Consider the following 144179-nt stretch of genomic DNA (forward strand, 5'->3'; position numbering starts at 1 on the left):
AGAATACTATAAACACCTCTACACAAATAAACTAGAAAATCTAGAAGAAATAGATAAATTCCTGGACACATACACCCTCCTAAGACTAAACCAGGAAGAAGCTGAATCCCTGAATAGACCAACAACAGGCTCTGAAGTTGAGGCAATAATTAATAGCCTACCAACCAAAAAAAGTCCAGGACCAGGTGGATCCACAGCCGAATTCTACCAGAGGTACAAGGAAGAACTGGTACCATTCCTTCTGAGACTATTCCAATCAATAGAAAAAGAGGGAATCCTAGGCCAGCATCATCCTGATACCAAAGCCTGGCAGAGATACAACAAAAAAAGAGAATTTTAGACCAATAACCCTGATGAACATCAATGCAAAAATCCTCAATAAAATACTGTCAAACCGAATCCAGCAGCACATCAAAAAGCTAATCTATCATGATCAAGTAGGCTTCATCCCTGGGATGCAAGGCTGGTTCAATATATGCAAATCAATAAATGTAATCCAGCATATAAACAGAACCAAAGACAAAAACCACATGATTATTTCAATAGATGCAGAAAGGGCCTTTGACAAAATTCAACAGCCCTTCATATTAAAAACTCTCAATAAATTAGGTATTGATGGGACATATCTCAAAATAATAAGAGCTATTTATGACAAACCCACAGCCAATATCATACTGAATGGTCAAAAACTGGAAGCATTCCCTTTGAAAACTGGCACAAGACAGGGATGTCCTCTCTCACCACTCCTATTCAACATAGTGTTGGAAGTTCTGGCCAGGGCAAGCAGGCACGAGAAATAAAGGGTATTCAATTAGGAAAAGAGGAAGTCAAATTGTCTCTGTTTGCAGATGACATGATTGTATATTTAGAAAATCCCATCGTCTCAGCCCCAAATCTCCTTAAGCTGATAAGCAAGTTCAGCAAAGTCTCAGGATACCAAATCAATGTGCAAAAATCACAAGCATTCCTATACAACAATAACAGATAAACAGAGAGCCAAATCATGAGTGGACTCCCATTCACAATTGCTTCAAAGAGAATAAAATACCTAGGAATCCAACTTGCAAGGGACGTAAAGGACCTCTTCAAGGAGAACTACAAACCACTGCTCAATGAAATAAAAGAGGACACAAACAAATGGAAGAACATTCCATACTCATGGATAGGAAGAATCAATATCGTGAAAATGGCCATACTGCCCAAGGTCATTTATAGATTCAATGTCATCCCCATCAAGCTACTAATGACTTTCTTCACAGAATTGGAAAACACTACTTTAAAGTTCATATGGAACCAAAAAAGAGCCCACATAGCCAAGACAATCCTAAGCCAAAAGAACAAAGCTGGAGGCATCACGCTACCTGACTTCAAACTATACTACAAGGCTATAGTAACCAAAACAGCATGGCACTGCTCCCAAAACAGAGATGTAGACCAATGGAACAGAACAGAGCCCTCAGAAATAATACCACACATGTACAACCATCTGATCTTTGACAAACCTGACAAAAATAAGAAATGGGGAAAGGATTCTCTATTTAATAAATTGTGCTGGTAAAACTGGCTAGCCATAAGTAGAAAGTTGAAACTGGATCCCTTCCTTACATCTTATACAAAAATTAATTCAAGATGGATTAAATACTTAAATGTTAGACCTAAAACCGTAAAAACCTCTTTTCTTTACAAATTACCATTCTTGGGTATTTCTTCATAGCAGTGTAGAAACACACTAACACAGAGTCATTTTAATCTGGAAGCAGAACCAGGCTGGGTTTGACTGGCTGCTGAGCTTCGCCTCTGTCTCAGTTGGGGCTCTGCTGTGTCCCCCAGGCCCTGCATGTACTGGACTCCCAGAGCCTGCTGTAGGTGGAAGGAATGCAGGAATTAACTGCCCTGCTGCTCTTCCCTGGCATCCTGGAGCTCAGTCTGGAAAGGTTAGGGACAGAGAGGCAGAGGATAGTCTCGACATATTTGGGGGTTTAAAATGCAATATTTTATTTGTAGCCAAGACAAGACCTTGACAGCTATTGAGGTCCAAGAGGCTTGATTTGGGCTTCAGTCCTCATACTCTGCCTTGTCCAGCCTCTTCCCTCACACCTCTTTTTGCTCCCCGTGGGACTCTTCTGCCTTTACTTCCCCATCTCTTTGCTCCAGTCGAGGAGAGCATCTGCCTTGCCACCATTACATCTCCATGGAAGGTAAAGGCATGATGGGTCTCCTTGTAGCAGGATTGGGCCTGGGTTCTCACTGTGGAATGGAAAATTTTGCCCCCTGGTGGAAGGTTTCAACCAGGTGAACCACGATATTTCACATTGAGGATGGGGTGCTTCGTGAAACCTTCATGCATAGTCTGTGGGTGAAGACCCAGTGGTCTACTTGGAAGGGCCTCTGGAAGTTTCCTGAAGGTGCAGTGGCTCTTTGCACGTTTCTCTGTGTGTCTGTGAGCATGCAGAGAGGCTCTATGCAAACAAGTGCTTGCTTTGCTTTCCCCTGTGTATACATGCACACACTGAGCTCACACACTGCACCTGTGGCAACTTGGAGCACTCCATTTCCCATAGAGACTCCTGCCCTGGGTGTGGAAGTGTTGGTGGCCTTATTGGGTCTCTGAAGTTTCCTAAACTAACTAGAATATTCCGCTGCATTTTAAGCAGACTGAGTAAGACTAAGTAAAGACTAAGTAAAGGGGGGCAGACTAAGTAAAGACTAAGGTGGCTCCCTCCCTGCTCTAGTATTTGAGGCCACATCTGCATAGACCCAAGGCCACATCTTCTTTGATCTGAGGACGCATCTATATAGAGTGATTTTTTTCCCCTTGGAACACAGCCCTTAAGGAGGGAGTGACTCTTGATTTTAGTCAGAGTCTTAACTAGACTAACCAGGATAACAATGACCAGACTTCAGGCTTTTTGAAAGGCTCAGATGCATGTCTGTCTCTTCCCACTCTTGGTGTAAAATAACCTACTTCCCAAATCCTACCACAAGCCTTAGGGAGCTCGACAGAACATTGTATTTTTATAAATACATAAAATAACTCTCTTATTCTGATCATGCTGCTATAACACAATATCTTAGACCAGGTAATTTGTAAATAGGAAATTCATTTCTCACAATTCTGGAGGCTGGAAAGTTCAAGATCAAGGTGCTTGAAGCTTTGGTGTCCAGTGAGACTCCTCTTTGCTTCCAAGATGGCACCTTGTTGCAGTGTCTTCCCATGGCTTAAGGCACGATGGTGCAATGGAAGAATGGCTGCACATTATGCACTCACAGGGCAGAAGAGGCAAAAGGACTAGGAAGTTCTCTGAAGCATCTTTCATAGGGCATTAGTCTCATTCTTGTTGGTGGAGCCCTCAGGGCCTAATCACCTCCCTAAGGACACACCTCTTAATACCATCAAATTGGGGTTTAATTTGCAACATATAAATTTTGAAGATATACGTACACTCAAACTATAGCATTCTGCCCTGACCCTTCCTAATTCATGTCCTCACATACAAAATACATTCGTTCCATCTCAATAACCTTAAAAGTTTTCATTAATTTCAGTGGCAATGCAAAAGTCTAAAGTCTCATCTGAATCAGATATCAGTGACACTCAAAGGTGGGATTCATCTTGAGGCAAATTCATCATCTATGAGCTGGTGAAATGAAATGTTTTATGTGCTTTCAAAATACAGTTGTGGGGCACGTGTAGAAAAGACATTTGTATTCCATGGGGGAAAACAAGGAAGAAGAAAGGCCTTAAAGATCAAGAATCAACATCGGCTGAATGCTCTGCCCTCCAGGTCCAATGGGGCTGGGATCCCACCTTCCAGGCACCCTGGGGTGGAGGGCATAATCCACAGTTTTGTCACATAGGAGTTGGGTGCCCAAGGCTCCAGGCAGCCCCACTCCCATGGCTTTGAGCAGCCTGATGCCCATGGCCTCACTGGGCGTTGCCCTAGTGGGGGCTCCCTGCAGTTGCCCTGTCCTGGGTACCCCTCTGCCTGGGTCATGTTACTCCCTAGAACCCTCTAGAACAATCTAGGTGGAGGTAGTCATGCTCTCATAGCCTTTCTGCACAAAATGCATTCCCCTCCAGTGCACCAGAGCCACACCTGGGGCCACTAAGCAGTTTGGTGTCTAAGTGTAGGGAGTAGAACTAAGATGTATGACATGGCTAGGTGGCTGTGGCCTCTCCTTTGATACCATGCCACACTTCAGGCTCTGAAACTCCTTTGGGGTCATTCTTCCATGGTCATGGACACTAGGTTCTGGCTAATCTCCCCATTGTCTTCATGAATGGCACCTGTCTTCTGCTGAGATGGCAGATTCATGCTAATTTCCCTATCAAAGGTCTCTTGGCCACACCCTTGTTCTTTCCCAAACAGGCTGTTTTGTGTTTCCGATATGGATAGGCTGAGAATTTTCCTAATTTTTAAGCTTTGCTTCCTTTTGGATTACCATCTCTGTCTTCAAATTTCTTCACTCTTCTCCCATCTCACTATGAGGAGTCAAGAGGAACCAGCTGCTCCTGTAGCCCTCTGCTCAGCCAAATATCCACCTCCATTGTTTGTGAGCTTCACCTTCCGTAAAACACCTGACACAAACACAATCCAGCCAAGTTCACCATTTTATAACAAGGGTGGCCTTTCCTCTGTCATCCTCATTTGTATTTCATCCTCAAATGTTCCTCATTTCCATTTGAGAGCTCACCAGAAAGGCCTTTACCATCCATATGTCTACCCACATTCTATTCGTGACCACTCAGATGTTTCGCAAGGCAGGGGCTGTCTCTGCAGCTCTCCTCTGTCCTGAGCCTTCATGGGAATCCCCTTTAAAACCCACTTCATGGAGATTTGGTTCCCCAGCCAAGGGGAAGGGAGGTTTCTTGGACCTCTTTTTTTGACGTCACTAACCTTACTCATGAGGGCTCTGCTTTCATGACCTAATCAGCTTCCCAAGTCTTCCAAATACTGTCACCTAGGGGTTAGGATTTTAACATGGAAATTTAGGAGACAGGCACAAGCTTGTAGACTGGAGAAACCACTTTTGTAGGCAAGTTGGTCTTGGGTTGGCGTCCTTCTCCTCCACAACATACCCATGCCTCCAAGTACATTCCAGTCAAGGCATTTCTTAAAAATTCACTTTATTCATTTTCTCAGGAATGAATTTGATTTACAATTGTCAGTGCCCTGTAAGCACTTAATTTCTCGGTGCAGTCAGGCTGCTGGAGAGGTGTGGGCTGTCAGCTGTAGTAGTGTGGCCTTGGTATGTCATAATACCAATTTTCAAATGGTTTTGCTGAAGCAGACTTGTCATACCTGATGTTAAATACTGGCCTCCGTACATCAGAGTGGTATGTCCGGATCAAAGGGAATCCAGTTGGCATGATTTTATTTGGTTAGGTTGTATTCACTAAATTGCTATTTGCAAGAATTGTCTGACATCCAGAAAGCCACTGAAGGGCTTCAGGCTTTTACATTTCACAGCGTGTCATGCTAAGAGCAGACACAGTTGGGATTTCAGAATAGGCAATACTGGTTTTAAGCCTGAGACAGATAGCATTCCATATATTGTTACGTATATGATACAGACTTTTCCTGACTTCTGCGGGGGACTTCCCTCTTCCATATGCCTTCTCTGTGGGCATCTGGTGAGTCTGACTCAGATTTCAGGTAGGCGCGGCTGCACCTGCCGACTCAACACAGACTGTGTAGGCAGGCCCCGGATGACACTGTCTGTGGGAGACCCCCAGGTCTATTTCTAAGGGGTGTGCTCCATCCCAGCTTCCCACAGCCTGTGGCTCCATGGCAGCTCTGGTGCAGCCACTGTCTCGCGGGGAGACAGGAATCCAGGATGCCCGCTCTGCAGGCTGAGTGCTGTCCGCCTGGTTCACCGACTCCATACTCAGGACCTGCAGCCAGCCGTGGTCAGGCGATGCTCTCCACATTCCAATACCTGGAAGCAGCAATTCCTGCGAGCACTGTGCCTTTTATGGTAAGACTTTAGGGAAGTAACAACAGAATGAGCAGGAATGATGGCACCCCCTTCCACATGCTTTTTACTGAATGTGGACTGGAACGTGGGGGGTCTCGATGGCCTCCATTTTGCAGGCCTCTGGTTGGAGCCTCTGAGAAGAATTGGTCAACAACAACAGGAAAGTAGGTTTTGAAGTTGGATTCTCTTGTGCTGTGCAGCCTCCTCCTCTGGACTTAAAAACGGCCATGCTGGTATCAGCCATTGGTCTGCGAAGGGCTGAAGGTCAGGGGCACCTGCTGAGTGTGGCTGCACACCAAGTCCTCTCTCAGCGCACTCTTAGGACAAATACTGGCGCTTCTCAGGCTGGATCTGACTGGCTTCTGGCTCTCACAGAACCGGAATGAGCCGGAATGGCCTCTAGAGATGCTCTGAGGTCGGCAGGCCAGACCATTCCTCCTGGAGCCACTGCTTCATCGAACTCTGATGGATCCCAGCCCACCCTGCTTGGCCTGTGCCCCTCCTGGCACCATCTGCCTGAGCCTGGGCTGGCGCTCTGTCAGCCTTTGCAACACAGCTATGAGCCTTGGAAAGCTGGAGTTTGGTTTAGCAGAGAAATGCATTTGAAATCTTCCCTCTAGGCCCCCCTCTTTCTGTTTCCCCTCCTCACCTCCCTCCAGGACCAATTTATCTGCCAGTCCAGCCTCCAAGTGGAGCTGGGGCCAAGTTGGAGACCTGCCTATGCTTGTCAGCCTCTGTGGCCAGATCACAAGAGAGCAGCACACAGCTGGGAGAGGGCTGGGAAGTCCCCGTGTGCAGAGCGTGCTTAACAGGGGGTCGGGGAGGCAAGAAGCTTTCCCCAGGCTGCAAAGGAGGTGTGGAGGAGAGGTATGCCCTGTCCCTGAGGGAGACACTAAGCTCTGGAATGTGTTTGTGTGAGCATGCATGTGTGGGTGCGTGAATATGCATTTGTGCATGTGTGTGCACATGTGCCTGCGTGTACACATTCTGGTGTGGCAGAGAAAGAGCTCAAGGTGGCATCAGGTACTCTCTGGCTATCTGGAGTCTACACAGGTGTCTCTGTCTCAGCCTTGGCATGTATAGTTGGTTTGAGGCTCTGCTGCTCACCACGGCCCAGGGGAGCTGTGCCTGTCACATTGGAGTCTGTACAGCTAGAGCTGTAGCCCAGCCAGTGCCTGGAGGCAGAGGCGATCCTCGCTGCGGAGTCCTCAGCTGCTGGCAAAATGCAGTGCACAAATCCATCCATCCATCCATCAATCCTCATGATTCTCTAGCGTGACCTTCTGTGGGTCAGATCTCCAGACTGTGGGGATGCAGGAGAAGGTGAATAGGAGAGGTGTGTTGTTCGCACTCAGAGGATGAAGAGTGCCCAGGTAGGAAGGAGCGGCAAAAGTGACCCAGTCCCCACACCACTGGGTGTTGCATCCTAGGACAGCTTTCTCTAGTATTAGGTATCACTGTCCACACGCCCTGTGGGGCAATTGGTCCTTGTGGTCTCCCCATGATCACTTTCATCCAGTTCGGCCCTGTCTTCCCTGACCTCATTTCTCTCTCTCTTTCTCTCTCTCTCTCTCTCTGCTCCCTGGAGTTCCTCTTTGCACCTGCACACAGTCCCTGGTGGTGCTGCACCCTCACAAGGGCTCCACACCTATTTCTAGCCCCTGCCTTCTCTGCAGAGTTCCAGGCCTGTGTTTGGCTCTATCTACTTGGAAGACTTACAGGTTCTTCAGAACCAACCAACGTGAAGCCAGTTTGTCCTGACTTTCACTGCAAACCTGATGATTGCTTCATCCCCTGTCTTGAGAAGGCTTCACTACCCAACCATTGTCTAAACCAGGTACCTGGAAGTCCTTCTTGATGACTACCCATCACCTGCTCGGGGTCCCATCCAGCAGTGCATCCTAGTGCCCCTCCCACTGCACCCCAGCGGTAGTTCAGGATTTGCTCAGCTCTGGTCTTGCTGTTCTGAAGCCTCCACGGACCACTCAGCCCTGCCATGAGGCCCATCATGCAGCTCCCCTTCCCTCTAACCTGCTTCAAGTCCCTTCCCCAAACTGCCACAAGGCCCCTTCTCCTTGAGCCAATAGAACTCATTCTCTCCCCTGCTGAACATGCACCAGGGCTCTGCATGCCTTCTTACAACAAATTGCATGGTGGGCGCACCAGCCTTTACCATCTGACTCCATGTGCTGCCTGGTGGTTGTGCTGGAGGTTTTGAAGAGTCAGACTTTGGCCTCAGGTCTCCTGCCTGAGAGCTGTGTAAACCTAGAGCCTCGTCTCACAGAGCCCCTGTTCCCACAGCAGTTAAAGTGAAGATGACAGAGTCCCTCCTGGAGAGCCAGTCTAGCCATTCAGTGAGTCAGCAGCACAGCTCCTACAGCACACAGAGAACAGTGGTCTGGGGTTATCCTGAAGAAGGGTGTGAATCTGGGGTTAACTGAGGGAGGGGGTGAGCCTGGGGTTCACTGAGGAAGGGTGTGAACCTGGGGTCTTATTGAGGGTGTGATCTTGGGGGTTCACTGGGGGAGGACGTGAAACTGAGCTTATACTGAGGAAGGGTGTGAGTCTGGGCTTCACTGAGGGAGGGTGTGAGTCTTGGGTTATACTGAGGGAGGGTGTGAACCTGGGGTTTTACTGAGGGAGAGTGTGAGCCCGGGGATCACTGAGGGAGAGTGTGAGTCTGGGTTTTGAACCTGGACTCTGAGGGAGGAGATGAACCCTGCTTTCCTTTTCTTTCTGCCCTCAGAGTGGGCTTTTCAGTCCCTGAAGCTGCTGCTCTGCCCACTCAGGAAGGTGAGGAAGACGGCAGTGTACTTCCAGCCTCTGCTCTGTGGGTGTGTGTATGTGTGTCTTGTGTGTCTACGTGTTTGTGTGTGTGCGTTGGGACCGTGAAGGTTAGCACCGAGCAGCTGCTGGCATCTGGGGCTCACCTGGGGCAGCCCTGCTTCTTTGTTTGTGTGGCCCATTGGATCCATGGGGCAATCTTCCCAGCTGCCTTCCATTTTATCCTTGGTTTTATGAGGTCATCTTCCCAGCTGCCTCCCGTTCCATCCTTTGGTCTGTGGCACCATTTTTCCAGCTGCCTCCTGTTTTGTCCTTTGCTCTATGGGGCCATCTTCCCAGCTGCTTCCAGTTCCATCCTTTGCTCTATGGGGCCATCTTCCCAGCTGCTTCCAGTTCCATCCTTTGCTCTATGGGGCCATCTTCCCAGCTGCTTCCAGTTCCATCCTTTGCTCTATGGGGCCATCTTCCCAGCTGCTTCCAGTTCCATCCTTTGCTCTATGGGGCCATCTTCCCAGCTGCTTCCAGTTCCATCCTTTGCTCTATGGGGCCATCTTCCCAGCTGCTTCCAGTTCCATCCTTTGCTCTATGGGGCCATCTTCCCAGCTGCTTCCAGTTCCATCCTTTGCTCTATGGGGCCATCTTCCCAGCTGCTTCCAGTTCCATCCTTTGCTCTATGGGGCCATCTTCCCAGCTGCTTCCAGTTCCATCCTTTGCTCTATGGGGCCATCTTCCCAGCTGCTTCCAGTTCCATCCTTTGCTCTATGGGGCCATCTTCCCAGCTGTCCCCTGTTTTGTCCTTGATGCTATGGGACCATCTTCCCAGCTGCCTCCTGTTCCATCCTTGGCTCTATAGGGTCATCCTCCCAGACACCTCCAGTTTCACCCTTGGCTCTATGGGGCCACCTTTCCAGCTTCCCCCCTGTTCCACCCTTGCCATTGTGTCCTCATTGGGTCATTTGTCAACAGCATCTGCTTAGCACCAAGCAGTAGTCCTGGATCCTCTCAGCTGTGGCCCTGTGGTGATGGACATGGTCCGTGCATGTTGGGGTGGCCAGTGATCACATGGTCACAGGGAGGTGCTACCCACACTGTTCTAGGAAGGGTACATATGGGTTCTGTGGGCCATGGAGGTCATGCCAGGCTCTGAGCCAGGGTCATGGAACTGAGAGCCACAGGACAGATTTGAGCCAGTTGGTTTATCAGAGGCAGTAAGAGCGACCCACAGAGGGGCCGCCTCCAAGGGCCTTGTACAAACAGCACCCCATTTCCAGGACCCACAGTGGCCTGTGTGGCTGCAACGGTGGGGTGGGGTGGGCTGGGGTGGGACGGACCCTGCGTGTACACTACAGCCCTATCATGCAGGGGTGGGCAGGGCACACGCAGGTTTTTTTTTTTTGTATTTAAGAAGAGAAAGAGGAAGACAAAGGGAGAGAGAGAAAAACAGGCAGAAAGGAGGAAAGAGCAGTGGAGGCTGTGACCAGATTTTCCTGAGGGACGTTAACCACCTGACTGGCTTCTCTAATGTGGGCGCCTGCTGCTGGCTTGTGTGTTTGGACTTCTAAGTTCGGTGTCATCTTCTCTGGCTGGCTGGTATCTTCTGAATGCTGACTTCTGTGGACTGAGAGGTCTTGCACCCCACTTTCCGTTCCCAAGGCAGTGACAAGGGAGAACTGGGCTTTGCCTCTGTCTCTGAGAACTCCAAACACCCAGGTCACCCTTAGCCAACCCTGTTTGAGCCACTGCTGCCAGGAAGAGCCCCAAGCCGATTCTTGCTGCCATTTTATCTCTCTTCCCAGGAGTGCTGGCCACAATGTCTCTACCTGTCCAGGAGCCCAGTCTCCCTTATCAGTGTCCATCAATACTAGCTGGTTTGAGGGCTTCTTCTGGATGTGCTGCGGGGTGGGGGGGGGGGGGGCAGCAGGCAGAAGGGATGGCAGGTGGTCCAGAGCCCCTCTAGGCAGGCCAGCCTGCTGTGCTGTGGGCCCTGTGCTAGCACGGGTCCCCTCCATAGCCTGTGCGCTTCTGGGCAGCCTCATTGCTCAGTGGCCACCCAGCTCCCCAAAGCCAAGAAAGTGACTGCCCTTCCACGGCCGGCACCCCCATCCAGTCTTCTTTTCAGTAAGTCTAAAAAATTAAGTCATCTCATCATTGACATGCAATGTACATTGGTGGGGGCATCGATTAATACCAAAATAAGAGTAATATGATAAGGAAAGGCAGACATAGATCCAGCCCCTGCTCCCATTAGCAACGCCTGTGAATGCAGCACAGCTGCAGGAGCTGGCCCGGCTGCTGCATCCTTCCCTGCTGCAGCTGAGGGCATTCTGAGTGAGAAATTAATTCCTCATCGGGATTGTGTGTGAATTTAGCAGATAATAATTTTAGAGCTTTAAACTGACATTTTAAGAATGACCACTGTAATTCTGGCAAGCAACAATGGATTCCATAAATGATGGCGATTCTAAGAACAGGATTGATTTCCACAGCCCAGGCTCGTTGATGCCCTTTGGAATGGAGAGCTGTGAAGGGGAATGCCTGGGTCTCACAGAGGAGGCTCATGACCCGGAAAGATGTGGGACTGGGAGCCATGTCTGTAGCTCCCCTGCCACGGAGCAGAATCTGCCTCTCCATAAGCGTAAGCTCTGGGGACTGTGACATCTGCGCTGGGCCTGGCCCCTGCCTCCTGCCCAGCCCCTGCCAGCCGCACATGGTGGAGACCGGCTGCCCGTAGTTCTTGTTCTCAGATGTGGGCAGAACGGGAATCCGCCATGTGCCTGTGGATTTAAAAAAAAGAAACCCAGGCTGCTTTTATGTCTGTTAGAAGGAGCCTGCACTTCAAAGTAGTGGGGATGTATATTTAAAAAATTCCATGCTCATGGGCCAAAGATTTCCCCGGGGCTGCGTGCTGATTTGCAGCTCATTGTGTGTGGCTTTGGGACACTGGAGGTGTGGAGCAGTTTAAGTGACAAACAGGTTGGAAAAGCAAAGGATACCAGGTGAGGATGACGGAGTTCACATCCTGTTGCTTCCTGATAGTTCCTGCCAATATGGGATCCCACTACTATCTTTCTGCACTAAAAATATGTATATATGGAGATAGAAACTGTTGTAATGGCTCCATGCATTCAGTAGAGGAAATGAGAGAAGAAAGAAGGAACAGATTTAGTCCTGCCCAGAATCTGCACTTCCATGGAGGATGCCAGGATATCACGGGAGAGACTGTAGCTCTGATCCAATGGGGAGAGCTCTTGGCAGGAGCCAGCATGTTTCTGTGTTCCATTTGGGAGGACAGTTTACTTTTAGGAGGTGCTTTGAAATCAGGTGGACGTCTCTAACTCCTGGACCTTTCCCGGCCTTTCCAGCCACTGTTATCTCTGTGGAGTCAGGGGGCAGGGCCTTTGGGATCAGCTTCTGCCCTCGTGAAAACAGCTGAGCAGCCTGAGAGAACCACGAAGGACCTCACCTGAGTATCAAGTCACCTCATCAGGCTGAATTGTGTGGATCTAAGGACTTTAAAGAGGTGATTTAGGTAAAACAAGGTTATTAGAGTGGCCCCTGATCCAGTGTGACTGGCGTCCTTATAAGGCATTAGGACACAGTCGCACAGAGGGACGAGCCCCTGAGGATCCCCGGGAAGATGGCACCTGGAAGGCGAGGAGAGAGGCCTCACAAGGAATCAGCTCTGCTGTCGCTTGATGCCAACTTCCAGCCTCTGAGCCTGTGAGGAAGTAAGTTGCGATTCTTTAAGTCCTCTAGTCTGTGGTCACTGGGTGTGGCAAATGGAGATGATGAATACGGCCATTTCTGTAGTTTGAATGTGTCCCCAAAAGTCCATGTGTTGGAAATTTGGTCCCCAACGTGAGCAGTGCTGAGAGGTGGGATCTTTGGGAGGTGATTAGGTCATGAGGATTCTGCTCTCATGAATGGATTAACCCATCCATTGATTACCGGATTATTGGACTGATGGGTTAGGGAGGGGTGGGGTTAGTTATCACTAGAATGGGTTGGTAGTAAAAGCCAAGTTGCTTCTCTCTCATGAGCCCCCTGACCATATAAAGCCCTGTACCCCCTCGGGACTCTGCAGAAAGTCCCCACCAGCAAGAAGGGCCTCACCAGATGTGGCCCCTGGACCTTGGATTTCCAGCTTCCAGCACTGTAGGAAATAACTTTCTTTTCTTTACAAACCACCCAGTGTCAGATATTCCATTATACAACAGAAAACAGACAAGACAGGCATCAGGAACCTCTGAGTTCCTGACAATGGCAGTTTAAAACTGTTGGCCGTGGGTTCTTCCAGGGGTGGGGGTCTGTGGCCTCTTGACTTGCATCCAGGTGGGCCCATGGCCACTTCAACCAACAGAGATGGGTAGGCGATACCAGGTGACTTTCTGAGCTGGGTCGTAAGGGGCAGTGTTCTGTCCCCAGGCTCTGGGCATGGTCACATTCCACTTGCGGAACCTTCTCTCCTTGGACCCAGTTGCTGTGTTGGGAGAAGGCTGGGAACAGAGAAAGGCAACATAGACACACATGGTCAACAGGCTCATGGAACCTCACTCTTGAGTCATCTTGGCTCAGCCACTAGACATGAGTCAAGAAACACCAGAAAATTCCAGCTTCTGGCCATCTGAGTTCTCATGAGAGTTTTGGACACTGAGGAACAGAGGCTGACAACCACTGTTGTGCCCAGTCCAAATCCTTGACCTATGGGATCCACAAGCTTAATACATTGGTGGTTGTTTCTCTCTGGTTTCTTCAGGGTGGTTTGTTATTCAGCTATGGATAACTAGAGCCCTGACTCACCTTGATGGATCTCATCGTTATTCATCCAGAATGCTTTTACTGAGAAAAATAATATTTGCCATGTTGTGCAAGGAGTTGGGGTTGCAAAGCTGTGTGCTGTGACCTATAACACAAGGCAGCAGGGTTGTCTGATCTCCGAGAGCCATGTGCCTGGGATCTTCGGGCCACAGTATCTCACAGAATTACTAATGCACAGTGTCTGTGTGGGAGATGATGCTGGAGTACCCCCTCCCTCTAGGCTCCTCTACGTGCTCCGCTCACATCACTGAGGGGTTGGCGACAGCCTGCTGAGTCCCTTTCGACCCTCAGCCCACTCTGCAGCAATCAGACTGGCCGAAACCTGTGTGGCTGGCTCCACCCTCAGATCTCCCCACTCCTCTCATTAGCCGCCTGCCTTCTCAGCTGGCGCTCTTATTCTTGTGACTCTTGCCTGACCCTGCCTCAGCTCTGTGTCCTCCTAGACTGCTCACTGAGGCTTTGCCCAGCGGATTTTCTATTGCCAAATTAGAGCTTTTCTCTCCTCGCCTGACTGCTTCCTGTCACTGTCCTCTGTATCTTCCTGTTCCTGATTTTGGCTGGCTATCAAGAGAAGATCTACAATCATCCCATCTCTCGTGACACCTTACCATGTGCAACTACCTCATATCTAATACCTCACTTCACCTTTTCTGTTCTTCTATTTATGAGCTACGTGATGTCAGACAGGGCACTTAACTACTCTGGGCTTTGGCTCCCTTATTTAACAATAGTTATCATAATAATACCTGCCATGTCCAATTTACAGTTTGTCTGACAGCTCTTTATTGAACAAACATGCATTGGGTTCCTACTGAGTGCTGGGTGCTGTATCCAGCATTGCTAAGACAAACGGCCATGAGACCAGCAAGCATGCCTGGGTTTTGCATTCTAGTGGGATGTCTCAGTCTATTTTCTGCTAAAACAGAATACCACAGACTAGGCAGTTGATAAAGCACATAAATTTACCTCTTGCAGTTGAAGAGGCTGGGAAGTCCAAGAGCATGGCACTGGCATCTGGGTCATCCCATGGTGGAAGGGCAGAGACTAAGAAGAGCACCAGGTACCAGATTCACTTTGCAACAACCCACTTTCACAATAACTAACCTGACCTCATGACCCAATCACCTCCGAACAAAGTTGCATTGTGATTGAATTTACAACACAAGAACTTTTGGGGGGCAAATTCAAGCCAGGCATGGGGATTAGTGTAAATAAATGAAGAGTGCACACTAACTGATTGAGTTGTTAACAAAAATTAAAAGACAAGGGTGGGTTTGGGGAGTGGTGGGAGGGTGAACAGGCCTCTGGAAGTGGCACATACAGGGAAAACCCCTGTGTAGGCAGAGACCTGCGCTGATGAGAAGGGGCCAGACTTGGAGATATGGGAAAAAGCGTCTCAGTTGAGGGAGAAATGGAGCAAGCCTGGAGCCCTGAAGAGCTTGAGGACTTTGAGACCAGGGAGCAGGTACTGGGCTCAGGCAGGACCAGGCAGGGTCTCTCCCTGGTAAAGAATGTGGGTATTATTTTGAGTGAAAGGAGTGGCATACTCAGATCTGTTTTGGGGTGATCCTTCCTGCTGCCATGTGAGCAATGTAGCCAGAAATGGTGCTGGGGGTGTTATTAGGGTACTGCCATGACCCACTCAGAGATGACAGTGGCTGGACCACAGTGGGGAGAAGAGGGGGATCATCACAACCTGTTCCTGGAAGCCCTACTGGGTGTGAGGGGAGTGGAGGAATTAAGAATGGCCCCCACCACTTGATAAATGGAGACACCCAAGGCAGTCATGTGGTTTTTGAGGTGTGGGGAAAGTGAAGGGCTCCTGTTTGTATAATGCGTGAGCTTCCTGAGATGTCTTCATGGGAATGGAAAGATGGCCTTGGGATGTTTGCTTCTGGAGCTCAGAAGAACAATACTAACCTGGAGAAACATGGGTGCCATTTGCTTAGGGTGTTGTTAGAATGCGCAGAGGATGACCATCATTTGGGGAGAGGTGACAAGGACCCATGGATGCCCCACACTGCTTGTCAGAGCCCTCATCCTGGGCTCCGTGTCCTATGGATGCCATAAGAGATGTCCACAGACTTGATGGCTTAAAATAGTCAAAATTTGTTCTTTACAGTAGTGGAGGCTGAAAGTCCAAAATCAGTTTCAGGGGGCAAAATCCGGAGGACCTGCTGAGCTGTGCTCTCCCTGAAGGCTCTAGGAAAGAGAACTTCCTGCCTCTTCCAGCTTCTGGGGGCTCCTGGTGTCCTTGGCGCCACATGGCTCTAATCTCTCCTCTGTGGCCACATGGCCCTTCCTGTGTGTTGAATCTCTCTCTGCCCACTCTTCTAAGGATACTCATGATTGGATTTAGGGCCCACTCAGATAATCCACAATAATCTTTCCTTGTCTCTTCTGCAGAGACCTTTTTCACAGTTTCCAGGGATTAGGGTCTGCTAATTGGGGACCATTGTCCAGCCCACTTCATACTAAAGGTTTGAAGAGGCAGTACTTCAATATCGAAAGCTTGAACTTGGGGTAAGAGTGCAATCTTGGAATTGCATTTCTAAGCAAATGGAGTTGGGCTAGGCATATTCCTAGTTGTCTGACCACAGTCCTGTTTCTTGGTTTCCGGACCTCAATTTGTTTATCCCCAAAGTGGGGATAATGCCACACTCATTCTCAGGACTGTTGCTTGGGTCTGATGAGATCCTATGTGCAAAGTATTTGGGACAGTGCCTGACATATACAAAGCCCAGATAGAGATCAGTTCCCTTTCTTCTCCTTGGCTGGTACCTAAGGGATTGGAGAGGTCCCCTTGTGTCAGTCCCCAGAGCTGACCCAGCTTGTCTAGCGCTGTCTCACATCAACTGTAGGCTGGAATCTTTTGTGGGGAGGCTTACGTAGAAAAATGGAACATGCGATGATTGCAAGCCCACCCAGGGTATCCAGGAGACCTCCGAGTGAGGAGGGAGGGCCAGGCATGTGCTGAGAAGTTGTAGGAAGCCCTGCCTGCTGCTCCCTCTGCTAATGAGCCGCAGAGCCTGCAGCACTGACAGGTTCATCCCAGGGACTCTGGAGTTCTTCTCTGCAGGGACTGAGCCGTGAATCCGCCTGCGTGCTGAGCTTGTCTTTCCGCTCTCATCTTTCCATGGCAACCGGGGAAAGGGGGCCAGGATGTGGCAATCTCCACAGGAGAAGCGTGGGCGCGGCTGTCTATAGGCAGCAAGGATGGAAGGAGAGGAGGAGCAGCAGCCCTGATTCCAGGCCAGCACTTGATACAAGCCCATCGTGGTCACACGGGAGCTCTTGAAATACCCTGCGTCCTGTCCCCCTCTGGTCTGCCTGGTGTTGCAGAAGAGGAAACAGAAACAGAGGGGCAAAGTGACTTGGTGAATGGTGCACAGCTGGTTAATAGGAGATGGGAGGTGGCATCGAAACCTGGGGCTTCTGACTGGTGGGCGACTCGCCGTTAGGGAGCCCTTTTATGTGCTTTAAGGGGGTCCTCCTGCACCACTGGTTTGAATTCAGGTCAGATTTACTGAGGGGCCTTGTTGAAATGACAGGGAAGGCCCCATCATCGATCTCACCCTGAGAAGAGAGTAAGGGCTGAGAAGAGAGTAAGGGCTGAGAAGAGAGTAAGGGCTCCATACAACGTTAGGAAACCCAGGACTAAGGACTTCTGCTCACCCTGCTTCATTGAGGGGCCCATCAGTAAGTGTTCCACTGAGAACTTATTAAAATGTGCAGATGGTCTGTGCAAAGAGCATTACAGGTGCTCCTCATGGAGCAGCCTTTGTTACAGGAACGGGTTGGAATGAACCTGCCTGAGCCTCGCACACACTAGCCATCCACTCTGTGTTTTGGAGGCCAGAGCTCCTCCAGCCCAGTTTCTTCAGAGTCTGCTGAAGCCTGCCTCTAAGCATGCGGTATCGGCCAAGAGAATTGTGAGGGGAGAAGCAGTTTTCTGGTTGAACTGGAAGGACTTGAGGAGTCAGGGTTCCTGTTCTGTCCACACTATTTCTACTTCCTCATCCCATGTTCCTCTCTCAATCCACTTCCTTAGGGCTTCTGGCCCCTGATCTCCACCGAGGCTGATACTGTCTCAGCCCTATGTGCCTCCATGCTGTTAGCCTCAGTGCCCATCTCTTCGCTCTGACCTGAGAGTTCTACACCATCCCCTATTCATAAAATACACACAGTCACATACATGGGCCCATGCATATGCACACACTTGCACACACATATGGACACATACACACACATGCATACATGTGCACATACACGCACACAGATGCAGACATAGACATACATGCACACAAATGCAGACAGACACACATGCACTCACGTGCACACACATGCATGCACACAAGGCACACACACAGACACACAGGCACACACACACTTTTAGTTGAACACTGTTATGGGCTGAATTGTATTTCCCCCAACTTCATATATTGACGTCATAACCCCAATGTGACTGTATTTGAAGGAAGGTCTCTTAAGGAGGTGACTAAGGTTAAGTGAGGCCATAAGGGTGGGCCCTGATCCCGTAGGACTGTTGTCCTCACCAGAGGAGGAGGAGGTGCCAGGAGTGTGTGTGCAGGGAGGAAAGGCCATGTGAGGACACAGAAAAACCATGTGCAAGTCAGGAAAAGAGGCCCCGTCGCCAACCAGCTGACACCTTGATCTCAGACTTCCAGCCTGCAGAACTGTGAGAAAATTAATTTCTGCTGTGTAAGTTATCCAGTCTATGGTGTTTTGTTACAAGCAGCCTGGAAGACAAGTACAGATTTTGGTACTGCAAGTGGGGTGCTACTGTAGCAAACACCTAAAAATGTACAAGTGGCCTTGGAACTGCATATATGCTGGAAGAGTTTCACTTGCAGCTAGAAGAAACTGAGATTGCCTTAAGGGACTATTGGTAGAAGTATGGATGTTAAAGGTAATTCTAGGGAAGCCTTTGAAAGGAGTCGGTAGAGCTGTAGAGAAATGTTCTGTTGTCTTAGAGGATATATAAATAATTATAAACAGGATGTTGATAGAAACAAGAATGTGAAAGGAGCTTCTGGTAAGGTCTCAGAAGGAAATATGGAACAGGTTATTGGACAAAGGCTAGCCTTATTATAAAGTGCCAAAGAACTTGGCTGGATTGTGCTCTAGTGTCTTGTGGAAGGAAGAAATTGGGAGTTATAATTTTGGATATTTAGCAGAGGAGATTTCTAATCAAAACGTTGAAGGTGTGACCTGATTTTTCACTACTTGTTAAATGTGAGAGGAGAGAGATACATTGAAGGAATTGTTGAGCAAAAAAGAAACCGTAGACTGGATAAAGAAAATGTGGTCCATATACTATGCGGCCATGAAAAAGAATGAGGTCATGTCTTTTGCAGGGACCTGGATGGAGCTGGAGGCCATTATCCTTAGCAAAACTAACACAGTGACAGAAAACCAAATATCATATGCTCTCACTTAAACGTGGGAGCTAAATAACAAGAACACATGGACCCAAAGAGGGGGACAACAGACATTGGGGGGATACTTGAAGGTGGACGGTGGGAGGAGCTGGAGGACGAGAAAAACTATCTATTGGGTACTATGTTTCGTGCCTGCATGATGAAATAATCTGTACATTAAACCCCTGTGACTTGAGTTTACCTGTGTAACAAACCTGTACATGTACCCCTGAACCTAAAATAAAAGTTAAAAGAAAAAAACCCTAAAACTTAAAGATTTGGGAAATTCTCAGCCTATCCATATTACAAAAAATGAGAAAACATGTTCTGGAGAGAACAATGAGTACAGCTGGACAGTCACTCCATATCAAGATTACCCATGGGTTTAATCAGCCATCTCAGCAGAATCCAGGAACAGAGATGGGGCTGTGCTGGCAGAAACACTGTTCATTTGCACTAAAGAGAACAGAGAAGGTGGGATAGGATGAAAGAAGGCTGTCTGACTTCTGGGATGAGACAGTAGAACTTGCTAGCTTCAATCAAGCCTTATCCTTCAAGAAAAGAGAAGAATGACCACAAAGACAATTCAGAACTCACTGGGGTGCCCCTCCCATCATGGGTGTGGGGGCAAGACTGTTTCCTCCTCAGCTTCCATGACCAGGATATCATTTCCTTAGGGGGGAAGGCTCTTGCAGAACCATGGGGTGGGGCCCTCACAGATACAAGGGGGTGAGTCCACCATCTAGGGTGATGGGGTGGTGTCTCCAAGGGGCCCAGAGAGCAGAGCCAAAGAGGATTGTTCTGAGCCTTGAGAGCTGATGAAGTTTGCCTTGCAGGTTTTGGGCTTGCTTAAGACCCAGCATCAGTTTTTCCTTTCCTATTTTTCCCTCTTGGAATGGGCCTCTCTATCTTATCCCTTCCCATCATTGTATTTTGGAAGCACATCACACTTACCTAGTTTCCCAGGTTCACAGCTGCAGAGCATTTTTGCCTCAGAACGAATTATGCCTTGAGTCTCACTCATACATAATTTAGATGATCTTTGTATACTTTTTTAAAGTTTTCATTTTTTATGATAAGAACACTTAACATGAAATATACCCACTTGACAATGTTTTAAGTGTACAGTAGATTATTGTTCACTACAGGTACACTGTTTTACAGCAGACCTCAAGGGGAGACTCAGTTTGCTTGACTAAATCCTTGTGCCTGTTGATTTTTTATTCTCTATTTTCCCCTTCATTTTCTCCAGTCCCTGACAACCACCATTTCTCTCTTTGCATCTATGAACTTGACTGTTTTAGATAGCCCATTTTCAGCAGAACCATACAGTGTTTGTCTTCCTGTGACTGTCTTATTTCACTTAACATAATCTCCTCAAAGTTTAACCATGTTGTCACATACTGCAGAATTTCCTTCTTTTAAGACTGAATAGTATTCGGTTGCATATATTTACCATATTTCTTTATCCATTCATCTGTCAATTGACATTTCAGTTGCTTCTACATCTCGGCTTTTGTGAATAGTATTATAATGAATATAGAAGTGCTAATACCTTTTTGAGATCCTGATTTCAATTCTTTTGGATGAATACTGAGAAATAGGATTGCTGAGTCATATAATAGTCCTATTTTTAGTTTTTTGAGGAATGTCCATACTGGTTTCCATAGTGGCTGCACCATTTTGCATTCTTACCAATAGTGTGCAAGGGTTCTCTTTTCTCCATGTGCTTACTGACACTTGTTGCTTTTTAAAAATAATAACCATCCAGATAGGTATAGGGTGATATCTGGTTGTGGTTTTGATTTGCATTTCCCTGATCATTAGTGATGTTGAGAACTTTCTCATATACTTGTTGGTTATTTGCATATCTTATTGGAGATATGTCTATTCACACCCTTAGCCAATTTTTATATCAGGTTATTAGATTACAAAACTATTGAATTGTAGGAGTTCCATAAATATTTTGGAGAATAACTTATTTCCAAATGTATGGTTTGCAAAGATGTTCTCCCTTTTCATAAGTTAACTTTTCACTCTATTGGTGATTTACATTGTTGCGCAAAAACTTTTTAATTTGAAGCTCTCCCATTCATCTTTTTTTGTGTGTGTTATATCCATTTGACAATGTCTAAGACCATTGTTATGAAGCCTTTCCTCTATGTTTTCTCCTTGAAAACATATGTAAGACTTAAATGCAGTGTTACAGTTTTAGGTCTCACATTTAAACCATTTTGAGTTTACTTCTGTGTATGGTGTAAGATAAAGGTCTAATTTTATTTCTTTGCACATAGATATTCATTTTTTTCCAAGACCATTTGTTGAAGAGACTGTCCTTTCCCCATTGTATGCTCTTGGTACTCTTGTAAAAGGCCTGTTGACCATATATGTGCACATTTATTTCTAAGCTCTCTATTTTGTTCGATTTCTGCATGTCTGTTTTTATGTCAACACCATACTGTTTTGATTAGTGTAGCTTTGTAGTAGATTCTAAAACCAGGAAGTATGATGTCTTCAACTTTGTTCTTCTTTATCAAGATCGATTTTACTGTTTGTGTTTTTTTTTTCTATTTTTGAAAAAAATGCATTGGTATTTTGATAGGGATTGCATTAACTCTGTAAATCACTTTCAGTAGTATGGAAATTTTGACAATATTAAGTTTTCTAATTCATGAACACAGAAATTTTCCATTTATTTGTGTCCTGTTGAGTTTCCTTCATCAATGTTTTATAGTTTTCAGTAGACAACTGAAAGTTATGTTTTTATATAGGTATTTCATTTTTATGTTTTACCTCCTGAAGTTATGTTTTTATATAGGTATTTCATTTTTATGATGATTTTGTAAATAAAATATTTTCCTAATTTTCTATTCAGATATTTTGTTGTTAGTGTATACTGAATTTTGTGCATTGATTTTGTATCCTGCAACTTTATTGACTTGGTTTCTTAGTTCTAACAGAGTGTTTAGGTGTTTGTGTCTGTGGGATCACGTTTTCTGCAACCAGAAACAATTTTACTTCATTCTGATTTGGATACCTTTTATTTATTTATTTATTGCTTAATTATCTGGGCAAAACTTTCATATTTTGTTGAATTGAAGCAATGAGAGTGAATACTGTTGCCTTGTTTCTGATCTTTGAAGAAAAACTTTCATTTTTCATTACTGAGGATGATGTTAGCTGTGGGATTTTTATATATAGCATTTATTATGTTGAGATAATTTTCTTCCATTTCTAGTTTGTTGAGAGTTTTTATCATGAAAGAGTATTGAATTTTTAAAACACTTTTCTGCATCTGCTGAGATCATTATGTAATTTTTATCCTTTAATTAATGTGATGTATCTCAATAATTGATTTTCATATGGTTAATCTTTGCATCTCAAAGATCAATCCCATCTGCTCACCGTCTATAGTCCTTTTAGTGTGCACTTGGATTCAGTTTGCTAGCATTTTCTGAGAATTTTTTTCATCTATCTTCATTAGGGATATTGGCTTGTAGTTGTTTCTTCTTCTCCCTCCTCCTCTTCTTCTCCTCCCCCCCCCTCCCCCTCCTTCCCTCCCTCCCTCCCTCCCTCCCTCCCTCTCTTCCTTCCTTCCTTCCTTCCTTCCTTCCTTCCTTCCTCTTTCTTTTTTTAAAATTGAGACAGAATCTCACTCCATCATCCAGTCTGGAATGCAGTGGGGTGAGCATAGCTCATTGCAACCTCAAACTCTTGGGCTCAAGGAATCCACCTCTGGGTGCTATGTTGCCCAGACTGGTCTTGAACTTCTGACCTCAAATGATCCTCCTGCCTTGGCCTCCCAAAGTGTTGGGATTATAGGTGTTAGCCAGTGTACTGGGCCTGCAGTTTTCTTATCTGTGGTATCTTTGGCCTCATAAAATGGGTTTGGAAGTATTTCCTTTCTTGACTTTTTTTTGTAGGAGTTTGGGAAAGATTGGAATTAATTTTGTAAATGTTTGGTGGAATTCACCAGAGAATCCATCTGGTCCTGGGTTTTTCTTGTTGGAAGGTTTTTGATTATTAATTCAATCTCCATTTTAGTTATAGATCTGACTTTCTATTTCTTCATTATTTAGTCTTCATAGGTTGCATGTTTCTAGGAATTTATCAATTTCTTCCAGATTATCCAGTTTGTTGTTGTATAATTATTCATAGTAGTCTTGTATGATACTTTTTAATTCTGTGGTATCAGTTGTAATGTCTCTTTCTGCTTTTAGTTATCTGAGTCCTCCCTCTTTTTTCTGGAATCTAGCTAAACGTTTGTCAATTTTATTTTTTTTTTAAACCTTTCTTAGTTTTATCTATTTTTCTCTATTGTTGTTTTATTTTACTATTTCAATTATTTCTGTACTAATCTTTGTTACTTTTTCCTTCTGTGAACTTTGGGGTCAGTTTGTTCTTTTTCTGATGTTTTGAGGTGTAAAGTTTATTTGAGATCTTTGTTCTTTCTCAATGCAGTTATTTATTACTATTCACTTCTCTCAGTACTGCTTTTGCTGCATTCCATATATTTTGATATGTTGTGTTCTCATTTTTATTTTTTCAATACATTTTGATTTCCCTTTGATTTTTTTTAACTCAATGGTCATTCAAAAATGTGTTGTTTAATTTCTATATATTTGTAAGTTTTCAAAGTTTTCTTCTGCTACTGATTTCTAGTCCTACTCCATTGCAGAAAAAAAAGAATATTTGGCATGATTACAACCTTCTTAAATTTGTTAAGACTTGTTTTGTGACCTAACATGTAATCTATCCTGGAGAAATGTCCATGTACAGTTGAGAAGAATGTGCACTCTGCTGCTGTTGGGTGGAAGTTTCTGTCAAAGTTTTATAGTTCCTTTTGGTCTATAGTGTTATTCAAGTCCTCTATTGCTTTATTGATCTTCTGTCTGAATGTTCAGTCCATCGTTGGAAGTAGGGCATAAAAGTCTCAGTATTATTGTATTTTTGTCTTTCTTTGTATTTTGTATTTCTCCCTTCAGTTTTGTTAAGTTTTGCTTTATATATTGAGGTGTTCTGATGTTGGGTGCATACATATTTGTGATTGTTCTATGTTTCTGGTAGATTTACCCATTTATTATTATTCAGTGTCATTCTTTGTCTCTTCTGACAATTTTTGATGTAAAGTTGATTTTGTCTGATATACATATAGCCATCTGTGCTCTCTTTTGGTTAGCATTTGAATGAAACATATTTTTCCATTCCTTCACTTTCAGTTTCTTTGTGTCCTTAAATCTAAAGTGAGTTTCTTGTATAGCATATAATTGGTTCTTCTTTTTAAAAAATTGTTCAGCCACTCTGTTTTTTATTTATTGTCTTTTAAAAATCCATTCAGCAATTGTATGTTTAATCCATTGTAATTTAAAGTAATTATTGATAGGAAAGGATTTACAATTGCCCCTCTGATATTTGTTTTCTGTTAGTCTTATAGTTATTTTGTCTGTCTTTTCTTCTTGTGGAGTCTTCCTATATGTTTTGTTGATTTTTGTATTGTGTGCTTTGATTTCTTTCTCTTTCTCTTTCGGGTATTTTTTTTGGTATGGTCAACTTGGAGCTTACATAAACTATCCTATAATTATAGAAGTTCATTTAAGCTGATAATAACTTAAGTTCAGTTGCACACAAAATCTCTCCATTTTAAGTTCTTCCCACCTCCACATTTTCTGTTATTATCATAATTTACATCTATTGTTTCTTTTAACATACTTTAAAGTTATAATTATTTTTAATATACTTGTCTTTTAACTTTTATATTAGAATTAACAGTGATTTACTCACCACCATTACAGTAGTATACTGCTCTGTGTGTGTGTGTGTGTGTGTGTGTGTGCATGCATGTATACCTTTATTAATGAGTTTCATACTTTTTTATGTTATCATGTTACTGTGTAGCATCCTTTTGTTCCAGCTTGAATAATTCCCTTTAAGTCAGGTCTAATGGTGATGAACTCCCTCAGCTTTTGTTTATCTGAGAAAGTCATTATCTGTCCTGCATTTTAAAAGAAGAGTTTTGCTGTAATTAGTATTCTAGGTTGCCAATTTTTTTCTTTCAGCATTTTCACTATGTCATCCCACCCCTTCTGGCCTACAAAATTTCTACTGAAAAATCCTCTGATGCTCTTGTGGAAGTTCCTTTGTATGTGACAAGGTGCTTTTCTTTTGCTGCTTTCAAAATTATCTCTTTGTCTTTTGACATTTTGATAATAGTATGTCTCAATGTGTATTTCATTGGATTTATCTAATTTTTTTTTTGGAGGGGGCTGGTGGGATCTTCTTGGATCTGGATATCCATTTCTTTCCCCAGATTTGAAAAGTCATCAGTTGTTATCTCTTTGAATAAGCTTTTTGGCTCCCTCCTCCTTGTGGAGCTTCCATAATGCACATACGGATCCCCTTCATGATATTCCGTACGTTCCTTAAGTTTTCTTCACTCTATTTTTTCCTTTTTTACACTTCTGACTGACATGGCCTCCTCATAGGACCCTGACTCACACCCCAGAGACTGAGAATGACAGTGACTCATGGCATCCCCCCATGAAGGTAGAACAAGGGTCCCCTCAGTCAGAGGCATTGCTCAGAGCAGGACCAAGGGCGAGGGAGAGGGACCCTTCCTGCTGTGGGTGGTGGGAGCAGCAAAGTGGAGTTTTAGAGGCACAGCCAGTCTGGTGTTCAGCTGCATGTGGCAGGAATTCTACTCAATCAGACCTGGGCTTGATTGGCAGTATCATTCTGGGTTTTGTTGCTTCTGAGTCTTTATTTTTCTTTTTCAACATTTATTTTAGGTTCAGAGGGCATATATGCTTGAGGCCTGCAGGTAATAATTAGCTACCATTATCCTTTCAGTGAATACTTTCTCAGATTGCAGTAGCTGGAGTTGTCTGAGGTTGTTTGCCACGGGAACCCTGAGTGATCCTGGGGCTTCTGTTTGCACTCTTATCCCTAACACTCCATTCGTAGCTGACAGTCAAAGGGGTCTGTCCACAACATACTGAGAATTCATCATCACCATTTTCCTCTCCCATTTAGAGTAAACTTTAGCCTACTTACTTTGGCTTACAGCCCTGCATGGCCTGGTCTCACCCACAGCACTGAAGCCACACTTGCCTCCTTGAACATTCTTGAAAGTTATTTCTTCACTTTAACAAAAATATGTTGAGATCCTAGTGGGTGCTGGGCCCTGCATCAGGCCCCTTGAATGTACTGAGCGCATCCTAACTTTTGGATCTTTGCTTTATGTACCAGCTCCCTGCATTGTTATTCTGCCTGAGTTCCACACAACTGGCTTCTTTCTTTCAGAAGACACTGGCCTAAACATCACCTCTTCCAAGAAAGCTTTCATTACCACTGACCTAACCTAAGCACTTCAAGCACCAAGGTGCTCTCATTAAGACCTGAGGCCCAGTCCTGCTCTGCCTCTAAACCTCTGGTTTCCACTCAAAGCCCTCTCTTTAAATTCTTTACTCACCACTTTAGCACAATCTATGGTTTTCGTAGTCTTATTTCTGTATTTATTTCCTTGTTTATTGTCTAATTTTCCACCTTGGGTTTAAGCTTGGTGATCACAGGGAAGTTTCTGTGTTTGCCGTGGCATTGTTAGTTGAGAGAACATCTCCTGGAGGACAGCAGATGTGGCTTCTGCAGCAATCCCTCTACTTTCCGCCCGTGCCTCATGCCTGCTGTGCTTGCACCTTGTGCCTCCAAGAGCTCAACCCCCGTGGCCTTCCTGGAGGCAGATAGGCTTGTGACTCACTTTGCATGTCTACCTGTCTAGAGGTGCTCAGTGTTCTATCTCCTAATCCTCCTCCACTTGTCTGTGTCTTCCAGAAATTCCTTGAAATCTCTCATCCACTGATGTGTCTCTCTTCCTCCCTCACCTTTGTGTTATAGTTTTCTACTTTTTAAACATTTTCTTTATGGGTTCAGTGGGGGTTTGAGAAAGACAGGAGACAAAAGGGCATGGCCCTGTTTCTTGTCGAACCAGAATCCTAACCATTTTGTTTAATGCAGCAGAAAACAGAGGTTTAGAGGCATAAAGTGAAGACCCCAAAGTCACATGGCCAGAGGAGGACAGGTCTCGGGTCCCTAGTCCTGGACTTATCCCTGAGCACTGTCCTATGCTCCGACCATAGGGACAGATCCTGTTCTAGAGACTCCTGTGTCACACACACTGCTGGAGGCTGTGGACGTCATGGGATTCATTGCCCAGTACAGCCAATAATGCCTGCCTCCAAGGAAAGCTGTTACCCTCGGTGGCCGTGTAGTGATGTGGTGGACCCTAGGAGGGTGGGAGCAGCCCATGAGGCATCCAGCAGCAGCCCTTCCCATGCCCCTTCTCACACTCTCAAGTCCTGGCTGTCCCACTCACTTGTTTTGTGAAAATGAGCACTGTGGTCAGATGTGCTTAGACGATATTGAAGCATGATTGTTACAATTCAACTATGAACTGTGCTTGCAGGCTTTAGGGAAATATTGGAAGAGTGAGTTTTCACTCCCAAAGACTCTGTTTTGGAAATCTAGTATCAGTCTATGTATTACCCCGATTGTTCAGAAACGTAGTGGGGTGCACCGGCACTGGGGACATGGGCCAGCCGGCCAACTGATTGCTAGGTGACTCTTCCAATGCTCCCCAGCTACCTTGCTTTAAAATCTGGAGTGTTGGGAGGCACTGCCTGGGACCCCTGAGGATAGAATCCGGAGTGTTGGGAGGCTTTGCCTGGGACTCCTGAGGAGGAGATCTCTCCCATTCTCTACTCGCTGATGCAGCTGGCTCTCAATTCTGTCTTAGAGAGAGCCCACACCTTTGTTCTTCATGTTCTTTCCAAGCAGGCTGCTCACAGAAGGGAGGCAGCACAGCCTGCACGTTGCTTCCCAAGGCCCCCAGGAAGATCGCACGTGCAGCAGGAGCGAGGCCAGCCTGGTGAGAGTGCGGCATCCCTACTGCCCTCTACAGAGCTCTGTGCATGCTCATTCCCCACCTTGACATAGGGTTGTGGTTGGACTAGGAATCTACATCAAATGGAACTTTGCTGACAGCTAACATGAAAAGGATCGGGAAGCCACTTTGCCACCATGCTGAGCTCTGTGTGGCGAGTGATCTTGCTCCTACAGCATGGGGAGGTGTCAATCCATTTAGGTCTCCTGAGTACCCTTCACTTGGCTTAGAACTTAGATCTGAAGTTGGCGCAATTCTTACTTGGATGGAAAAGAGAAGGGCATTTGTTTTCAAAGTTAATCGTATGATCTTAGATGAAACATCAAGTCTCCTTAGGTATAAAATTCAATACACAATTGAAATTGAATGTAACAAAAGGACATCTGAAGACCTGGGACGGGTAAATTTCACTATTCTGTGAAAGCAGCAGTATCCAAATCTTCCGTTAGACCAAGATGGTTCAGTTAGTTGAGCTGAAGAATGACTAAAACCGACTCAGTTCTTCACTGGGGTGTGCAGCTGCATGTCTGATGTTTACATTAGTCAAAGCATTGGAAAGAAAGATGTTTCATGTGAAGATTAGGCACACCCTGAGGTCCTGGACGTAGTCTTTCTTGAAGGCCACCTGAAGAAGCGAGCATGGCTTATTGGCATCTTCCAGGGGACGGCTGAGGCCAAGGCAGGGGGGTGTATGGGGGGCACTGGTGGCCCAGTAGGAGGGGCGCTTTAGCTGCCAGCGTTGCCGACAAGAATGGACAGTCCCAGGGGTATGTGGCTGGGAGTTGAAGGCTGCCCTTCAAGCCACCGCAGCAGCAGCAAATTTCAGCAGGGACGTTTGGCCAGAAATTTTCCAGCATCCCTTGTAACCTTGAAATGTGCACAAACAGAACCCCTTGAAATTCTGCTGTAAATCAAATGCATGGTATTCCTAGTTCACTTTGTCGTCTCTGAGGGCAGGATCAAGAGAATGCAGGTCTCTCCATTCACATGTTTTCAAAGGTTAAGTAGTTAATAACACTGTTTAGGTCTCTCATCCTCAAATTTATCAAAACCTTTGAAAACAGAAGCTTATCTTGTTTTTTTTTTTTTTTTTTTTTTTAATTTTTGGGCCATATAATCTCTTGTGAGTATTGTGTGCTGAAATGGGAATATAAGTTGAGCTGGGATTTATTGATCATTTCTGGGTCTTAGAGGCCACGGAACATCTTTGTCATTCTGCTCATTTTGAGATCTTGGAGGACAGAGATAGTGTATGTCTGTTTTTATATCCCCAACTCCTAAGAGAGGATCTGTCATTAGGGATTATGAATAAATATTTCTTCAATATTGACTGAAGTAATTATTGCTATAACAGGTTCTGGATTTTACAGATGCCTTTAAAAACTCAGAGAATTTGAACCAACCCCTTTCACAGGACTGCAGTGCCTGTGTATGAAAGGACTTGGATCTGAACTCAGAAATGTGTAATCGTAGGTTATGATATTTTCAACACATTGTGCTGTTCTAGGTATAATTGGAACCTGGTTTTGTTTGTCCTGAAATGATCTCATTTGGGTTTCCAAGAACCTGATGTTCCTGTGTCTCTATGGTCCTGGTAGTTCAGTCAACTTGAACACATTCCCTCTCACTCTATCTGCAGAGGAATCTTGAGACCCTCGCATGAGGAATGGATTCCGTCGATGTAATTCTGTTCACTTTAGCAGTTGAGCACTGTATGGACAGGGACCCAGCCCAGCCCAGCTGTGTTCTCTGGATCAGGGTCCCATGGGCTGCAGTCGGGGTACAGCCATCTCAGGGACTCTCTAGAGGGAGGGTCCTCCCTCAGGCTCAACGTGGACGCTTGGCTGGCCCCAGGTCCCAGCTGGCTGCTAGTGGGAGTCCTGAGCCCCTCAACCATGTGACCCTCTTTGCAAGGCTGCTCACAGGACCACAGTGGCTTCCCCAGAGTGCAGGCCCTGAGAGACATCAATGCACAGGAAAGGCCAAAGTCCTTGCCTTTTTGTGGCATAATCTCAGAAGCACCATGCAGTCACTTTTGTTGGGTTCCATGTATTAGAAAATGGTCCCAAGGCCCAGCCTGCAGTGCAGTCGAGGGGATTCTGCAGGATTTGAATGCTAGGAATGTGCAGCAGACCCAAGCCCCTGCTCTGTGCCAGGCCCTGTGCTGGCAGCCATGCCTGCAAAGATGAGCAGGGCTTGTGTCCAGCCTCAAGGAATTTAATGACATTTATTATGAGGAGCAGAGAGAGCAACACATAACTTTGGGTACAGTATTGTCAATACTAATGTCAATACTAAAGATATTTTAAAATTTCATATTAGCTACAAGAAAGAATGACTCAACTCTGTTGTCAAAGAGTGGGGAAGAGAAGCCGGGGAAGCTTCCTGGAGGAGACGGAATATGAACTGACATTTGAAAAATAAGTAACCTAGCCCCAGTCCTGGAAGGAGGCTACTGGCATCGAACTATGCACAGAGTCAACTCAACTGATAGCTCCAGAGTTTATGGGTCTCCTTTCTTTCCAGGAAATGTCTGCATTTCTCATCAAAATGCCCCAGAGAAATGGCTAGGGATCGGCTGGGGATGGGTTACCTGGGGATAGCATGCTGAGTGCTGCAGCTCTGCTCCAGTAGTGATATTCATGTGAAAAATAAACAAGAGCATCATGTCAGCACCACACCCCAGTCAGCCTGCGTTATCCTCCTGCCAAAATAGCCTGGAAATATCAAATTTTGAAAAAGTGAAGGAAATTATGTTAATCATATTCCTAAGAGCACTCAAGCAAAAGGGCTGTTTATTGAAAATATTGACATGATGAAAAAAAAGCTGCTAGCATGATCATTCCTCCGGGATTTTCTGGGGTGTCACTGAGGGAGTTTGAAGAGTCTCCCATTTGACATTGGGGTATGTTGATAGATTGAGGACTCCAGCAGCATCTGGCTGGGACAGGAGGTGAAGGGCATGTAGTGAGGCCTCGATTTGCAGCATTTGGGAGGAAAACATCTTCACGAGGCCTGTTGGCATCCCCATGGGCTGGTGAGTGTTTCCTTGGACCCAGGGTGTGGGTGAGCAGTGACACAAATTGTGAAGGAAGGGGCGGCTCAGTTACCTGTTGGTGGGCTTCCAGGAGGGTGGGCTTCAAGGGTTCACAGGATAAGTTGGAGGGCACTTCAACCTCCACCCTTTGTCCCCTGGACTTCCCACCTGCAGCCCCCACTCCCAGCGCCTTACATTGCAAATGTGTACGGGCACGGCCGCCTCCCAGGCTTGCTCTCCGGGCAGAGTTTCCCTGATTTTATCTCTAATTATCTGAGTCTAGAAAGGTGCCTGGCACAGAGTTGTTGTCACTGAAAGCTTTCAGTTGGGCAGAGAATCTGCAACCTATCCAACTCTAGAAAAGGGAGAAGAATGGGAATAATTCAGAATGAAGGCGTCTTCCCATGCTCTCCCTCTGCGGGATCACTGCCCTATCAGCAGTGGGGTGCACAGCTTTGAGGGCTGGCTCTGGGATAACATGGTTGGAGTTTGAATCTCAAACCAGCCACTTTCCAGATTTTTGATCCTGGGCAAGTGCCTTCATTGAGCATGGACTTGGGTTTCTCATGTGTGGAGAAATGGAGAAAACAGAACACGTATAACATTGCTGTCGGGATTCCTGGTGCTGCACGCAGAGCTTGGATGAATGGTGAGCACATAGAAGTTCTCAGTGATAGTCAGCTGCATCACAGAGCTGGACATACTGCCCAGTGCATGGATTAACCTTCTCTTGGCTGGGAAGAGTCTTAAGAAAAGCCAACTCTAGTTGATGTCAGTGTGAACGAGATTCCCCAGGGGCAGCAAATACTGAGCTGGACCTGGGATGGCTCCAGGAGGCCTGGGCCTGGCCTCCCAGCTGCACTACCCTCAGGTCCTGCCTCTTTTGGTACCTGCATGGTGCCTCCTGGGAGCCTGGCTCTCTCTTGTGCTCTGTGTGCATGGCAAGAGGCTGCCCCTGGCCCTGAAGGCTCTAGGCCCCTATAAAAGTCATGTTAGAGATAGAGAGCCTGATGTGGTCCTTCTTGGGTCAGCTGCATCCTGTTCAGGTCCAGAGAGCAGGGCTGGGGCCATGAGTCCCTAGAACAGAAATCCACGGAGAGGCATCCCTCTACAAGGGGAAGAGCAGCTCTTGCGAACAGGTCACCTTGTGAGCCAGGCCCACACCCCACACAAAGTGTGCTAACGACATTCACCGTGACTCCACCCGCAATGCTCATCACCTACACTATTCCCATGTTGAGTGAGGGAAACTGGAACTCAGAAAAGCATATTACTATTTTGAGATGTTGATGTCATAGGTAATTCGTGTTTTCTTCTTTATACTTTTTTCTTTATTTCCCGACTTTTCTGCCATGAGAGACATGGCTTTTATAAAAATAGGACTTTATCAAGGCACTTCTTTGGATCTAGCTTCCTTCTGTGACACCTCCTTGAGAAGTTTCAGGAGCTGATGCTTCAGAGACACCAGCACCAGACCTGTAACCTTCACGGGTCCTGTGGGAGGTACTGGGGGCGGCCCGGCAGTGTGCGGAAGGGTGGGGGCCTGTTGCCACCATCAGGCTCCATCTTGGCTGCAGCATGCAGCCAAGGCATCTGTATGGGGAAAACATTAGGACTTGTTTAAAAATACTCTATTCCAACCCATGAAATGACCGGTATTCACATTTGGTTAAAAATAGCTTCTTTATTAAAAAAGAACTTCAAAAGATCTCTGAAAGTTTTAAGAAATATGTGAAAGGAAGACACTTGCAAAAGCGGTTAATTATATCCTTCCGCAAAGCTGCCGGGACATGTTTATTATTTTCTTTTTGGAATTAGATGTTAAATTATTGATTGAGAACAATGGCGCCTAACAAAACCACCAGGAAAGAAGTCAGCACAAATGGAGAGAGAAGAACTTTTTTAAAAAGAGAGGATTGTGCAGAAGGGAGAGGTGACAACAATACCCCTGGGGTGCTGGGACTGGGTCTGGGCCAGTGTTGCTGGCGGGTTCCTGGGAGAGGATGTAGCTTGATTGTGGGATATCGCTGTTGTCTGTGGCCTCAGTGTCTCTGGCTCCAGCCTCATCTCTTGGATAGGAACTCTGTTCCATACAAAATTTCTCCTTGCATTATATTTTATTTTTATTTTTGGAGTTCCCGGGAGTGTCTCAGCTGAGATAACAGGTCTTCCAGGAAACACATGTTGGCAGCTGTCTCCTTCCCGACGTCCTCTGACCCTGTGGTGTCAGCCCTGCACTCAGGAGCACCCTCCAGTTATCCTGGTTACTCCCAGACATCTGCACGTTTCCCAGCCACACCTGCTCCTTCTCCTTGATTCCACTGGACCTGCCAGGCACCTGCCCGCTGAGTGCTGCTGCAGGGCTGACTGGTGCCTGCTGATGCTAGGGGCTCTGTGCTACGAGAACAGGGGTGCTTGGGGATGACCTTGGGGCAGGGGCATTCATCTAGATCTTACAGAGATGTTAGCAGCATCACTTTTTGTAACTGTTGCTGATATTTTCTCTTGCCACCATAGGACTCATATTTTGATATTTTGGTTGATGAGCCTCTGTCCCTGGAGATCAATTTAAGCAACAGCATCATATAAGGTGTGTGTCTCAGCTCCCTCTTCCCTTAGCATGAATTCTCATTCTCCCCTGGAAGGCCACTCAGCCCTTCATGCAGACAGAGTTAGGCAGGCCCACCCCCCTGGTCACTAAACATGCCCAGGTGTGTCTAAATCCCAGGGGCCAAAGTGACTTCCACACACCCTGGCCCTGCATCGTGTGAGTGTGGTCTCTGACCCTGGGGTCGACGTGAGTCCGAGTGTGGCCTGCCCTCCTGTGAGTCACGTGTCACATTCAAACCCACGGTCGACTAGAGCTTCATGGAGCATCGGCTCTGTGGTTTCCTTGTGTTTATATCTTCGATCTCACCCTTATTCTCACAAGAATGTCTATAGTTTTATCTTGGGGGAAACAGGATTCTGAGGGATTAAGAAGTCATCTCATTTATAGACTGAGGAGCAAATCCCGTGATATGGACAGATCATAAGTCTCAGAGGCCGACCCGCCAGGTGCACCATAAACACAGCATCTGTCTCAGCCAGCGACCCTGCCGGCTTCCCAGCTTCCGCAACTGGAGACGCGCATCCCCTGGGTTCCACGCCTACCCCATCAAGGCCACAGTCGTGTCCACTGTGGCTCTACCTCCAGTTTCCTTGAGTCCACCCAACTCCTTTCTGCTTTCAGTCTCAGCCTGATCAACTACAGATGAGTCCTTGCCCCAGCTGCTGCTGTAGTCTTAGAAGTCTTTCTGCTTCTATGTGTCAGAGTGATCCTTTAATACCATAAAGGAGATCGTGTCCCTCCTCTCCCTAAAATTAAAAAATGGTGAGATTGAAGGAAGGATGCAGGGCTAGCAGAGTCTGGATCCTACCCACCAGTGCCCTGCGGAGGCTCTCCAGGACGCACCCACCAATGCCCTGCAGAGTCTCTCCAGGACGCACCCACCGGTGCCCTGCGGAGGCTCTCCAGGACGCACCCACCGGTGCCCTGCGGAGGCTCTCCAGGACGCACCCACCGGTGCCCTGCGGAGGCTCTCCAGGACGCACCCACCGGTGCCCTGCGGAGGCTCTCCAGGACGCACCCACCGGTGCCCTGCGGAGGCTCTCCAGGACGCACCCACCGGTGCCCTGCGGAGGCTCTCCAGGACGCACCCACCGGTGCCCTGCGGAGGCTCTCCAGGACGCACCCACCGGTGCCCTGCGGAGGCTCTCCAGGACACACAGTCATCTGTATCTTTCCCTTTGTGTGTGCGTGGGACTCTCCGCTGCCCTGGACCACGGATGAGCTCTTACACCTGCGTCGTCTGGCTCCCCTGACTCAAGTCTGTTTCACCCCCACCAGCCTGTTTGCTTCGCCTCCTCAGGATGCCAAGCTGTTCCCCAGATGTCCCCAGCTCTCTCCCGGCTTTCACCTTTGCCTCTGTTGCTCCTTCTAGGGATTTTCTTTTACCAGTTAGTTGCAGGACTGTTTCATTCTTTATTATTTTTATGCCCCAGAGCCCAAGTAAGTCCCCAGAGATGTCACCTCCCCAAGGCCACGTCATCCCTGGGGCCTTCTCTGCCCCCAGCTGCCTGCCCTTCCCCTCTCCCCCTTCCCCTCTTTCTTGCAGATTACAAGCTCACAGTTTGACATAGCTTGAGGAAAACGGGGATTCACTGGCTGCAGTGATTGGGGAGTCAGAGTGGACTGTATCAAAGATGGCTGAGTACTGAAACTCGGGTGTGGCCCTAGGAAGCTCCCTTCCCATGTCCCAGCAGTCCCCTGGCACTGGCATATCCTTGCCTCTCCTTGGGCTTCCCTATTCCCTGAGACCCAGCAGTACTGCCCTCAGGCCAATTCTAACCCTACAATGACCTCTAGGTGTTCACGTGGAAGGAAGAGTTTCACACTTTTCACTCTGAATCAGAAACTAGAAATGATCGAGCTAAGTGAGGAAGGCATGTCCAAAGCTGAGATAGGCTGAAAGCCAGGCCTCTTATACCAAAGAGTTAATCAGCTTGTGAATGCAAAGGAAAAGTTCTTGAAGGAATTAAAAGTGCTACTCCAGTGAATGTGTCCATACTCACTGTATGGACAGCGAGTCCATACACAAATGGTAAAAAAGTGAAACAGCCTTATTGCTGTTATTGAGAAAGTTTGAGTGGTCTGGATAGGAGGTCAAAACAGCCACGACATTCCTTTAAGCTAAAACCTAATCCAGAGCAAGGCCTCTAATTCTTTTCAATTCTCTGAAGGCTGAGAGAGGTGAGGAAGCTGCACAAGAAAAGTATGAAACTAGCAGAGGTTTGTTCATGAGGTGTGAGGAAAGAAACTCTCCCTGTAACGGAGAAGTTCAAGGTGAAGCAGCAGGCGGTGATGAGAAGCTGCAGCAACTTATCCAGAAGATCCGGGTAAGATCATTGATGAAGGTGGCTACACTAAACAACAGATTTTCCATGCAGATGAAACAGCCTTCTATTGGAAGAAGATGCCATCTAGGACTTTCAGAGCTAGAGAGGAAAGTCAATGCCCGGCTTCACAGCATCAAAGGATCGGCTGACCCTCTTGTTAAAGGCTAAGGCAGCTGGTGACTTTGAGTCCAAGTCAGTGCTCATCGACCATTATGAAAATCCTAGGGCCTCAAGAACGAGGCTAGCTCTACTCTCCCTGTGCACTGTAAAGAGAACAGCAATTCCCGGATGTCAGCATGTCTGTTTACAGCACGGTTTCCTGAATATTTTAAGCCCACTGTTGAGACCTACTGCTCAGAAAACAAAAGATTCTCTTCAAAATATTAGTGCTCATTGACAATACATCTAGTCACCCAAGAACTCTGATGGGGATATACAAGGAGATGAATATTGCTTTCATTTCTGCTAACACAACATCCACTCTACTGCCCATGGATCAAGGAGTGTTGTCGACTTTGAAGTCTTATTTAAGAAATATATTTCAGAAGACATTAGTTGCCACAGATAGTGATGCCTCTCATGGATCTGGGCAAAGTCAATTGCAAACCTTCTGGAGAAACATGTATCATTTTAGGCAGTATTAAGCACATTTGTGATTCATGGAAGGAAGGAGGTCAAAATATCAACATGAGCAGGAATTTGGAAGAAGCTGATTTCAACCCTCCTGGCAGACTGAAGAATTGAAAACTTCAGTGGAGGAAATCACTGCAGATGTGGTAGGAGTAGAAAGGGAGCTAGATTAGAAGCGAAACCCGAAGATGGGACTGAGTTGCTGCAGTTTTGTGCTAAAACCTGAATGGATAAGAAGTTGCTTTTTATGAATGAGCAAAGCAAGTGGCTTCTTGAGATGGAATCTACTGCTGTTAAAGATGCTGTGAACATTGTTAAATTGAAACAAAGGATTTAGAATATTCCATAAACTTAGTTGATAAAACTGTGGCAGGGTTTGAGAGTGTTGACTCCAATTTTGAAAGAAATTCTGCTGTGGATAAAATGCTGTCAAACAGCATCACTGTTACAGATAAATCTTTAAGACTCAATCAATACGACAAACTTCATTGTCTTATTTTCGGACATTGCCACAGCCACCCCAGCCTTCAGCAACCACCACCCTGCTCCATAGCAGTCAGAAGCACCACGGCAAAACCCTCTACCAGCAAAAAGGTGACTTGTTGAAGGCTCGGGTGATTGTTAGTATTTTTTTTTTTTAGCAATGACATATTTTCTACCTGAGTTATGTAGATTTTTTAGACATAATGCTATTACACACTCAATAGACTCCAATGTAGTGTAAACATAACTTTTATATGCACTGGGAAATCAGAATCTGTGTGTGACTCACTTTATGTTGATATTCGGGATTCACTGAATCTGCAGTGCCTCTGAGGTCTGCCTGTGCCGGCATTCATGTGCACATGGGCTTGCTGTTCGGCTGCCAGCCAATATCACCCAAGCTCTTCTCCACTTCCAGTTGGTTCTCTCTGTCCTTACTATGTAGAATGGTGCCAAACACAGAAGATGCTAGTCCTTATTTAAATGAGTAACGAAATGAATTTAATCTGGAGCTTTTCATCTCATTGCTTTCTGTAGCAGTGCCACCATGTGTTGCAGAGCTCCCACATTTATTTTTTGGGAGTCTCCATTGTACCACTGGCAAAATACTAGTATCGATTTGTCTTTCTCATAAGGCTGTTTGAATGTTCATTAATTTTTTCTCCACATCATGAAAATATTTCCTTGGCCACTCGTATTAGTCTGTTCTCACACTGTGAATAAAGACATACCTGAGACGGGGCAATTTAAAAAGAAAAAGAGGTTTGATGGACTTACAGTTCCACATGGCTGGGGAGGCCTCACAATCATGGTGGAAGGCAAAGGAGGAGAAAGGCACATCTTACATGGTGGCATGCTAGAAGGGTTTGTGCAGGGAAACTCCCCATTATAAAACCATCAGATCCCATGATACTTATTCACCATCACGAGAACAGCATGGAAAAGACCCACCCTCGTGATTCAGTCACGTCTCACTGGGTCCCTCTCATGACACGTGGGAACTATGAGAGCTGTAATGTGAGATTTGGGTGGGGACACAGCCAAACCCTATCACCACCTGTGATCAAAGGAGGACTTCTGTCTCTCCTGTTGGGCTGAGCAACACGCAGCGATTTCTGGCCATTCACTCCAATTCACGATTTCTTCTGGGAAACACAACAGTGCCCCAGCCTCCTATGCAATGAGGTGGGACTGCGTGGCTTCATGCTGGCTCGTGGAAAATGCACACGCACACCATGGGCCACATCTGGGAATGTCCCATCCTGTCCCCCATCCCCCGCTGGCCTGTGACAGGCCCCTGGCCCACATCCGAAGCCCATCCTGTTGAAAGTGGCAGATTCTCCTCGGCCTGAGTTCCGGAGGGCCTGCGTCCTACTGACCTGTTGAGCCTCCAGGTTCTGTTACATGGGTAAGGAAAATCCTTCCACTGGGCTTGAGCCATTATCCTTCTGGAGATTTGTTTGTTAAAACAGCAAGCATGCCTTCCCTACATCGTACAATAAATATGCCGAGTATTTGTTCTTATTCCTATATTACGCTGTAATCATTTTTACTTGATTTTTATATAATGTCTGCAAGAACCTGACTGGCTGCATTTACTGTTTCCTTATATCTTTCCTTTGTACGTGTAGCTCTTCCTCTTGGTGCGGAATAGATAAAACCGGCTTTTCCCTGACCACAGTGCCCTTTCTCGCCACATCACAGTGAGGGGAGCCACATGAGGACTCAGCTGGACCTCAGTAGAGTCACTTTCTGTCAGCATAGAAAACCATGTCGTTCATCACTCTCTTCCTTCTCCCTTCCCTCCCTCCCTCCCTCTCTCCCTCTTTTCCTTCCTTCCTTCCTTCCTTCCCTCCTTCCTTCCTCTCTCACTCCCTCCCTCCCTTGCTCCCCCTTTCCCTTCCCTTCCTCCTTTCCTTCCTCCTTTCTTCCCCCTTCCCTCCTTCTGCCCTTCTTACCTTTCTCTCTTTCCTTTCTTCTCTCCCTCATTCTCTCCTCCTTCCTTCCCTCCCTTCCTCCTTTCCTTCCAACTTCACTGAGTACCTGATGGATGTGAGATAGGGCATCAGACCCCGAGGAAGCAGAGGTAAAGCACTGGATTGGAGCACAGGAAAATACCACATTCATAGGTTTAAAGAATGGTCACATATTGACAGTTTAATATCATTGATCTTCAAATGAGTTTGTGTGTTGATGTTACCTCTGGCTTTTAATTTTCTTACCTTTTTTTTCTTCACTTAAATTTATTTAGAGAATTCTCAGCTGTGTGGAGACTTGCAAGTCACCTTAAATAATTGTGGGATGGGGAAGACATATATAATTAATACAGTGCATAGCTGTTGTCCTTAAGTAACTCATAGTGTTCTGGGGGGAGAAACAGCAAGTGAGACTAACAACCTCCACAGCAGGTGGTAAGGCAGGTGCAGAGGGCACCGTGAACACAGAGGAAGGACTCCTAGCCCAGGATTTGAGGTTTGCAGGTGGGTTTTTGAGATTTGGATCTGGGGTTTCTCCACCATCAGGAAACCTACTTGGGCTTTGCTCATCTCCTGTTGGACAGTCACTCACTAGGCCCGCTTTGTCCCTGTCGCGGAGGCAAAGACCAGTAGCCACCTGCCCTGTCACATGTGTGACTGGGGTAATAACTGAGGTGCCTGTCTGGGGCTCAGCCTCAGCCTCAGTTTAACTGCACTTCTCCCCTGTACAGAACCCTCTGTCCTGCAGCCTGGCCTGGCCAGTGCTGGGCGCTGGAGATGGGCACGAACAATCCTCCTGTCCACCACCACTGTGTTCACGGTGATGGCCATGACTGCCAGCCATTTGCAATAAAAGAGGACTTGGTGCAAACACAAATGTCACAACCATGATGTGAAAGTGGCCACCTTGTCCAGTTAAGTAGTTCCTCTCTTCATGCCGTGATGCCAAGAGGTTGCTGAAGGAGACCCCAGGGAAACCCCAACCTTATGATTTCTGGTAAAAATAAATGACAAAAGGTCACACAACTGAATGAGCAGAAATGCGGAAATGTGCATCAGTGGCTATTTCTAGATGCTAACTGGGAATGCGACGATACCATGTAGGAGGTCTCTCCATTTGCTTGGGCATATAGATCTATACTGCTGGCATGCATAGATGTAAAACGTTACGCAATATTCCAGCCCATTTCCAGATGCTGAAGTTTCTGTGATGATTCCATTATCAAACAGCATCACACTTCAAAAACCAGCACCTTATTCTTTGAAGCTCAGGCTCTGTGTTTTCCAACACAGTTAATTGGAATAACAGCATCAAGATGATGACATTTTTTAAGTGGTAAGTGTTAATGTGATAATTAAACTCAGTCATTAAGAATGTTCAGGGACTGGAGTTTCAGTTCCTAGTCCCTGGGAAAGATGGAAAAGGGGATGTGAGGGGCCTGGTGTCCTTGTTATTCAGCCACATGGGGATGGTCAGCAGCCTGCCCCCCTGGCACATGGTGCAAAGATCTGTGTGGGTTCCTGCCCTGAGGTTGGGATGGCCAGATGTCTCCTTAGGCTGCCTGTGTACTAGCAGACCTAAAAGAGACAAGCTCATGGCCACATCCAGACATCCCGAATTATTCCTGTGAATGGAAATGAATAGCGTGGTAAACTTAGAACAGGGTCAGTTTTTCCAGTAAGGGGCTAGACTGTAAATATTCTAGGCTTGTGCAGTGCGTGGTCCATTTTAGTTGCTCAAGCCTTCATGAAAACTGCAACTGACAACAAGTAAATGAATGAGAAAACTGTCTTCCAATAAAACTTTATTTATGTGAGTAGACGGGGTTGTAGTTTACTGACTCCTGATCTAAAGGAATGGCTGATATTAATTGAGAACTTAGACTGTGTTCTAAATACTTCCCATGCATACATTTACTTAACACTTTCACAATCCTTTGAGAAAATTCAGGCACAGGCATAGTTAAGTAAACTGCCCAAGGTTTTCAGCTAGTTAGTGGTAGAACCAGTGCTGGAACCTGGGCATGATGCTTCTGTCTGCTGCACTCATCGAGATGTGCCGATGCCTCTGAGCTGCTCGTTCTTATGCAGGTGGTTCGGGGGAAGCTCTGTCCAGTGTAGGACCTGGGAGGCCCCTTCAGTTTTGCTGGTGTCCTGGTTGTGGACTGCTGGAAGGCTCAGGTTGCTGTCAGTATGCAGAGGACCTTTCTCTTCTTTGGGGCTCTAAAGCAATGGATATAGTCACTTTATTTCTGTAAGGATTGCTCTGCATGTGGCGTGGGGAAGAGTATTGATAATTACTGTGTGAGCCAGAATGTGCCAGTCACAGCTGCCCTAACTTTACTGAATCCTTAGTGTTCAACCACCTCTCCAGATGTCCCTAACCCCATTTTTTCAGAAAGGAAGCAGGCTCAGAGTGGTCAAGTGATACTTCTGAAGTTGTGTTCTTCGTGAAAGATGCAGGTAGACGGCCAGCCTGAAGCTCGGCTTCTCCGGGATGAGAATTTTCTCTGGGCTGCCTCTCTGCAGATTACGCCCACTTGTTAAAACTGATCAGAGCCGAGTGGAGTTTTAATTGTACATCATTGAAGACTATTTGGTGTTTATGTTGACAATAACTATTCATGTCTTAATGACCTTGCTCATCTTTATGATTTTTATTTTCCCCAATATCATTCAGAATTTGGTTATTTCTAGTGGAGTTATCCACTGTGACATCAGAAAGCATTGCCACGAATGCCACAGCTTGAAGATGAGTCACACCCCCATATTGGATCTCATTCATTGACAGAGGAAAAATTTTTAAAAAATGGATAGGATGCTCTTAAGATTTTTTTTCAAAACCCACTTAGCCTTAGAGAGAATGCATTGAGCAAATGCGAAAAGGAAAAAAAAAATCTCTGACATTTGATCTCCTCAAAAGTGTCAAAGAACAGGATGCTAAAAAATAACTCAAGATAATTGTTCTTTGGATCACATGTGATTTGAGCCAATTCTGTGAATGACACATGCTGGTCACCATGTGAGAATGTGATTGCATCTGCCACAGTGGATGTAGATCGTGGCAGAAAAGAAAGCCCTGTGCATGGTTCAGGTGGGGTGGACCACAGAGCACTGCAAGGCTCCTGGGGACATGCTCTGCCGGCAGGCAGTAGGTTCCACGTTTCCTGGCACCATTAATGAGTGGAGATCTGCCCAGAGCTTTGTGGTGCAAAGTAGGAGTTCATTTTGCCTCACAGCCAACCCCACATCCGTGTATCTGACAGAGAGGGAAACTGAGGTACAGAGAAAAAAATTGAGTCACATGCATTCAAGTAGTCCTGAAGTTCTCAGCCCAGTATTTGAGCCTAAGTGTTGGAACAGCAAATTTCTCACTTTTAACTCTGTCAGACCTGGCTACCGTCCATGTAACATTGTCATCAATGTCAACAGAAGGTTGAAGCCAGCGGACTGCAGTGAGCAGGAAGTGGTGAATCATGAGCTATGCATGGGATTCCAGCTGTGATTGTATTGTTTGTTTGTGTTCTCTGTGCAAGGGGTTCTCTGCCAGGGGTGGGTGAGGCTGGTGCCCTGCCAGGCTCCCTTCAGCCACTGGCAGCAGGTGCCATGGGAGCCCTGCCGGCACCCCCTCCCTCCGCCAGGGTCCTGGCTCATCTGATGGCCGTCCCCCCTCTGAGGTGCGCACCGGTGCAGACGCTGTGCAGGAAGCCGGGCTGATGCGGACGGCTCTCAAGTCGAGAAACCACTCAGGTCCCTTCTGGGGCCCTTGAAATTGGAAAGGCCTCCAGGAACTTAGCAGTCTCCTCTCCAGCGAGTCCCCGAAGCCCCATCCGTCCCTGCACCTCCCCACTGCGGGGACGCTCACCACCACTCCAGACAACACCACTCCAGACACACAGCTGCATGGGGACAGCTGCAACTGTGGAAGAGCTTTGCCGTTTTTAATGAGCTATTGAACACAAATATGCTTCCTTGACGTTCTCACTTAACTGCTATCTCACTTTCCTTGAAGCTTTCACAACTCGCTGATTCTAGATATTTTCTCCAGAGTGATACAAAATGCCACCAGCTCTCTCTGTGCTGGGGCTCCATGGCAAGATGGATAAGCAGAGGAGGGAGAGTGCAGGCGCCGCCTGAGGCCAGGACGCTCCCAGACCCTCCTGGTGGGAGGCTGCCCATGTGCACTCCCTGCTAACCCCTCGCCAGGCTCCTCCTTAATGCACTGAGTCTTTGCCTACTTTCGCATGCAGACTGGTCAGTTTCAAATGTCTGCTGGTGCAGAGCCCACAGAAGCAGAGCTTCCCTGAGCCCCTCTCCTTCAGACCCTACCAACTGGAAGAGCCAAGTGCTCCCGGGAGGCCACCGCACCGCCTGTCTCCCCCTGCTCCCCCCAGCAGGCCTCTGCTTTCGCCGTAGCCATTAAGTCCTCGAGGGGAAGAGACCGAGTGCAGGAGCTGCCCACACCATCCCGGGGTGTTGGATGTTTCTGTAGAAGGATCACTGGGTGTCCTCCACACACACCTGCACCACGGGCTGTGCCTCCGTTGACCATGGAAGAGGCTGTGATTCCAAAGCTGGAGCCCTTGCCTGCCCAAGTGGGAGCTCTCATCAATGGCTCTGGTGTCAAATGCCATCTGGCATCTCCTGTGTGCCAGGAATGCAGCTGGCCCTGTGCCAAAGGTGGGGGGCAGCTCCACAAACACTGCATGTCATTTCTGCACCAGGTGTGAGAAGAGGGGTGAGACCAGGTACTAGGGGTCATGAGGGAGAGGTCTAGGGAGGCAGAGATATGCCTTCATGAGGTGGAAGGTGCAGATGGTCTCAGAAAAACCTCAGGACATGAGTCGTAGTGGCAGGTGGGGAAGGCAGCCCTTCTGGTTGCTGAGGGATCATAAGGCAGCCACTCCTGTCACTCAAGGGAGCACAAGGCAGCCCTTCCGGTCAGTCTAGGGAATCCAAGGCAGCCCTTCTGGTCACTCGAGGAGGTTCTGTTCTGTAAAGTCGCCACAAACACCAAATCAGTGACTCCTGAACCTTTGCTCTCAGGGGAAATACAGGAAGTTTATCAGCCAGGGTTCTCCAGAGAAGCAGAAACAAAAGTGTGTGTGTGTGTGTATAGACAGTGAGAGATTTTAAGAAACTGGCTCATGTGATTATGGGGGCTGGCAAGTCCAAAGTGCCCAGGGTGGGCCGGTGGAAGAGCTAGTCCTTCTGTTCGGGGTGGAGAGCATCTGCAGGAGAACCCCCAGCTCTGAGGCCTCCGTCCTTGTTCTTTTCGGCCTTCAGCAGCCTGGATAAGGCCCACGCACGGCAGGGAGGGGTCTGCTTTATTCAGAGTGTGCTGGCTTAAATCTTAATTGCATCCAAGAACACCCTCACAGAAACACTCAGAGGAATGTTTGACCAAATACCTGGGCACTGTGGCTCAGCCAACTTGACACAGAAAATTAACCATCACAGTTAGATTCCTGCAAGATTCTGGTCACAACCCTTTTGTCAATGACCAGCACATGACATAGTGTGATGTGTGTTCCTGTTTAAAGATGCCTGTGTAATACGTGTTCTTCACTCATCAGCGGGGCAGCCCTGGCCGCTGGCACTGTGCCTCATGCCTGCACATGGTAACTCTAACCATATTTTCTGCATGAGGCACGTCATGGCCTCTTGCCCTCAGGATCCCTAGACAGCACTAGAGACCGCATCTGCGGGCCATTTTAAACTGTGAAATCACCCACAGAAATGCAAAAAACACGTCACTAACTATACCTCGGAAAGAACCCTTGTTACAGTCTGAGAGCTGAAGTAAGAAGGATGAGACAGGAAGCTGTGCCTCAGGCAACTCAAGTACTAATCCTGCTCTGTTCATGTCCACAAACGGTTGCAAGTGCACCTCAAACGGAGGCTACGAGTGGATTTTACAAGTCGGTAGATTTGTAGGAACCAAATCTGGCAATGGCGGGGATGGCCGTGTGTGAGGTGTGCTTTGGTGAGCGGCCAGGAGCTGGTCCTGGTGACAAGAACTGAGGCCTTCAAGCCAGGGAGAGGTGCAAAGCCAGGTGGCTTCCATGATAAGCCTGGCTGGGAGTCTGCCTTTTTCTTGAAAGGAAATGGGAAGCTACTGAAGAGTTTTTAAAGTGAGCAGTGATCAGATGGGCACTCTGGATGAGTGGCGGTGACACCACCGGACTGAGGGAGGAGACGCTGGAGCTGGGAGCTGTCCAAGGGCTGTCATGGGGTTGCAGGCAGGAGGTGGTGTTGTTCTAAGCACGGCAGCCATGGGAGGATGGATAGAGGTCGCCGGCGCTATGAATGCCAGGAGGGCAGCAGGAACACGGCTGAGCGAGGACAGGGAGGAGGAAAGGTTTTGGTTTGCCTTCCAGGTTTTCGATTGCATTCCCTGAAACAAGCTCTGTCTTCCACCTTCCAACCATTGTTCCCCATGCCCGAGGCACCAGCCATGTTTCCCTCCTCTTCCCAGACTTCTCCAGGCACCCCCTGATCCCTGACACTCTCCCCCGTGGACGGTGGCCTGTATCCTCCCGCCTGAGTGGCTGCTGATCCCTAAGGCTCTCTCCCATGGAGGGTGGCCTGCATCCTCCTGCTAAGTGGCTGCAGGTTTCCCTCCTCTGCCCCTGTCAGTTCCGCTGTCCATGTCCATCCAGGCCCTTGCAGCCACTGTGCTCTTCCTCTCAGGCCAACCACTCCTGCATTAGTAAATTAGATTCCTCTGCACGGGAGATGAGGATGCTCAGCCCTGTTTCTGCCCCAGCTCCTCAGACGGGGGCAGAGAGGACGGAGGTCCCCGGAGAAGCCCCCCTTCCAGGGACTCAGCACGAGGAGAGGTCTTCAGGGGCATCCTGGCAACTGCGTCCTGACCCGCTGCTCCCCTCTGGGTCCTGGACCCTGTGGTGTCTCAGAATGAGTCATACCCATTGGGGGACTGGCACGGGAGGCTGTGCACACCCCTGCTCCCTTTTTGTCATTGTCAGGCAGCACCCAAGGTGATACCACCTTCACCACGTTAGGTTTGGTTTGGAGTCTGCAGACTTTTAGGTTCCTGAGCCCAGTGGAGCCCCAGCTGTGCTAGGTACTGTAAGTAATGAATTATCAATGATTAATTACAATTGACCAGGTCTCTTTCTTCCCCAGGCACTCGATGTAAATATTTACAAGGAATTCTGATCAGATGCTCACTGTCCAAATTAATATTATTTCATCTAGAAATACAAGAGGGTTTCCATTCCAAATCAGCTGTTGTTTGGAGTCCAATCAGCACATCATGTGACAAAGTGTAACAGAGAAAGATGCTGTGTGGTGACGTCTAACATGACTGGCCAGTGGCAGCGAGGCTGGAGTCACACCCTGGCCTCACGGGGTGTATCTGAGAGTCTGAGGCTGCTGGTCTCTGGCGCCACCTCCCATGCCACCTGTCCACTCCTGGGGATGGCCTCAGAAGCGCCCCCGAGTGTGAGCCTGATGCTGAGCGGCGTGCCCGCCCCTGCTGTGTTCCCCACCTGGAGCCGGAGTGCTCTGCAAAGTACAGCACGATGACTAGGTCCTGCTGCTCACAGCCCTTGCAGGAGAAGGGAAGGGAAGAGAGGGGCAGACAGACTCGACCACCTACACGGGGCCTGAAGATGGCCTCTCTGACTGGTCCGTCTTCTGGAAGCCTGAAGGGGCCAGTTGGTCTAATGGTCAGACAGAGACAGGGCTCTCAGATGAATAGATCCTGGTCTTTGAGATGAGTGACTTATCTTGGATCTTGTTTGGTAAAATGCGTGAACTTAATCGTCAGCATTTACTCTGGCCGTTGCAAAGATGGTGGCTTGCACCTAGGTCTGCAGTGTCCACACGGCTGCGCTTCTGGGAGGTTCCGCGGGGGGGCATTACTGCGAGTCAGTGAGTCACAGCGCGCCTGCCCCCCGATGTGACGCCTTATGTCTGCTCTGCGGGCCTCCTCCGGGTTCACCGCCGGATACCACACCTTAGCTCTCCCTGTGCTCTGCTCCCTCCTGGCGATGCTCACACTCGGGAGCTGCCCAACACGGATCTAGCACCATTTGGGGTTTCTGCAGGTTCTGGCGCCCCTGCTCTGGACTCTGGACCCATCCCTGTGTGTGTTTTCCATGGGGGAGCACTGGACAACGGGCTCAGCCACACCACTGCTGGGATGCAGCCTGGAGCGTATTCGCTTCGGTCCCATCTGCGCAAGCACAGCCACAGCCGAGCCCCGCGTCCCGGTGCGGGGAAGTGCTCCGTGCGGGGAAGTGCTCCGTGCGGGGAAGTGCTCCGCTCTCATGGGCAGCGCAAGGCGCTGGGGAACTGGCCACGTGGGAACAGGGTCCACCCCTCCATCTCCTCTTAATTTGATCTTTTCGGTAGAAAATGTCCGAGACTTTAAGTGGTGTCCATGGTCATATAGAAAAACTCCGGGACTCTGAGTTTGGGGAAAATCTTCATGACTGTTGAAAGATGAGTGTTCTGCTGGTCACCGTGACTCCAGCAAACCACACGCTTCCAACTCGATCTCATTCGGGTTCATGAAACACCAGGTTTGTGGGATGGGCTCGGCTCACGGTTGTGTGTTTCTTACAGAAGCCCTGTGGGAGGCATGGCTCTCCCCTCACAGGCCTGAGCCGCAGGTACTTCCCACTCGTGGATCCTGCCATGAACCTCAGAGGGTGCATTTCCATCCCTTTCACACTCCACGAACACACAGGGCTTCTAACTCAGGTGTGTGGACCGGGATTTGCTGCTGCTTCTCGAATGCAAAGGTTCTTCCATCCGCATGGGCTCATTGACATTTACTGAGAATCTACTGTGTATCAGGCACACAGGACAGCCCCCAGAGAGCAAGACAAGCTCCCTGTGCTCCAGGAGATGGATAAATGTGGGTCACGTTATGTTGTGACTCATGGTGTGAGGTGTAACACAGGAGAACTGAGCTGCAGAATCCAGGAAGGAGGAAGGATGGGGTGCTGTGTTGCAGGGTAAGGGCTGGGAGTCTTATCAGGAGATGATGTTCCAGCTACTCTGGAAGCCTGAATCAGACAGGAAGCATAGGACATCTCTCAATGTCATAAGGCAGAGGTGGCTGCACCTGGCAGGTACAGCCAGAAAGGCAGGGCTTGAGGGCTCCAGGTTCTGGGCAGAGCAAATCCTGAGGGCTGTTTTTGCCAGCAAAGTCTTCAGGAGCAGGCGAGTCTGGCTAGAAATTCATGGTCAGGTCATGTTTGGTCACAGTGAGAAGAGAGAGGAAAGACAGAACTCGTCGAGGGAGCCCCGGGGTGGTGGCCGGGCACCCGCAGTGTGAAGAGGAGCCTGCCCCGAGCATGTGGGGGAGAGGAGTTGGGGCTGAGAAGATGGTTCCTCTAAGCAAGGAGGAGCGTCTTTGCACCCAGACCCGGGAAAGGGAAAGGCTCCTGCCAGCTGTGCTCTGGGTAGAAATGATCCATGTCCTTCCAGGGCACACAAATGCCACAAAACAAACGCTTCCTCCTCTGGAAGCATGAGGAGCCAGTGAGCCTCCTGAAAACCTGTCCTCATAGTCAACTCTTCCACACTGTACTTCTCTGGGTCATTTTAATTCCTCCCAAGTCGCTTTTAGGAGACCTGTCCCAGTGCAGAACCCTTTCCTGCCTGTGAGCACCAGCTGGAACTTGGCGTCGTCTCAGTAACCCAATTGCAAGATCATTACATTCAGACCAGAAGATCACTGTTTATTCTTTGGTTCCATGGGGGTGTGCTAGTCCAACAGCGTGACAATGTGGTGGCAGCCCAAAAACAAGTTGTTCGGTGAAAAGAGCCTTTTGTTTCCTATGGGGACCATTAACAAGAGGCCCTGTGAGTTTTCATGAGATTTGGGTTTCAGATGCAAGTTGTTTCCCAAGCACATTTTCTTTAGACGTCTGCAAACGTAAGGGCGTGTTCTTCATTAACTGGCCGGAGATCGTCGTGCTCTTCTGGACGCGAGACTTCCAGGGAAATTCAGTTGAGTTCACGTAATTCCAGAGGACAGTTGTCACAGGGCCGTGAGTGTCTGCTGCAGGCCTGTCCTGATTCTTTGGTCAGGAATGAGATTTCTCATCCTCTTCGCAAGTCAGGGTTGCGCTGGGCCTCTCTCCAGACCCTGGGAGCGCCCTGTACCGTGTACCGTGTTGGTTCTGCCCTGAGTTTCCTGCTCCTGTAGGTCATGGGCTCCTGCACACTCGGACAGCACTCAGAAGCCGCTGTGCCTCCAATGGAGTAGACGCTCAGTCACCACTTACAGGAATATCTTAGAAGATCTTCCACTTTTCCATTTATTTCTGATCTAAAAAAAAATGGGTAGAAAACTGGTTCATGGTGTAGTTGACAGAAAATATGCTATCTGTCATGTTCAGATAGGCCATCCTCCAGTTATTTAAGTTATAAGATTCTATCACCTAAATAAGGTCACTCCTGTTGGGAGATGATGTGGGCAGTTGAGGTCAGCAGCGGGAGGCAGCTCCGAAACCCTGAAACTGTCACAGGAGGATGGGAGGCTGATAAGTCACCGCTGTAAGAGAGAGAGTCACTCACTGGAACTCCCACAAATGGAATTTGGAAAACAGGTGAAGGCCCAGGTCATCATGTGGGGCCTCAGTGGGGACCTGCGAGCCACCTCCCTCTGGCTTCCTGCTTCACACGGAGACTTTCTGAAATCTGCCTGAGGGTCACAGCGTGGATGCTGATGCCGGCCTGCAAGTCCGAGTATTCTGGAGGCTCAGAGACTGGGGCAATTGCCTTTCTTCTCAGGCTACACGCTTTCCTTCTAATTTAAAGGGTTAGGGTGGTGGCAGGAGGGCCTGGGCAGGCCTGTTCCCGCTGCCGCCTGCAGTGTGTCCCCAGGGCTCCCAGCTGGGGAATTAAGTGCTCGTGGAGTTTTTCTTTTCGCCCCTTGACAACTGCTCGTAAGAGTCGTGAGAGGAGAGATCTCACATTCACCTGAGTGGATTCTGATTCATTTTGTTTGCAGCTTGGTCCTAGACTCAGGCACATACCTTGGAGGTCTGTGTTCCTGTGTTCTGCACCTGAGGAAGCTGAGGAAGGTATATGCTTTCAAGGGCCCTTTGCATGCACTGTTCAATTTTGTAAAGACTCTTAGGTTTTCAGAAACATCCTCTTCGAAAGGAAGTCTTCCCTGAACCTTGCTACTCTGTTTCAATTCTTAGTGCTGAGCCTTCCCTGACTGTCACTTGTCACTTATCAAACGTCCGGATGGCGCTGGCCGAGCTGCCTGTCTCTTGCTGGAGTCCGGGCTCTGTGAGGGAGCTGCCATGTAGTCTGGCACTGTGCCTGCTAGCGTGTGAGTTCCACAGACAGATGAAAGCTGAATGTGTCAAACTGAAGAGAACTCCTTGCAGAGCCTGGCCGACCTCACCGACTCAAGCCTCAGCTCTGCCACATCCTGAATTCCAACTCTGCATAAGTCACCTAATTTAATCTTGGCTTCCTCATCTGCAAAACAGAGATCACGGGCTGTGATGGGGATCAGCTTTGTGTCCTCTGTATATCCCGGTGCATGGGCCACTCATGGGCCATCGTCAGAGCTGGCTCTCTTATCACTCCTGTGACCAAGCTGTGCATCCTGGGACATCCTCCGTGTTCATGCCAAGCCAGGATTGGAACCCAGAACTCATGTCTGCTGTGTACACCCACCATGCAGGCCCCCAAAGCACCCTCATCATGAGGGGGCCTGCTTCTGGGGGATCCTGAAGTGAAATTGGGGTGCGCAGAAGTTTGGTTGACTGCAATTCAATGAACATTCTGAGAAGCAGAATGTTTTGAAGGTCTAAGCATTGCCAGTAAAAGAAAAAAATGCATTTTTTGCTATTATTGAAAATTTTTATAAAATACACGTGAATACAGTAAACTAGCTCACATAATGTGGTACTTGTCATCTGCTAGGCTGGATGCTATGCATGCACTGTCAAACTTAGTCTTCGTGGAATTTCTTCTTTTTATTTTTGTGGCAAAACCAAGACCTGAAGACGTTAAGTAACTTGTCTAACATCATGTATGTTCGGTCCTAGAATTGACCTTAAATTTGTCTGACCCCTGAACTCCACCCTCTTACCTCACTCTTTACCTTACAGGCTGTTTAGGAAACACATGGAAACTACCTGAATTTTTATTTATGTATTTATTTATTTTGAGATGGAGTTTGGCTCTGTTGCCCAGGCTGGATGGAGTGCAGTGGCGTGATCTCGGCTCGCTGCAGCCTCCTCCTCAGGTGTTCAAGCAAGTCTCCTGCCTCAGCCTCCCACGTAGCTGGAACTACAGGTGCATGCCACCACACCTGGCTAATTTTTATATTTTTAGTAGAGATGGGTTTTTGCCATGTTAGCCGGGCTGGTCTCGAACTGCTGACCTCAAGTGATCTGCCCTCCTCAGCCTCCCAAAGTGCTGGGATTATAGGTGTGAGGCACTGCACCTGGCCATATTTTGTTTCTATATTTTTCTATTTAATTTATTGGAATTTAATTTTTGGTATGAACTACAACTGTAATTTGGCTTTTTCCCATTTAGATGATTCTCTCCATGCCATTTGCTGAATCAGTCCATCTCCTCGTGGTTACATCGCTCTTTCCTCCCTGTCTCCTTAGCTGTTGAGTTCCACTGCAATCCGTGCATTTTTCCCCTTCCTGATGCCTTATTGCTTCTCACAGGAAGTTTCTCCTTAGTGGTGCCACATCGCCCTTCTCATCCCAATCAAAGGTCTCCAGTGCGAGTCTTTGTGTAAAACGTGATGAATGCAACCCACTTATGAAGCTTGAGCTCTGCCTCAATGTTTCCACTCTATCCTGCACTCGACTATTGAACTGTGATGTTTCAGGTACTGATGGTGATCTCATGGAAGAGGAGTGTCATCTCTGCGTGGGGTGCACCACCCCAGACAGGGCCACTGAGCATCTGTGTGGGATGCACCACCCAGACAGGGCCACTGAGCACACACATTGGGCAGTTGCTCAGGGTCTTCCACCGAGGGGCAGAGTGGAGCCTGGAGCTGCTGTTTGCTCCCAGTCACACACACCGGGCCATGCTGCCTCTTATGCTGTCCTGAAAATGGATGGGTGGCTGTCAGGCTTCAGTGGATCTTTCCTCCCGCTCCCCGACATAAACAAAATTTCCTCTCCTCCGCATGCTTCCTCAGCTCTAACAGGTCTCTGCGTCCTCTCAGCTGTGTGAACTGAAAACTTGTCACCCTCAGGTTAAAATGCATCCACCATTCCTGTCACACCTGCCCCCAGTATTCTAGGTCATCCTCTCATCTTCTATCTCCACAGCCACTTTTGCCTAAACCACCATTGCCACTGTCTGACCGAGCCCCCGGGACCGCCCTCCACCGTCTGACCAATGCCCCTCTGCCCCGGGACTGTCCTCCACCGTCTGACTGAGCCCTCCCCCAGAGACTTTCCCCTTTCTTCCTTCACGCTGTGTCTCCCCACAGCCCTTGTCCCATAGTGCCTGGAAGCCGCTCAAAAGCACAAACCGACCATGTTGCTTTTCTGCTTAAAGCACTTGAAGGTTTTAATTTTACCTTAAATTAGACCTAAAGTTCTCTTCCTAACTTACAAAGCCCCAAGTCATTTTCTTGTTTCTTAAACAAAGCAGATACTCCCCCCATGCCCTCCCACCACTGTCACCTCTGTAGCGGCTTTTCTCCCGGACCTGGCCCTGGATCTCTGTGATTCAGGTCTCAGCTCAAGCGGGAGGCTTCCCTGCACGCCTGCCAGCTGTTCATCCCATTCTCAAAGCATCCACCAACAGAGATTTTGAGTCTGCAGATTTGTTTGTTGCCTTTACTCCTGGCCTGGCCCGCTTGCTCCTGTCCTTACTGTCCCATTCATCTCTGTGCTCCTGGGACCTGGTGCCTGATGTCGGCCTCACACGTTGCGTGGAAACGTGAATGCACATTGAGTTTTGTGCCTGATCTTGCCCCACTGTGAGTTCTTTTAATGCCACTGATGGGGTGTCTCCAGAAAGGTCCAGGCAGCCTCAGCACACATGCGGGGCTTCTTGTTTTCGTCCCCTTCGTTGGCTTGTGTTCTTGCATGTCTTCCCCTAAAGCCAGGCTGCACCCACGGGTGGGGAGGGAGGAGGCACCCAGAGTCCCACAGGTCGGAGCCGCTGAGCAGGTTCAGCTTCATCCCCTCCCTGTCACTCAGGTCTGCAGAGAACTCGCTGGGGCAGTGCTTGCAGAGAACTCACTAGGGCTGTGATTGTGGCTGGAAAACTTCCCCCGGCTTCTTTTGGGAAGTGCTCTTGTGGGCAGGGATTTGGTTTCTTGGTTGTCTCCTGTCTGGAACAGAATCATGGATGGCTGTGTCTGTAAAACAAAAATAACAATGTGGATTCAAGAATGCCACCTCACCCTCATAGCCTGCATTGTCCTGACATAGTCTGGTCATGTTCTGCAGGTTTCTGAGAAAGGCTAATGAAATTAAATGAGTTCATATTGGCTCCCAAGCAACTCTGAAGTCCCCAGCTGAGCAACTGAATCTGTTCTGATGACCGTAGAGCTGTGAGAATGTGGTTTTGTTGGAGCTTGAGTCTCACAGACTGGCAAAGTGTCACTAAGACAGGTCCCTTGCTTGTGTCTGCTCCTGTGGTTCCACGAGAATGGAGGAAGCTCTTCATTAGATGCGTGTGATCGTCCCCACCCCCATACAACCATCCCTGCAAATACACACCACGGCTAGTTATTGGATGCAGTGTGATCTTCCGCAACCCCATACAACCCTCCCTGAAATATGCCATGTACAGCCACAGACCCCTTCTGCCTGCTGCTGCCCCATTCCTGAGTCTAGAATGTGTGAGGCACCTTAATGGAAGGCATGGAGTACTTAAAGAGAAGATGAGCACAACAGTTGCACCCAAATGTGATTTGTGACATGAGAGATGGTCAGATCATGCTGACCTGGAAGGGAAACAGATGAGTTGTAGTTGGGAAGGGCCAAGTTTGGGAATGAGGCTGTATAGGGAGAGGGGACAGAAATAATTCAAAATTGAGGATAGAAAGAGTATGGCACGAGGTCAGGGCTGTTAGCACACCCAGGATTTGTCCAGGAAGCCATGAGCTGTCCAGTGGGGAAGTCTGTTATGTATGGGAAGGGGATGGGGGCAGAGGAGCCGAAGGTGACAGCAGAAAGCCTCGGAGGCTGCCTGTGAGAGCTGCTCTGTGTTTGTTTGGATGGGAGGAGGTGATGGTTGTGCTGGTGTCTGCTGAGTGTCTGCTCTTCTGAGTACTTTCCAGGGGTGACTCATCGAATGCCTCCTTCATAGGTGAAAGAACAGATGCAGACACTAAGGCCATTGCTCGAGGTCACGTGGGGAATGAGAACATGCCATCGGCTAGTAGTCTGCCTTCACGGACTGCTCCCAATGCAAAGCCCCTCTGTTGCCTCTTCCAGTAGGGAGCTGTGGGAGGCATTTGCCACAGGTGCAACACGATGGACATGCCTATCCATTCCATCATCATTCCTTCCTTCCTTCATTCATTCCCTCAAAATCCTGGTCATTTGCTTACTCTATGCCAGATGCTGTGCTAAGGCCAACTTGAAGACTGACTGGGGTGAGAAGATGAACCCAGTTTCTGAGCAGAGCAGCTGAGAGAGGCAGGGCAGAGTGAAGGCATCCACCATGGTCCATGTCCCCCAGCTGCTACTGGGGCTGCAGGTCATTCTCAGAGGCCTTCTGGGGCTCCTGGGCCTGCTGCTTCTCCAGTGCAGAGTTGAGAACCCTTGGAAGCCTGCACCCCATGTCCTGAGAACACTGTGCTTCCCACCCTAAGAGCACTGGTCCTCCAAGTGCTTGTAGTTTAAACTTTCCTTTGGGCTTCTGACTTTCAGACCTTCCTACAGAGGTACAGGAACCCATCCCAGGCCTCAGAGGAATGGCATATGCCTGGCCTGCTAGGGCCTGGCTGGTTTAGTTGGAGCCACCCTCCGTGGGGCTCTGCCTAGGTCACCTTGCATTTGGCCTTCTCCACCTCCGACTGTGTCCTCTGCTGTCTCACAGACTTCCTCAGGAAGCACTTCCTTGATGAACGCTTGCATGCAGACCTCTGCTTCAGAGAGCCTCCAGAGAACCTGCCCTAAAACATCTCCCATGGGCATTTAGAAGTGGCTCAGGAAGTGCCAGGTGGACGAATGAATGAATGAGATACTCCTTTTGTTAAAAGAACCATCCACGATGGAGGAAGATGCACCGTTGTTGCTCATATGTTGTGTCTCCCTCTGAACGTGAGTGGAGGGAGTTCAGTGTCGGGTCTTGAGAGATGCCCAGAGCCGATCCCACCAGCTATCCTAAGGCAAAGGGAGAGAGGCTTCTGGAGACAGGCAGGTTTGCTCAGCACTGCATCCTGTACTCCCCTCTCAGAGAGTCCCAAATATTGAGACTTTGCATGGTAAATATTTGATAAGCATTACCCTAAATATATATATTTCCTTTTAAAATTGAATATCTCTCCAACCTACTTGGGCATGGAGTCCTTCCTGACCCCAGCTCGTTTAATGTTCATCGTAAGTGACTTTCCACATAAAATGCTCCACCAGCGCTTGTTCAGGGATAGACTCCCTTGGTGGAGGAAGAAAGTGGGTACGGTGAGTGATGCGGGGCTGGACCCTACAGAGCTGGGAGCCGTGGGAGCCTCGGGACCACTGCAGGGACTGCAGGAACATGATGCATTCTCTGGAGGTGAAGCCATTTTTCGCAAGAGAATTATGACAAATCTACTTTCCATTAAACAACTGAACTGTGTAATTGTTACATATTATAATTTTTTTCTAACAGGACAGGGCATAGCTGGAAATTAAGCAGATTCTATGAACAACCAAACCTAATGAATCCTGCAAAGATTGAGCCATAAGTAGCAACGTCTGGAGTTGCAGCAGATTGTGTGTCAGTGAGTGAACTGTGTCGGATATTAATTATGTAATCACGGGTGGAATGCGGCGCAGAGAAGTTTCCAGGCCTCCATGTCAAACGTGGCTGTCACTCCTGAGCTGTGAGCATGGCACCTGCCGGGCTGTGATGGAGTCGGGGTGGGTTGAAGGTGGCGGCAGTTAGAACCCCGAGGTCACCGCTCAGGAAATGCCGGTGCCTGATCCAAGTCACCCGTGAGGGAAGTGGCATAAATGTCAATCCTGCTAATAGACCCAGGGCAGCTCCCATACCAAGTGTCACTGATGACGGAAGTGATTCCTCCTCTTGTCTGCACGAAGATGCAAAGAGAAAGGGCAACTTTGGGGTGCACCAGTCATCGTGGCTCTGAGTCTGTGAGCATGCACGTGCAGGTGCTCTAGGCCAGGTATAGGGCAGGGGCCTGGAGGTGCAGAGATCCATAAGGCAGGTGTTGATCTCAGAAAGTTTCTGGTCTGGGGAGGCAGGTATGTGATAACAGCCCCCAGAGCAGGTAGTGGTTTGTAGCAGCTATGTGGTGGAGTATAGAAGGCTCTGAATCAATGTCACAAAGTTAGTGACTGCCCTGTGGTGGGCTGCACTTATCGAGATTGGCAACAGCTCTAGTTCTTGACCTTCTTTGAGTTCTTGTTTACTCCAGGCTGAGTTCAGCAAACTTTGTGGGACGTTTGTCATTTGTTCTTCAGTGTGCCAGGCACTGAAGATAAACAGATGGGTGTGGGTTTTGATGCAGCCTCTCCTAAGAGAGCACAGTCGTCAAAGAGAGCCCTGTGTTTCCTAAGGTGACAGGTGAGTTAGGCAGGTTCTACCTTGGAGCTGGGCACAGATGTATGAGAGCTTGGCAGGATGTCAGGCCCCCTGGCCCATTCAGGAAAAGCTTTCTGGGGCCAGGGAGGGTGCAGGGTACGAAGCCTGGCAGGGTACAGGGCGTGAAGTCTGGGAAGGTGCAGGGTGTGAAGCCTGAAAGGGTACAGGTGTGACACCTGGGATGGTGCTGGGTATGAAGTCTGGGAGGGTGTAGGGGGTAAAGTCTGGGAGGGTGCAGGGTAGGAAGCCTGGGGAGGTGCTGGGTGTGAAGCCTGGGACGGTGCATGTGTGACATGTGGGAGGGTGTCAGGTGTGAAGCCTGGGGTAGTGCAGGGTGTGAAGGTGGGGGAGGGTACAGGGTGTGAAGCCTGAGAGGGTGTAGGGCATGAATCCTAGGATGGTGTAGAGTGTGAAGCGTGGGAGGGTGCAGGGTGTGAACACTGGGAGGATGTGAGGTATGAATCCTGGGGAGGTGTTGAGTGTGAACTCTGGGAAGGTGCAGGGTGTGAAGCTGGGGAGGGTGCAGGATGTGAATTCTGGGAGAGTGCAGGGTGTGACGCCTGGAAAGAAAAGGGTGTGAAGTTGGGCAGGTGTTGGGTGTGAACTCTGGGAGGGTGCAGGGTGTGAAGCCTGGGGAAGTGCTGGGTGTGAAGGCTGGGAGAGAGCAGGGTGTGAAGTCTCAGAGGGTGCAGAGTGTGACGCCTGAGGTGCCGGGTGTGAAAGTCGGGGAAGATGAGCCAGGGTGGGAAGGGAGTCAGGGGTGGTGACCAAGGGAGAGGAGCCTGTGCAAGCAGGAGGCAGGGGTCCTGAGACTCCTGGTGACCAGAGAATGAGCACCAGGGTGGGTGTGGCAGGAGCAGTGGCTCAAGTGGATGGAGAGTAGTCCACTCCAGGGTTCTGTGATCCAGGAAGGAAGGAAGGAGGAAAGGAGGGAAGGAGGGAAGGTAGGTTATGGTTCACCTTGTGCATGATGTGAATGGAGTTGGTGCTTTGTCAACAAGAGATCTGGAAAGACTATGGTATCAGCAGCCCACCCTGGCTGCTGTGTGCAGAGTGGACCTAAGCAGGTGGAACTGGATGTGGGAAGACCCTGTGGCTCTCGAGACAGTCTGCCTGGGTGTGACAGACTTCTGAACCAGGCCATTAGTGGTCGGCTTAGGAAGACAAAGGAGGCAAGACATACATGGGGGTTAAAATCAGCTGGATGTGGGACTTAAGGAACGTGTGAGGGATGGAGGGGATGAGAGGATGCGAAGAGAGGACACAGAGATTGTGCTGGCTCCAAGCTTAGGCTCAGGCGACTGGAAGGTAATGAGAGAAGCCGATTTGGAGGAAGAATGAGTTTAGTTTTGGATGTAAATTTAAAGTCCTGCAGGACACCCAGCTGACTAACAAGCAATGAACAGATTGCTTTAAATGTTAGGGCAAAGTTTGGGGCTGATCTCTAGGTCTGGAAGCCATAAGCCAGAAGGAAAGTTTAAACTACAAGCACTTGTAGGACCAGAGCTCTTAGGGTGAGAAATGCAGTATTCCAGGACAAAGTAAGGAGGCCATGGAAGAGAAGAACCCATGACCAGGACTAAGATATGGAGGCCAGAGAGGTGAGGTGGGCAGGGAGAGTTTGCACCGTAGAGCCCACAGAGCACAGAGCTTGTGGCAGAGAGGGCTTGATGTGGTCTGGCTGTGCCCCCCACCCAAATTTCATCTTGAATTGTAGCTTGCATAATTCCCATGTGTCATTGGAGGGACCTGGTGGGAGGTCATCGAATAATGGAGGTGGGCTTTTCTTGTGCTGTTCTCATGATAGTGAGTAAGTCTCATGAGATCTGATGGTTTTATAAAGAGCAGTTCCCCTGCACATGCTCTCTCTTGCCTGCCACCATGTAAGATGTGCCTTTGCTCCTCCTTCACCTTCCACCATGATCGAGAGGCCTCCCCACTCATGTGGAACTGTGAGTTCATTCAACCTTTTCCTTTATAAACTATTATTATAATTGATATATATTAGCAGTGTGAGAACAGGCTAATGCAGGCCCGTATAGCCCTCAGTGATTCTGGCACCTAGGGGTCACCATGGCCCTGTCAGACCACGGCAGGGGTGCTGAGTCTCTGACAACCGTTTCTTCTCCCTGTTTGTCCTCTGTCTCATGACCCCAAATATAGACCTCTGTGGTTTCCACAGGCTTTTTTAATTGAGCCTTCTCAGCACCGGGTCTCCATATCCATTGCTGATGCTGTGTTTCCCAGGGTTTTTCTGGATGATCACTGGCACCAGGGCCTAAGATAAGAAGGGCAGGAGGATCAGCATGTCATGGCCTCAGGGTCGCTGTGTGTCAGGTGCTGTGCTGAGCGTGGGACACCTGCAAGGTCAAGTGAGATTCCCCCTTTTCAGGAATCATCATGCAACAGCAGAGGCGGTTCACTCAGGGGCCTGCTCAGCCCCAAAGCCCACAGTCTCCATGGGGCTTCCACTGCCTCCTCCCACACTGGAGAGTAGCAGTGAGCCTGAATGGCACTGTATTTCACACACTACTATCAGCATTTCACGTCCTCATTCAATATTGGATGACCAGATGCCTGAGTCCATGAACCAAGGATTAAATGATTTTGGAGCTGGAAGACATGGCTTTCTTACCAGCAGCATTTCTAAACTCTTGCAGAGACTTGATTCACATAATGGTAGCTCCTGTTCACAGAGCCCTTTGCAATCTTCCAAGCACTGTCACAGAGCAGGCTGCAATCCACAATGTTTCTGTGTGGTGGATGACAAAGAAGGAGATGGAGCTTCAGTGAGGCTGTGTGACTTTCTCCAAGTCACCTTGTCAGCAGGTGCCCTGCCAGGACTTGAACCCAGGTCCCTGACCCTAGGTCTCCTGGTCCATTCCCTGCACTTTACTTTGCAACTGAAGGCAAGCTGGGGGTGAGGCCTCAGGAGCAGTAGACTCTGGGCTGTCCTGGCCTGGTTGGCGGTGCTCACAGGCAGCTTCCCATCTCTAAGATGCTTTTCTGGGTTTCTCTGTTTACAGTTAGCTCTTTTGTGAGCATTTGGCCAGATGGCACCCAGGCAAACTCGAACATCCACCAGAACATCACTCCTTCAGATTAATTAGTTTCCATTTATATGCCTCACCTCACTCAGCTTTAAATGCACACTTTGAGCTTATAATTCTGGTCTTCAAAGCTTGCCCATCTCCCCATCTTTCTTATGCCTTTTTTTTCCCCCCTGCAATGCTTCCTGGAGCAAAACCTGGATACCTCAATGGGGGCATGCTTGGATATTCTCAGAGCCCAGTTTTTCTGTTTTTTCTCAGAAAAAGTTACCATGAAACAAAGTGACATTCATGTCTTCTGGGCATCTTCCAGACCAGAGTTCACTTTGATATCACCTAGACCTATTTTAAGAGGGACAAAAAGCTTTTTGTAGTTTAAGAGAACAATGATTATTAAGGAAAAAGAAGAGGGATCAGCAAACATTGCAGACTAAGCCCAATGCCCAGATCCTGACCCATGAGCCTAGGAGGTAAGTAAGGAGTTTGCTTGTTCGATCATTTATTTATTTTATTCTGATGCGTTTATAGGTTTCCTGCCACGTGATTGACACAGGCATGTGTTTTCAGACCATGAAGCCTATGTCTTGTTCTCAGGAATCTCATATTCCTGCAGCAATGTAACACGGGGGAAGAGCTAACTCTGTTCCCAAGCCCTGTAGGTACGATGTAGGAAGTAAGCTCAAGGTGCTTTGGGAGGACAAAGGAATAGGTCTGGGGGGAGACCAGAGAATGACTCTGAAGTTCTAACATAACCTGGAAAGTGAACAAGATTACAGGTTATAGAAGGGAGGTAGGGAAATTCTGGCAGAGAAAAAAGTGAAAAGGTTAAAAGACATAAAACATGATGTGTTTGAAGGACCTCATCCATTCAGTATTGTTGGACAATAACATTAAAGGGCCCAGGGACAATGAAAGGCTTGGGACTCAGTGAGGTGGCTCTGAAGAGAAAGGTAGGGCCAGATGATGACATTCATTCCTCATGACTAGTCCATGCATCATGACTGGTCCATGCATCATGGCTTTCAGGCATTATGGCCTCCATTCATCATGACTTCCATGCATCATATCTTCTATGAGTTATGGCCCATGCATCATGGCTTCCATGCATCATAATTCCCATGCATTGTGGCTGGCTCATGCATCATGACCTCTATGCATTATGGCCTCCATGCATGATAACTTCTGTGCATCATGACTGGCCCATGCATTACAGCTTCCATGCATCACGACTTTTATGCATTATGGCTTCCATGCCTCTTGACTTCCATGCATGATGGCTTCCATACTTCGTAACTTTCTTGCATGATGGCTTCCATGCATCACGTCTTCCATGCATTATTGCTTCCACTCATCATGTCTTCCATGCCTCATGACTTCCATGCATTATGGCTACCATGCCTCATGTTTTTCATGCAGGATGATTTCCACGTGTTGTGACTGTTTGATGCATCATGACAACCATGCAGCATGGGTTCCATGCATCATGAGGGTTCTGTGTGTCATAATATTCAGGTATTATGGCTTCCAAGCAGTATAACTTCCATGCAATCATGACTGATCCATACATCTTGACTTCATACACAGGTGATTTTGCTTGCATGAAAAAATAAACCAATGAAAAAGTAACTTTAAAAATCACAAGTGGTCATTCCATGCCTGCATCCTCCCTCCCCCCGCACTACTTCCCCTACACATCTATAACTAAGGACAGCTTGTTGAATCAACCTGATCGAGGATGACCACTTCTTCATTACTCACAAATACAGACATGGTTTGTTCTGTGGCCTCCAGAACCAGATTTTAAATTATATTTTATCGTTTGCCTGTCTTCACTCCAAATCCAAGCTGTTTCTATTCCATACACTGTCTGGGGATTAGCTCTCTGGGTACCTCTTACTCCATGTCCAGGCTAGCTTCAAGGGCTGGACCTGCATTAGTCATCACCTCAAAGATATTTGTGAATATGCCACAAGTCCCATTTGAGAATATGATATACGATGACATTGCCTGAGCCAAACAGCCCACATGTGTGAGAAAGCTCTCTTCTCAGACATTAGCTCCGATGATGGAGTGCCAATGCCATCAGCATTTGGGTCATCATTGCTCTATGGTCATTCAGCACCGAGGCCAGGTGCTCCACTTGCTGCTGCCAGGGTCAAGATTCTGCCTGAGTTCAAGCTCTGGCTGAGTCACTTTCTGGCTGTTTGCCCCTGGGCAGGATTCTTCATTTCTCTTTCTTAGGTCCCTCATCTGTAAAATGAGGATGGCTGTGAGGTTTCAATGAGAAAACATATTAAAAGCTTAGTGGTAAATCTCACTTAGGGTAAAGCCAGTTAAAGTTTATTGTTGTTAACATAAATAGAATGTGGTCTCTGTCCTCAAGGAGCTACAGCCAAGAGTGAAAACTTGCAATTAAAAAGATAAATGGCATATTTGATGAGTGTTGGCCTAAATATATGACACAAGGAAGAGCAGAGGGGTGTAGAGGCTGGAATGAGCTCTGCCTGAATGACTAGGGAAGGAGTCCCAGGGGAGCAAGGCAAAGGGGCTGAGAACCAGGGCTGGACAGGGGCCAGAGCCTGAGCACAGGGGACTTCCAGGCAAGGTTACTCACCCCAGCCCCACCCACCCTATCATGTCTTGGGGGAATGCCAAAGTGGTGGGGGTAACAGTTGGAGTTGTTCTTTCCAGAATTGTCACCAAATGTTGGTGCTGTCACGTACCCTAAGGTCAGAAAAGGCTTAGATGCAGTTTTAATTTTGGATATAGTAGTCCAATATGAAGCAGTAAGGGTTATAGCAAAAAAGAAGAAAGAAACTGATCCTCTCCATGTGCGATGTCTTTTTTGTTCTCGTTTTTAAGACATCAAAGAACAATAAAAGGGGAACCAAAGCAAGCTTTGAGAAAGATGGATGATTTCAGCAATGCGTTCCCCTCATCCTGCCAGCCTGGGATGCACTGGGGCAAGGCAGCCAGGCTCAGGGCACATTCTCCAGTGGTTTTCCGTGCCATTTCCCCCTGCACACATATGCAATACGCGTGGTTTGGATTTTATCATGGGAAATCTCAGCATATGTGACTTAGGCCTTTCTGGAAGGTTTCACTGGTTTGGCCGTGCATGGGGAGAGGAATGGAAGCCTCCATTTCCCCAGACAGCCTATGGCAGCCGAGACCTGCTCAGTCGAGTGACAAAGCATTCCACTTGTATCCTCCCCGGGTGAGAGCGGCAAAATCTGCCCCACAGTGAATTATAAGGAGTATTTTTCTGACCATGATGTTTCACGATGATGGTGATGGGGACCCACTAAACTGTTGTAAGCAGAGGAATGTGGGTAAGTCCAGCAGGGCAGTGCTGTGGTATGGTGCTCCCTTAGCAGGAGGATGAGGAGGGCCTTCCCTGGGTGGTGCTGGGGAGGTGCTAATGGTTGTGTGGGTGAGGCGTGGCTCTGAAGCAGATGTGGAGGCCTGTTTTCCAGCAGTGATCCTCTGACACCAGTCATGTGTCCAATGATTCAAAGAATTCTGAGGCTAACCACTTGGAGTTAATGCTGAACCCACAGGTTTAAGGGCTCAGACACACAAGAATGCTCTCAGTCCAGATGCCACCTCCAAGTCCTGGGGTCAGTGCACTTCTGATCAAGCAGCTGTACATTTGAAGATTCCTATGGCCCTCATCAGGTTTGATAATTTTCAAGAACAGGAAAATTTCGAGAGCAGGAAAACTCAGGAAACCTTTATGCTTACGATTACTGGTTTATCCGAAAGGAAGAAATGAATGGCCAGATGAGAAGGCGCATGAGGCAAGGTCTGGGGAGGGCGCAAGAGCTCCGTGCCCTCACTGGGTGCTCTACGTCCAGTGGGATTTGACTGTGTCCCCACCCAAATCTCATTTTGAATTGTAGCTCCCGTAATTCCCATGTGTGGTGGGAGGGACCTGGCAGGAGACAGTTGAGTCATGGGGGTGGTTTCCCCCATACTGTTCTCATGGTGGTGAGTAAGTCTCACGAGATCTGATGGTTTTATCAGGGAAACCCCTTTCACTTGGTTCTCATTCTCTCTTGCTGCCACCATGTAGGACGTGCCTTTTGCCTTCTGTTCCGATTGTGAGGCCTCCCCAGCCACGTGGAACTCTGAGTCCACTAAACCTCTTTTTCTTTATGAATTACCCAGTCTCAGCAGTGTGAAAACAGACGAATTCGATGCCCTGCGTCTGCCTGTGTTCAACGACCCAGAAGCTCCTCGAGCCTCCTTGTTTCAGTAGTTTTTATGGAGTTTCATTGCTGAGACATGGTGGATTCAATCACTGGCCATTGTTGATGGAGCTCAACCCGCAGTGTTTCTTCCCTTCAGGGAAGATGGGGCTGGGGTGAAAGTTCTAACCCTCCACTCGCGGGCACGTGCTTGTTCTTCTGGTGATCAGCTCCCTTCCTGAGGCCTTCCAGGCCCCTCACAGCACGTCACCACATTCGCCTAAACTCATGTATGTGAGAGGGGGCTCTCTATGAGTAACCAAAGACACTCCTACCATTCAGAAAATTCCAAGTGCTTAAGAGTGCCGTGTCAGGAACCAGGGACAAATACCTAATGTATTTTTATTGTGTCACAGGAGGGCCATGATAAAGGAAACAGAGATTGTCGACTAGATTTCTGACTTAGAGCCCTGGTCGAGTTTGGCTGGAGGCAGCAAATAAAGTTTAGAAAATACCTGAACCAGTGACTGGGGGATTAAAACAACCATTTGGAGCTTAAAAAAAAAGAAAAGCGAAAAAAAGCAAAACACTCATTCTTCCCGATTAAACAAGTAGCCCCAGAGCTTACAGGAGACCGAAAGGTGCTTGACAGCTCGCAGTGTTTGTATTTTTGACGTGGGGACAAGGGTAAGCCAATTACCCTGGAATTAGCACAAAAATGGGCATGGAGGGGAGGCCTCCTGGACCATCTCATAGAAGCAGAGACTCATGATGGCAGGTACAATACCTGTACTCTCCCATCTCTGCAGCCTTTGCTGGGAGTCGCCTGGCTCTGGCGAGATGGCAAAGGGTGGGGACACTTGCTGTGGAGAAGGGATACTTGCCATGGGCAGGGATGCTTGTTGTGGGCAGGGCTATGGCAGAGGCAGGGCTGGCACCATCCAGAAGACTCCGGCCTGATCCTCCCTGTGCCTGCATCTCCTTTGTTTCTTTCTGTGACTCAGGATGCTGCTCTCTAGGTTCTCAGTTGTCCCTTCTGCCCACAGAAATCTTGTTTCCAGTTCAGCAGTCAGCCTCCCAGGAGCCATGCCTTCTGGAGGTAACTGGCTTCTTACGTCCTCCCAGCCCTGCGTTCACCCAGGGGCTCTGCCAGGTCTGAGGCTCCACTGTTCTCCTTTTCCCGCCTGCAGCCAGCCTCACACAGGTTTCCATGGGAATGAGGTGGGGAGAAGGGGCTGGCATTCCCAAGAACCTGTGACACACTGCCTGGTCTTTGGGTAGATATTTTCTCTTTACTGCAGAGGGAAGCTTCTTTGTGCTTTCTCTATTGTTATCTTGACATTTGAAGCAAGTCTGGCATAAGTAGGATGGGTATCTTTAAATCCAGTTTACAGATAGGGAAAGTGAGATTCAAAGAGATTCAGTTTCCACCAAGGTCTTTCAACTAATCAAATGACAGAGCCAGGACTCACGTGGATAGCTGACTGCACGTTTCATGATTTTCCGTGATTCCACAGTTGAAACGATCCTATGAAGAGCTGTGTGCTACCTGCGTTTTGTCGTGCTCAGTGCAGGTTCAGCTGATGTTGTTGGGTAATCCATGTCTGCTGGAGATAGAGCGAGTGCTTCTGTCATCTGGAAATAAGGGGCGGCTTCACTGCCCTGCACTGTAGGCTGTGCTCTGCTTGTAGGAGAAAGAGATACATCAAGTGAACATGAATTAATATTGAGGCCCAAATTAATTTTGTCCCAGCGGCAACCTTGGGAGCTGGATGAATCCCATTGTCTGCCTCACCCAAGGCCTGGGACCTTTGGAACAGCGGCTCCACACCATGTCAGGTGCCTTTGTCAACAGATGTCCTGGCTGCGCTGGCTTGGAACAATCACCATGCCTTTGAAAATGATCTGTAAGATAACAAAGTCAAAAGGATAATTCTGTCACATCTTTGGTTACCTATAAGATTTACCTGTTATGGATGCATTCAGATGCCAAGGTAAGGGCGAATTATCTTGAAAAATGTGGCCAGATGCAGTGGCTCACACCTATAATCTCAGCATTTAAGGAGGCTCAGGCTGGTGGATCACTTGAGGTCAGGAGTTCAAGACCAACCTGTGCAACATAGTGAAACCCTGCCTTTACTAAAAATACAAAATTAGCTGGGTGCGGTGGTGCATGCCTATAATCTCAGACTGAGGCAGGAGAATTTCCAGCCTGGGTAACAGAAGAGATTCTGTCTCAAAATAAATAAATAAATTTTAAAAAGTGTTTCATTTCCTTTAACATCTAAAAATAAGTCAGAGCATGCGGTAATGTAGTCCGAAATCCAATTCTTGACTTTTTTTAAAAAAAAATAAGGACATTTCTGGTATATTTTACCTGTATCTGTTTGTTAGGGAGATGGTGTTGGACACTGGCAGAGTGGGTGGGACTCATTAAAGCCCTGTCTTCAAGGTAGTTAAAATCTGGGAGAGATAAATGATTGTTTTGAATAGTAACTGGCGGACTGTGAGATGCGCTATACTGATGCTTTAATACATTGCTGTGCAAGTCCATGGAGAAAGTGCTCAGATGCCAGGAGCTCAAAGAAGGCTTGGCCTAGCAGAGTGTCGGAGGGTGCATGGGTGCTGTGCAGTGAGGATCGAGCGGGGAGTGGGTGCTGGTGAGGAGGTCCCATGAACCAGAGGCCCAGGGCAGAGCTGCATGGATGCCTCTGCACAGAGGATGCCTCTGTGCCTGGCTGAAGTCAAATTCCAAAGGACAAGGTTGAATCTGCAAAATCTGTACCTGACCTGGGCAGAGGAAGGAAGGCCTGCGGGGCAGCCTGTGCCCAGTGCCACTGCCCTTGCTAGAGCAGCGGCCACAGGGTGGTGTCCTCTGGAATGACTGGGTCTGTCTGGGTCGCATGTGGCCGGTGTGGGGAGGTGCAACTGGCCTTGTAGGGACATCACGAGACATCCATAGGCAGGCAAGAGTGCCTATCTGGGCTTGTCACCAGACAGTCTGTGGAGCTGCCAGTGATGGGAGGGGGCTTGGGTTATCCTGGGTCAGATCACAGGACTTTCCATATTTAGCTGGGAGCATGGGTTTTAGTCTGTTGGCTGTGGGATCACTGCTGAGAGGTTCCAGGCAATGAAGCAAACAGAAAATAATGACGTTCTGCAGCCTTCCAGCATTCTTAGAGTGCCGGTTCCACAGCTTCTCCCAGGCAGGGGTTTGTGCCTCCTGTGCCTTCCGATCAGGTCCCAGGTCTCAGCCGGCCCAGGGTCCGGTGCTCAGCGGGGATGCTTGGTGGAGACAGAAGCTGGCCTTTGTCTGGCAGCCAGCACTCATCTCCCCTCCGGGCCGGATCTGAGTTCTGCCCGGTTTGAGCCCTGATTAATGAGGGCCGTTAATTAGAGCACTGTATTCCCAGTGTCATGGATGTGGCTGGGAGCCAAGACTGGAAGGCACGGATTCACTGTCAGAGCAGATCTGAGAAACTGGGGTGCCCTGAGGGATGGAGGCAGAGGCCAGGCTGAGAGGACGCCGTCACCCTCCTGGCCACCCTAACCCCTCGCCACTGGCCTGTGGGCTCTGACCTGGTGCCCCTCCAGCTCTGCAGGGCCCCTGACTATAGCCGTTTTTCCAGTTTCTTTCCCATGGTGGTGGGGGCACTGAGCCAGGGTAGGGGTTTCTCTGCATATAGAAGGGGGTTAGGAGCTGAGGGACTAGGAGGAAAGAGGTGTAGGGATAGTGTAAATAGGGGAGGGGAGTGTAGGAGGACTGGGGACATAACTGGAGGGGGACCTGGAGAGAAAGGGGACCTGGAGTGGGGAGAACTGCAGGGGAGGGTGTTCTGGAGGTGGGGAGGGACCTGGAGAGAAAGGGGAGCTGGAGGGGGAGGGGAGGTGTGCAGGGAAGGGGGTTCTGGAGGTGGTGGTGTGGGGACCTGGAGGGGGAGGGATACCTGGAGGAAGCACTGACCCCAAGGGAGGGGTGCAGGGTCTTCTTTCACAGCCACAGAACACCCTGGGTGAGGTCACCTTGGGACAGTGGCTCTTGAATCTGACCGTGTGTCGCGCCCTGCAGAGCTCCCGGTCCTCTTGTCCAGGCGACACTCAGTCCTGAGGCCTTCGGGGCGTTGTGGCAGCACCCATCAAGGTCATGGGTAACACTGTCCTGGTGATGCCATGTGCAGCCACACCTGGGAACCCTGCTTGGGACAGATGGGTGTCTCCCAATCCTCTCACATGTGGATCTGGAGGAGGCCCAGGGACCCCAGGGTCAGCCCTCCATTTTGCTCTCAAGGTCACCTGCCTGTGTGGTAAGATCATAAGAAACTCAAAATACCACCCCATCACCCTTCCCAGAGATTGGAAGTTTCCACCATTACAATGTTTTTCCCATTCATCCCCTCCACAAACATCTGTTTATCATGGTCCTTCTGTCACATGGTGTATGGAGCTCAGAGCCCTCAAGAGGAGGAGTCACACGCCCTGCAGACGTGGCACTGAGGGAGGAGACAGAAGTGTGAGCAGGTGATACCTGCATCCAGGACCATCTTGTAGTGGAGGCGTCCATCCAGCATGGGGGTGAAGGATGCTGGGAGGAGAGGGATGGAGAAAAGAATGGCTTCTAGGGGAAGGAGTCAGACCCCGAGCAGCCAAAAGAAGAGATGCACAGCCTGGGCTGCAGAGCAGCCTGGACGAACCCACTGCGCAGGGCTGGCAAGACAGGCACAGGCGACGAGGGGCTAGGGCACAGGGTGAGCCAGGCTAGGGAGTGCCACATCCTGGCAAGTGTGGCCTCACCTTGTGGACAGCCTGGCACAGGTGGTGGGACTGGCGTGGGACTTGCACGGATGAGTCTGGGTGCTGGAGCTCCTGGGAGACCCGGCCAGGTGGGTCACGAGGCCAAGGAACCCAATATTCCCACAGGCCAGGTACAGTGTCCTGTGCTCCTCATTTCCCCTTTAGTCCTCACACGATTCCTGCTAGAGCAGCGCTCACCCCCATGGGGAAGCTGAGGCTCAGAGCAAGAGAGGTCTTGCATCAGGTCCTGTATGCAGCTAAACCATCAACCAGGGAATTGTCCTCTGCCTGAGGGCCCAGGAGGAAGCACCGCGCCTCAGAAGCAGCAGAGCTGGACCCCAGGGTTCCAATGAGAAACCTCACCTGGTGAGATCGTTCAGTCTGGGCTCTGTCTTGGGGAGCAGGGGCTGGTGTCGAGTGGGAGCCTGGCCCAGGGGAGGCCTGGGTCCTGCAGGAGATGGAATGGCGTTCCTGGGGCAGAGCCTAGGAGGATCCCAGGAGAGGAGCTGGGCGTGGTCAGCACTTGGGCATCGGAGCTTGGGAGCCCCTCGGGGTCTGCGGCCTCCCTGAGGGTGTGGGGCACCCTGTGGATATCCCGTGGGGCACAGATCACCAGTTGCCCTTTATTAGCGCAGGTCGCATAGACACGGCAACAGGACCTGGGCGCTCGCAGGCTTCTGCTGGTCCTGGTGTCCAGGCTGCATGGGGATCCCTTGTCCCTAATCAGAAGGGAGGGAAACAGGGTCGGGGGGAGGAGTTGTGAGGGAGACCAGGTCCCTCGCTGCAGGGAGCTCAGAACGCAGCACAGAACTGTGAAGCTGAAACAGCGGGGAGCCGCATGCAGTGAGGCCACACTTCAGCAGCAGTGCAGTGGGTTCACCCAGGGGGGCAAGCAGGGGCGCGGGGGAGACCCCGTCTGGGATGTGCGGGCCCCCCGGGGCCCATCCACTTCTCAGGCTGCCTCCACCACGGTGGCTGCAGGCGGGATCCAAACGTCCTGTGGTGCCCTGACCTGTTCTTATTGGTAAAGGAGTGGTTTGGAGGAAAAATAAAACCTCAGTTCAACGGAGGGCTTGCTATGGGTGGATTTTTGCTTCCGGATGGAAAATATTTTAAGTCAATGAGCCCTTCCTGTCCGGCCAACACATCAGTGAGGGAGCGCGGCCTCCTCTGCACCACCCTGACTTTCTTAGAAAAAAGACCGTGTTGAGGAAGAAATTCAAGAAGTTCACTGGAACCATCACTGATGCGTCTCCAGCACTGATGCACCTCCAGAGCTGCCATGCGGTGGGTGAGGACAGAGTGAAATAGGCTGGACACAATGAAAATGGCAGCTCAAGAACAAGGGACCACATCATTTTCTTTCTAGAAGAATCTGGGTTTGGGTTGCAGCTCTGCTCAACAGGAGGCCTGGGGGGAGCTGGGAGCATCCAGTCACGAGGGGAAGGGGCGGTGTGCACTCAGAGTCTTCTCCTAGGAGCATCAGACACTCTCAGGCCTTAAGATGATTGCGGCTGCTTCCTAACCGTGCTGTGCGGGCGCTTCCGCCAACCTGAAGTTTGATCAACACTGAACCCTAGAAGCTACTGAGTCCTCAAAGGGCAGGGCCTGGTGGCAGCGGGCTGGCCTTGTGGTGACGCCATCTGGAGGTTGCTGGGCGGTGTGCCAGTGCCCCACTCCATGCTGTGTGGCTGGACGGCGGGTCCCACCCTTCACTGCGCAGGGCAGACAGCCATGACTGCTGATTCCACCAGGACCAGAGGGGCGGTCTTTGAGGGTGGAACCCTTGTTATCGAATGGCACCAGCGACTCATGGTGACATCAGGGACGCCAACCGAGAAAGGTTTTAGAGGCCGCCCTTGCAATGACTCCCTCGCATCTCCTCCTCCTCCTCTGTGCTCCCTTTCCCTGCTCAGATGCCAGGAATTGACTGAGGGACTCTGCTTTGGGGTCAGCTCATGACACCCACAGGGTAGCTGCAGACCGGGGAGGCCTCCCTCCGGGGATCTGATCTTCACGCAGGGCTTGCCTGTCTCTCGCAGTTCCTGGGCCTCGTGGGTGTGGGGAAGGGAGGGAACAGGGGCCACCCTCCGATTCTGACCTGAGAACCTGGTGAGGTGGGGTGTCCTTTACTGGGATGGTAAGACTGGGGAGATGTGGAGAGCTTTGATCTGGGTGCCTTAGGTGTGAGGGGTCTCAGAAATTCAAGGCAGGCTGTGCAGATGTCTGTTAGACTTGGGAAGCTGGAGCTGCGCCCACTGAGGTTCCCTTCAGGGAAGGCCATGCCCAGTATGCGTGGCAGCTGCTGCCCAGGCCTGGCCACCTGCGAGGTCTTCAGCACAGCCCCCAGGACCCCATGGGAGCAAGCTCATTGTTCCGCCCTCCCCACCCGCTGTGACTCCTTTCTGTGACAGGTGCTTGTTCTCCAGGGAAGCCTTTGGGACCCTCCCAGGCAGCCCCTCTACAGGTCCCTCCTGTATCTGTGGGGAGAAGAGGGTAGCAGTGTCCCCTAGGAGAGGAGTGGAGGCAGCCCAGGAACCAGGTCACCGTGGAAGCACCCTTAGCTGGCCATCAGGGAGAGGACTGCCTGGCTCAGCCTGCACCGTGGGGAGCAGCTGGGGCTGCCTGGCAGATTTGCAGGGTCCAAAGTGCCTAGCTGGCCATCAGGGAGAGGACTGCCCAGCTCAGCCTGCACCATGGCGGGCAGTCTTGCAGGGTCCGAAGTACCTCTTGGGATGGGATGTGGTGTTGCTTTTGCAGGTTTCACCTGGGTTCCCTGTGTGTGGAGGGGCACAGGCTTGTCAGAAGCAGCAAGGTACTCGTGGGAAGGACTGTGTGGGTGTCACCTCTAACACAGGCCTCTGCTAGGGACATTCAAGCCTCTCTCTCCCTGTGTCCTACGTGCATGAGTGCCACAGAGTCCCCCTGGGAGGAGGCTTTGCTTGTACATTTCTCTTTGGCCACAGGAATGTCGGGGAGGGTGTCTTCACGCGGTTATCACCAGCAGCCCTGACGGCTGGTTAGAAGGTCCACTTTTCTGGTGCTCACAGGCTTGCGGTTCCTAACAGAGGGGGAGCCTTCTGCGAAATGCACCTCATTGTGCAAACATCACGGAGTGCACTTACCCACACACAGATGGGACAGCTCACAGCACACCGGGGCCACGTGGTGCAGCCTATGGCTCCTAGGCTACAAATCTGAACAACATGGTGCCACACTGAATAATGTAGGCAGCTCTAACACGATGGCCACCGTTTATGTGTCTAAACATAGAAACATTACAGCAAAAATATGGTGTTATCGTCTTATGGGACCACCATCATATACACAACTCATTATTGACTGAAAGATTGTTATGTGGTACATGACTGAATTTCCAAAAGTGTTCTCAAGCCCAGAATGTGAAGAATTCTTCCTCCCTCCTTCCCTCCTTCCAGGTTCCCTCTGCGACTTCGTCCTCTGCCCGACCTCACTGACTTTATTTATTTTGAGAAAAATGAATTCCAAACGTCACTTTGAGTCCTTTCTTGTGAGAAGTCCTTTCCATAGACAGAGCTGGCCAGAAGTGTCCATTTCTCATTTTTATCTGCTCACAGGTTAGAAGAGGCCCAGTTAATCTCAGGAAGGCTGAGAGCTCTCCACTGCTCTTCGAAGCCTTCCAGGTTGAAGGGGTCTCAAGTCCTGTGTGGCTCCCAAGGCTCACTGTGCTGACAGCCAAAACCTCTGGAGTGGATCCATACTTGTGGGCCTAGCCCATCGTGTGGGAGGTCGGGGCCCACTCTGGCGGCCCACGGGTCCCTGCGTGTGCTGGAAGCATACCTGCCCTGGTTCCGAATCCCTGCCCCTTGCCGGGCCAGAGGCCAGGTGGACCTGGGCCTATGCCAGCTCTCAGGGTGAGCCCAGGTGACTGAGCCTCCGGACAGTGGTTCTTGCTGTCCTGATTCCGAAGCTGGCCACCCTCCTGTCCTGATTCCGAAGCTGGCCACCCTCCTGTAGAGCATGGGGTGACCTCCTGGAAGCTGAGTGGGGGAAATTTGATGCTTTGCCACTTTTCAGGGTTCCTTTCAGGCAAGAGTGGGAAGGGCTAATGGAGGGCACTTGGTAAGTGGGGGTTCCAGTGGCCACAGGCTCAGCAGCCCTCCTGAGCACAGCTGAAGGGAGGCCCTGACCCCAGGCCTGAGGAGGCTTGTGAGCCCTCCTGCAGCCTTCTCCAACTGAGCAGTCACAGGTGGGAGGCGGCTTCCTGCGGAGGGCAGGGGCGTGACCACGGAGCACCTGCAGCTGCGCCTTGGGCATCTGAGGGGCCGGTGTTCCCAGCCTGTTCCAGGCGCAGACACGCCCAGCTTCCCAGCCGCCCCACCGTGCAGCTGCGTGTTCGTTCCTGAGCCAGCCCCGCGTGTCTGTGTCTTCCCCTCGGTGGAGTCACCCGTGGTGCACCCAGCCGGAACCTCTGCTAGGGTGACCCTGAGTCTGATTCTTAGCACCCCCAGGGGCTGTCACCGGGCTGTGCTGGTCAAGAGGCACCCCCTTCCTCTCTCAGTGCACGGACACAGCAGCAGCCTGAGCTGAGCTCTGGGCCCTTCTGCTGCCACCCCCGCCTGCCCAGCTTTCCAGAAGATGAGGTCTGGAGGTAGCCGTACCACCCTTGACTGTGCAGGTGTCCCAGGCCACGGCTTATTTGATTTTCTTAGTGCTCATGGTTTCATTTTAAAGGAAAAGATTCTCAGAGCTGCAGACCAGAAGCCATGAGTGGAAAAACCCTACGCAGCAGCTGGCAGCTTCTTGTCTGGCTGGCATTCATTTCGCATCAAACACAAAATCTCAGCCTGAGGTTTGTCTCTGGGAAAGGCAAAGGCAAGAGTGCCTTCCTTCCCATAACTGAGTTTTTATGGGAAGAGGAGGGCTCTGCGCTCAGGGTCCATCCCCTTGAGAGCCCCCGCGGGGACATGAGGCTCAGAGTGGGAGACACGCCCAGACACACGGAGCCCACTGAAGCTGCAGCCCGGCCAGCCCTTGGCTGGCTTGAGGGGAGCAGCGTGTACTTGGCAGCCGGGCACCCCCCGCATGGGGAAAGGGGATCTGATGAATGACCCATGCCTCAGTGAGAAATAGGTTAATGCATCATCTCACCCAGGTATTGGCATTCTCATAGAGGAGAGGAAGACAGGAAAGGCCTCTGAGAGTGAGCCTTCAGCTTTGATTGTCAGAAGGATGAATGGGGACCACTGGCCTCACCCTTCCAGGAGCCCCTCTCCGTCCCTGGATCTGGGCAGGAGGTGGGCATGCTGCCTGTACCCCCTCCAGGAAGGTCTCAGATGGGGCGCAGAGAGGCTGTAGGTGACTGCAGGTGACCAGGTGTGAGCTGCGGGGCCGTTGTGCTTCTCTGGGGATGAGGCAGCAATGCCAGAGGTCCCCACTCAGGCCAGGCCTGCTGGGACCCCAGGGTCGCCTGATCTGCCTTTGGGGCTTTGGGGCACCCCTCCTCCTATGGCTCTGGGACCAGGGTCCCAGAGTATGACAGGGGTGCTTGGGGAAGCAGGCTCCAGAGTTCACTGCTACTTGGCTCCGTGAAACCAGACCCCCTCACACAACCCAGAGGGTGAAACCACTATTGAGAAAATGAGGAACTATACACCAGGCAGCTGACAGGGCCCTCAAACTCAGGGTGCGGGGCCTCCTGTTACGTTCGCTGGTGGCTCTCAGAGAGGCTGTGTCCCTGAGCTCACCCTGGGTTCTGGCTGCAGCTCTGCTCAGGTGGCCCAGGGGCTTACTCTGATCTTCCTGATGGCATGGCTTAGGCAGGGGTCGTCTGGTTTCTCCCCAGATCTCTCTTCTACTGGTGTGTCTGTTTTTGCAACTGCCAGGAGCACTGCAAGCTCCCTGACTGCACTGAGTGGGGCCCAATCGTTCTTGCTGTCTTCGCCGTCTGAGATTCACTGCACTGGGCTCCCCTGCCCTCTGCAAGTTCTGAGCAGACCTCTGGCGTTGGTACTGAAGCTCAAGCTCTAACACTTGCTGCCTCCAATCAGTAGCCTGAAAACCTTCCTCCTTTCACTGGGCTTCCCGCTAAAGCCCAGCTCTTGAGTTTGCTGGGTTGGCCATCGAGAGGCTATGTGGACCTTTCTGCCTAACACTCCATAATCGTCTTTAGTGAGTGTCCATGTCAGGCACTGTACTAGGGGCAGAGGCTTAGGAATAGGGAAGACGAGCCATCAGGTAGCCATGTCAAATGAAAAAGAGTGTGTGGTATGAGTGTGGGCAGAACACACTCACTTCTACCTAGAGGTGTTGAGGAAAGCATCTTAGGCAGTTCTAGCTGCCTGGCAGCATCCTGGGAGGAGCACCCTATGAATGACACATGCCCGTCAGAGGCCTGTGGGTTGCAGGATGAGGGAGTGGGGTGAGGGTTATTCAGCAACAGGAACCCCAAGGTGAGACACAGTGTGGGGCTGTGAAGGACTGGGGCCTGATGCCCACACCAGGATATGGCAGGACACCATTAGATGGGTCTCTTTAGGTCCCATCACAGACACAGAGAAGGGCTGCAGGGTCATAGGGTCTTGACTATTGGGGAAACTCACTTCTAATCCATCTGCAAACCCTGTCAGTGCCACCTCCCAAATCAAGCTGAGCACGACATCCCTTGACCTCACACTGGTCATGGCCCTGTCAGGGCCAGTATCCACTGTGGAATGTGTGTACAGTGTCCATCTGGCCTTTCTGCTCTGGCCCTGCCCTCCTGCAGCTCAGCGGGGCCCTTGGAAAGCCAAGGCGGCTGTGCTATCCTGCAGCTTGGCACTCTCCAGGGGCCCCACCTCATTTACAGTAAAGTCAACAAATGAGGTCCCGAGGTGCACCAGTCCTGCCTCACGGGCCCCTGCCACCCCCACTCCCAGGTCCCATTCTTGACCTCTGGCCTCTCTTCAGCAGCAACAGCCCCAGCTGTTCCCAGACAAACTGCACCAGCTCCTCCCTTGGGGACACTGCAGTGGCTGATTTAGCCATGGAGATGCCCAACAATTGTAACGACACCCCTACCTCCTTCCAGTCTTGGATGCAGTGTCACCTTCCTGGTCTCTGGTGGACACTCTGGTGGGGGGGTCCCCATGGCCCCTGCCTCCTGTGTTCAGATCTTGGTGTAACCCAGCCCTCTGGTGTGACATGGCCTGTGTCTTGCTTCCACCCTATAGAGTGGGCTGGTTGCGGTGCGGTGCCACACTTGTGAGGGCATGATGTTATGAAAGACTGCGTTTTTCCAGCAGACTCACTCTAGGAAGTGACCACCTGGAGCAAGTTTGCTGGAAAAACAGAGTCTTTCATAACATCATGAATAACTTTGAATAATGAAGTTATCCACAGTTAGAAGGAAATTCTGCCAACAGCCTGAGTGGGCTTGGAAGGGAATTCTTCCCCAGTCAAGTCTCCAGATGAGAACACAGCCCGAATGGCATCTGGATGCTGTTTCATATAAGTCTAGGCAGAAAACCCAGCTCAGCATGACCAGACTCCTGATGGCAGGACAATGAGTTCATGAGGTGGCTGTTTCCAGCTGCTGAGTTTCACAGCAATAAAAACATTCTCTGCATCTCACTTATTTATTTTTCTTGTTTCCTTACAATGTAGGCTCAATGTCTATGTCTGCTTTGCCATATCGCCAGTGTGTAATGTGGTTCCCATCCTGTGGTAGGCATGGCATGAATGAATGTTTCCTTCATGAAGCACTGTTTTATTGATTTCAAAGGCAAGTGACAGACAAAGAGAGAAGCATTTTGATTAACAAAATCCAAAATGTTTCCACTTTGCAGATACAGCAGTGGGGTCTCATGGTCACTTTACTTTTTCTGTAATCTCATTTAATAGCCATTCCTTTCCTCAAATAGAGATACAAAATGTGATAATCAGAAGGGTACTTCATGACCACCTAAGCTGACCTCCTTTACAGATGAGGAAAGTAGGTCTCAGAGAGAGGAAAAGATTCATTCAAGGTCATATTGTGAGTTAGTGAATATTGTGCACAGACAATAAAGCAGACACAAATGGAAACAAAGGCAGTTCTCTTAATTCCCAGTTCAGGGCTCTTACCCCAATAGCGTACAAAAATCCAAGTACTTGGTAGCTGGAAAGACCAGCTCTTTTGTCTGTCTTAAAAACAGGTAAAATGCTGAAATAAGCAAATTATATGTTATTTGTAAATTCAAATTTACTATTAATGTGATGTAATTCTAGTATTAAATAAAGCGATTTTCCTAGGGAATGTTGGCACTGGCAACAACTACACAATAATAATTGTGAGGAAAATGAGACATCACATGGTCCAGGCCTCCTGGCAAATGACTACATGTGGTGCATCTCAAAGAAACTGATTTCACATTGGGAACAATAAATATTTATTTCTTAATGAGTGCAAGCGTGTATTTTAGTTTGTGGAAAATAAAGTCAGCCATATTTTCTCATTCTTTTCCAGTGAACCATCTATATTACCTATATGATGAAATTTGATAGACTTTATTTTGCAGCAAATAAGTTTGTGGATATATTACAAATACAATTTCAAACAATGCATTACAAATTATGTAGGCAGAGATGATTTAATATTTAATGGTATATGTCTAATTAATACAATGTGATAGATTGGATCAAATTCAAGCAGTGTGGCCTTTTAGGCAGTGAATCACTTGCTAGGTATCTTCATAGATATTTGATCAATATTTGCCATTTAAAATAGGCTTCTGTAGTGTCAGATGGGTAAATAGTAATAACACAGGCTTGGTATTTATTTTTGTCCACTTTTATTATCTTAGAGAAAAGATATTTCATGCTCATCTTTGGTCTGGTGATTTTGGAAAATGACAGAGTTAACGTGCAGCTTTTTCTCCTGCTCCTTCAAAGATGCATGGCATTTGCTGCTGGTTGTGGGAAGTGAGTAAGGTGTCCTGCTGGGGTTCCATCGTCAGTACAGACGCACATGATGCCCTGTCCCTGTGTGCACTCCCTCTTCCTGAGTGCTCAGGGGATGTGACTGCAGGTGTTCTGCTGAGCACTCTCATGTGCCTGGCATCATGCGTGGGAGCCCCTTTGGTGCCTCTTCATGATCTGGGTCAGAGGCTGGTAGAGAGAGAAATCAGGACTAGGAGATGCCTGGATGGCTGCCCCCATCTCCGGCCACCTGTCCCTAAACTCTGTCTGGCCCCGAGGCTGTTCTCCTCTCTGTGCCTTCTGCTATCTTCTGCCAGTGCTGGGCTTCACCTGGACTCACCCCAATGTCATCTCATCCTCTCTGGCCTTGGCACCATTTTCTGCCTGTGCATGTTTTGCCCCTGCATGTTCGGCACAGGCTCCTGTGCCCAGGTGTGCATCCCCGCTCTGGTGTCCATGGCCGGGGGTGCTCCTGAGCATCTGGAACCCCTTTGACTACCAAGCTGACCCAGCTCCAGGCCCACCAGTCCCACACATATCCCGACAGCCTGGGTCTGTTTCACGCGTCCAAGTTCATCAAATCCAAATTTGAGCAGAGGAGGGCGGTTCCAGTTTGGGATTCATTCGGCAGATTTACAATGCCCTTTCTCTTAGGAGAACAGCCCCTGTCTACTTTCATCTGCATCTGCCAGTCTCAGCTCCACCTCTAGGTGACAGTGACCCTTATGGCGTGTATTAGTCTACTCTTACACTGGTATAAAGAACTACCTGAGACTGGGTAATGTATGAAGAAAAGATATTTAATTGACTCACAGTTCCATTGGCTGTACAGCGGGCATGGCTGGGGAGGCCTCAGGAAACTTACAATCATGGTAGAAGGTGAAGGGGAAGCAATCACATCTTCACATGATGACAGGAGAGAGCGAGAATGAAGGGGGAAGCACCACACACTTTGAAGCCATCAGATCTCATGAGAACTCACTCACTATCATGAAAACAGCAAGGGGGAAATCTGCCCACATGATCCACTCACCTCTTACCAGGTTTCTCTCCCAATTTTGGAGATTAAAATTTGGGTGGAGACACAGAGCCAAGCCATAACACAGGGCTCACTAGAATCCTTCTGTGGGATTGATAAATGGAGGCCAGGAGTGGGGAGTTCTATTTTCTCCGTCTCTAAGTGTAAGAAATGAGTCAGAGTTGCTCGTGGAGCCTACTGTGAAGTGAAGCCAAGAGTTGTGGGCCCCTGTTGGGGAACTGGAGGGATTTAGAACCCAGGTTCTCCAGTGCTGTGAACTACTCTGGTGTCCTTCCTAGCTGCAGCCATCAATAAACCCATCTTTTCCTGAATACTTTGGTGTGGATGCTTACTACTTGTGGGCATTCATAACCATCCCTGTGTGGTGTGCATCATCACCCCCATCTTACAAAAGGGGAAACTGAGGCTCCCAAGGTGTGCAAAGTCATAGAACTATTATGCAGCACAATGAGATTCTCCCCTTCTCTTCTAAGTCTCTGCTCATGGCAACCGGAGTATCTCTTCTCTGTCCTTCCTCTGTTTTGTCCACAGAGAGGAAGAAACAGAAAGAAGAGGAATGGAATTGCCCGAGAGGAACACACAAAAGTAGCACTGTCCTTAAACATTTCCATGTTGATGAGGGAAGATGGGAACTTGTAGCCTCATTAGTTGTGATGCTTGCTGTGCATATTTCATGAGAGAAACTTTAAAAACATGACCGTAAAGAGGCAGAAACTTTCAATTTTTCCTTCTTCTGGCCTCTGGAGAAATAGATCTGCTGTGGTTTGGAATGTGACACCTGCAGCCTTGGCCTCCTGGAGGGTAGGGTGCTGCAGGGGACAAGCCCTAAAGAAATGGGAGTGGCACCTGTTTGAGGAAAGGCAGATGCATTAGGTCTCCCAGGAACCTTGCCTCTGATCTTAACCTCACTTTGGGATATGAAGGAGCAGTGTTGGACTGAAATTACTGTCAGCCACACCTAAGCAAGAGTGGGAATGGACTCCGAGGGCGGTCCCACCTCCGGGGCATAAAGATGCCTCTGCAGACTTGGGCCTGCTCTGAACTCTGCCCACAGCTGTGCGGGCGCCAGGCCCCTGGTCCAAGCTGCCCCAGCTCTAGGTCCTTCTTGGGGACACATGCAGGAGCCCTCTGTTCCCATCCATGTTGCTACATCTATAGTGGTCACCAAGCCATCATTTTTAAAATAGCTTTTTATTTTGAAATTAGTTTGAGATTAATAAGATGTTGCAAAAATAAGGTAGAATTCCTGTGCCCCTCCACCCAGTTTCCCACAGAAATCCCCGGCTCTCAGCCCCTTCCCAGGCAGGTCAGAGACATACCCCTCTTGTGTGTAGCCCAGTCTCAGTGACTGGTGTGGTGGGGTTGTAAAGACCCAGGTCACTGACTTTGCCTCAGCTCTAACTCTGAAGGTCTCCTGGGCCTCAGTGCTGCCCTAGGGCGGGCCAGAGTCTGCACTGAGACTCTATCTCTGCTCATGACTCTGTCCACTCTGCCTCCCTGCCTGACTTTTTTGGGGCTCCTGGAGGCCTCCCACACTGACCTCTCTCTCAGGGCATGCTTTCTAGGCCCCCAGCCCTGGGACACATTGGCCAGCAGTGGCTGGAGGATGCACAGGCGACCTTGCAGAGGCAGTGAGAACTCTGTTGCTGGAAGTGGGTGAAACGAGAAGCTGCAGCACGAGGGCCGCTGCTTCGCTCAGTGTCAGAGGCGATCCTGTTGGGAGTGACTGTGGTTGAGGGACGGGGAAGGGGTAGAGTAGGCAGTGGGCAGTGTGGGCACCTGTTGGGCTACTGTGAAACATGGCAGGGGCTGAGCTGGCCTGAAGAACTGTGTGGTTGGTGAGGTAGGGAGGACTCAGCCTCTAGGGAGGACCAAGGAAGCCAAAGGATCAGTTCTAGGTCTGACTCACAGGAGTTGCTGTATCTGAACAAGGCTGAACTCTCAGTCCAGGCAGGCTGGTGGTGCCCAGGCAGAAGCTGAGGGTGGCAGGACTCAGCTTTGATGTGTGAAGGGGTTGGCACTTTTGCAAATCTGGAGCTCCGTGGTTCTCCAAAACCCTCTGAGCCCAGTGAAGGGACGCCTCTTTAACAATGGGAGCCAGTGCCTCTCTGGTTGGGGTGATGCAAGGGCCTGACACTACACAGCAGCACTAGGCCCCAGGACTTGCCCCAGGGCCCCTCCTGGTCCCAGTATATCCAGGTGGGGTAAGCTAGCTCTGGCGAAGGAGGAAGAGGGCTGTAGGGCCCAGCTAGTCCCATCGGGAGGGGTGGGGGAGCAAGCAGAGTGCTGGATGGAGAAGGTATTTGCGCAGGAGGGCGAGGGAGACAGAGCACAGTGTGGTGGAAGGGAGGGGATGGACTTGGGAGTGCTACTCCATCCGCAGGGCTCAGCCTTGCAGGGCCCCTTGGCAGTGATGTGGAATGCCCCAGGATGTCTCAGGGGAGCAAAGAACATTCGGTGACCCCTGTGTGTGGTGGCAATACCAGCATTCACATAGCAGATGGTGGAGGGCTTGTGAGAGGCATGGAGAAGCGGGGGGCACATCGCAGAAGACGTTCAGCGTGAGGCTGGAGACCTGCAGAGAGCTGCCATCCATATGAGGGCTCAGGAGACACATCAGTCCCCAAAGCTCCCTGCATGATGGAGGCAGGCAGTGTGGACTTACTCTGTAGGTCAGACTGGCTGTAGAAGGGGCTATTACAGAACTGGGACCACCCAGAGCAATTTGGGTGTTGGAGCTTAGAAAGACAGGGACCAGGTGTCAGGAGCCAGTGAACACAATTGCCGTGAGCTGGGAGGAGGGAGGGGCATTGGGAGACCCTCATGTCCCACATATTCATGGAGAGGCTCAAAAGAACATGGTGCTCCCAGGGCAGTGCAGGTGGGTGGCCAGCGTGGGCCTGAAAGTGCAGCTGACCCCCACCAAAGGAATCTGGGACATGCTGGCAGGACTTGACACAATTGCAGCCTCAGACCAGCAGCAGTGGCAGAAGCTGATGTTCCTCCTACTCACCTTCTCTTCCAAAGTCCTCCAGGAAGAGTGGAGTCCTGGAGGAGCTGCCAGGGTGTGACCAGTGGCACTGGCCCTGGAAATGGGCTGCCCAGGTCCCCTGAGGCAAAGGAGGACCTATGAGCTGTCAGCACCTGCGAGTACCTGGTGGATGGGGGCCCCCTTGTCACATCTCCTCTCAGGGTGGTCTGCCTCCAAAGATTGGCTAACCACTCAGCAGGTTCTGAAGGGACATCCAGCCTCAGACTTGCTGTATTAGTCTGTTCTCATGCTATTAAGAAATACCTGAGACTGGGTAATTTATAAATAAAGGAGTTTAATTGGTTCACAGTTCCCCATGGCTGGGGAGGCCTCAGGAAATGTACAATCATGGTGGAAGGCACCTCTTCACAGGGTAGCAGGTGAAAGAATGAGAGCTGAACAAAGGGAGGAAGCCCCTTATAAAACCATCACCCCCATGATTTAATTACCTCCCACTGGGTCCCTCCCATAACACATGGGGATTATGAGAACTACAAATTCAAGATGAGATTTGGATGGGGACACAGCAAAACCGTATCATTCCACATCGGCCCCTCCCAAATCTCACATCCTCACATTTCAACACACAATCATGTCTTTCTAACAGTTCTCCAAATTCTTAGCTTATTCCAGCATTAACTCAAATGGACAAGCCAAGAGTCTCATCTGAGATAAGGCAAGTCCCTTCTACCTCTGAGACTATAACATCAAAAGCAAGTTAATTACTTTCTAGATAAAATGGGGGTGCAGGCATTGGGTAAATACACTGGTTCAATTTGGGAGAAATTGTCCAAAATGAAGGGGTTAGAAGCCCCATGCAAGTCTGAAATCCAGCAGGGCAGTAAAATCTTAAAGTTTCAGAACGATCTCCTTTGACTCCAAGTCTTACATCAAGGTCATGCTGATACAAGAGGTGGGTTCCCATGGCCTTGGACAGCTCCGTCCCTGTGGGTTTGCAGGGTACAGTCCCCCTCCTGGCTGCTTTCATGGGCTGGCATTGAGTTTCTGTGGCTTTTCCAGTGCAAGCTGTCAGGGGATCTAAATTCTGGGGTCTGGAGTAAGGTGGACTTCTTCTCATAGCTCCACTAGGCAATGCCTCAGCGTGGACTCTGTGGGGCGGGGGCAGCTCTGACTCCACATTTCCCTTCCACACTGCCCTAGCAAAGGTTTTTCATGAGGGCTCTGCCCCTGCAGCAAACTTCTGCCTCGACATCCAGGTGTTGATTTACATTCTCTTAAATCTAGGTGGAGGTTCCCAAACCTCAATTCTTGACTTCTGTGCACCCACAGGCCCAACACCCCACGTAAGTCACCAAGGCTTGGGACTTGCACCCTCTGAAGCAATGGCCTAAGCTGTGTGTTGGCCCCTTTTGGTCACAGGTTGGACACAGGGCACCAAGTCCTGAGATTGCACAAAGCAGCAAGACCATGGGCCTGGCACAGGAAACCATCTTTCCCTCCTAGGCCTCCCAACCTTTGATGGGAGGGGCTGCTATGAAGACCTCTGACATGCCCTGGAGACATTTCCCTCCTTGTCTTGGTGATTTAATACTTGGCTCCTTGCTACTTATGCAAATTTCTGCAGCCAGCTTGAATTTCTCCTCAGAAAATAGGTTTTTCTTTTCTATCACATTGTCAGGCTGCAGATCTTCTGAACTTTTATGCTCTGCTTCCCTTCACGTATTTTTGTGACTACATAAAGCTGAATGTTTTTAACATTGCTCAAGTCATCTCTTGAACACTTTGCTGCTTGGAATTTTTTTCTATCAGATACCCTACATCATCTCTCTCAAGTTCGAAGTTCCACAGATTTTTAGGGCAGATTTTAGGGCACCGGTCTCTTTGCTAAAACATAGCAAGAGTCACATTTATTCCAGTTCCCAACAAGTTCCTCATGTCTATCTAAGACCACCTCAGCCTGAAACTTGTTTTCTATATCACTATCAGCATTTTGGTCAAAGCCGTTCAACAGTTCTCTAGGAAGTTCCAAACTTTCCTCTATTTTCGTGTCTTCTTCTGAGCCCTGCAAGCTGTTCCAACCTCTGCCTGTCACCCAGTTCCAAAGTCATTTCCACGTTTTCGAGTATCTTTATAGCAGTGCCCACTACCCAGTCTCAATTTACTGTGTTAGTCCGTCCTCATTCTCCTATGAGGGAATATCTGAAAATGGGTAATTTATAAAGAAAAGAAGACTCACAGTTCTGCATGGCTGGGGTGGCCTCAGGACAACTTACAATCATGGTGGAAGGCATCGCTTCTCAGGCTGGCAGGAGACAGAATGAGAGCTGAGCAAAGGGGGAAAAGCCCCTTATAAAACATCACCCCCATGATTCAATTACCTCCCTCTGGGTCTCTCCCATGACGTGGGGATTATGGGAACTACAATTCGAGATGAGACTTGGGTGGGAACACAGCCAAACCATATCACCCGCGGGGTTGCCAACGTCCTGCAGAGGATGCCCCACAGCAAGGGTTCCCTTTCCTCTGCGTCCCTTCCTCCCTGCCCACAGGAGTCTATCCCAAGAGTCTTTGTAGTAAACCACCTTTAAGTCCACATCCCGAGGGGCAGCCCAGGACAGGAGAGGACACAGGACAGAGGACACAATGCTGGTGGCCGAGGAGGGCCAAGGAGGGCTCCACACTGCTCCTCCACTTCTATTCGCTCACAGGAGTCAGGGGTGCTCCAGGGCCATGTTCTCAGGGCGGCATCCTGAGCCTGCTGCTTTCCCTGCTGCATCTTGATCTCTCCCATCGGACCTAGACTGGCCTCAGCAACTTGTCTCTTCTGTAGAACACAGAAGGCACCTTTGGAGGCCTGAGGCTCACTCAGGAGGAGCTGGAAGTGGCCTCTTGAAACACCACCTGTGGCATCCCTGGACACCGGGGAGAATTCCTAGCACCTGCTGGGGAGGCTGCCTGGACAGGGTGGGGCCTCCATGGGCAAGGAGAGGGGAGGCTCCCTCAGCTCTGGCCAAAGCCCCTTGGTGGTGAAGGGAGCAGCGCAGCACCTCCCTGTGGCCAGGCTGACCTCTGAGTGACCCTGCTGGCATCACATGGAGAATGGCCCGCCGAGCTTTGCATGAGTTACTGACCCACACAATTGTGAGATATAATAAAATGAGATAATTTTTAATACACTAAGTTTTGGGGTAATTTGCTATGAGCAATGGATAAATGGGGCAACCAGCGAAGTCGGCCGAGCGATGTTTGGTGCGGGTTGGATGCCAACATGGCCCTCCTGGCAGATTCCCTGTGTTCTGGGAGTGGTGTCTTGGAGGGCTCAGAAATGGGTGCTGGAGACGGCCGCCAGGCCACCATGTCGCCTCCCTGCAGTGACCCTGCTGCTGTGCCTGCAGGATGTCCACAAAGGTCTCTACTCTGGTCACGGGGGGGCGGAATCTCATTCATTTTTATCCTTCACAGCACCCGGCGAGTCCTTTTTCACAGGGAGCTAGCGTCTGGGGTGACTGTGGGCAGGTGGGCGATGGACAGGGAGTCCCAGCCCAGCTGTGTGCGGGACAGCAGGACGCGCTGCTGCAGGGAAGCTCGGGCTGGACAGAGGAGCATTTGCCGAAAGCGGGAGTGTTCCAAGGGAAAGCAGGTGGCAAGACAGGAGAGGCAGGAAACTGAGGCGGGGCAGAGGGGGTCCCAGGGCTGAGTGAGAGGGTTCTGGAGGGAGGAGGGGACTCAGGAGCCAGACCATTCCAGAGGGAGGAAGAGGCGGCACTGTGGCAAAAACAACAGGAGGGCCAGGACGCTCAGATGAGGAAAAGCCTGCCGGCTGCAGCATTGCCAGCAAAGGTGAGGTCTGCAGGGATCCTCCACTCTCGTCAGGCTTGTGGAATCTGGTGGGGTCCCTGGGGCCACCCCTGGGCTCTGGGTGGCAGAACCTGGTTTAACTTCTCCCCTTTGCTGTGCGCTCTGAACCAGCTGGTTCTCCGGCAAAGATGGAAATTAAGGAATTTAACTCGTCCAGTATGCTTTAGCTGTGCTGGGTACCAAGTGAGGATTCGTCCATGTAAGCAGCAGCGTTTCCTGGGAGAGGCACCGGTGGGGAAACGGGCCCTGGTCGCCGCGGTTTAGCTGCGCGGGAAGCGAACCCCGGGAGGGACAGCGAACCTCAGCTCCCCCGGGGGGCAGGGCGGGCACCAGGGACCCTGGGTGCGGTCAGAGTGACTGAAGGAAAAGGCGGTGTTTTCCAGAAGTCATTTAAATGATCGATAAAATTAAATTTTACTAAACGTAATTTTTAAAAACTAATAGACTTTCTTTTCTAAAGGAATTTCAAGTTTACAGAAAAACAGTCCAGAGTACAGAGAATTTCCATCGACTTCCTACCTTCACCTGCTCCATGCTCCATTCCCTCCATAATTAACATGTTCCCCCAACACACACATATACACACACCCTCCACCCCCACACACCACACATATATACCCACTCCATACACACCCCACCCCCACACACATATACAGACGCCATACACACCCCACACACACATACACATACCATATACACCCCCCCACACATATACATACGCCATACACATCCCACCCCACACGCCATACACACCCTACCCCACACACACACATACACACATGCCATACACACCCCACCCCACAAACCATACACACACCAGCCCAAACACACCACATGCATATACACACAGCACCTCACACACACCACACATGTCTACACACACCATATACACACCACCACCCCAAACCACACACATATATACTATATACACACACCATACACATATATACATATACCATACACACACCAACCCACACACACCACACATATATACACACTCCATACACACCCCACCCCCACACACATATACAGACACCATACACACCCCCCCCACACATTTACACACGCCATACACATCCCCCCCAACACGCCATACACACCCCACCCCCCCACACACATACACATGCCATACACATCCCCCCCACACACCATACACACCCCACCCCCCACACACATACACATGCCATACACATCCCCCCCACACGCCATACACACCCCCCCCCCCACACACATACACATGCCATACACATCCCCCCCACACGCCATACACACCCCACCCCCCCACACACATACACATGCCATACACATCCCCCCCACACGCCATACACACCCCACCCCCCCACACACATACACATGCCATACACACCCCACCCCACAAACTATACACACACCAGCCCAAACACACCACACGCATATACACACACAGCACCTCACACACACCATACACACACCACCACCCCCCAAACCACACACACATATACTATGTACACACACCATACACACACCAACCCACACACACCACACATATATACACATGCCATACACATACCACCTCACACACACCACACATATATACACACATCATACACACCCCACCCCCCACACACCACACACACATATATACACACACCATCACCCCCCCACACACCACCCCACAAACCACACATACACACACTACACATACACATACACATATACACACCACAGACACATACACACAAACTACGTATGCCCCCTATACATCCACATACCACCGCCCACCCCACACATGCCCACACCCACACCCCCCCCCACACTTCACTAGTGAAGAACCACCAAGTCAAAAGCCTGTTAAGCTGCCGGAAGTAGAGTTTACGAAGCTGTACCAGCTTTAGGAAAAGATGTCCCAAGCTCCTTGACGTTTGGAGCTGGAGGGAGCCTGAAGGTATATCCCCCGCTCCTCTCCAAGGTTCAGGAACAGGGGCTGATGGCCCAGTCAGTTCCCAGGTACTCAGGGAGCGGCAGGCAGCGTGGCTGGAGAGCAGACTCACGGGGATCCCCACCGCCTCAGTCACCAGCAACACCTGTGGGCTCCTGGCCCTTAGTCGCCCGACCGTGGTCATGGTCACTGTCCACTCAACCTGTGGTGTGAAGGAGGCCATGTGCTTGACTGCTAAGACAGCTCATACCCCACTTTTGAAGTTTCAGATCCCGTGAACGCCCCATGTTGTCTAAAAAGCAAGCTGTGGTAAGGCTCACTCACCTTTACTGAGTATTTACCACGTGCCGGGAAACTGAGACTGTACACAGAGTATCCCACTCAATCCTCACTCCTCTCAGGAGGTGCTGTCCCGATGTTACAATGGGGAAACAGCCTTGAGCACAGAAGTCAATGAAACCAGAGAGCAGGGCAAGAATTCCATTGCTGGTGCTGGAACTCTGCCCTCCTGAGCCTGCGTGGCTGATTGGAGCCCAGGAGACTTGAGTGGCAAGGCGCCACTCTGCCCAGTGTCCATGCACTGCCTTTCCCTGGCCTGCCCCTGGTTCTGAGAGCTGGCTCCGGGCCCTGCTGCAGTCCTCACACGTGAGTGGAGCCTCCTGGAGTGAAGGCCTTCCTGAGCCTCCCCTCCCAGGTGGGCCTCATCTCTCCAGCATGCAGCTGCCCAGCTCCCACTCCAGCCAGAGCCTTGCCTGCTGCCCAGCCCCAGGGCCAGGTGGGGTGTGTCTCTGTTAAGCATAAGCAGACTCACTGCCCTTGAGGGATTTACTGGAAGGAGAAAGACTCGCCAAATGGCCCTGCCTATGGCAAAGTAGGCCTGGCGTCTGCCAGCTCCAGCTGATTGGCACACAGGGGCACTCGTGACGTGGCCAGTCGTGTGGTGGCCTCATGCTGTCATCCGGAGAGCAAAGGCAGGGCAGGTCACCAAGCTCAGGTATGATGAGGCTCTCAGGGGACCACAGAGGCTCTGGCTCTAAATGAAGAAGGCAGGAGTTTCAGGTGTGCACGACAGTGAGAAAGGCACCAGCACCCACCCGCCCACGGCGAGAGGGCTCTGCTCTTGGCCACACACACCACACACTATCTTATTCAATTTCAACACAAAGCCCATCGACTGCTCCATTTACAAATGAGGAAATGGACGCACAGAGAGACTGAGCAGGCTGACCAGAGTTGCTGGGCTGAGGACTGGCACTGCCAGGGTGGGCTGCAGGCTGTGGGCCCCTACGCCTGGTCTCTCCACACGCCCCGGCCACCTCTCATGAGAAGCATGGACCCAGGCCCAACCAGCTGCAACAGGCAGGTTTATTGATTGTCCCACCTCCTGCCCCAGGGTTATTAAATGAGGCCGTGTTCCCCGATGGGCCTGCCCTCCTGAGATGAGTGTGCACACAGCATTCTCAGCAAATCTGGGCATGCCTGTGGAAAGCCCAGGGGCCCTCTGGTAAGGTCAGGCCACGTGGAAATCTCAGGGGTCAGTGGGAAACCCAGGCTCCTCTTACACAGTTGCTCCCTGGCCCTTCCTGGAGGGCAGAGCTTCCAGTTTAGATCCTGAGAATGGTATTGAATAACAGTCATGTTCAGTGGGAAACAGAGAAATCACGAGTGTGAGGCTCTCTAGGTGCTCAGGTCATATGTCCTAATGTATTTCCTCATAATACCCTCGGTACAGGCATGCCTGGTGCTATTTTTAGATGAGGTAAGTGCAGTTTAGGGATGCTTGGTGATTTGACAAATCACATCACCAGTGAATGGCAGAGTCATAATTCAAAACAGCATCTGTTTTACTGAAAGAAAAAATAATTACTGGCCAGCTTATTTCCTTATTGATTTTTCCAAAAGTTGGTGTTATATCCTCAAGTAGAATATATGCAAACTATGTATTTTTGCTGATATATAATAGTTCCAATGTTTTCTTTCAAATGTTCTATTGCCTTGGAAGTATGGCCATAGGAACCGGAAGAGGGAAAGGCCATCTCCGGGAAGAGCGGTGCTTGAAGAGTTTCCGAGCACAGCTTCCCCGCTCATGAAACTAGGGCTCCCTCCTTTGCTTGTCACAGCATGCGTTTTCTGAGTTTATTTCCCCTTAGAGAATCTCAAGGAAATGTGTATTTTGAAAGGAAAGTAAAGTCCTTGGAGAAATGGTTGGTTCTAGGACAGAAGCAGTAAATGTACAAGATGAGCCCAGAGCGTCTTGCAGAGCCAGAAAGCAAGGAAGTGCTCAAAACCCAAATTAAAAACAAAATCCAAATATAATGGGAGGCAAGGTCGAGGGGAGACAGGAGCCGACTGCAAGGACTCTCCAGTGGCTGAAGCTGGGGCAATTTGAGCCACAAAATAAATAATGTGGCATTGAATTATAACCCAAAGTATAAAATGCATGCCAGTGCTTTTATACAAATATAAACATATAATTGAGTAAATACGTGGAGGAGAATAGACAAATCTCTCACGCAGAGAAATTCTAATTTATGAAGATACGGCAACCTTGTGCAGGTGCGGCTTAGCTCCCACCCCTACATCGAGGGCTGTGCATAGTGACTTCTCCACAGAGGCAGCCCGCAATGCGGAGAGTAATTGCCAGTGAGGAGCCTCACAAACCCTTCCTCAGCCAGGTGACTACATCCAGCAGCAGCAGAGGCAAGTCATGCTGGTGGCAGATGCCTGTGACAGGACGTGATGGGAAGACACTCACCTCTGCATCTTCCTCCCCAAAGGCAGAACCCAAGTCTAACCATCAGGATAAACCTCAGCGAAACCCCATGTAAGGGGGGCATCCTACAAAACACACCCGGCCAGCACTCCTCACAACCGTGAACAAAAACCAGGGAAGTCCTAGAAACTGTCTCAGCCAGGTGGAGCCCAAGGAGACTCAATGTCCTGTGGGATCCTGCGTCAACGAAGGTGACAGGTAGCAACTATATCCACCTGAATAAATTACAGGCTTTAAGTCATAATGTAGAAATATTAACTTATCAATTGTGATAAGTGAGCTAGCTGTATGTGAGGTGTTAGTAATGGAGAGAGGTGGGCACGTGGGCACTCGGTCTGATCTTCACAACTTTTCTGTAAATCTAAAACTATTCAAAGATAAAAAGATTATTAAAACAAACAAAACTAAATAAGTGAACTTTTAAAGAAACCTGACTTTCACATAGTTTATTGATATCTCACATAAGAAAATAAGCCCATCACCGTCCATCAAGCTGAGAGGTTGGCGTGTGTGTGTTTTGGATCTGTGTCCCCACCCAAATCTCATGTCGAATTGTAATCTGCGGTGTTGGAGGTGGGGCCTGGTGGGAGGTGATTGGATCATGGGGCAAATTTCCCCCTTGCTCTTCTCGTGATCGTGAGTGCTGAGAGATCTGGTTGTTTGAACGTGTATGGCAGTTCCTCCCTCTCTCCGTCTTCCTCTTGCTCTGGCCATGTAAGACATGCCTGGTTCCCCTTTGCTTTCTACCATGATTGAGAGTTTCCTGAGGCCTCCCAGCCATGTTTCCTGTAAAGCCTGCAGAACTGTAAGCTGATTAAGCCTGTTTTCTTTATAATTACCCAGTCTCTCAAGCAGTTCTTTGTAGCAGTGCGAGAATGGCCTAACACAGCGTGCTACAGGACTTCCATCACCAAGAGGCCACACTGTGTTCCTTAGCAGAAACTATTTTTGCTTTTCTTGAGGTTTAAGATTTTGGGGCTGTAAGTGATGTAGGATCTGCAAGTATTTAAATAAGATAATGCCAATAAGAGGATCTACCCATACAAGCCGTGAAGCTGAGGGCTATGGCCATTACCAATGGTGTGTGTTGGCAAGGGCTCCAATATGGGATAGATCTGACTTCCTACTGAAAATCCTCAAGCACCCTAGAGTTGCCACAGCTGGGAGACAGACATGGTGGTGTGGTCCAGTGAGAGCACCTGCCTTCTGGGAGGAGCCACCTGGCCCCGTACTTAGTCTGTGGGATTAGCATCACACATGTAGCTTCTGAGGCTGAGAGGAATGTGAGAAATTTCACTGATGTATAGATGAGTCTGTTATAAAACAAACACAGTTCTGTAGCCCCTGAGTGTCCATTGCCAGGCTGTGGTGTAGCTTCAGGCCCCAGACAGGGGAGTCAAGCAATACAGAGATGAAAACCAAAGATGGAACCCAGTAGAATTCTTCAGAACAACTCACGGAATAAAGGCATAAGAGGTGTATTCTTTCTTTGGGTGCCACAGCCTGCAGCACTGGGAATCCATGATACTTGAGCTTCTGGGAAACTGACATTCATGGCCCTGATCTCCACTCCAGTTGGGATGAGCCAGAGGCCCAAGGCTGCACCCCGTCTGCCCTCTGCACTCCGTCCCTTGGTCTACATCGACGGGCGTCTACTCCCCAATCTTAAACCAAAAGCCGTCAAGGAAGTTTCTATGCAGACGCAGTTTGCTTGCAGTCCCAAGTCTGTAAACTGGGGGTTTGTCTACCACTTGGAGAATTGTGAGCTCACTTCGGAAGCTGCAAAGGCAGCCTCAGAGGCTCCCAGATTTCCTCAGAGATACTGGCCTGAGTTGGCCAGAGTCTACCTATGTGCTTCCCATAACAGTTTTTCTCCCCTTCTTTGCTAAGAAAAAAACCACAGTGAGAAAATTCTAGCACTGTCCTTTTTGGCTTCAGGCCCCTACAGGGCTGTCGGCACTGGGTAGATTCCTCCCAAACCTTTTCACCTCGTCCCACATCGCAGTCCTGTGCTTCCCACTGTCCCTGCACTGCTCCACCTAACGTCTCGTCTGCCGCAGAAGCTGAACTGACCTTCATTCTCTCCAAACGTGTGCCCTTTGGCTCTTCTGCTTTGACTAAGAGCAAACTGTTGTCAGTTTAATTTTCCACTCTTAAATAGAGAACTTACTGTGTGCTGGGTTGTCTTCCAGACAGCCAAGACGAAAGAAAGAAAACACGCACAGGAGAGAAGGGGACTAACATTGCTGGAGTGTCGGCCATGGGGCAGGCTTTGTAAACACATGGAAAAGTGAGTAATAACCAAACCCTGACAGGCAGCCATTTTTATTCTCCTTTAGAGGGGAAACTGAGGCTTAATGAGGTTAGTCCTTCTCCAGCATTCACACAAACAGTGACTGGCACAGGCTGAATTTAAGCCCATGTACGTAGATTCCAGATATGATCCTGGCACGTGATCTGCATCTGAATGGCTTTAGTCCAGTGGGGTGTCTAGACTTATGCACGCCCTAATAGAGTCGCTTTGCATAACCTCTGCTAAAAAATAGATCCTGGTGAAACACTTCACTTTCTCCAAGGAGAACTGACTTAGGAGAGCAAAGATAAAAGTGGTGGGCCACAGACTGAAAAAAAAGAGAGCAAGGTTTATTGTCTACCTGTGCTAAGCAGTGTCCTTTATTAATTCAGGTTGTTACAGCACACACACTTCCTCAGCTCTTATTATAGGTCAGAACACATATGCAAAAAATGCCCAGTGCCCTCCCTCACTGAGCTTGCATTCTGGTAGAGGAGACAGGCACCAGACACACAACTAAGCAAGTCAGTATTTGAATGGAATTCTGGTGAGTTCTGTGAAGGAAAGCGGTGTGTTGGCCTCTGAGGAGCAGCAAGGACTCATTCGGCTCCAGGGCAGCCAAGGAGGCTTCCTTGAGGAGGTGATTGTCACTGGATGGCCTGCAGGTTGAAGGAGAGTTAATCGGACAGGAAGAGACGGGAATTCCAAAAGAAACCTTACAGACACACAACGACATGCGCGAGGATCCCAAGGTGGGGAGGGAGCGGAGACGCTGGGCAGAGGGCAGGGCTGGAGGAATGAAGGAGCATGTGCTGTGCATGGTAAGACAGGTGGATTGCAAACGTGCCCATCTCTGCACCCTCCTGGGACTCATGGCCTTCTCACTCTGACCTTGCAGCTTCTGCCTTCAGGAGTTGGAGTCTAAACCCCTCCAGCCACCCTGCCACCTAAACCAGGCCGGCCTTGCTTTGACTAAAAGGATATGGTGAGCACAAGCCCTTTTGAGCCTCAGCCTCAAAAGGCCTGTGTGCTTCCCACTCCGTCTCTGTCTGTTTCTCTCAATTCCGCCCAGGCAGAGGCCAGTGACACAAGCCAACGCCATCCTAGGCCAGCCAGCTCCAGCTCACCCGTCAACGACAGACTCAAGCATGAGCCCAGCCGAGATCAGCAGATCCAGCCCCCATGAGAAGGGCCGCCAAGCTGACTCATAGACTCAGTGAGAAATAAGAAATAGCTGTAATTTTAAACTACTGAATTTTGGAGTGGTGGGTTAGGCTGCAATAGCCATTTCATCCACACAGGAAAGAAGTAGGAATGGTGAGAACTGTAGGTCACGTTAAGAATTTTTTATTTTATCCCAAAGGCAAGCTAGTGAAGTGTTTTTCTTTTCTTTTCTTCTTTTCTTTTTCTTTCTTTCTTTCTTTTTTTTTTTTTTTTTGCAGGGAAGTGATATGATTAAGTTGGCATTCTAGAGAGACAATTTTCTGAGCAGTCAGAGAACAGCAGCTGTGTGGGAGGTTCTCATTCACAAACGACATTACCAGTATGTCTCTAGGAAACAAAGTCTGACCTCTGTTTTTGTTACCTGCTATCATGTTCATTAGCTAAATTTTATCAACCTTTCTGGGTCTTAAATCCATGAGCATTAAGGCAGCGCTGAGTGAGAAGCTACAACCATTCACTATGGCCACAGATTCCACCAGGGAGCTGGTGACAATAAATGAATATTCACTAATCCATTCCATGTACAACACCAGCCAGCCACCCACATACCTTTGCATCCACCCATCTGCCCACCCACCCCGCCATTCGTTACTCCTTCCATCGCCCCGTCCATCCATCCTCTCTTTCCTCCTTTGATGGAGGGTGATCTTTGCACCTGTCTAGCTAAGTATAATACCTCCATTGTTCCTTAGGTCTCAGCATCCTCACCTCCATAAAGACCTTATTTTCTAGACATTCTTCACTCTAAATCCTGCATTGTCCCTTTCTTCTCTCTATTGTTTCATTTCCAAGAGCAGATACACATGATTTATTTCTTCATTCCTTAATAAATCCTCTCCACTTTTCTTTGTCCTCAAGGTATCACCCTGTGTGTCTAGTTCCCCTGATAGACAAACTCCCTGAAAGGGCACCTGCCTGCACCTCCTCCACTTCTCCCCTGCTGTGCTCTCACGGTGGCCGTCAGTCTTCTCTGCATCCTCCAACACAACTCTTCTCATCCACATCAAGCGATCAGGCCTCGCTCTTTCCTCCTTGAAGCCATTTCTCTATGTGGCCTTCAGGACATCACCTGCCTTGTATTTCTCCTGCTGCCCTATCTCCTTCTTCTCAGTCTCCTTTGCAGATAACTTAAAGCTGGAACATCAGGGCTTAGTCTTTGAAAAGTTTTTATTATGGTCACGTTTATGCTTTAGTGATTCCATTCAGAGTCATAGCTCTAAACACCCTCTGGATGTTGATGAGGCCCATTGCACATGTCCAGCCCCATTCTCTCCACAAACTCCACAGTCATCCATAAAACTGTGTTCTGCTTAAGTGTTGAATAACTGCAAGAGGTCCCGTGTGAACTTCAAAGCCTGCTTCTCTTGCTTTCTTCCCAAATCAGCTAATGATCGTCACATCCTTCCAGTTACTCAGCCCAAATACATAAGAATGACTTTTATTTTTTTTTAATTCTCTCAATACATCCATCACCAATCCATTACCAATCCATCATCAAATCCTGTTGAGTGTGCCAACAAAACACAAACATCAGTGACTACTGCTCAACAGTGTCTTCTGTCTGGGTATAAAAATAGCCCCAACCTGCTCTCCCTGCGCTCACCTTGAACTTTGGAGTCAATGCTCAACACAGGAACCAAAGTCACTGTAAAACACAAATGATACATGACCACTCCGCTGATTAAAAGCAAGATACTCATAAGATTTGCTGTGTACTCAGAGTAAACCTAAATTGAAGCCTGTGGGATAGAGTCCTACATGATTTTACCTCCATCAGGACTCTGACCACTGGATTCCATAGTCACTTGTGCTTATTCCATGTTACCCATGCTAGACACCTCCTGGTCTTTAAAGAAACTAGACAGGCTCAAGCCTAAGAGCTGTAGCATTGATCTTCCCATTTATTGCAGTGCTCTGCCATCAGCCTGATCCTCACGCCAGCAGGGGCTTCTCCATCAGCCTCTTCCTCACACCAGCAGGCGATCATCTATCAGCCTCCTCCCTCAGTCCAGTTGGTGCTCCTCCATCAGCCTCCACCCTCAGTCCAGCAGGTTCTCCTCTGTCAGCCTCCTCCCTCACTCAAGCAGGTACTCCTCCATCAGCCTCCACCTCACTCCAGCAGATGCTCTTCCATCAGCCACCTCCCTCACTCCAACAGGTCCTCTTCCATCAGTCTCCTCCCTCACTCCAGCAGGTGCTCCTCCAACAACAACCTCCTCCCTCAGTCCAGCAAGTGCTACTCCTTTCATCTCCTCTCATTCCAGCAGATGGTTGTCAATCAGCCTCCTCCCTCAGTTCAGCAGGTGCTCCTCAATCACCCTCCTCCTCATTCCAGCAGGTGCTCTTCCATCAACCTTTTCCTCACTCCACAGGTGCTCCTCCATCAGCCTCCTCCTCACTCCAGCAGGTGTTCCGCCATCAGCTTCCTCCTCACTCCAGCAGGTGCTCCTCCATCAGCCTCCACCCTCAGTCCAGCAGGTTCTCCTCTAACAGCCTCTACCCTCACTCCACAGGTGCTCCTCCATCAGCCTCCACCCTCACTCCAGCAGGTGCTCCTCTAACAGCCTCCACCCTCAGTCCAGTAGGTGCTCCTCCATCAGCCTCCACCCTCACTCCAGCAGGTGCTCCTCTAACAGCCTCCACCCTCAGTCCAGCAGGTGCTCCTCCATCAGCCTCCACCCTCACTCCAGCAGGTCCTCTTCCATCAGTCTCCTCCCTCACTCCAGCAAGTACTCCTCCAACAACAGCTTCCTCCCTCAGTCCAGCAAGTGCTACTGCTACTCCTTTCATCTCTTCCTCATTCCAGTAGATGGTTGTCAATCAGCCTCCTCCCTCAGTTCAGCAGGGGCTCCTCAATCACCCTCCTCCTCATTCTAGCAGGTGCTCTTCCATCAACCTTTTCCTCACTCCACAGGTGCTCCTCCATCAGCCTTCTCCTCACTCCACAGGTGCTCCTCCATCAGCCTCCTCCTCACTCCAGTAGGTGCTCCTCTAACAGCCTCCTCCTCACTCCAGCAGGTTCTCCTCCATCAGCCTCCCCCCTCAGTCCAGCAGGTTCTCCTCCATCAGCCTCCTCCCTCAGTCCAGCAGGTTCTCCTCCATCAGCCTCCCCCCTCAGTCCAGCATATCCTCCTCCATCAGCCTCCTCCTCACTCCAGTAGGTGCTCCTCTAACAGCCTCCTCCTCACTCCAGTGGGTGCTCCTCCATCAGCCTCCTCCTCACTCCAGTAGGTGCTCCTCCATCAGCCTCCTCCTCACTCCAGTGGGTGCTCCTCCATCAGCCTCCCCCCTCAGTCCAGCATATCCTCCTCCATCAGCCTCCTCCTCACTCCAGTGGGTGCTCCTCCATCAGCCTCCTCCTCACTCCAGCATATCCTCCTCCATCAGCCTCCTCCTCACTCCAGTGGGTGCTCCTCCATCAGCCTCCTCCTCACTCCAGTGGGTGCTCCTCCATCAGCCTCCCCCCTCAGTCCAGCATATCCTCCTCCATCAGCCTCCTCCTCCTCACTCCAGCATATCCTCCTCCTCAGCCTCCTCCTCACTCCAGCATATCCTCCTCCATCAGCCTCCTCCTCACTCCAGCATATCCTCCTCCATCAGCCTCCTCCTCACTCCAGTGGGTGCTCCTCCATCAGCCTCCTCCTCACTCCAGCATATCCTCCTCCATCAGCCTCCTCCTCACTCCAGCATATCCTCCTCCATCAGCCTCCTCCTCACTCCAGCATATCCTCCTCCATCAGCCTCCTCCTCACTCCAGTGGGTGCTCCTCCATCAGCCTCCTCCTCACTCCAGCATATCCTCCTCCATCAGCCTCCTCCTCACTCCAGTGGGTGCTCCTCCATCAGCCTCCTCCTCACTCCAGCATATCCTCCTCCATCAGCCTCCTCCTCACTTGTTTCTTATTTTAAAGTAGCCACATCTCACTGAGGCCTCTCAACCTCATTTCTTAATTTTTACCCCCACACTTCCTGTGCTTGACATCTACTTTTTTTCCTTTTAGGATACTTCCAACATTTTACATACTTTACATATTTCTCTTGTTCATTGTCCCCTACACTAGGCCTGAGCCATGGGGAGAATGATTTTGCTGTTTTCAAGGCCAGATCAGTCATGATGCTTTTCAGTCCTCAGTAAATGTTGATAGGATGAACGAATAACTGGAAGAATACACAGAAATGTGCCGAGCATTAGGACATGACAGGATCAGACTTGCCAGAGACTCTCCTTGCCTGAACCAACCTGCGCCAGTGTTGGGCATGTCAGCACCCATGGCCCTGCGTGGGAATGGACTTGCCCAAACACCCTGAGGAAAATGTGCCTGGGTGTTACCGCCGAGGTGAGCCCAGAGGCCGGGCCTCCCTCCTGCGTGGTGCTGAGGCCTGGGAGGAGCAAGGTCATCTCTACTGAAACTTCCCCTTGTGCCAGGGACCACTTAGACCCTAAGTAGAGGTCGGGGCTGCTGTTGGGTAATGGGGTCCCTGCTCCCAGTTAGACGTCAGCTCAAGGAAGTCGGCAGCCCCTCTGTCCTGGGCTCCTCACCTGCATCACGGGGCCCTGGGCTGAGCCTCCAGCTCTGTCTGGTCCGAAGCCAGTGCTCCATCCCCTGCTGGCCTCGTTGGCGCCCTGCTCTTTTCCAAGGCTTCTTCCCATGACTCTGCCTGACCTGTCAGTTGCTCTGCAGTTCAGCTTTGAAATGCACGTTGTCAGGAGCACCTAAGCCCCAAATTCCAGGCTGGTGGGAGAGCCACGCTGAATATTTAATTGTTTTTCACGTGGTTGCTGCTGAGAGCTGCCCAGGGTAAGGTCAGCTCTGAGATCATCTGAGTTCGTCCGTAATCGCGGCCTTTACAGACTTCTCCAAGGGTTCAGTAGGAGGCTCAATTTTCGCCCCATTAATATTAATTCGTTGGCTGTGGGGGCTTGTTCTGATGACATATTCTCTTGTTAAATATTCATTGCTGGAGCTAGAGGTGCACTGCAGACTAACTATTACCGGGGGAAAATTGGAGCAAATCACCATTAACTGCTCCTGACAATCGTCTCTGATTTGTCTCTCTGCCCTTTGAGAAGCAGCTTCCCTGTCAGAGAACGTCCAGCCTGGTCCTCGTCAGGAGACGGGTGGGGTGGGAGGCTTTTGGCCAGTTGCACTAAGGCTCTTCTGTGTCTCTTGGATGCACCAAAGGCCATGCCATGGGACCCTGCTCTGAACGAGAGCCCTCGGCGGCACGAATCTCCGAGCGCCAGGCCTTGCCTTCTCTCACTGTGCACAGCCTTCTGCTGGTTTCACAGACAGTGGGCTGTTAGGGTGGAAGGTATTTTCTCCATCACATCTGCATGTTTACAGATAAGAAACCGATTCAGAGATGTGAAGCGTGTTGATTAAAGTTTGCATATTAACTAGGGTGGGGCTGGGAGAAAAATCCATGACATCGCAGGCTTCTTACTGGTAAATCAAAACCAGTAATCAATATCCTATAGCTGGTTCCATCAAGTAATGTTTAGATCCCACAAGAGCGAGTCAACCTGCTTATAGTTAAAGTCAACCTGCACATCAAATTCTTTCAGATGAGACCGGGTGCGTTCAGGGTGGCGTGGCTGTGGACGCATCCAGTTATTTTAAACAGCAATCAATCAACAGGACCTGACTGACCCTCTGCCCAGCTCTGAGCACCGTTCTAGGCCTGGTGGAGGAGCCCATAATGCCAGGGTCTCATATGACTCTAGAATGAGTCCTCAGCACAGGCGCTGCCATTGGCACAGAGCTACCCACTAACCTGCAGATGCCTCCGATGTGCCTTGAATCCATTCTCTCTTGTTTTAGTTGGACAGAGCCAGGCTCTGTTGCCTGCTGTCTAGAATCTAAACCATTAGGTTGATGCAGAAGTACTGCAGGTTTTGCCATTACTTTCCATGGCTAAAACCGTGATTATTTTTGAACCAATCTAATAGTATCAAGCATCAGCTGAAAAGAATTGGATTAAATGCTTTCTGGTACAAAATTCTTCTTGGGGAATACACTGAGTATTTTGGGGCTAAGAATCTACTTCTTGGCCTAGAAACTCTAGCCCACTGCCCACCCTCCCCTGCTTTTTCTGTCTTGGACCTTTCTTTTCTTTGGTTATTTGTGTTTTAGTTCAATTGTCAATTTCTTCATCTGACCTCAATATAAAGGGACTCTTGAAACCAGTGGCCACCTGAGATGTGGGAAGGAGCCATCAGTCACAGCTACACAGGAGGGGCCTGCCAGGGCGCTCTCTCTCTCTCACACACACACACACTCACTTACCTGCACACACATACACGCACATGAATACTATGCACATCCATGCATTCAGGGCCAGAGGAGGTGGGACTGTACTCAGTGATTACACAAGTTGCCGCCGCATCCCCCTCCTGTTCCTACTGCTGATACCACTGCAAGGAGTTAACGATTCTCCAAAAGGAAAAGAAAAGCAAAAAGGAAAAAAAGCATGCTGTCTCAGGTAGTTCTTGTCTTAATGACTTTCTCCTGGCTCAAATCCTCTTTTCTCTAGGATTATTAGTGACTTTCCTGGAAAATTTTTGTCATGAAGCCCCTGGGGTTAGTTGTCCACTGTGGCGAAATGCTGTCTTGATCTGATGTCTGTGAGCTGGGAATGTGATATGTGCTATTTTATCTTGCACATGGGCTTTGTTTCTAAGATGAGATCAGCATGGCTTTCCATGGTTTCAGGGCTGTGCCCTACAAATGCCCTTGCCAGTATGTCCATCTTTCCTGGGCTCTGCTTTCTGTGAGCCTGTGTCCTTCTTTCCTGGGTTCTGCTTTCTCTGAACCTCCCTGTCACCATCCCTCAGGGCTGGTTCCTCCCCAGCCAGCTCACAGGTGGGTTTCAGGAGCCTCTTCACGGTCTGCGTGCACCACTTCTCAAATGTTGGCTCAGGATACGAATGGAGAAAAGTTGCCCCATGACGGGCTGTGTGTCTGCTGCTCAAACTGCTCAAACTTCAACTGTGGTTTCATCATCCCAACCAGTAATTTCCCAGGAACCCACCTCTTGTTATACCTCAGAACAGGTTCCTTCCCGGCACCCTTTCCCCGATGATGAGCCATCCAGGCACTTTCGATTTGCGATTGTTGCCTTAACACCCCCGGGCTCTGCTGGGTGGCTGTGCTCCATGGTCATTACGAATGACAAAGGCAACAATTTGTTGAACACCTATTATGTTCCAGGCATTTTCCAAAACGATTGCCTAGCAGGCGTTTATTTCCAAACCTTACACAGGATGGCCCCTTTTTTCTTAAATTGTGGTAAAATACACATAGCATAAATTTTACCACTTTGAGTATGTCTAAGTGTACTGTTCAGTAGTGTTAGGTATATTCACATTGTTGTGCAATTAATATCCAGAACATTTTTATCTCGACAAAACGTGTCCCCTTTCCCTCAGCTCCTGGCAGCTGCCTTTCTACTATCTGTCCTTATGAACCTGGCTACTCTAGATATTTCATATAAATGAACTCACGCAGTGTGTGATTGTGTGTGTGGTGTGTGTGTGTGTGTGTGTGTGTGTGGAGACTGACTCCTTAGCATAATGTCAAGGTTAATGAATGTTGTGGCATGTGGCAGAATTTTCTGACGCAGTTCTCTCTATCCTTTCCAGCCCTTGTTATTTTCGGTCTCTTTGGTGGCAGCCATCCTAACAGGTGTGATGTGCCTTCGAGGGGCTCTTACCAGTTTGGGGCCCTGGGATCACCCACTCGGACAGGAAAGGCCAATATGGGAGCAGGTTTGTGGACAGAATCTGGCCAGTCTTGCACTTGGGCCCATGAGTGTGGAGCTCAGTCCTGCGGCTCATGACATGCCCTGCAGGCTGATGTGAGGGACAGGCCATGGCCAGCGATGCTTGTCTCTGCTCCACGCTGTTCACACACTTGTTAGTAGCTGAGACTTGACTCCCCACAGTCCCCCACTGCCTGTCTCTTCAGAGCAAGGCCACTTCTCACACTCAGCCTGAGTCTCCTTGAATGGAGCCTTTCAACAGCCAGGGCCCCTTTTTCCCTGGGCAGAGACCCCAGACTAAGCTGGATAATGGCACCCTGTGTATGTCTGTGAAGTGCAGAAAGGCAGTCGACAGGCCAGCCTCACCCTGGCCTCCTTCACCCTGGGGCCCGGGTGCCTCTGCCCGCTCAGCCTCCTTCACCCTGGGGCCCGGGTGCCTCTGCCCGCTCAGCCTCCTTCACCCTGGGGCCCGGGTGCCTCTGCCCGCTCAGCCTCCTTCACCCTGGGGCCCGGGTGCCTCTGCCCGCTCAGCCTCCTTCACCTGGGGCCCGGGTGCCTCTGCCCGCTCAGCCTCCTTCACCCTGGGGCCCGGGTGCCTCTGCCCGCTCAGCCTCCTTCACCCTGGGGCCCGGGTGCCTCTGCCGCTCAGCCTCCTTCACCCTGGGGCCGGGTGCCTCTGCCCGCTCAGCCTCCTTCACCCTGGGGCCCGGGTGCCTCTGCCCGCTCAGCCTCCTTCACCCTGGGGCCCGGGTGCCTCTGCCCGCTCAGCCTCCTTCACCCTGGGGCCCGGGTGCCTCTGCCCGCTCAGCCTCCTTCACTCTGGGGCCCGGGTGCCTCTGCCCGCTCAGCCTCCTTCGGGCCTCTGGGGTGGAGAAACGAGGATGGACGCACTGAGTGCTCGGGCCGAGTGGACACGCCGGGCAGGCCAGGCTGTGGTGTCATCCAGGGTGCGGGCTGCCGAGTGTTGCCCCTGGGGGCTTGGAGAGAGTGGGTTTCTCACAGGTTTCACATCAGGCACAGCAGGGGCAGGACTGTGGTTTGCCATGAAGTAGCTGGAGGACTGACGGAGGTATGGGCTCTCAGTGAGACACAGCTCCCTGCTGTCTAAAATGGGGATGTAGTGGTGCCCCGGGTCAGAGAAGGCAGCCCTGCTCACAGTCACTCTCTATATTGGAAATGAGGCTAATGATCTGCAGACGCTTCTCCCAGCTCTGACATTACCCATTTGTAGAACCTTGGACCAGTGAATTGATCCCCATCAATCCCAGTTTCCACACCCGGGAGGTGAATCACTCAATGCCACACACGCTTCCAGCTGGCTCAAGAGACTGAGCGAGACTGGACTCAGGAAGCGGGCGGCCCAGTGCCTGCGTGTGCAGTGGTTCTCACCAGCGGGTGGCACGGTGCCTCCACATGCGTGTGTGCAGCGGTTCTCAGCAGCGGGCGGTATGGTGCCTGCACATGCATGTGTGGAGGTTCTCACCAGTGGGCAGCACGGTGCCTGCACATGCGTGTGTGGAGGTTCTCAGCAGCAGGCAGCACGGTGCCTGCACATGCGTGTGTGGAGGTTCTCACCAGCGGGAGGCACGGTGCCTGCACATGCGTGTGTGGAGGTTCTCACCAGCGGGAGGCACGGTGCCTGCACATGCGTGTGTGGAGGTTCTCAGCAGCATAGGGTACGGTGCCTGCACATGCGTGTGTGGAGGTTCTCAGCAGCGGGCAGCACGGTGCCTGCACATGCGTGTGTGGATGTTCTAAGCAGCGTGCAGCACGGTGCCTGCACATGCGTGTGTGGAGGTTCTCAGCAGCGGGCGGCATGGTGCCTGCACATGCGTGTGTGGAGGTTCTCAGCAGCCGGCGGTACGGTGCCTGCACATGCGTGTGTGCAGCGGTTCTCAGCTGCCCATTCCTGAGTCTTCTTCTTTCCATCCACACTCTATGCACTTGCTTGCAACACTGAAAGTGTGATGCAGTCTCTTGGGGCCTCACTTTCATCCTATGCAAGATGTTGGGCTAAAGGATAGTATCCAAGGACAGTTCTGACTTTAGTACTTGAGTTTATTTTTTAAAAAAAACAATATTCATCAAACTATCTAAGGTAAACAGAATGTTGCAATTAGCTTCTTATTGTCACTGAACTCAGTAATGAAGGAATTGAGAATTTTGTTTCCCTTTCATCATTTTTATGTTTCCTTGTACGCTGTAATGAGCGGCACCACTTACTCTCAGGTAACTATGTGGAGTGACATGAGCTAATTACATACTTTGTAACCTCCAATCAGCAGAATCTCACAATATATCATGATAATGCCCTGTATTTCACTGCGGGAATGGCTGGCAGAAGAGCGGGTTAATTATGCATGCGTTTAATAGAATCATGGTGTGGGGCAGGAGTGGGGGCCTCGGGAGAGGAAGATGTGGAGTCAGCTCCTCTGCCCTTCCCAGTTCTGATGGCTGCACGGTTGTCCTCTGCTGCCGGGGTGGATATGTTGGTTGCATTGATTTGTATGATTATAAAAAGCCCTTCCCCTTGCAAAGCAATTTATACTGAACAAAATATGTTCATAGGCAGTGTTTTATTTGATTCACAAATAAACTTAGGAATTGGTAGACAAAGGAATATTACTATATTTATTTTGATTTTTCTTTTATATATATATATATATATTTTGATAAATGAAACTGTGGCTCGGAAGTGATGAAGCTAAGTTCTGGCAGAACTGGGACTCAAAGCCCTGTTCCTGGACCCGGAACTTGGGGCTCCTCCAGGACCACGTCTCCTGGAAGAGAGTTTTAGACATGGGGAGCAATGGCGAGCTGAGCTTCCTCCGTCTTCGGCCACCACAGCTGTCTCTGCCACACGTGGTCACATGTATGACATGCTTTTATCTTCATCACCCTCAATGATGTCCACATCTGCTCTTCACTTCCCTGTCATCTCACAGCGGGTGCATGGAGGCATTGCTTGCTGTCCTTGCTGTCTGAGGTCATCCTAGAGACCCGAGGTGCTGTGGGCGTCTGCGATGCCCATAGGAGCCTGTTGCGGAAGAGAATGTGTTCCTTTGCTGTTGGAGCAGACTGCTTTCTCTCTGAGCCCTGGCTTTCGTTCCTGCCATTTCTTGTTTTCCTCCCACTGTGAGGGGCTGTGTCTTGCCGGGGTCTGCCAGCCACCTTCACATTGCTGTGTGTCTTACTGCATATCGTCTTGCATGGCCTCCCAGGGGACCGGGACACATGTGTGTGAGGACTGTGGACGTGAGAGTCCCTGAGAGTCTCAGGCAGGCGTCGGAATCTCTCTCTGGCATTAATTTTCTCTGACAGCCTGGAGCCGCCTCTGCTCATATTCTGGGTCTCAGCTGTGTCCCTCGTAGCTGAGGGCACTGACTATGAGACCTCTGGACGAGCGATGAGTGTCTGTCCCCACAGTGCCATGACCTGCGAGCCGAGGGAGCGGCTTCTCGTTGACTGAGGGAGCGGCGTAGATGAGCGGACGCCCTGTGAGCAGCCGCAGCCAGCGCCTCCTCCACAGTCCATTAAAAAATCGAGTGTGCGTGGGGGGTGTGGTGGGTGCGGAGGGCTGGGAAAAGCCCTCTAAGCATTCACGTGACAGGTGGTCCGTGCAGACGAGACTCGTTCATGTTCACGATGCCTCTAGCAAGCAGGCACTGTGCTCTCACTTCACAGATGCAGGGGCTGGGCTCACAGGCAAAGCTGCCCTCTCTGCCCTGCTGAGATGTGGCTGGGGACAGAGACTTAGCCCTCTCCACCCCGCTGCCTCCTTCCCCAGCCTGGAGCACCCCAAGGACCGAGACTCCAGCTGGCTCCCAAGGCCTGGTCTCAGGTGCGCTGCAGCCAGCGTGGGGTGGAGGGAGGGCCGCCGGACCGTTCGGGGTGTGCAGAGGCTGTGCAGCGAGGTGGCTCCTGTCAGAGGGGAGCCCAGACTTGGGCATCACTGGCCGCCCATGATTCTGGCAGCTGCTCCCCAGAACAGCGAAGTAAACGTGTCATCTGCCTCTTCCAAGAGTTGCTCACTTTTTCTCTCTGGCAACAGCTGGGGGTAGACTTGTTCATTGGAAAGGGGCCTCAAAGGACAGCTCCCCTGATGAGGAGAAAGCACTCACACCTGGTAGTTCCCCAGTCCTGGGAGATGAGGGCCTCATTTCTGGGTCTTTCTTCAATGGAATGGGGATTGCCTTGTCCGGGGGTCTGCCCAGCTCTGAAGCTCCTCTCTTCCAGGAGGTCTGGGTGCCTCCTGTCCAGAGTAGGAGCCCTGGAAGGAGCTTTGGAGGGGGAAGGAGCAGGTGTCACCTCTCGCCCCAGGTCTTCACAGGGCCGGAGCGTGCCTGGTGGTGTGGACCTGGGGCCTCCCTAGGGAAGGGGGTCGGGGATCAGCAGCCAGAGGAGGAAGCACTATAAGGTGAGCTCTTTCTTCAGAGATGTTTGGGAATTTTACCCTCAGGAAGTTAAAGCTGGGCAAGGCTGGGGTTGTGGCACATTCACCACCTGAGGCTCAGGTCACAGTGGGCTGGTGTAGAAGAGAGGCCTGGTCTCTGGGGCACTGAGGGAGTCTTTTCCCATTCAAATCCTCTTATTCATCCAGCTGCAGCTCCTGAGTGTGGCCCTGGGGTGGGTGGTGGGGATATCAAGGCTTGACAGGTCCCTGTGGAGGGGGCAAGTCCCACCATGGAGGGAGGTGCGCAGTGAAGGGAGGATGCAGAGGAGGACAGCGGGTCCTGGTGGCCATTTTCTTGAGACCTTTGGGAATTCAAAGAGCTGGTGGGCAGAGCCCGTGGGTCCACCTTGCCCAGGGGATGCACAGTGTCCAGGGAAGATGTATTGGCAACACTTGCCAAGGGCCAGATGGGGGCTGCATGCGGCCCTGGAATGCACTGGCCCAGCTGGTGCCATGTCAGCATCTCCACAGAAGCCTGAGTGTGCCAGAAGCTGGACGGGTCAGGCGGGCATCCTCCGGGCCCCGCATCCCTCCTGGCAGGAAGCTGTCCCTGCTGCAGCCCCGGGCAGCTGTGCCTCCTCACCCCTGCACCCTGATGTCTCCCCTCACTCTTTCCCTCCAGTCTGGAATGAAGAGATGAGAAGCTGGATCTTCTGATGTGAAAAATGACCCTCCAGCCATGGCTGCATCACTAGGCACAGGACTGCATCCTGTGGTTCACCTAGAATTCTTGACTACGGCATCATTGCAGCATCCTCCCTCCCTCCCTCCCTGTGTTCTCTCCTGGCCTCCCTGCTGCCTGCTACCCAATCTCCAGTAGCCCGACCACCTCCTCACTCCACCAACCTCTTCTCCCTGACTCTGATGACTGGTCACTGTCACTCCCTCCCTCCCTCTGGACTACTTTTGTTTTCTCTCCTCCCACTCAGACTTTCTTCTGGGCTCTTTTGTGGGCCCCACCTCAACACAGAGGCTGGTATTTCTTGGGTCTCTTGTTCATTTGCTTTGGGCAGACGTGACTGCAGGCCTTTGGTGACTTTAGAAATGCTGCAGCAATGAAGGCTCTGAGACCCAGATACCCAATGGCACTAGACTCAGTGCCCTGCACAGAGCTCCTGCCCAGTGCGATGAAGAACGAAGCGGGCACCGTGGCCATCTGCACGTGGCAGCTCAGGGAGGGGAAAGGAGTCCAGTGTCTACCGTCACTCAGCTGCTCTGTTTCTTGCTGGTGCCTGCTATCCTCCTGTCTCCTCCCTGGCCTGCGGGCTCCTCCCTCCCTAGCTGGGTCCTCCTGTCTCCTCCCTGGCCTGCGGGCTCCTCCCTCCCTAGCTGGGTCCTCCTGTCTCCTCTCTGCCCTGCGGGCTCCTCCCTCCCTGGCTGGGTCCTCCTGTCTCCTCTCTGGCCTGCGGGCTCCTCCCTCCCTGGCTGGGGACAGTTGATCCAGGTGTCATTTCCTCCAGAGCTTGGACACAGCCAGACCCTCCCTGCCCCCAGGAGGCTGCCCCTCTGTTACTGTGAAACATTCCGTGGACTCACCACTCTGTGCAGGGCATGTGGCTGCATCCTGATTAAGAAAACAAGCTCTTGGAGGGGAGAGACCTTCCTTATTTCCTGTGCATGCTTCACAAGCAAAGTGACAAGCAGGTCACAAGCAAGTAGCCCAGCCACATTCATGTTCAGAGTGTCTACTCGGGGACAAGACTCGTAGCCATCTGCAGTCACACAGGCCTCACACAAGGCCTCATTCTGTCCTTACAGCAACTGGGGGAAAAGTTCAGGTAAAGCTTTCAAGTACCATCAGGCCTGTTTCCCAGAGGAGGAAATGGATGCTGAGAGTAGCTAATTTACCTGCCCAAAGCACATAGTAGGAGGCATGGTCAGGACTTTAACCCTGAGCTTTTGACTCCAGGCCCTAGATTCTATAAACTCTTTAGGAAACATACTGCCCGGCCAGGTGCAGCATTTCGCTGGCTTAGGAATTTAACACACGTCGGCAAAAGGGCCACAGTGAGCACATCTGCATGCAGGAGGGAGGGACGGAAGGAAGGTGGGCACCACCCGGGGCTGTGACCCTCCCACGGGCCATGTGCCTCCCCTGTGCCCCAGTGACCATGAGGGCCCACTCCTGTCTGCTGCAGACTCCCTGCCAGCAGGTAACAGGTCTATGGGCTGTTTTCTTTTTTTTTTTTTTTTTGAGACAGAGCTCATTTTGTCGCCGAGACTAGGGTGCAGTGGTGTGATCTTGGCTCACTGCAACCTCCACCTGGGGTTCAAGTGATTCTCCTACCTCAGCCTCTTGAGCAGCTGAGACTACAGGCATGCACCACCATGCCCAGCTAATTTTTGTATTTTTAGTAGAGAGAGAGTTTTATCATATTGGCCAGGCTGGTCTTGAACTCCTTACCTCGTGATCCACCCATCTCGGCCTCCCAAAGTGCTGGGATTACAGGCATGAGCCACCGTGCCCAGCCTGGGCTGCGTGTTTACCATTGAGAGAGGCTGTTGAGATCCCAAATAGACCCTGTTGAGACAAAGCCTGGCAGATGCAGAGAAAAACAGGATTAAATGCACACAATAAAAAGGCGGAAATGGGTGGAGGGAGAGGCCAGTTGCCAGCAGAGAAGCCCCAGTCGATCCGTGTGTGGTGTGAGTCCTGTGTGCAGCCTGCGTGTGTGTATTTACGGGTGGTGTATGTGTGTGTGTGATGTGTATTTATGGGTGGTCAGTGTGTGTGTGTGTGGTGTGGTCTGTGTGTCTGGTGTGTGGCTCCAGTGTGTGTTTGTGTGTGCTTATGTGCACATGTGTGTTGTTGTCATGCAGTGCATGGGTGTTATGCATGTGCTTATGTGTGATGTGTATCTGGTGTGTGATGTGTTGTGTGTAGTTATATATGGTCTGTGTGTCTGCTGTAAGTGAGTGCTTCTGGACGCGTGTGCAAGTTTGTGCTGTGTATGCTTCATGCTGTGTGTTGTCAGCAGTGTGTGGGGGTCAGTGTGGCCAGGAGTGCGGGTTGTGGGGACAGCAGCTTTGTCACCAATTCACAGCTACCCAGGGAGCAGAGATTTAAAAGCTGAAGCTTTAAGAGCTCTGGGTCCCTGAGAGCCATGAGGGACTCTTTGTGAAATAGCCCACCTGGCTCCCTCCTCCAGGCTGTGCACTGAGGGAGCATCAGGCTGGGCTCCTGAGTCTGTACCCCTGCTGGGGCCCCACCTTGGGGAGTGGATCTGGGGGGTCACTCTGTAGGGAAGCAAGTAGGGGCCTGGCTCAGGATAGAACTGGTAGCCTGGGGGTGCAGGTGGTAGGTGCCCACCCTCCCAGAACACCTGAGTAACAACATAACCCACTCTAGCAGCAGTGTGGGCATGGCTCAGACATCGGCTGGGCCCCAGGGAGGCAGGGAAGGGGGTCAGAAAAAACTCCAGAAAGTACCTTAGGACACAATTCATGCCTTAGATGGGAAGAACCTTCCACAGTGTGCGGAGAGACCCAGTGAGCAGACCGGGCTGAGTGGGGACTGCAGGACTGGGAGGAAGGAGACAGGCCCAGGAGGCAGGCAGGCGCCCTGAGCAGATGTGCGTGAGTGGGGCCAATTGGACCTCCCATCCAAGGGCCCCCAGACTCTCCAGGTAGTGGCCTTTGCCACAGCTCCTCACCTGAAGATGGCGGGGGGAGCAAGCTGTGGGGGAATGTGGGGGACTAAGGGCCACTAACATTTCGTAGCTAGCAGAGCAAAGCCTCACTACGGCCAGGTCAGACGGCCTGTGGAGATGGGAAGCAGGTTGGGTGAGGAGCCATGGGCCCAGCACAGGCTTGTTTTGCTGCCCTGCAGCAGGGGAATCCATGGCAGTGCAGGCAGTGTGGACGCCATCCCTTTCGTAGCCCCTCCCCTCATTTCAAAACGACCATTTGCTTTTCCTTTAGGTGCATCATTAAGGACTCACCTTAGCATGGAAATGCCATGATATGCAGAATGGGAAATGCCAAGTGTGCGGGATCAGGATGAGTTCCTCTACCTGACGTGTGGGTGGTGTGTGCAGTCTAGTGCAGTAGCCAGGGCAGAGCAGAAGGCAGGAAAGGCAGACATGCAAGGGAGCTGACATTCCAGGGAGTGGACACAAACAAGGGAGCTGATATTCCAGGGAGTGGACACAAAGCAAGCAACGCGAACCTGTGGTGTGATGTGATGCGGAGGTGGGGAAATAAGCAAGGGGAGAGATAGAGGTGACGGGCGGGGGTCAGACTGCCAGAAAACCATCTTGGAGGAGGCGATATGTGATCAGAGAGGGAAATAAAGGTGTGGGATGTGAGGAGATTTGGAAGAAGAGTGCCCTGGAATTCGGAGCAGTGGGTGTGGTCATGGTGAGGTGGGGTGGGCTTTGTCTAAGTAGCAGATCGCCATGAGGTGAGGAAGAAGGGGTGTGGTGAACACAGGGGTCTGACGGTTGCAGACCCCAGAGCGGGGCCCTGCAGGTGCAGGCAGCAGTGTGGGTTTCATGCCTAAAATGGCAGCTTCTAAAGCAGTAAGTGCATCAGTGCTGTAATCTAAGTACATTTGAGTGGCACACAGGTCAGATGTCAAGGGGCAGAGAGGATGTTGGGAGGGGAGCTATGGTTATAATCCAGGTGGCAGGAGACGGCTGAGGATATAAGTGGCAGAGGTAAAGAGGGAGTGACACACAGATTTCGGAGACCTCACTGGTAGACAGGATGCTGCCTGGAGGGAAAGGGAAAACTGAAGAATGACTGGGTTTCTGTTAAGGTGTCAGGAGCTGTGCTGCCGTTTGCCGAGGTGGGAAAGACTGGACGAAGGTGGCATTAGGAGAATGGAGAGTAGGGCTCTGCCTTAGAAACATTAAGTTTGGGGCATCTGTCAGCCCAAATGCAGAGATGCCCACTTGGGAGCTGGGTCCACAGCCCTGGGTCAGGAGCTTGTTGAGGTGAGAGGTGTTCAGCGTGACAGTCCTGGGAAGTGGGGAAGGGCAGAGATGAGGATGGAGGGCCAATTTGAAGGTCACAATATGAGAAGCCATGAAGGAAAGAACCTGAGAAGCAGTCAGCAGTGAGGTGAGGGGAGGCCAGGGGCATGGAGGCCAAGGGAAGAGACATGTCAAGGAAGCAGCGTTCAAATGTGTCAAACACATGTCAGTGTTCAAACGTGTCGAATACTGCTGTCATTCAAGAAAACTGGAGACTAAGAATTCTTTTTGGATTTGGCTAGAGGGAGCTTTCTGTTACCCTTGATAAAAGCAACCATAGGTGGAGGTGATCAGGGTGTGCTGAGGTGAGAATGGAAGGTGAGGAAGTGGAGAAAGAACAACAGATGACAATTTTGTAAGAAATTGGGGTAAAATTAGGGACATGGAAACTATGGATTTCCTTCCATTTTATTAAGATGATAACTGTCACAGCATGGTTATAATCTGGTGGAAAATGGCACAATACAGGGAGATGCTGATGCGGAAGGGGGAGAAGGCGAGAATAGCCGTCGGTTCTTTGAGTGGCTGGATTTCTAGGCAACATTGAGGCACGATTAAGGTCTCTGTTCTACATTTAAATTTAAAATGAGAATGGTCAGCACAGTTGTGTGTCTGTGGATGTGTGGATGTGAGTGTGTAATGCTTTTGTTTTTCCACGGATAAGCAGAGCTTGAATTTTTCCAGGTGAATGAGTATCTTGGAAGAAGTGTGGAAAAAGTCTTGCGAGGTACACAAGCAGTGCTGACATCGATGAGCCATGTTCTCTGATCTATTCATGATGGAAGTGAGGCCATGGGTTTGTGGGCAGTAGAAGCCTGGTAGGGTGAGTGGATTGGAGGTTGCAATGGGGCTAAACATGAGCTATCTTGGAAGTTCTAGAATGAGTGATCTGGAAATGATCTGGAAATATGGACGGCTCAATGGTAGGCTTTTAAAACCAGACACTGGAGGATACACATGATTGGTAATACAAAATTCGAGGAGGATGTGGCTCTGCAGTGAGAGGCTCATTCAGGTGGGGACACCATTGGATATGGTTGAGGGGTGTGAGCGTGGAGGATGGAGTTGGCCCAAAGACAGGAGTGGTGACAGGAGCTGTCCTTAGTGAACCAGATGCTGAAAAGAAGCCAGTGGGGTGCCCCTGAGCTAGTGAATGACAGCAAAAAGCAGGGTAGCATGCAGCATAATATGATGGAACGTGCTTGCAAGGTGGGGGTGGGGTTGTGAAGGAGGAGGAAACAGCAATGGCTGGGGAAGGTCAAGCAGGGGAGGTGCCCACACCACCTCTATCCCAGTGGTGCATTGGGGGTGGGAGATACAAAGCATGACTGGAAAGAGGACTTAGTGATCTTAAGGGAGATCCACACTTCAGTTGGAGAGGGCAATGGATGGAAGACTTATGGAGGGTGTGGGGATGTGTGGTTGACAGTCTGTGCTCGTGAGAGAGCAGAGAGAAGGGGTGACTGGGACTGGGAAAATGTGTTGAATGGGAAGAGATGATGCATGTGAGTGGCGGGTCATGGCTTTGGGTGATGACAATAAGTTAATAGTGGGAAGGCTTGGTTTTTGAATTAGAAGTAACTAGTTTTGCTTTCGGTCTGTAAGGCATGGGGCAATTATGTCTAATGGCAGCGCCTGCTATGGTCTGAATGTTGAGGTCCCCACCCCAAGTTGAAACGTGGATCCCTAATCCCCAGTGCAGCAGTGTTGGGAAGTGGGGCCCTGAGGAGACGCTTTCCCGAGGCAAAGCCCTCATGAACGGGATCAGTGTCCTTAGAGAAGACATCTCAGGGGCTTGTTCTTCGCTTCTGCCATGGGAAAACCCAGAAACGAGGTAACATCTATGAAGCAGAAAGAGCCCTGGTCAGATGCCACAACTGCTGGCACTTTGGTATTGGACTTCCAGCTCCCAGAACTGTGAGCAATACACTTCTGTTGTTTATAAGTTACTGAGTCCAGGGTATCTTGTTATAGCAGCCTACGTGGCCCAAGACAACATCCTTCTTAGGATGGGCATTCATGAACTCGCAGAGGTGCAAACAGCGCTGGCATGGTGGTGGTAAGATGGACGGAGAGAGGACTGGCCATGAGCATGCGAAGCTCTGGCGTCATTTTGGTACACGTGGAGGTGGGCTTCCTGCCGTGGAAGGGAGAGGATATGAGGACCAAGGGGAGTTCCCAAGATATGGAGGGACTGAGATGGGAGAAGTTGCGGCTTGATGAGGGGTAGTGTTCCCAAGGTCACATGGGATCCGGAGTACCCACGTGCACCAACCGTTGTCTTGTCTGAGGTTTGGGTGTATCTCATTCCATGAGGAAACTTCCAGGTCATTGTGTTTGACTCTGAGTCCTGGTTACTGGTTAGAGCTCTGGCTGAAAGTCAGGCATTGGACCAGGGGATGCCCTTTAACCTGGCCAGGCTGCTGTTGTTCAGAGATGACAGACTCAGCCTTTTGAAACTTTTGGGGAGGCTGGAAAGAGGGCCCGTCATCCAGGGACATGTTGGCTATGCTTGAGAGTGTGGTTGGAAGAGCATGGGCTGTCGAAGCAGAATGAACTAGATTCTGACCTCTGACCTCTGGTTACAGCTATATTTTCACATTTAATCATCTCCATAAATGTGCTTCCCAACAGTATGGACAGGAATGCAGGGCACACGTGCTGGTCTACTGTGAAGGTCAAATGCAGTGGTGCGCTTTCACCCCCTCTGCTTTGCAGATGAGAAGCTGTGAAACTTGGGGAGGGTAAGTGACAATGTGACTCTGAGATCTGAACCCAGGCTCACCCAACTTTACAAATTCTGATGCTTTTCCTATCCCATCAGCAGCCTTTGGATGCTACTAGTTCAAGTCTTTTTGGAAATGGGACTTAGAACGATAAGTTCTTCTCCACGTGTTCATGAAATGTAAATGCAAAGCCATTGCAGGGACCCCATGGGAATTGGCCTAAGCACCTCTGCAGAATCCCATCTGTCTCATGACCACCAGCGCTGTGATCCTCCATTGGGATGTTGTGGGCGCCTGCTCTGTGCCCCAGTCTGTCTCGTGATCACTGGCGCTGTGATCCTCCATTTCTGTCTCCACTCTTACTGTCATTCAAGCCTTTCTGCACCTGACAGCACAGCAGTCCCTCCTTAGTGTCACTCAGCAGCTTAACCCCACCGCACTGCCCTTGGGAGAAGCCCCCAGTGTCTCTTGGGGCTGAGGTGATGCCCCTCCTTGACTTGAACCTTCATGCTCCTCAGAGAAATGTCTTTCAACTTGGTGCTGTCAGACCCACATGGACTCTGCTGAAGCATAGCCAGTTGCTCTGAATTCTTGAATGAGCCATCTTCCCTCTCACGTCCAAGTCGTGGCTCACGCTGTTGACTCTGCCTGGACGATGTTCTCCCTGGCTCTGCATTTTAATTGCCTGTGTATCACTCCCGCTCCATGAAGGTGATCAGAAGCATCACTCCTCCTCATATCTCCAGTGCTTAGTGTAGTGCTTCCTCCCTGGTAGGATAAGAAGTTTTAATTGAATTGATAAATGCATTACTTAATTACAGTGTATAAATTTAACTGTTTACTTGAGAAAGTTATTTAACATCTCTAGGCTTCTCTGTTCTCATTTTAAAAACAAGACAGTAATACCTGTCTCATAGAGTTGTTATGATATTTGAAATAAATTACGTTTGTAAAGTAACCTCAGGTAGGCAAGTCAGACAGCCACATAGCAATTGTTCATCGAATGCCAGCTGCCTGCGTCCTTCCCCAGTGGGAGGCAAAAGGTTGTCTTCTACCCTTGTGTTATTTCTCTCTGTGGAGTGGAACAAGCCCATAGTGAAAGGTCTAAGGAGTGAGGTCTAGCCACGCTGCTGGCCTCAGGAAAATCCCTGTCATCTCCATGCCTGGCATTGTCCCTCCTTCCTCACAGAGGGAGGCAGGAAGAGGATGAAAGGCACACAGTCACATTGGGCATTCTCCACAGTGTAAGGGTTCATCACCTGAGTGTTTCGGCCTCTTGAGTCATCTAGAAATATAGGGTTTAAATCAATTGTGTCATTGCTCTTTCTTCCAAATCATAAATAAAATAGTCAGTGTAGTTTGCCTGCCCCAGTATCATTGCCGTTTCCGTAGGAGCATGACGTCTACTTCCAGCACCATGGCCAGTTCCAGTTCAGCACGCATGACACCGAGGTGATTTTAAACACAATTACACTCAGCTTCCTGGAAACTCTGAAACATCCTGTAACTGACCCTTCATGAGAGTCTGCGTTCACTTGTTGTTATCCCTTTGCTTAATGCTGTTTGGGGGATACTTCATTTATCCAGCCCCAGGCATGGGAAGGCGTTGTACTCAAACCCACACAGATTTTGCAGGTAACTACAGCTTATCAATTTGATCAGCAAAACTTAAACACACAAAAATCGTTTTGAATGTCGAATTAAAATATTTCTAAAATGGATAGCACACTGTCTCACCTATGTTATAGGAGAAACGTAATGTAATTAGTTATTGATGATATCACATATATATCAATTATTCCATCCTATAAAACAGAGTTGCTCTTGGCAGCTGTGGAGCTGTATTACACCGTTTCTCCCTGCACTAAATGACCTAAACATCTAATGACTTCTGAGTTTCATTGGAGTTTATTTTTCTTCTCTTATGGCAAGCAGTTGGCACTTTTTGCAAGATAGGTTGATGGGTGGTTTATTTTCTTCTTTCTAATTTTTTTCTGAATTTTAAATAAAAATATAGAGTTAATGCTCATTTATATAGTGGGAAATATTTATTTTAAGTGAAATGAGTTCTGAGAGAAGTACAAATGACATACTCCTGGAAAACAGACGAATTATTATTTTGGTGCTGGGATAGAGGGCCTCTGGGGAAAGGCGTGGGTCAGGACTAACTTCTTTAGAGAAGTCATCCCTTAAAAGATGGTAACAATGTTAATAGATGAAAAATCCAGGGGTGAATTCCTCTAAGAGGAATAATGTGATTCAAGCTGCCGGGCCACATTCAGTGTGTCCCAGAAGACAAAAGTCCCAACCCTGGCTCTGCCTAGCAGTTGCATGCCCTTGGGCAGGACCCACCTGTCTTGTTTGTAAATTGCAGCCAACACTGACAGGCTCCTCATGCCGCTGTGAGGCTGCACCAGGTTGGAGAAAGAGCCTCAGTTATTCAGGATTCTTTCATGAGAGACCTGATGACCTGGCACATTTTCATTACAGCACGTTTCCTAGGAGTTACCTGCAAACGCAGATTGTTTTAAGGCTCAGGAATACTGCAGGTGCAGGTGACGCTGAGGCTGGAGGATACTTTAGTTTGTTTCCTTGAGCCCTTAAGATTTCAAAGGTATAACTTTTCATATGTCCGGTGACCAGAGAGGGAGAGGTTCTCCTTACAAAGGCATTTATGTCTAACCTACTCATTACATTCCTGCTGCAAACATTGCTCTTGTATTTGACAAGGTTGCAGGTCAGAGCTGGCATTCCGGGCTCAGAGACCCCACATAGCAGCAGCTCTTCCATCAGAGAAGGGCATTGCACGGGCTGGGGGAAGACCGCCTGACCTTTGAAAAAGGCCCACAGTGACAGGCGTGAAGAGCAGCCGGATGCCAGACGCTGCCACGTGGAAGCATAGAAGAAAAAGAACTGGTAGGTCAGGAAACTTCAGGTAAAAAGAGACATCTTGCAGAGGAGGGTGGAAGCTGCAGAGCCTCCCCTCCCAGGGGAGTTCTGCCAGTTCCCACGGTTACCACCAAGCACACCCCAGGAGGGCCCCGCTGCTCTCTTGAAATCCCATGTTCTTGGTTCTCCCGTATCAGAGAGGTGACAGGGTGACATTTTAAAAATCCTTCACACATCCTAAAGAGAAACTAGGAGGGAAAGACTGTAAGTTAAAAATAGCCGTGTTTCCACAGGGCTGGGGTTTTTGCCCTACGCTGACTGCAATGCCAAAGGCTGCTGCAGCTCCTGGCTGGCTGTCCCAGGGGGTCCCTCTCCTCTTGTATCCCCTGCTTTCTGTGGAAACTGGCCTCCTTGCCTCCCACTCCCCACCTGCCCAGGCCTTCCTGGCATTTCAGGGCGGTGGACTCCCCCTTCTTGGGGACAAATTCTGCAGGAACCCAGGCTGCCCACGTCTGCTTGGCCCCACGGAGAGAGGCACTGGCTGGAAGTGGAGGGCGGGGAGGTGAGGGAAGCTGGCATCCTCCCTATTGTCCTGCCCTGGACGGTGACTGACAGCTGCTGCTGCTCCCCCTGTGCCTGCCTGTCACTCAGGTCTCATGGGGTGCTCATCACCCCCTCTTCTTTCTCCCTTGCCTCAACGTGGTCCTTGCCGCTCATCCCTCAGGGCAGTGGCTCCTCCTGGCCACCCTTTGGCTCTAGCTTCTCAGCCTCTCCATCCCTCCTGACACTAGCACCCTTCATGGAGTCCCCTCAGCCTTCCAAGCCCTGTGTGGCGTCTGCTTCTGACTGGACTCTCATACACACGCAGCATCACCCATGGCTTCCAAATTGTCCTCTCGGCCTCCCTCCTCCTGGGGTGGCCTCATCAGCAATTCAACCTGATGTTTTTCTCTTCCCCCCTCCAGTGAGATCTTCCCGGATTCTTACTCTTGCTTCCAGCTTCTGACCCGAGAGAAGCACCCGGTTCACAAATGATTCCCACCAACGCCAGCATCGTGTGCTTCTAACTTTCCCAATTTCAGGTCCGTCACTGCAGCAATAAGGAGGGATTTACCAGGTGAAAATATTTCTCAGTGGGAAAGTGGAATTGTGACAGTGGAATTGTGACAGTCTTCCCATGGGGGCTTCAGGCTAACGGTGCTCCCCTCCCACAGAGGAGCCTGCACTGACTCCAGGGCTCTCCCCAAGTGGATGCCAACCACAGAGTCCCAAGTTCACTTAACGTTCAAAAGAGCATTTGCTGAGCACTTCAGGCAATGATTTTAGTGACTGGGGTACGTAAGTTTGGGTGAAAAAAAGAGATAGTTACATTGGTTTGCAATCCATTGAGGAAAGACAGAAAATGATAATATTTAAGTTAGCTAAAAAGCATTAGAATTGAAGTTTGGGGGAAATCAAAATAGAGGGTAGAACCTGGTGCAGGGTTTGGAAGCGCCATGGGGTGCCCAGGAGTCGTCTGTATTGCACAGGCCAGAAAGAGTAAGCGCAATGGTGTAGGAGTTACTTGAGTGAAGGGGCATTTAGGAATATGGAGAGAGCGTCGCAGGGAGAAGGCGCAGAAGGCACTCCTCTGTGGCCTGAGTAGGGAAAGGTGGCCACGGAGGAGACGGCGGCAGTCAGGGCGGCATCAGGGATGGGTCAAATAGAACCCTGCAGTGTGTGGTGGACACTCGGCCTTTTATCCACAGTGAACTGGGGCTGTTGGGGAATTGAGGGTGATTTTCTGGGACGTGGCTCCCTCAGTCCACATGGGGAACTGGCCGCAGGAGAGGATAACTGATGTCCACACCCTGCTAGGAGCTCCCGGGTCCTCCAGCTGGGGAGACTGGGAAAGGGGCGTGGTGTGGAGGTGGAAGGAAGTGACCCCACATTGGCACAGTCAGTGGGGGAGCCACAGGGGTTCCTGACCAACCGTGACATGGAGTGTGAGAACCAAGAAGACCCCATGTCTCCTGAGCCACTGTGGGGACATCACCCCCAAGGGGCAGATGCTGAAGGAGGAGGATGGTCATGGAGGGATGTCAGGAGTCCCTTGTGGAAAGCTTTCGTTAGAGACATCTGAAGTGTGGAACAAAGAGGGTTCCCAAAGCTCAGCCACAACAAGGAAATTCTCCCCTAGGCCTCCGAAGCCTGCCTGTGCCCTGAGAGAGGGGCTGTCTCTCTGCCAGAGGCCCCAGCTTCCTGGGTCAACAAGCCGGGGGCTGAAAGGGACATGCTGTGTACAGAGGTCCCCACAGTGCATCCCCACTCCTCCCTCCTCAGTGGGCATCTGCAGTGAGGGAGGGTCACAGGCACAGACACAGCAACCAGACCCACTGCACCCTGAGGCTGCTCCCGCTGCTGGGGCTGCCTTAACAGAGGGGTGGGGATGGCAGTGATGATAATATGGAGGTTTACAGAAATCTTAGTCTTACCTGGACTGGGGTTAACACCTGAACACACACTCTCTCTCTCTCTCTCTCTCTCTCTGTGTGTGTTTGGGTAAGGATGGTATTTAATTCTCATTTTCCGGGGAAGACTGTCCCACTCCAAACACAAATGAAAATCTGATTCTGCTGTTCATCTTCAAAGGCTGAGATAAAATACTTTCTCCTGAATTAATGATTCCTTGTTTCCTTCAGTTCCTTCAGGCTAATGTTCAGATTATAGTGGTTATTTCATGAAACCATATCAGAGCTATTACTTTCTCATTAGATTATGAACACCTTGGGAACAGGGATCTTGTGAATTCAACCTCCATGCCTCACAAATTCCAAGCACAGTCCCTGGCACATCATTGATATTTGGTCAATGAGCAGATGGATTGTGCAATAAACAAACACACCAGAGTGGAAATCTGTGGTCACTGTCGGTTTTCAAAGTTGGACAATGGGCTTGGAGTAATGCTGCAGGACAGCTCCTTACGCCCATGGCAGTGGCGAGGAAATTTTGGCAAATCCCATCTGAAGACGTATTCTCTGCTGGCCGTGTCTGTTCTGCGGCCACGCTGCTCTCCCCCAGTTTCCCATGTTTTCCCTGCTTTGACAGCCTAAGGGCTACTCTGCTCGACAGAACACCTTCCCCAGGACCCCTTCCCCAGGGCCCCTTCCCCAGGCTTCCACGGCCACCCAGTTGGGTTCAGCCAATGGTCAACACCTCAGGAGGATTGGGGATGGGAGAAGCGGGGTCTTGCTGTTTCTTCATTGTCTCCTCCTGGTTGGGCGGATGCCTCCATGGCTGCAGCTCCGCACCAGGTGGGCCTCCCCAAGGCTCCAGCTGCACAGACCTTGCTTTTGCCTTCGGATCTGAAGAGTGGAGCCCTGCTGCTGTGAGTCTCCGTGTTTCAACAACTCCCGTTGGCTTCCCTGACTCTGCCATGTTCTCGTTATTAAAGTCTTTGGACAACCTGGGTTTGTTGTGTTTATTTCTGGAAACTGGATACCATTTGTGCATGGAGTGTTGAGGATTCCCAGATTCTCCACAGACCTGGTGGCCAATTAACCATGCTTCTGTTTTGAATGACGCCTCTGTCTCCCTGGCTCTAGATCCTGATTTGGCCACAGATGCCATGGGTGTGTGGCACGTGTGCGTGCAGAGTGGGTCTTCTAGAAATCGGACTTGAGAACTAGTTTGTGGAGCTTACTGCACAGGTGGTGGGGCCCTGGGGTAAGAGCACCCAGGAGGTCACCCTGCTGTTTGCTTCTGGGTCCTCTCCAGATTCAGCTCTCCCCTGGTCTCCATCCAGTTGGTGAGTGTCAGAGACACCTCCCCTGCAGGGAGATGCAGGTCTCCCCTTTGTCGTCATTCTCCAAGTTTCTGCTCCACAGCAGTCTGTGCTGTGTGTCTGCAAGGTTCTCTGGGCAAGGGTCCTCCCATTCCCTGATCCTCTATCCCGGCTCAGTTCTCCAAGTATCCAATCCACACAGGGAAAGTGCCGGGCTCTGCCACCCACAGGCAGATTGATAAATGTTGTTTAGCCATTCATTCATGATCTCATAAATATCAATCATTCCATCCTACAAACCAGCAATACCCTTAATAGCTCTGCAACTGGGTTAGGGCATTTTCCCTTCTCTAAATATCCTGGAATCTTATGATCTCTGAGTTTCAATGGGGTTTATTGCTCTTCTCTCGTGAGAAGCCATTGGCAGTTTTTGCAAGGTAGGTTTGTGGGTGATTTGTTTTCTTCTTTCTACTTTTGTGATTTCTTAAATGAAAAAATATGTACTTCACACTCATATTATTATTGGAAAATATTTATTTTAAATGAAATAAGTACTAATCGAGGTACAGGCTAGCATCCTCCTGAAAGATGGGAGAGGAAGGGTCTTGGTGGTGGAATAGAGCTCAGAGCACCGTGTGTGTGTGTGTGTGAGGTGGCGAGAGAGAACTGGACATGGGGATGGCCAGGAAGTGTTGCCTACGGACTGGGCACCAGGCACAGGTGCTTTGGAGGTAGAGAAGAGGGGCCCGTCTGGCGTTCTAGGAAAGCCTCCTAGAAGGGAGAACACTTGAACTAAGCCCATAAAGAATAGGGTTTAGCCCAGGGGAAGGCAGGAGCCAGTGCTCTGTACAGCAGGGAAATGATGGTGAACTATGTCATACCCAGGATTTCACCAGTGATCTGGTATTTCGAGGTCAAACGTGAAGTGGGAAGAAGGAAGATAGGTCTGGAGGAGGAGAAGGCTGTGGGTGTCCCTAAGGTGAAGGGGTTAGAAGCTAAGATCTTCCATCATGGGAGGCCTGCAGGTCAGGAGACCCACAAATCCCAGTCTCAAAGAGACGACAAGCTCTAGAGAATTATCTAATCATATAAAGTCATTTGAAACTACTCAGAGTCTGTATCCGAGTTTTCCAGAGCAACAGGATGCATTTATAACCCAACAACACTCCCTAGGATTTCCGTTCCCAACTTCCCAATTCCTTCCGATTCCACAGGCCGTGTTAGGCCAACATGGTGAAACCCCAACTCTACTAAAGATACAAAAATTAGCCAGGCATGGTGGTGCACCCCTGTAATCCCAGCTACTTAGGAGGCTGAGGCAGGAGAATTGCTTGAGCCCAGGAGGCAGGGGTTGCAGTGAACTGAGATCGTGCCACTGCACTCCAGCCTGGCCGACAGAGCAAAACTCTGTCTCAACAACCAAAATTATTTGATAAGAGCGGTCTTCTCTTTCCCTCTCCCAAGGAGGTGGTGGCCATTTGCTGATCGGGAATTTTATTTTGATAGAACTTCCTTATGTGGGTGAACGGGTGGGGTGCCTCAAGGATAGAGGCGTTTACATCAGAGGGAATAAACCCTTTCCCAATTCCTCTCCTCTTTGGTCCCTGCCAGTACTGTCTTCACTGACTAACAAGACAGATCGGATCATCTTCCAATAGCAGCCCTCTGCTTGTTCCCAAATTTTATTTGAATATCTGCAGCATGACTCTGGGGAAAGGTACAGTTTCTTCCAGCCAGGAGAGGGAACCCACAGCAAATCCTGTTCTACACCATCCTCCAGATTTGAGATGCCTGCGTGTCAAGCAAAGTCCACTGTGGTGGCAGAGAACACCCAAGGCCTCCCCCACACAGATGGTGCCTGAGCCCCTCCCTGCTCCCACCAGAGACACAGGAGAGACAGGCAGGAAAGAGAAGGTCTCCGAGCCACTCCTGGGGGCAGAGGAGCTGCGCAGATCACTAGACAAGCACACGGGTGTGCAGCTGTGCAGGCTGGGTGCATCAGCTCAGCCACAGGGCGGGATTTTTGCCTCCAGAGTCGGCAGCAGAGTCGTGTCCTTCACTTCACAGTGGGCTCAAGGCTGCTCTGGCCAAATGCTGCAGGAAGTGGATAAAGAAATGGAGCCCCAGTGCTGAGGGTGCCTGTTCCTGACTGAGCACGTCCTGCAATGGGGGGACCTCGGGAGGCAATGAAGAGACAAGGAAGATGCTGCTGTACCAAGAGGAAGCCCAGATACTTGTTGGCTCGTCTGAGGGACTCAGGGTGTCCTGTTCTGGTGTCTTGCCAACCCTCATCACCCTGGGGGTGACACTGAGGCTCTCAAAGGGGACAGGACCCGCCCAGGAGTCACAACCCACCATGTGTTTCCCGCATCCAGTTGCCTGCTCTGTGCTAAGCTCCTCCTTGTGTCCAGCAGGGCCTAAGGGCCGCAGACAACACGGAGGTTAGGACTCTTAAGGGGCATGTTTCATCCAGCGTCTATTTACAATGCTGAGGCAGGTGGAGGGAGCCTTAGGCAATGATGATCGTGGTTCACCAACCACCGGGCTAGTGGGCAGGGACTGGTCGCCGCTGCCTGACCCGGGGCATAGCCAGAGGGACCGGGTATCAGGACCAGAGTTTCATGAGCGGGGGCTGCCTTGAGTGGAGCAGTGACCTTGACATGAGAAACAGAGACCTTGGTGTGATGGACCCAGGGGCATGGCTACCTCTCCTCACTCTCTTTTCTCCCCACGCTCCTTCCAGGGCTCCTATTGGCCAGAGTCAAGCAGAAGGAGGAGAGCAAGAAGCCATGGACACTGCGTCCACGCCACAACCTCGCAGGCATGGCCGGGTGGAGTGGTGGGTGGCCCAGCCTGAGAGAGAAGCCGACCCTGCTCAGCCCACCCCTGAGATCACGCAGCCGGCACTGCCGCACACTGGCAGGACTCTGGGCCCTGCTCTCACCGCCTGAGTCTGAACAAGCCACCTCTTCTCTCTATGCTTTAAACGCTGCACCTGTAAAGTGGAGATAAAACTGCAGCTCCTCCACGGGGCTTCCCTGAGGGTTAATGAAGTAACACAGCACGGCAGCTAACACACCGCAAGGGCTCGGCCACCGTGTGCATCTCAGCCTCTCCCTGGGCTACAGACCCAGCACCTGGGGCCTCACCTTCCCAGAGACTGGCCCAGGTGGTAAAGCGGCAGCGCGAACTTCCTGGGAGTGAGGGACGAGGGTGAACAAAGGACATGGGAGGGAACAAGGGCACATTTCCTACCCCTTAAATGCAAACAGCTCTTCAAGGTCCCAAGAGCACTTTCAACTGAATGGCACATTGAAGCCCTGAGGCCGCTGGAGAAGGTGCGTTGTCTGAAGGGTGCAGACAGAGCTCCTGAGCCTCACAAAGGCTGGGCGATGTGCCCAAGGCCACATGGCTTGTCACCTGCGGTGCAGCCGTCAGTCCTGGGTCTGATTCCGGATTCTGTGTATCTACCGTGCACATGTGTGTCTGTCTGCAGCCTGAGGAAGCAGGCATGTCTGCCCATGCTAGTGCCTGCACTTTGCACACACACAGCCTAGATGTGTGTGTCTGTGCTCAGCCTCCCCACAGGCACAGCAACCCCCCCGAGGGCAGCCATTGTGCCTGATGCGCCTTCCTCTCCAGCAGCCGGCAGTCAGGGCTCAGCCCACGCGTAGGCCAGTGCAGCATTTTCTCCAGAGCCTGCTCCAGGAAGAGGAGGAAATCTTTTGCCTGACTGTGAGAACTTACAGGAAGAGGAGGGACAAGTGTGCTCTTATCCACATACTTTTTCTCCCTCCATGCTGAGGTTTTTCTACCTCCACAGGATTAAAAAATGGCAAATAAATTAGCATATGAAACTATGTAGCAAGGGTGAAAATGGCCCTGCAGGAGGTCACGGCCGTAGTTACAGCGTTCCAGGTTTCCAGGTGTACCTGCCACTCCAGGCTGAGTGGAAAGAAGGCCTCCCCGGAAGGGCACCGTCTCAGTGTTGGCAAGGCCAAGGCTCCTACATGACTTTCTTCCCAGAATCAGTGTGACAGTCCCATGAAGGATGCTTCAGTTTTCCAGCAATCTCCTCTCCTGGGTGTGGGCGCTGTTGGCAAGCAAATCAACTGGTCCCACAGTTCTGCCATCAAGACACAGAGCTGAGGAGACATCCCCAGAGAACCCCAGAGACTCACGCCTGGGCACCTGGGCCTGTTCGACGCAGAGCAACAGGCAGGCACTGGGCATGCTGTCAGCTGAGCAGTGAAAAGGGACAAGCTGCTATGTCAAAAATGACACGCTGGCTTCTGCTGGTCTTGCAAAAGAGCTCTACAGTGATGTGACTGCAGCTGACATCGCGCAACAGCAGCGGCTGGTTTCTGTGCTGGATTGAAATGCATCCAGCTCCCTGCGTTCACAGCGATGACTTCCAATGCTAATTCTCAGCGAGCCGGGCATGCAATAGATTCACAGGCGCTGCTTGGTGAAGGCCCTTTGGAGTTATTTGAGGTACCTGTGATGAAAACATCTGTGCCACTCGCTTTTGTGCATTTTTGTTCCCTTGGTTTCAATTATGCAAAGAATCTTTGGGCAAGAGAAAGAGAGGGGGAGAGAGAGGTTTGCTGATGTAGTCCTTTTCCTTTTTGATAAGAGTGAGTGCCTGGTCTGAAGCCCGAACAGGGGAAGCATAAGAAGGGAGGCAGACTTTCATCTTCCGCAAAGACACAGGGACGTGCTCTGCCTCATGCAAATGAGCTGTTCTAAAAGCATCCCTGTGTCCTGCTGAGCCGCCTGGGCTCCCTTAGCCCTTCTCTCCGCAGGACAAATGAAGGGTGAGTTTACTGAGCTCATGTCTGTGAACATAAGTAATTGAGGGGGATGCTGGCAGCAACGAGGGTGGGCGGGTGATGCCTTGGAGGAAGCCCACCGCCTAGGGCGGCGCGCACATGTGTGCTGTGCGCTTTCCAGCTAATGTCTTTCTTTCTGGCACTGCAGCCTCGAAGAGCCTCTTCTCTCCACTGAAGGTCTACCCATTTGTTCTCTCCTGAAGAATGTGGCCCAAGTATGGGATCTACAAGAGGTTACCAGAGATTTAAGACTCAGAGATGGGCCAGGGTCCCCTCGAGGCAGAGACGAGCTTGGAATCCAGGTCTTCCGATCTCATAGAGATTGCGGTTGGGAAAAGTCCCTGGGAGCTGTTTTTTCAAGTGCTGACTGAGTTGGTGGGCCCATCCCATCCCAGGGCCCCCGGTGTGGGGTGCGATGGACACCTTGCCCGTCTGCAGACTTTTCTCGTCTACCCTGAGCTCTCAAATCTAGTCGCTAATGGTTTCACAGGAAGCATGCATCGATCCCTGGACTGCCTGAGCCATCTCAGCAATGGTGGGAGACGGAGGAAGAGTCTGCTTCCTATTATTCTGAAAGCAAGAGCCACAGGCAGGGGCAGCACAGTCATGGCTCCTCTGAGTTCTCAGTGTCTGTGTGTGGTCCCTCGACATAGAGCAAGGGCTCCCAGGAGGCTGGTCACTGAGAACGAGGACAGCACTGCCCACACTGGGAAGGAGGAGAGGCTGAGCATTTCACCCAGACACTCAGGCACAGTCTCCAAGCCCATGCTGCCCCTACGCCATGAGTGCCCCAGTTGAGCACCATCTCCTGAGCTGGGATTTGTGTGGGAATCTGCTCTCTTCTCTGCACAACTGGGTGGCTCTCTTGTGCCCTCACATGCCTGCACCAAGACCAGCTCTCCCTGTCTGCCCTCCTCAGTGACCACGAACTCCTTGCCTTCTGGTTTCTGGCCTGGTTGAATGAGTGGGCGGCACTGTGAGATCACAGCTCGGAGGCTGTGTGGGGGGAGTTTGTGCCTCCTGCCCCTGTGCAGAGTTTCCACAAGAGGATGGGGTCCTTCACCGGTGGCCCCAGCCCCTCAGCCGAGTTCCTGATAAAGTTCCTTGTCGGTTTGCCACAGCTGCTGTAACAGATTCCCATGATCTCAGTGGGCGCAGAGCCACCTATGCCGATGGTCACCACCGGGATGGGAGGAGTCCTGGCAGCCAGGCGTCTGTGTCAGCAGGGCCGTGCTCCTTCGGAGCCTCTGGGGGATTCTTCACCTTTTTCTGATCTGAGGCACCAGCCAGAATCCTCAGCCCAGGCCCCTTCCTCCCCCTTGACAGCTCGCCAGGAGCACCTTCAGCCTCTCTCTGGCTTCACCCTTTGCCCTCTCACTCCTTCTCTGACTCCTACAGGGACCCGAGTGATTGCCTTGGGTCCCCTGGATAATCCAGGATAATCTCCTCAATCCCCAAATTCTTACTTTAATCGCATCTGCGAGTCTCTTTGCCAGTGGGGTGACATGGGACAGGTCCCTGGGCAGGTCATGGACACCTTGGCGTCGATGGTTCTGTCCGCCCAGGCTGGTGGGTGCCGCACTGCTCTGTGGCTTCCTGCTCTCTGCTGAGCCTTCAGAGAGATAGAGAGACACTCGTCGTTAAACCCCTCTCCAGCGATGTGTTTCTGCTGCCTCCTCTGCATGGCCCATCTGGGCTCCCCACATTGGCGTCTCCTTCTCTGAGCTCAGGTCAACAGCCCTGAGCTGCCCGCATCCCTTCTCCTTTTTCCCATCCAACAAGACTGCTGTTGAAGAGTGGGAGGGTGATACAGATATCCCTGCTGGTGGTTGGACCCGGCAGGGAAGGAGAATGTCCCCTCAGCTCTCTGCTGCCCACAGGCCGTGCCACTCTGACCTACACATGTGCTCTCTGTGCTGCAAACCATCGCCCACTCAGACCAGTTTCCTCCAGCAGCTCCGGAGGCTGTGGACAGCAGGCCCTCGGCTGGCGCACCTTGTATCCCCTGTGCCCTGCACTGAGCCGGTGCTGAGGTCGACACCTACTGGTGAAGCTCGCACCAGACATTCCCTGAGCCTCCTTTTTTTGTGGCTCTCATTGCATTTTGATGAAATTATTTATTTAGCCATTGCTGCATTTTCTGTTATGATATTTGTGTACCAAGTTCTCTCTCCTTAGACCAGGAAGCGTGTGCAGCAGGCCTGGGAGGTGCCCCCAGTGGCTGCCGAGGAGGCCGTGGGGGGACACAAAGGCGGCCGCGTTGAACCCCAAGGTTGTGAGAGCACCATTCCTCCAGGGCGTTTCTCCACATGGGCCGCTTCCCTCCTCCTCTGCCCTTAGGGCCTGTTCTGCTGCCACTGCCCTCTGATTACAGAGAAATGGGGCACCCAGCTAAGAAACCAGCAGCTCACAGCCAGTGAGGACAAGCTTTGTACTTGAAAAGAAAAAGAAAGAAAGAGGGAAATTTTCAGCATAAAGACCTGGACTGTAAATGGAAGAATTTCAGGCCCAAAGCAAATAAAATCTGGAAGTAACAAGCCGGTCCCCACCCTCGGGCTCTGTGTGACTCCACGGTCAGAACTCCCTGCATCCGCCTCCTCCCTCCAGGCCTCAGGGGGCTCAGGTGGAGTGTGAGGCCGGAGTGCACGGTGTGGGTTCCAATGGTCCAGATCCCTCCCACTCCACCACTTCTCACAAGGATGCAAAGGCCCCAGCAAGTCTGAGAGCCCCGTTTCCACCCGGCTGGAGGGGTCTGGCAGGGTCACGGGAAGAGCCCAGCCTTGCTGGAATCTGCTGGTCGTGGATGAACAGTCACCCCAGCACTTCACTTGCCTTCTCTGTCCTCCAGTTTCCTCATCTGTAACGTGGTTATTCATACCCAACTCGCAAGGTTTTCATGGGAAGGACGCTCAGGACAGCGCCCGGCATGCAGTCCTTACTCAACGATGTGGATTGCTTCCGTTTCACTAGTGTCTTGCTTCAGTCTTGTTCCTAGGACAGAGTTATCCACAAAGAAGAAGTGGGATCCTAGAGAGGGAAGGAGGAATGAGGGGAGGAGTGAACGGCACCCTGTGTGGCCAAGACATCACTCAGGAATGTCCTTGACAATGCCGGGCACAGTGGCTCACGCCTGTAATCTCAGCACTTTGGGAGGCCGAGGTGGGCAGATCATGAGGTCAGGAGATCGAGACCATCCAGGCTAACACAGTGAAACCCTGTCTCCACTGAAAAAAAAAAAATACAAAAAAAATTAGCTGGGCAAGGTGGCAGCGCCTATAGTCCCAGCTACTCAGGAGGCTGAGGCAGGAGAATGGCGTGAACCCGGGAGGCGGAACTTGCAGTGAGCTGAGATGGCGCCACTGCACTCCAGTCTGGGAGCCAGAGTGAGACTCCGTCTCAAAAAAAAAAAAAAAAAGAATGTCCTTGACTGCAGGCCCTTCCGAAAGGCAGCTAGAAGCCGGGATCAAACACAATCGCCAACCTGATTTTTCAGCACACATTTTTTGGCAATCAGTGTGTGTGTGTGTATGAGATGGAGAGAGGGTGGAGGACGAGGGAGCATTGGTCTCAGGCTTTTCAGAAAGGAGGTGGATCTGGGGAGTCCTTTTCTCTTCTAATTATTTCTGGATGGCTGCTGCGTTTTCTCCCCTCCTATCTTAACGGCCTCGTGCAAAGTGTCTATAATCGATAGCGGCTCAGGCTGAGAGCTCTTGGAAGGAGCCAGCAGAGCCACTTTAGCTGCCAGGCATGATGGAGTCTGAGGTATTGGGCAGAGACCCAGGCTGGGGAAGTGGGCAGCCTGCCACACCCCATGGCTGCTCCCGTCCCATCCCATCCCATGCTTGCTTGTTTTGCCCGGATCTTGAAGACACAAAGGAATGAACCAGCAGCAACTCCAGGACCTCCATGGACCTTGCCGTGCCCCTATACGGTGTCTCATTTAGTTTCCCAACAACCCTGAAGGGTGGATTTTTTTCCTCCTCCTCATGAAAAGCATGGGTGAAGCGCTGTCCTGAGCACAGAGCTGGGGTTTGCCATCTCCTGACTGCAGTGGGAAAGGTGGGAGCTCTGCCCGCAGGCAACATAGGGGAAGGCCACAGGGGCCCTGGGCTCCCATGTGCTGAGTGCCCTGTGTGGCTTGTGAAGTCTAACGTCGTACCTGCTACCCTTCCAAAGATGAGGTTGTTGTGTGAAAAGATCTCACCCTTGTGGGTTGAGGCTGCAGCCCCCTAGTGCCTGCTGCTTACTTTGCTCCTTTTGGGGCAAAAGGAGTGAGGATTATGTCAGTCAGTTTGATATCATTTTCTCCAAAACCAGTTTTGTGACCCTGACCACTGTGACTTGAAAGAGGGATTGGTGCCTGAGCCAACAAGAGCCTTCCACAGCAACCTGGGGAACAGCCATAACCAACCTGGCCAGACTGCGCTCAGAAGCCTGCAGGGAACCAAGCTTGGCTGCAAGAGCAGGCACCAGCTCCTACAGAGGGCTGCCGAGATGTTTCAGTAAAAGCCTTGGCCAAATGTGCCTGGTGTACTCTGAAATAGCCAAACTATAATACGGGTCCTCTTTCTTCACAGCGAAACACAATACTCGTATCAGCCTAGTTAATGATGAGAAATTAGCAAGGAAATGAAGTCAGGTATGCTTCCTCCGTTTTTCAAATTGCAAGGATGGATGTGTTCTTAGCATCTTGCAGGCTTGGTGAGGGATGAATATGACAAAGCCCCTGCCTTTAAGGTGCTCACAGCTGGGAAGCCCATCCAGAGCCCCTGCCTCTGCTGCTAGTGCACAGGACAGGGCTCAGAGAGCAGAGAGGGAGGAGGACTGGCCACTCCCAGGGATGGCCAGGCGACTGCATGGAGAGATGGGATGGGTAGTTGGAGGCCCACCCGGGAGCACCATCACTAATCCCACTGCCCAGAAAACTGCCCACAGTCACAGAGGGAGCAGCAGAGGCTGAGTCAGCTGGATTCCACAGGCTGCAGGGTTTGCATCCTGTCTTCCCCCAACACCCACCACCATGGACCTTTCCTCTTCATTTAAGGAGGGTGCTTCCTCCAGCCAGGAGAAGAGATGGTGCACACAGGGGTGGGTGGGGACAGCCTGCCAGGTGCACATCTTCTTCTTTCCTTATTTTCCCAACAAACAGAGCACCAGAGTAGTAGCTGAACGGAAGGGGAGTGTGCTAATCCCAGATTTGCTTTAGTAAATCCCATCAACTATAAGATATTTATGTACCTCTAAAAAGATGGCGTCAACTACATTTGACACGCCATTGGTGTTAAAATATATTTTTCAATGAGTACCTTAGAATTGATGGAACAGCTTAGTAGCAGTGCGCTTTTCAGGCAAACTCTGCTGTGCCTCAATTTAGTCATCTGTGACATGGGAAAGACAATGCCACCTACAAGTTGAGAGACATGGTGTCCAGTGATGATGACCTTGGTTTGTGAACCCTGCAAAAGTACCTTTCGCTAAAAAAAGCCCGGGGCCTCACTTTGGCCCTCCTGCCATCATCCAGCAGATGGACAGGCCCTTGGAATCAGGATGGTCCTTCGAGGTGCACCATTGCGTGGCAAGCACTTGCTTTCGTCCGACCTGGCCCCACTTGCTGCATCTGAGCCTTGTCTGGCCTGGCCCCATGCGCTGCATCTGAGCCTTGTCTGGCCTGGCCCCATGCACTGCATGTTGGTCCTTGTCTGGCCTGGCCCCGTGCTCTACATCTGGGCCTTGTCTGGCCTGGCCCTGTGTGCTGCATCTGGGCCTGCCCTTGTTTCCAGGGAAGGGAGATAGGAGGAAATCAACATGCCTCTAAGTGCAGCTCAGGATCTGTGCGGTTCAAGCCACTCTCAGGGCTGGTCTGTCCTAGCATTTGGGCATTGAATAACACAGACAAGAGGCTCTCACTCTATTAATTATTAATTGTACTTTTTGCATTTCTAAGGACAGCAAAGAGATGAGCTCTGAGGCGGAAGAGAGGGAGACTGGAGGGATCAGCAGACAGAGCTGCCCCTGTGCTTGCCCCGAGGGACTCCCTGGACTCCACTCCGGTCATGTCCTCAGACCTGGGACATGCGACAGAGAGCCTCTCCACCCTGTGTGTGGGTTTGCACGTACGGGTGTGGGGAGGCAAAATTTCCAAGTGCACGGTGGGAGGGGCTGTCTCTATTGGGAAAGAGCAGGAGGCTGGCTCTGGAAAGAGCCATTGTCTCTGAGCCCAGCCTAGCCCAAGCCACCTGTGCTGCGGACACTGGAGAAGGCAAAGAGCCAGCCCCACGTGGGGCCTGCAGGTGACGTCCCTGTCAGCCATGGGGTGCGAAAGTCACTCTCCCTGCACATGTTCTGGGGATTTTGCCCATGTCTGCTGTTCTTCTCAGCAGCCCTCTCTGCTGCCAGCCAGCGACTCCAAGCCCCCCACGCCCACGCCCACTGAGGGCCCCAGTAGCTCTGTGGGACATGTGGGCCCTCCGAGGACAGTGAAGGCTGGTGGGGGTCACCCTCTTCTGAGAGAACCAGAATCCTTTGCTTCCCATGCGTATTCCCCTGTTATCTTCCTAATGTGTTCCTTATGCTGGAGAGGTAGAATTAAAAAATCAGAAGGGGAAAAAGAAAAGAGAAATGTTTTCCCTTAGTTGCACTTAGTTTAAATTGTCTGCTTCCAAGACGCAGGGGAGGGTTCACTATGATCGCCATTATTATTAGAGTCTGCTCTAGAGGGGAAGGGGAGGATGGAGAGGAGCCAGCCAGGGCTGGAGTGTCCTCCTGACTGTGACCTTGGCACAGCCTGACTGTGAAGACAAGGACCAGCCCAGGTCTAGGTCTGAAGGAGGAGAAAAGTTGCCCGGCAAGGACCCTGCATCTCAGGGTCTTCCCACATATTTTGCCAGACAGTAAAACTGAGTTCAAAAAGGAAAGTGTCTTGCTCCAGACCTCAAAGCCTGTTAATAACAGGGCAGGCTGCCACAAAATCAGCTGAGAGAATGGACCCTAAACTCTGAAATGGATTATTTTTCACAAAACCGTGGGCTTAAAGGCATGCATGCAGATAACCAATGAAAGAGCCTTAGCTGGTGTTTTATCATCCTGCCCTCCCAGGTGCTGAGGGCCCAGGCAGGAGGGGCTCAGGTCTGCAGAGGCCGTCTCTCACCCAGCCCCTGTTTCGTTCGGCGTTGAGGTCTCAAGCCGCTGCCTCTGTCACAGACCTGCGTACAGAACCCCAGCTGGCTTTGAGAGGACTCCAGGTGTCTTCACCGTGTCTACACCTGGTTTGTGTTATCTACCCAGAACACAAGGTAGGAAATCTGGGTTTCTATCTAAAGTGCTTAATGGTAATTATGTGATCACCATGCCTCTGATACATTATCTGATTTTCATGCCCACTCCGGTCACGTGAGACAAGCGTTTCTTTTTATTTCTTTTCTTTTATTTATTTATTTATATTTATTTTTTATTTTTTGATGTAGTCCCACTCTGTCACCCACACTGGAGTGCAGTGGTGTGATCTTGGCTCACTGCAACCTCCACCTCCTGGGTTCAAACGATTCTCCTGCCTCAGCTTCCCAAGAAGCTGGAATTACAGGCATGTGCCTCCACACCCAGATAATTTTTGCATTTTTAGTAGAGACGAAGTCTCACCATGTTGGCCAGGCTGGTCATGAACTCCTATCTCAAGTGATCCGCCTACCTCCATCTCCCAAAGTGCTGGGATTACAGATGAGAGCCACTGCACCTGGCTTGAGACCAGCATTTCTATCTTTGCTTTACAGAGCAGGAACGTAGAGCTCAGGGAGGTTCTGGGAGGCTCCACTGTGGCTCTGACTCTGGCTGTGAGATTACGCACTGGCCCGGGCCTCTCCCAGGAGCCACACTGCGCAGGTCATTGCTGGTTCAGTCCTTCTCATGTCAATTCATTGCCATTTCCTTGTTCTCGGTGTGTGAACTCTCGTTTGCTCTTACGTCCACTTTACATTGCAGAGAAGTGTTATCATGAACCATTTCCCTAACTGTGGACACTGTATTGTTTTTATTTTTAGTACCATAAATAGCAATATAGTGAACATCCTGGTGAATACAGTTTTATTCTTGTTTTAGATTATTTAATTACGAAAAGTTCCCCAAAGTTCCTTGACGGCTATTGCTTCCTGTATCATTTTATTCCACGTTGACCTTTACCATCAGCATACGGCAATATATGTAGCTCGCTCTCTCACTCACTAGTAACAACCTGGATTATTCATCTTTTAAACTTTGATTGCCAAAGGGAAACGAAGCCTCTCCTTTCTCCCTCGTGACCTGGATCCGTGGCGCAGTGGGACAGTGCTCGCAGCTCTGTGCGCCATCTTTATTTCCTCCTCTGGGAGTTACTTGTTCCAAGCAGGAGGCTCAGCAGTGAGTAGGGGCTGAATGGAGACCTGCATTCCAGGCCTGGTGTCCTAGGTGATGAGGCCTCCAGCCAGAGCATCTCTCCTTCCTCACAGCCCAGATGTCCTTGAACCCAAGGTCACGTCCCTGAATCTTCTGCCCATCCTTGTTCCTCCCCACTGGCCCCTGCGGGTGGCACAGCGCCCACCTGCTCCTGTGCTCCTGCCCTGAAGCCTGTGTCCCTCGACATAGACGAGGCTGGAGCATCTTCAGTGAGTCTATCGCAGGCAGTGCGACCGTTTCCTGACGCCTATGGCGTGGTCAAATCCCTCCTTCCACCCAGGGCCTCAAGACTGGAAGGCTGTGGTCATGCTGGTTCTTGCAGCCCTGATCTACCCTTGGGCTCCTGGTGCCACATCGTGCCCGTCCAAGCCACTCAGCTTCAGGAGGAAGAGGTGTTTGCCCTGCTGGTTCCCTGCAAGGTATGTAAGTGTGCGTCAGGTGGCAGCTTCCACATGCAGGCAAGTGCGACCTCACCCACAGTGCATCCACAGCACGTGAGCAAATGTTTCCTTTCAGGCACAGGAGGGCAATACCATAGTCTTTTGATCTCTCAAGAAAAAATACGCACTGGAAAAATGCAAGGTATTATGATTACTTATATAAAGCTTCTTACCTGTGCAGATGGACCTCAATAACCATAAGGAGCATCAAATCTAAGGAAGAAACGTTCTCAATTAATTCTGAGTTGGAAGTGAAGAGAGAGGATTTGATATCAGAAAGGATGCCATAAAAACTGTCATGTGCATATCATTTAAAAACAGATGCTGCCTCTGGGCTTGAGCCACCAGCCCAGGGAATGTAGCACCCTTTTCCCATCACCCACGGCGGAAGTCATAGAGAATGTGAGCAGCCATTAGGTGCACACCTGGCAGTGCCGGCTCTGGGGGGCTGCGGGAGAGGAGCCCAGGCTGGAGCTCAGGGTTCCTGGTCCCGGCTGCCCCCTGAAAGTGTCCTTGATCATGCCGAGGTCCTGGGTATCACAGGGCACGCCCTCAGGCTCATCGGGTCAGGTTCAGGACGTCACTTCCAAGAGCTAGTATCATATCCACAGAACTGGAGCTAGAGCGGAAGCTATCCCTCTGTAACAGTTTCCCTCTTTGTAAAATGGGAATAAAGCCCCTTAAAGCCTTCATTCTTACCCTTGAAAATGATAGAGTTGTACGACTGTAGAATTCTAGGTCATTAGCCCCATGCTATTGAGGACCTCCTCCTCCTTCCTGCTTTTTACAGAGGATGCCCCGTCCCCTGTCATCTTCCGCCAGTGCACAATGTGGATTATTTCATGGGCTTGTCTTTGCCACATCCAGGCTCTGGTGGCTACTTCAGCCTGTGAGTCTGTCGCTGTTGGGTGTGACCTGCATAAGCAAATTGGTCACGGTGGTGTGGCCGTCCAGGCACCTCGCTATCCCAGGCCTCTCCCAAAACCCATCACCACCCTCGCTAGACCCAAACCCACTCCTCGTGCATCGTCAGAGACTGTGCAGTTCTCGAACCAGAACGTCCACACATCCTGGGTTCCCTTCCTGACCATGGTGGGCTATTTAGCAGCAAGTCCTGCTACTCTGTCTCCTTCACTTACCCTCCTGCAGCCTCAGCTGCTTGGGACACCTTTGTCTCCGGCCTGGAGCATCTCCACAGCCTCCTAGGAGGACTCTTCTGGTTTCACTCCCTCAAATCCATCGCAGAGAGATCTTCCTGGGGGAGATGTTTTAATTTTTTTGTTTTCAAATTTGTTATATTTTTATTAATAAATGATAGCTATATATATGTATGGGGTACAATGTGTTTCGGCATATGTATATGTACACATTGTGGAATGAACAAATCAAGCTGATTAAAGTACCTGTCACCTCAAATGTTTGCCATTTTTTTAATGGAAGAACATGTTTAAATCCTCTCTTAGGGTATGCTGGTCAAAGGGAACAGTTTCAGATAGGTAGCAGGAATCAGCTCTGGTGACCTATTGCACAATATGGTGACTCTAATAAATAATAACATATATTCCTAGTGAAAATCCTGACCAAGTCACTTCTCTATTTAGAATATTCAGAGGCACTCCACAGCCCACAGGGTAAGACCCAAACTCCAACTTGATGCATGAGCCCTTGATGCCAGGTGCCTGGGCACCTTTGCTGCCTGTGTCTACTAAGCCTCTGCCCCTGCACCCAGCCACCATCAACACACACTCCGCTGTGCAGCACCCTGCCTCTGGCATTGGTGAGTATGGCCATCTGGACTCAGGTGCCAATGTTCCCTCCGTTTCACCGACTCACCCAAGCACCATGACATTCAGGGAGCCCTCCAGACTCCTCCTGGCTCTGGGTGGGGCGTACATCCCTGGTGCTCCTGTGTGCCTTCACAGTGCTCCTGTGGGCGTCACTGGTGCTCCTGTGTGTATCTTTAGTGCTCCTGTTCACATCCCCGTGCTCTTGTTCGCATTCTCGGTGTTCCTGTTTGTATCTCTGGTGCTCCTGTGCACATCCCTAGTGCTCCTGTTCACATCCCTGGTGCTCCTGTTTGCATCCCTGGTGCTCCTGTTCACATCCCTGGTGCTCCTGTGCACATGCCTGGTGCTCCTGTTCACATCCCTGGTGCTCTTGTGCACATGCCCGGTGCTCCTGTGTGCATGTCTGGTACTCCTGTGTGCATTCCTGGTGCTCTTGTGTGCATTATTGGTGCTGCTGTGAACATCTTCAGTGCTCCTGTGCACATCTTCAGTGCTCCTGTGTGCATGTCTGGAGTTCCTATATGTGCATGTCCGGAGTCCCCAGTACTCCTGTGTGCATCCCCGTGCTGCTGTGTGCATCCTTGGTGCTCCTGTGCACATCCTTGGTGCTCCTGTGCACATCCTGGTGTTCCTGTGTGAGTCATACACATTTCCACGGCCACCTCTCTCAGTTGTATTTTTACTCTCTGCTTCCATGGTGACTCCTCTAGATGGAGGAGCCCTCCAGTGTGGATCCTTGTGTGTGCAGGCTCAGGGAAGTCCAAGTCCAAGCTTCGTTTACCCTTGCTGAATGAAAGCACAACTCGCTCTCACCTTCCTCAGACCAAAATCTACCTGAGTCCGAGTTCTCCAGAGAAACAGATCGAGAGAGAGAGAGAGAGAGAGAGAGAGAGAGAGACTGATTTCAGGGAGTTATTTCACTCCCTCGTGGGGCTGGGAAATCTGAAGTCTGAAGACCAGCAGGCTGGAAATTCAGGTAAGGTCGATGTTGAGTCCAAAGGCAGTGGGAGGCAGAATCTGCCTCTGGCTCACCGTGCCGCTCTTCCCTGTCTGCTGTGAAGGGAGGAGGTGGTCTCACCTCCATGGCCACCTTTTTTCCATCTCAGCCTTGAGGACCATTGTCTTATCTCTACTTATTTTACTGGGAGCTCATCAGAATTTTCAACATCAGGACCTTAAAATAGAAGTTCTTTCCCTTTCTCCCTGTGCCCCTCCTCCTCCTCCCTCCCACCAGTAACTGTTTCCAGCTCCCTAGAGGCTGCAACGCCCCTCTGCCCTGGCTTTGACCCTCATTTCACTCACCTGGGCCTGACTGTCAAGAGGCTCTAGGTCTCTGCTGGGCCAGAGAGGATCACCTCTGAACTCAGCGCAGCCCCCTCACCAATGCCAGTCCCGGGTTCTCCCACTTCCCACTCTCCCTGCCTTCCCTCCCTGAATGCTGAGTTTTACTGGGAAGTCATAAAAATGCAGCAAGCGACAAGACCAAGAAGAAACTATGTTAACACCTAGCAGAATTTTGAGATACCCTGCCTCTTGTTCCTTCTTGAGGCCAGACAAGGACCCGACAGTCTGAATAAAGCAGAAGAATAGATGAGAAGATTGTGACAGGCTTTTCTCCTCAGCGTCTGCCTGACAGCTCATACCCTGATTCTTGTTCCCATTTTATTCTCTCTTTCTTTCACTTTTCCAGCTCTGCCCCCGCCTTTGCCACTAAATCTGCAGCATCTATTGCTGGCCATGGTCTCCCCACGCCAGACACCTTTCTGCCTGCATTGAGGAGAGAGGCACTGACCCTGACTGGAGGCTTCCACGTGTGCAGGGGGCCCGCCTGTGGTGAGGTCTCTGCAGCATGATGGGGCTGGAAGCCGGCAGCTTTGTTGTGGTTATCTATAAATCTTGTGTTTGGCAGCAGCCAGGCCTTTTCCTGAGTAGTCAAGGTAAGACTGTGTGGCCATGCCCTGACCACCACCGTTCCTGGAGCTGAGCTTCGGGAGAGAGCTGGGGTCTCTGTGAATATTACGTAGACATTTATTTAATCTCATTTCCAACATCGCACCCCGCCGACCTCTACTGGGCATGTGTTCCTGAAAGTAAGCTTTGTTAAGTGTGCTCCCAGCCGACAGACAAAAGGGACTCCCCGTGGCCACCTGAGGCACTCAGTTAAAACAGAAGCAGTCGGTCATGGCAGGGTAAGGAAGCAGCCACCCACTCTGTGTCCTCGGGAAGATGCTGTGAAAGTGTGACCTCCCTTTCTACAATCAGGCTTGACCAGCTCCTGTTGTTGGTGCTGAGCTAGACCTTGGCTTAAAATACCCTATTGACCACCCACAGGCCACCTGAGGCTGATGCAGAGAGACTGGCAATGTCTTGCTTAAAGGCCTTTCAGTCTGGATCCTGCAACAAACGCCCCCCAAACTCTTATGCTGAACGATTTGCCTTCATCATCTCCCAATCCCCCACCCCTCCACCTGTGTCTTATACCAAGGGCTGCGTGTCCACAATCACAGATTTTTCTAAAAGCAAAATGTATTTGCTTTTAGAAAATAAGGTTCTCCTGTTGCCCTCACAGATATCACAGGTCTTTTGTTAACAGTTTCCATATCATTCTGGATGTCTTATGTCCTCAGCAGTAGCCAGGGCAAGGGAGGTATGTGGGGAGGGGAGGGATGGGGGACAGGCATCTATGCCTCTCATGCAGATCTTGTCCCCACTCTTCCTTTTCAGCCCACGGCCTCCCCACCTCCCACGGCTACTGGTGCCCAAGTTTGGGAGCCTCTCCCGGTTCTTTAGGGAGTAGAGCTTGATTTCCAACAGCCCCCGTTTCCCCAGGTGCTTGGACTTCAGCCTTCAGCTCCATGCACCATCTTTCAGAACTACGCTGGCAACTTTACCTGATTTTGTGTGTGTGTGTGTGTGTGTATTTACAACATTTTATTCCTTTAGTTTTCATTTTAGGGAGGATTAGCAGAGAGAAGAATGAAACTGTGTGAGGCCCACCATGTTTAACCAGAAGTCCCTGTTATCTGTTTAATGACACCTTTCTAGAAGAGGAATTGCTGGGTCAAAAGCCGTGCGTATTTCACGCGGCGAGTCACATTAAACTGTCCACCGGAAAAGTACACTGACTTTTTACCGGGAAGTAAGCAGGAAGATTGCTTTTATTTTATAAATGCTATTTTTCTTTTGTATGATAAAAGAGACATTTTTGAGGCAAAACATGATGACACCAGCATATTTTAATTGGTATACTTCATCATAGAGCATCAGAAAAATAAAATCAGTGTGACGAGGCAGCAGCCCCAGAAGGCGGCCACTCACTGCAGCCATTGCCGGCCTGTGCTTTGTAAGCTGGATGGTCCTCTTGCCTCGTTCCAGCCTCAGTCTGCCTAAAAATGGATATTCCAGGTGGGAAATGTGTCTAGCCTGACAGTGAAGACTGTCTGGAGGATGGTTGGTTTTGAGGAGGGCAATGATTTTGCAGGAAGGTTTCACAAAAGCAGAAACATGGTCAAAATTTGTCCAAGGTGGATTTCTGCTGTTGCTAAATTTTCCTGGTGTGCTGGGCAGGACAATGGTGGGACAGTAAACCTGGAATAAGAAGAAACACTCAGACTTCCCAAAGTAGATGAGAGAAACTTTGCTTTTTCAAGGGAGAGGAATGGAAGACCCTGTTGCAATTGTCTTGCTTCAGTTTTGCTCGGTGAAGCCAAGTTTGCCCAGGGCCAGCTGTGCTTGTGCAGACGTGTGTGCTGGGGTGGGGGGTCACCATTATTAATGGCATAAGGCTGGTGAGATACAGGCAGGAGCAAGTTAGAAATGGAAACTCCATGTCTTCCTTCTGGCAGCCGATTGCGCTGGCTTGCCAAGAAGGTGTGGGTGTCTGGAAAGCACCCATGAGGACCAGTAGTCAGGGAGCCAGCAGGAGCGACGGTGAAGAGAGACTGTTGCTCAGGGTCTTCTGGGATAGACTGAGTTGGGAACTAACTAGGTGGTCCCCATTGCCATGGAGACAACCTTCCCTGAAAGCGGTGGGGAATGGCGAACAGTCCACAAAGGAGATGCTGACTCAGGCTTCAGATGGAATTTCCTGGGATCCCTCACTTACATTTTTGGCTCTTTTCTGAGTTCCGCTTTTTTCTCTATTTCTCCTTTGTTTTCTATTGCGTATTCTCTCCCTCTGGGGAGAAAGTGTGGGAAGCAGTGAAGAGGTCCTGCTCTGGGGATGAGAAGACAGGTTGTAGGAAGACTCAAGCACAGTGGACCTGGCAGGTGGGGTCTCCAGAGAGCCTGTGGCTGTGCAGAGCAGCCACCCCAGGGATGCATGCAGAATTGAGTCTGAACACATGGTCTTTCTGGTGCATCTGGCTAGATTGGGACTGTATTGGTCTATCTCCCTCAGCAGCCCTGGTCCAAGGAGCACAATCAGAGAGAGATAAGCCAGTCACTCCAAGCTGTCATCTTTCTCTTCACCGTGCCTGGGTGAGGAAAGTAACTGTTTTGGTTTGTTAGAAAAGAAATACAAACCCAGCAGCCGAGAGATTTCCCCAATGGACAGGCCTGTGTTTGGGAAGGAAAGTTAAAGCCAGTGGATTTCTAGTTCACTTGTTTTCTCTAATGATACATCAGGAAGGCTGCAGGGTCCAGTTAATCCGTCCAGTGGCATTTTTGAGATGAGGTAGCAGGTGCTCCAGAACCAGAAAGACAGACGGTGGGTGGCCCCTCTGGAGGCTCACGGAGGGTTCTATGCCACAGATCTGTGTCCAGCAAGCAAAGGAGCTGGGGTCAGAGCTGGTGAAACACAGGACCATTCCCTATTCAGTCTGGCAGGTATTTGCTGAGACCTATACAGAAAAGGTCTTTTACAGAGGTGTATGAGGTGTGTCCCTTGGCAACGGCTGTAATGCCTCCATACTCCCATCTGGGTCAGAGACCGAAAAGAACTCAAAGATCGCCCAGGTCAGCATCCTGGGCTGCCGTCCTAGCAATTCATCTACAAAGGTTTGCGGAGTGCCCACTCTGTGACAGACACATCTCTGCAGGAGGATCCCGGGTGTGGACACAGGGTGGGAGGGTCCCAGGATAAGAAGAGTGTGCGGCTGTCAGGAGGCTTCATGGAGAAGCCCACACCTGAGCTGAGTTGGGAAGAAGGAGTCAGACTTGGCCACAGGGAGCGGGGAAGTATCTGTGTCCTGGAATGATTTTGCAGAAGGAGAAGGAACCCATGTGTTGACTTGGAGCCGTCCTGGAGGGCTACCCTTGGAGGGACCTCAGAAAAGTCTGCTCCCATGGTGCTCAAACATGAATTATAAACAATGAAGTCCAACATAAGAAATTGAGAAGATAGCCAGGTGCAGTGGCTCATGCCTGTAATCCCAGCACTTTGGGAGGCCGAGGCAGGCGGATCACAAGGTCAGGAGATCGAGACCATCCTGGCTAACACGGTGAAACCCCGTCTCTACTAAAAATACCAAAAATCAGCCGGGCGTGGTGGTGGGCGCCTGTAGTCCCAGCTACTCCTCAGGAGGCTGAGGCAGGAGAATGGTGTGAACCCGGGAGGCGGAGCTTGCAATGAGCTGGGATCACACCACTGCACTCCAGCCTGGGGTGACAGAGTGAGACTGCGTTTCAAAAAAAAAAAAAAAAAGATTAAGAAGATTAGGCCACTTACAGAAAAGGATTGGGGCTCCAGAGCCCTGCCCTCTGGTCTAAGCCCAACCTCTCAAGGCCCTGAGGCAACTCTGGGAAATCTTAATGTCTACAGAGCATGGTTGCCCTTACAGAGCCCAATCCCTGATTCTTACAGGTAGAGGGGGCTCATGGGTGCCATGTCTCGCTCAATCTCAGTGTATTGGTCCATTTTCATGCTGTTGATAAAGACCTACCTAAGGCCAGGTAATTTATGAAGAAAAAAGAGGTTTAATGGACTCACAGTTCCACGTGGCTGGGGAAGCCTCACCATTGTGGCAGAAGGCAAAAGGCATGTCCTAATTGGTGGCAGATGAGAGAAGGAGAGCCAAGTGACAGGAGAAACCCCTTGCAAAACCATCAGATCCCATGAGACGTATCCACTACCATGAGAGCAGTATGGAGAAAACCGCCCCCATGATTCAATTATCTCCCACCAGGTCCCTCCCACAACACGTGGGAATTATGGAACTACAATTCAAGATGAGATTTGGGTGGGGACACAGCCAAACCATATCAATCAGGACATGACAGTGGCAGACCTGGGCCGGTGCTGAAGCTCTCCAGATGGGAGGCAGTAATGCCTTAGTTACCTTTGTGAGGGAGTGAGAGGGGAGGGAGTGAGAGGGGAGGGAGTGAGAGGGGAGGGTGTGAGAGGGGAGGGAGTGAGAGGGGAAGGAGTGAGAGGAGAGGGTGTGAGAGGGGAGGGAGTGAGAGGAGAGGGTGTGAGAGGGGAGGGGATGAGAGGAGAGGGTGTGAGAGGAGAGGGTGTGAGAGGAGAGGGTGTGAGAGGGGAGGGAGTGAGAGGGGAGGGAGTGAGATGTGAATGTGTGTGGGAGGTTAGGGTGTGGGAGGTGAGGGTGTGAGACATGAATATGTGTGAGAGGTGAATGGTGTGAGCTTTTGAGAACCGAGGGTGTGAGTGATGAATGTGTGTGACAGGTGACTGTGTGAGAGTCGAGGGTGTGACCAGTGAGCCACTCCCATCTGTCCCTGCTCAAGTCCCTCAGGTGTTATTTGGGGTGTGGTCCCACGCAGGCAGACCGCCTGGAGCTGATAGTCCTGGACGCGGGCCTTCAAGAGCCACTCTTTGCTTTATGTGACCGGGCTTTGCCTAGCTGCTGGTTCCTGGGACTTGAGTTGAGCAAGGTGGCTGTGGACAGGGACCTGGTCTGGGGTCATCCCCTTGTCAGAAGCCAGCTTGTGGAGATTGGGGCCAAACAGGAACGGTGTGAGGAGGGTGGAGAGGGTGGTGTGAGCTCAGGGAAGAGGACGTAGGAGAGTAGGCAGCAGATGAGAGGCAGAAGGCAAGAACAGAACCGGAGAATGTGTCAGACTCAGCTTCCACGGGTGATACACCCTGGAGGATCCCACCCAGACAGCAGCAGCCCATAAATAGAGGGTGGGGGAGTGGGGACAAGCCCACCAAGCCGTGGCCAGGGATGCCCACCGCACTTCATGGCTCCTTCCCACAGTGCAGCCCCCAGTGTCACCCGGCACAGTGGCCTGATGAGACCCTCCCACCTTTCTAGCAGTACCTAGGCTAGGTAGGGCTGGAACCTTGAATGGGCAGGAAGCCAGAACCCACACCCGAGCAGCCACAATGGTGTCTTGGAAGCGGCTTGTGAGCCACATCAGGCACTCAGGCTTTCTCCAGAGATGGGGGGCCTTGGAGGTCTTCCTAGTTGATGTCGCCCCAGGACACCTGATTGAGAGGAAGACACCTGGTCCCTCGTGAGCACTGTGTCCCTGGCCACAGAACTAGTCAAGAGGGCTCTGTCTGAGGCTGGTGCCCTGCAATGATGGACACAGAAAGCCCTGGAAACATCCCTCTGTGTCCTGGTCATTCCTGTCCCCACAGCCCCATCCCTGGCTCTGAAACTTTGAAGTCATTAGTTTTGCATCAGGCAGGCTCTGGGGGAGTTCTGATCTCCAAATGCACCTGCTGAGATGGGCCAGGAGGGTTTTTGGTAAGCCTTCTGCTCTTCGCAGAGCACAGAGGAGCTCTGGGCAATGTCCCTGCCCAGGCAGGGCGGAGCCGTTAGATTCCTGCTCCCTGTGAACTGTCCCTGTGCAGGGCGTAAACGCAGCTAGCGAGCGTACCCATTCTTCAGAAAGGGTTCAGAAAACAAGCATTGTCTGAGGATTAGGAACACCTGACTACCCGCACGGCTCAGTGCAACAACATTCAGGCTGTCAAGAAGAACTGTGGGAATAAATAATATTAAATGACAATTTGGCTGACAACAGAATGAGGTCATAAGAGCCAGCAGCACTAGTTAATGGGAGGCTGTGAGGGTTTGTTAGACCTGATAAGGAGGTTTGACTTGAAGTAATGGGGCAAATTGGAGGAGGAAAAAGTTGGTAGAATGATTAGGAAGAACAGGAGATGAGCTCTCTTGCTCCGCGGGAAGGTGTCCCTGGAGGAGCGGCGGAGTTTCCCGAGATGCGAAAGATTAGACGAGGCAAAGACATACTATCCTCCGGGGATGAATTCTGCCTTGGCAAAGAAATGATCCCGGTGATCGAACGCCTCTCCTGTCTCTGATTTAATGACGAGGTGCCCAGCAACAGAGAGGCAGAAGATATGGCCTAGAAAGGGAATGGGGAAATTATGCTGTGAGGAGA

The sequence above is a fragment of the Trachypithecus francoisi genome, unplaced genomic scaffold (assembly GCF_009764315.1).
Source record: "Trachypithecus francoisi isolate TF-2019V2 unplaced genomic scaffold, Tfra_2.0 Lachesis_group17, whole genome shotgun sequence".
Taxonomy (NCBI): Eukaryota; Metazoa; Chordata; class Mammalia; order Primates; family Cercopithecidae; genus Trachypithecus; species Trachypithecus francoisi.